At 48.7% G+C, this 141,120-nt stretch overlaps 4 protein-coding genes and 1 long non-coding RNA gene across 11 annotated transcripts in view; 2 read left to right on the forward strand and 3 right to left on the reverse strand.

The window, feature by feature from the left end:
• Positions 1-8,323: 8,323 nt before the first annotated feature.
• On the reverse strand, positions 8,324-36,652 carry LOC111536145 (C-type lectin domain family 18 member A). 2 transcript variants are annotated; one of them, XM_023202434.1, is made up of 14 exons: positions 33,088-36,652; positions 28,846-29,406; positions 20,986-21,218; positions 20,341-20,432; positions 17,952-18,191; positions 13,197-13,294; positions 12,678-12,799; positions 12,413-12,520; positions 11,825-11,917; positions 11,341-11,447; positions 10,588-10,717; positions 10,214-10,310; positions 9,198-9,289; positions 8,324-8,688 (listed from the first exon to the last, which is right to left on the reverse strand). In XM_023202434.1, exons 3-14 carry the CDS (start codon positions 21,107-21,109, stop codon positions 8,651-8,653), a joined length of 1,341 nt encoding a protein of 446 aa, XP_023058202.1. In that variant the 5' UTR covers positions 21,110-21,218; positions 28,846-29,406; positions 33,088-36,652; the 3' UTR covers positions 8,324-8,650. The 2 variants fall into 2 exon arrangements, with proteins under 2 accessions (XP_023058202.1, XP_023058203.1); XM_023202435.1 differs by lacking the exons at positions 28,846-29,406; positions 33,088-36,652 and having other exon boundaries at positions 20,986-21,337.
• On the forward strand, positions 21,946-40,164 carry LOC111536147. Its single transcript, XR_002729658.2, has 3 exons — positions 21,946-22,256; positions 37,643-37,727; positions 39,990-40,164. It is a non-coding gene; the product is annotated as an uncharacterized LOC111536147 (long non-coding RNA).
• Positions 38,212-86,952, reverse strand: PDPR (pyruvate dehydrogenase phosphatase regulatory subunit). 6 transcript variants are annotated; one of them, XM_023202427.1, is made up of 18 exons: positions 86,762-86,952; positions 78,876-79,134; positions 71,935-72,068; positions 70,474-70,555; positions 70,217-70,380; positions 68,790-68,911; positions 67,910-68,027; positions 67,006-67,155; positions 62,317-62,509; positions 59,709-59,833; positions 56,015-56,170; positions 55,677-55,810; positions 54,541-54,689; positions 53,670-53,782; positions 50,880-50,974; positions 48,032-48,121; positions 42,943-43,125; positions 39,461-40,019 (listed from the first exon to the last, which is right to left on the reverse strand). In XM_023202427.1, the coding sequence occupies exons 2-18, from the start codon at positions 79,097-79,099 to the stop codon at positions 39,615-39,617; spliced, it is 2,637 nt and encodes an 878-aa protein (XP_023058195.1). In that variant the 5' UTR covers positions 79,100-79,134; positions 86,762-86,952; the 3' UTR covers positions 39,461-39,614. The 6 variants fall into 6 exon arrangements, with proteins under 6 accessions (XP_023058196.1, XP_023058195.1, XP_023058197.1 ...); XM_023202428.1 differs by lacking the exon at positions 42,943-43,125 and having other exon boundaries at positions 38,212-40,019; XM_023202429.3 differs by lacking the exon at positions 78,876-79,134 and having other exon boundaries at positions 86,762-86,940.
• Positions 86,082-88,523, forward strand: LOC111536146. The gene has a single exon (XM_023202436.2). The coding sequence runs from the start codon at positions 86,811-86,813 to the stop codon at positions 87,645-87,647; it is 837 nt and encodes a 278-aa protein (XP_023058204.1). The 5' UTR covers positions 86,082-86,810; the 3' UTR covers positions 87,648-88,523.
• Positions 88,524-120,839: 32,316 nt separating this feature from the next.
• The window catches only part of GLG1 (golgi glycoprotein 1), a 160,151-nt gene continuing 139,870 nt past the window's right edge, over positions 120,840-141,120 (reverse strand). The window contains exons 16-27 of the mRNA XM_023202437.1: positions 140,210-140,298; positions 139,156-139,273; positions 137,984-138,076; positions 135,575-135,712; positions 132,943-133,066; positions 132,080-132,222; positions 131,726-131,827; positions 129,300-129,407; positions 126,908-127,028; positions 125,699-125,805; positions 122,070-122,233; positions 120,840-121,021 (exon numbers count right to left, since the gene is read on the reverse strand). Of these exons, the coding sequence (XP_023058205.1) occupies positions 120,946-121,021; positions 122,070-122,233; positions 125,699-125,805; positions 126,908-127,028; positions 129,300-129,407; positions 131,726-131,827; positions 132,080-132,222; positions 132,943-133,066; positions 135,575-135,712; positions 137,984-138,076; positions 139,156-139,273; positions 140,210-140,298 (1,383 nt within the window). The 3' untranslated portion in view covers positions 120,840-120,945. The remainder of the gene's footprint in view (positions 121,022-122,069; positions 122,234-125,698; positions 125,806-126,907; positions 127,029-129,299; positions 129,408-131,725; positions 131,828-132,079; positions 132,223-132,942; positions 133,067-135,574; positions 135,713-137,983; positions 138,077-139,155; positions 139,274-140,209; positions 140,299-141,120) is intronic.

The following is a 141,120-nucleotide window of genomic DNA, read 5'->3' on the forward strand; positions in this document are numbered from 1 at the left end:
AGATTAGTCTGGTCAACACGGTGAAACCCCATCTCTACTAAAAATACAAACAATTAGCCAGGCGTGGTGGCGCGCACCTGTAATCCCAGCTACTCGGGAGGCTGAGGTAGTAGAATCGCATGCACCCGGGAGGTGGAGGTTGCAGTGAGCTGAGATCGCACCACTGCACTCCCGCCTGGGCAACAGAGCAAGACTAGTCTCAAAAAAAAAAAAAAAAAAAAAAAGGGGGCCACATCGATGGAAGGACAATAAAGAAATTGAGTCCAGGCGCAGTGGCTCACGTCTGTAATCCCAGCACTTTGGGAGGCTGAGGTAGGTGGATCACCTGAGGTCAGGAGTTCGAGACCAATCTGAGCAACATAGAGAAACCCTGTCTCTACTAAAAATACAAAAATTAGCCGGGCATGGTGGCACATGCCTGTAATCCCAACTACTCGGGAGGCTGAGGCAGAAGAATCACTTGAACCTGGGAGGCGGAGGTTGTAGTGAGCTGAGATCACGCCATTGCACTCTAGCCTGGGTAACAAGAGTGAAACTCTCTCAAAAAAGTAAGAAGAAAAAAAAAAAGAAAGAGTAAAGAAATTGGGCCAGGCACAGTGGCTCGTGCCTGTAATCCCAGCTCTTTGGAAGAATGAGGTAGGAGGATTGCTTGAGCCCAGGAGTCTGAGGGTGCAGTGATCACGCCATTAAACTCCAGCCTGGGTGACACAGTGAGGAGCTGTCTCCCCACCCCCATCCCCCAAAAAGAGAAGGTAACTGGGCAAAGAAGTTATTTTTAGTCAAGACTGGCTTTCATCATATTGGCCAGGCTGATCTTGAACTCCTGACCTCAGGTGATCCACCCACCTTGGCCTCCCAAAGCGTTGGGATTACAGGCATGAGCCACGGTGCCCAACCTCGTCTTCTCATTTAATCCTTACAATCATCTCACAAAGCAGGTGCTATTAATACCCGTGTCTTACAGAATGGTTAACAGATGTGTCCAGGGCTGCATGGAGAACTTGAGAAAGCAATGAGATCTCACTCCCCTGCCCCGTGACCAATACCCTGTTCCAAGAAGTTAGATGACATCACAGATACTGAGGGCACCCAGATGCAGGCAGGGCCTGGTCCTGCCAGCTCCAGGCCTTGCTGCCTTCACACCAGGCCGCTCTCTACTCACTTCACCCTGCACAGAATGCAATGGTGAGGCCCTGGTCAGAACATGGGGCTGACGAAGCCAGCACTGTAGGCTGAGTCCCAGATCAGGTGGTTTTTTTTTTTTTTTTTTTTCCTGAGACGGATTTTCAGTCTTGTCCAGGCTGGAGTGCAATGGCGCCCTCTCAGCTCACTGCAACCTCTGCCTCCTTGTTCAAGGAATTCTCCTGTCTCAGCCTTCCCGAGTAGCTGGGATTACAGGCGCCTGCCACCACACCTGGCTAGGTTTTGTATTTTTAGTAGAGACGGGGTTTCATCACATTGGTCAGGCTGGTTTCCACCTCCTGACCTCAGGTGATCCGCCCACCTCGGCCTCCCAAAGTGCTGGGATTACAGGTGTGATTCACCGCGCCCGGCCGTTGTTTTTTTTTGTTTTTTGTTTTTTTTGAGGAGTCTCACTCTGTCATCCAAGCAGGAGTGCAGTGGTGGTCTTGGAGTGCAGGCTGGTCTTGAACTCCTGACCTCAGGTGATTTGCCCACCTCGGCCTCCCAAAGTGCTGGGATTACAGGTGTGAGCCACCACGTCCAGCCCAAGGTGGCTTATTGCAGTGGGTGTGAGCCATTATTCTGGCACCCCACATCGGAACGCCCTCCCCGCGTTACAGGTGTCCCCAGACTTTGAGACAGAGCTTGCCTTACCTGAAAGAAGCTGAAAATGACCTTTTTTCTGCCTCCCTTCCCTGGCGTCCCTTGCGGCTTGGGCCTGGGTACTGACTTAGCTCTTCCAATCAGACACATACACCCAACTTTGTTGTTTTTGTTTTTTGAGACAAGATCTCACTCTGTCACCCAGGCTGGAGTCTAGTGGCACAATCTCCCACCTCAGGCTCCTGAGTAGCTGGGACTACAGGCGTGCCACCATGCCCACTAATTTTTGTATTTTTTGTAGAGATGGCGCTTCACTATGTTGCCAGGCTAGGCTCAAGTGATCCTACTGCCTCAGCCTCCCAAAGTGCTAGGATTACAGGCATGAGCCACCGTGCCCAGCCTGTTTTGTTTTTAAGAGACAGAGGTCTTACTCTGTTACCCAGGCTGCAGTGTGGTGGTGTGATCATAGCTCACTTTAGGCTTGAACTCCTGGGCTCAAGTGATTCTCCCACTTCAGCCTCTCAACAGGCTAGGACTACAGGCACACGCCACCATGCCCAGCTATTTTTTTTTTATTATTATTCTTATTTTTTGGCTAGATGGGGTCTCACCCTGTTCCCAGGCTGGTCTCAAACTCCTGTTCTCAAAAGTGATCCTCTTGCCTTGGCCTCCCAAAGTGCTGGGATTAGAGGCATGAGCCACCGCACCTGGACTTCACTTTGAATTAAAGTGGCAGACAGGAAGAAGCGTCATCTCAACAATTGATGGTGACAGCGGCAGTGACTACATCCAGCATTCACAGGTGGCAGCTTCTGTCCCCCTTCGGGGGTGCCAATTGTAGCTTCTGTGCCAGCACAGGGGTCTTCATTCGGCCAGCTTTGCCCAATGGCCTCTTCCAGATTTGATTTTCCGACCCTTTCAGAGCTCCTGGGAACTAGCCAGTACCTCTGACAAACTCCTTTTCTGCTTAGAGTTGCCAGAATTTTCTGTTGCTTAAAACTAAGAACTTACATTCTCAGAAAAATAGGACCAGGACTGGGCAGAGCAAGAAGCCCCGAAGGAAATAGGAGAAATTGAAGGCTGGAAAGTGGCCAGAGGACAGTGAAAATCCAGCCGGTATTAAGGGACAGGACACCAGCAGCCCCATGGCGCGCCCTGGCAAGACAGCTAATTCCATCGTCCCCTGGAACAAAGTACCCATCAAAGGCAAGGCTTTGGGGGACCTAATGCCTCCTGCTATAGAAGAGGATAAAGACTACACTGAAGTCACTATCTCCTGGGCAGGGCGGTCATGTTAACAGCGCCACACAGCTTAAATGAAAAGACAGACAAGCTCAGAATCAAATTCTTGGCTCAAGGCATGGTTAGAAAACCGGAGTGTGCCTGGCCAAAATGGCGAAACCCTGTCTCCACTACAAATACAAAAATTAGCTTGGTGTGGTAGCGGGTGCCTGTAATCCCAGGTACTCAGGCTTGTACCCTGGGAGGCGGAGGTTGCAGTGAGCCGAGATCACACCACTGCACTCCGGCCTGGGTGACAGAGTGAGACTGTGTCTCCACAAAAAAAAAAAAAAAAAAAGAAAGAAAACTCGAATGTGCCAATATTTTGCAGCTGAGAAAACAAAAGAGGCTGAGAGAGCAGAAAAAATGAACTGAAAACTTGATCCAATGGTTACAGAATGACCAAGGGGACCTACACCTTGAAAGGTCTTTATCTGGTCAACAGTGAAGTGTGGAGACCAGAGACCATTAAAATTAGGCTGTATGGAAAGACAGGGGAGCCTTAGGTACCCAGCACTCCCTGCCCCCTCCTCAGCCACCCTTGCCAGCCAAAGCATCCTCCCTCTTTGTCACTCTGAAGATCCTAGTGGCAGAAACTCCCTGGCGGGAAGTTAGGTGTTCTGTGTGGTGAGGTGTGGCCTGCAGTGATGAGTGGGTCCGTTTCCACACAGCTATAAAGAAACATCCAAGGTTGGGCATGGTGGCTTCTGCTTGTAATCCCAGCACTTTGGGAGGCCGAGGTGGGCAGATCACCTGAGGTCAGGAGTTCGAGAACAGCCTGACCAACGTAGTGAAACCCCTCCTCTCTACTGAAAATACAAGATTAGCTGGGCATGGTGGTGCACGCCTGTAATCCCAGCTACTTGGAAGGCTGAGGCAGGAGAACTGCTTGAACCCGGGAGGCGGAGGTTGCAATGAGCCGAGATCCCGCCACTGCACTCCAACCTGGGCAACAAGAGCAAATCTCCATCTCAAAAAAAAACAAAAAAACAAACCCGAGACTGGGCAATTTATAAAGTAAAGAGGTTTAACTGACTCACAGTTCCGCACGGCTGGGGAGGCTTCAGGAAACGTACAACCATGGATGAAGGGGAAGCACAAACCTCCTCCACTAGGCAGTCAGGAGGGCGTGAGCGCGAGAATGAGGACCTGCCATGCTTTAAAACCATCAGATCTCGTGAGAACTCACTCACTGTCACGAGAACAGCATGGGGGAAACTGCCCCCACGATGCAAGTACCTCCACCTGGTCCATCCCTCGACAGGTGGGGATTATAATTTGAGATGCGATCTGGTTGGGGACACAAAGCCTAACCATATTGATGGGAGGGATGGCAGTTATTTCCAGGGTGAGCTGTATCCTCTTCCTCCAGCTTTCATCTCCTGCTTCCCAAGCTGGTCACCTGGATGCCTGGGTGACCTGAGAAGCCAGGTGCCAAAGATGTCAGGACCTCAGTCGGCCTGGCTTCCCCCTTCCCCATTTCACTTGAGGGAGGAAGAGCCTTTCAGGAGCAAGAGCTAGCCGGCAGCTAGAATTTCCCTATAATGACCCTGCCGCAAAGGAGCAAAGGAGTCTCCTTATAAGCCCCACCCCTCATTTTCTCCAGAATTAAATAACAAGTCAGATCCTCGCAAATCTAGGAGGGTACTGAATCATCAAAAAACTCCAGGGAGAAGATACTGAATCACCAAAAGAAACAAAAGATTTTGCTAATTGATATTGGCTTACAGTATATGGTTGGCTAAAAAATTTTTTTACTTGATATTGGCAAAAAACTGGGAAGCTGATCTGAGAATGAATTCTGAGGGTGCAGGACGGGCGAGGAGGAAGGGGGTGTTAGATAGGGACAAATGTACTGATAATGAGGATTCCACAGGGACAGCTTGAGAAGCTGGGATTACAGGCATGAGCCACCGCATTAATGTAGTACTTTCTTTCTTTTTTTTTTTTGAGACGGAGTCTCACTGTGTCTCCCAGGCTGGAGTGCAGTGGCACAATCTCGGCTCACTGCAAGCTCCGCCTCCCGGATTCACGCCGTTCTCCTGCCTCAGCCTCCCCAGCAGCTGGGACTACAGGCACCCACCACCACGCCTGGCTAATTTTTTTGTATTTTTTGAGTAGAGACGGGGTTTCACCGTGTTAGCCGGGATAGTCTCGATCTCCTGACTTTGTGATCCACCTGCCTCAGCCTCCCAAAGTGTTGGGATTACAGGCGTGAGCCACTGCACCCGGTCTAATGTAGTACTTTCAATGCTGAAATCAGGACAGTGCCAGGCAAACTCGGACAACTGGTCAACCTAGCTGTTAAGTAACTAACTTGCTCTAAATCACAGTTATTAAGCAGCAGGGCCTGTATTCAAATCCAGGTGGGCTGACTTCACACTCAAAATTGTTTGCTTTTGCCAGTGGTTCTCAATCTTGAGCATGCAAACCTGGAGGCCTTGTTAAAATCCAGATAGCCCCCTCTTCAGGGTCTACAATTCAGTAGGTTGGGGCAGCCTAGAATTTGTGTAACAAGCTCTCTGGTGATGCTGACACTGCCGGACTAGGAACCAACTTAGAAGATCTTTGTACTCGTCTTTCTCACCTCCAGATAAGGACTTTGTAACTTTTATTTTGTGAGACAAGGTCTCAATCTCTCTCTCAGGCTGAAATACACAGCTTATGATCATGGTTCACTGCAACCTCAAACTCTTGGGCTCAAGCAATCGCCTGCCTCAGCAATACAAATAAACGTATTGGAGGCCAAGTGTGAGACTCCACCTCAAAAAAAAAAAAAAAAAAAAGTAAAGGAATAGGGCTGGGCGGGGTGGCTCATGCCGATAATCCCAGCACTTTGGGAGGCCGAGGTGGGTGGATCACAAGGTCAGGAGATAGAGACTGTCCTGGCTAACACGGTGAAACCCCATCTCCACTAAAAATACAAAAAATTAGCCGGGCGTGGTGGCGGGCGCCTGTAGTCCCAGCTACTGGGGAGGCTGAGGCAGGAGAATGGGGTGAACCGGGGAGGCGGAGCTTGCAGTGAGCTGAGATCGTGCCCCGGCGCTCCAACCTAAGTAAAGAAATAAAACAATGGCTACTCCATAAAGCAGCCTCCGGGGCTGCTGGTTGCTCATTTTTATGGTTATTTCTTGATGATATGCTAAACAAGGGGTGGATTATGCATGCCTCCTCTTTTTGACCATGTAGGGTAACATTCTGGCGTCCCCACCGCATTGTAAGCGGTCATGGCGCTGGTGGGGGTGTAGCAGTGAGGATGTCCAGAGGTCATTCATCGGCATCTTGGTTTTGGCTGGTTTTGGCCGGCTTCTTTACTGCTTTACTGCCAACCTCCCATCTCATCCTGTGACTTAGAAATGCCTCAACCGTCTGGGAACGCAGCCCAGTAGCTCTCAGTCTCATTTTACTCAGCGCCTACTCAAGATGGAGTTGCTCTGATGCAAAGGCCTCTGACAGAAGCTAAACACAGGTGGGGGCTTTCTAAGAAGCAGCTCCAATGCCTACTGCCCTTCCTCACTCCCCTAATAGATGTAGGGCACCACGGAATTTTACAGACTGAGGGACATACTCTGGGTGAGAAGAGCTTACCCTATCAAGGAAAAGTAAGTTCCCAGATGAAACACCACAGATACAAACCTATTGTAAGTCAGGCTTTGTATGTTTTCCAAAACTCACTACAGGGGTCCCCTTTGAGGTGCAGAATCTTCCTGTATCACAATAATCATGATTCCTTTGCCAAGGCCTTTTGATGTCATGGTCCGTGTTTTCCTCCAGATCCTTGGGCATGCGGAGGCAGAAGCAGAGCCTAGCAGGGTGACTGACAAACGCAAGGGAGGCTGCAGCGGGGAGGGAGCGAGGGCGGCTCAGGGCCCAGCCAGGCGGGAGCCGCGGAAGAGGAGGACCGGCCAGCCAAGGGCGGGCGGCTCCAGAAGAGGCCCGGGACTCCCCAGTTTCCCAGACTCTCGCACCCTACGCGGATCCCTGCCCCGACGCTGATTCAGGGGGTCAAAGCTTCGCAGTGGGGCGGACCGCGGCGGTGACTGGAGGCGCCCACGTTTCTCTGGGTGTGGCCTGCGGACCCCCTCGGGAGCAGGTTGTCCCGCACCGGTGTCTGCCCCTGGCCCCCAGGGACACTTGCACCCGCCCCACTCACGACGGCGCGTCCGGTCCCCAACCAGGCGTGGGGCGCGAAGGTCGCGGTTCGGCCGCCCAGCCCGTGCTGCCCCCACCGCCCCCAGGCCTCGGGCAGCGCGCACCCGGGCCACCCACCTCCCGCGGGCATGCGCAGGGCGGCCTCTCCGGACGCTGCGGCCGCGGCCCGGGAGGGCTGAGCGCCTTCGGGGGCGGTAGAGAGAGCTGGAGGCATCTGTGTGATCGCCCCGCTTAGGTCCGCGCTGAGGCGGGACGCAGCACAGCCGCCCGCGCCCGCTTAGACAGGCGAAGCCCTGGGAAGCAGTGGGAGAGGGAAAGACTAGGCCGGCGCGGGGCTGTGCGCCTGGAACCCCAGCGCTTTGGGAGGCCCACGATGGCGGATCGCTTGAGCCCAGGAGTTCGGGACCAGCCTGAGCAACATGGTGCCACCCCGTCTCTACAAAAAACACAAAAATTAGTGTGGCGCGGCAGTGTGGACCTGTGGTCCCAGCTACTTGGGAGGCTGAGGCAGGAGGATCGCTTGAGCCTGGGAGTTCGAGGCTGCAGTGAACCCTGATTGCACCCCTGCACTCCAGACTGGGCGACAGAGCGAGACCCTGTCTCAAAAAGAAAAATAAATAAATAAACGACAGCCAGACTCACTGGGTTTGACTCCCAGCTGTGTGATCTTGTGCAAGTCAATCGCTCTGTGCCTTCAGTTCTTCAGCCTTAAACTGGGATAGTGGTAACTTCTTGTGCGGTGACGTTTGAGGAGCTGGGTGAGGGAGCGGGACTGCACAGATTCTGACCACCATCGGTCCAGGTGCGATGACACTCCGCCAGTGGGGGCAAGACACACGCGTGTCTCCCAAACATCCAGAGCAGCTTCCATTAATACCCTGCCTGCCTGGGCCCAGCCATGAGAACTGCCCCTCGCTGAGGCAGAGTCTGGTCTTCCTCTTCTTGGGGAGCCCCAGAACTTCCAGAGAGTGTCCTGGACCATGAAGGTGACCAGGAAAGGGAATAGGTCAGTGGAGGCCTCTGTAGTGAAGCCTCAGGCCCCCTCTGGTCTCTCCAGGGTGGTCCTGGATCATTTGAATTTCCCTTTGAAATGAACATGCACAGGTTCAGCTGATTCACAACTTAGTTTAATACCGAGTGGGGTTCATGCCACAGGGAAGATCCGCTGCCCCACAGGGCCTGGGCCAGGTAGAAGAGAGCAGCCTCTTTGGACCACTGGCGGTGTCTTCTCCTTCAGCATCTAATACTCACTCCCTGGCCCTCACTGGCCTCCATGCCTCTCTCTGCCCAACTTCCGGCAGAATGCAAGGTCTAAGACCTCTTTGGACATGAGGCATGTGGTCTTAACCTGGCCCTTGTTCCAGACGGGTGGGCAGACAGGTAAGCAGAGCCAGTGCACCCAGGGAAGGCGAGGGAGCCGTGTGGCCAGGCCTCAGGACCCTGGACCCCACCGGGAGATGTGCTCCTGGGCTGGAAGGAAGCAGAAGAGAGCAGGGCTCGATGGCAACCCAGGCAGTCCCAAAATGGGGGCCCTGCTGCGCTCAGTCTAGAAGTGCCCATGGCCGTGGTTCCTGTGATGCTCCCAACCTTTCTAGCAGGGGCTGCTGGGAGCTGGTGCCATGCCAGGTTTCACCTCTGCCTCCACCATAGTTCACAGGGCTCCCAGGAACACCGAGGAACCCAACAGGTTCCCAGGCAGTAGCTTTCATGCCAGGAGGAGAGGGTCCTTGGAGAAATTCCCTGCAGAGCTGCAGCTCTAGTCCTGCCTGTGTGGCCTTGCTGTGTGACGCTGGGCCTGTCGCTGCCCCTCTGGGCTCAGGAGCCCACAGGTACCAGGCCCTGAGCAGGGCATCCTCCATGGCCCCGTGTGCCCAGACCCGCTCTGAACCTGCCACCTAGATACCCTTGCAGGCTGGACCGGGTCAGCAGCACCCCCAGGGACAGGGATCAGAGAAGGGGAGCCTCAGGAAGGCCCTCACCAAACTGGCAGATGTAACGGTTTCGGATTTTGCAGCGCTGGTCGTTCCAGTTGAAGGCAGCTGATGCCTGCAGCTCCACGCAGTTGCCAAACCTGCAGGCCAGGGTGTGGTGCTCAGGAGGGAAGAGTGGAGTCAGGGGTCTGGGAGACGCCTAAACTCTCCAGCCATCAGGACCCTGCATCTCAGGGGCTCCAGGGCCCCCACTTGCAGATAGGGCTGCTGGGAACCAGGCCCATCCCCCGAGCCCCCATCCCTGCTTCCCAGACCACTTCTCAGGGAAGCCCCTTCCTGGGGTAGCAGCTCTGCGTACCCCATGGCAGCACGCAGCCACACCAGCCTGTGGGGACGGTGTGGACTGGAACAGACAGCCCCACTTGAGAGGTATACCTGGGAACCCAACAAGGCCGACTACCTCCAGGCAATAGGCCAGGGGCACAGGCCGGCTCCCAGCAAGGAGGGCTGGCTAAAATCACTGGAGCCCTTGGTGGCCTGGCAGCAGGACCACCTCCACCCCGGCCCTGGGCATTCCTGGGCTTTGAAGAGCAGGGTGGGGCCACATGACCAGCGGGTTCTTGGTACAGGATGGCTGGTGGCTCCGCAAGTGCGGGGTTGTATTGTGAATGACTGCGGGGGGGTGACAGCTAAGGAATGCTGGCATCAGTGTAACTGATGCACTCAGAGGGCACGCGGAGGGAGGGGTGAGTGGATGAGAGTTGGAGGGATGGAGTCACAGCCAGGGGACACTGGGGATGGACAGATGGATGGAGGCTTCCTGGGCCCCTCTCTCCCACGTGACATGCCTTCCGGCTTGCATCTCCCTCACCACAGCACTGGCCCACACCAGCTGTGCCCACAGCTCTCTGGCACCTGGGCAGGCACCAGGGAAGGCTCAGACCCTCAAAGGACCCGGTCAGGCAGCAGGATGGGGCGGGGGGCTCTTCAGTGTAGCCTGGGGGCTCTGCCAGGCAGGCCCAAGTGAGAAGGAAGCCCAGGGGAGGGAGGCAGCCCACACTCACCCCTGGTTGTCAGGCTGCCCAAAGGCAAAACTGGTGAAGGCCTGGTGCTCCCCTGTGGCCCAGCGGAAGGAGTCCTTGGCAGTCTTATAGGTGAGCCCTGGGCCGGGATAGTCGAGGTTGGCCCACGGCCAGAGGTCCCCCGGCCCACTCAGACCCTGAAGTCTGCTGCCAGTTGCTTTTCTGGCCCCTCCTGCCAGTGCTGGCAGCCCCCATGTGCTCCCTACCTGGGCCCTCCCCGGGAAAGGGGGTGAGCAGCCGGCCCCGCTCTGGGCTCCAGGCCCTTACCACACCCTCACCATCTGCTGGCAGCTGCCACAGCCCAGGGTTTCTGCAGCAGAGTGGGGCGCCACACCCCCTATCAGCCGAGCACTCACCGATCCAGAAGTTCCTGGTCTCGAAGTCACTGTCAGTCACCTCGTTGGTGGTCTCCAGGCGGCCCAGGTAGAAGGCGAGGATGTCCTGCACTTTCTGGCTCTCGATCTGGGCCAGCACCCCACCTTTCCTCTGTAACCCCACCCCAGGTCACATAGGCAGGGCTCCGAGGAAGGCTGCCCCTTCCTGCCACCCCTGCCCATGGCCGAGGATGTCACGTGTGTGTGCTGGGCAGGCTGTCATCACCCCCAGCCCGCACAGCCTCCCTTCCAAGAGCAGAAGTCCCTTCTGTTCACGTCTGCTTCTCCTCTCCCTGTGCACGGGGAGCCCGCAGGCCCGGGCAAGGTCTGGCCCCTGAGGATGTTCTGTGTCACCTGCACAGTGTCTTCAATATATCTGAGTTGATTGCCAACCCCAGAAATTAACTGTGGTTTCGAGAGCTGCCAGTGGAAGTCTGAGCTGCTGGTTTTATTGAGCAGCCCCGAGCTCTGGCCACTCTGATCTTGCATTCCCTCCTGCAAGGCAACCAGTGGCTGGAACTCCCTTAGATGGAGGTTGGCCTTGACCTTGGCCCCTCAGGTCAGTAAGTGACCTCCTGGCTTCTATAAGCCTCGGCCTCCATGACCCCTAATTATGCTGATGAACAGGGTGAGGTCAGAGACATTGCAGAAACCATCTCTCACGCCAGGGTTCCTCCGTTAAGACCCTCACTTGAGGCCCGGGGGAGTCCCTGGGAAGGTAGGGGTGACCGTCACCTGGCATTTCATCCTGGCTCTGTAATAGGTGTCTGCCTCTGAAGACACCACGAAGCAGTCCCCGTCGATCCTCAGGTCACAGGTGTGGAAGGGAAAACGCACCTTGGCTGGGGTAGGGGAGCCTGGGTTTGTGTGTGGACTTCAGAATCGCTGCCCTTTCCTGCCCTGCCAGGGAGCTAAGCTCAGGGTACCCTTCCTCCGGCCACCTGCTCCAAAAGAGTGGGTGGTGAGGGTCAGGAGTGTGCTGGTAAGTGTGGAACACTGAGCTTGCTCTCTCTCAAAAGAAAAAAAAAATCCATAGTTTGTAGCATTTGCCAATTTCTTTGGTGTAAATATCCACGCTGTGGCCGGTTTCAAGCTCTCAACATGTTGTCACTGAATTAGTTGGAAAGAGAGGTACACAGTGGGCTCCTGGGAGGTAATGCCCCATTGAAGGGGGTCTTGGGAGGGGCTGGCTCTTTGGGGGCCCTGGGGCAGGACTCACTGGCACACTGGGCTCCTCCGTAGCCGACGTCACAGACGCACGAGCACTCCTCCTCCCGAAACCGGCCGTGCACACACTGCAGGCTGCACCGCACTGCCAGGGCAGGGCAGTGGGGCAGAGGCTCAGCCCCCAGCCTTCTGGACCCCATGCTGCCCCTCAAAGGCCTCGAACATCCAGGGAATGCCAACCACAGCAAAAATACCCCTCCCCGAGACAGAACCCACAAAGGCTGATTGCTGGCATGCCTGGTGTCTTTGGTTTGGTTCCCATTGTAGACTGAGGCATATTGGAGTTTGGAGGTGACCTGCCCATGGTCACAGAGTGGGTTAGGGTTGAGGGGCAGTGGGGCAGGAATCCACTTCTGGATCCTAATTCTGTCCTCCTCCCAAAGCTTAAGGGGCTGAACCTGATTTCACTGTGAATCTCCTGCACAGCTCAGGGTCTGGCAAACAGCTAGTGCTATGCAGTGGGCAGACTCAGGGAGTACACGGTCAGCACCCCTAACACCCTTGAGACGCAGGAAGTATAGCAGCCCCAGGACCTTCTGCGAGAGCAGAGCTGGGCACACCCAGGCTCTAGTGCCCTCACCTTGGCAGTACCTGCCCGTGTAGCCAGGGGGACAGTGGCAGTGGCAGGTGCTGATGTTGAGACGTCCGTGGTTCTGGCAGCTCATGCGACAAGGGTTCCTGGGGACCTCTGGTCAGAGGAGGAGGGGACACCGAGAAAAGGGTCTCCTCCCAGCAGGCCGGGCAGGAGCCTCCCTGGGTGCTGAGGGTCAGGGCTTCCGGGACAGCCCAGTAGGATGCTGCCACCCCTACCCCAGGGTCACCAGACCGAGCCCTCATGCACTCACCACAGAGCCCCCCCGCGTGGTCCCAGGCTCTGAAGCAGCCCGAGACGCTGGCTGTGCAGAGCGAACACCAGGCGCCCTTCTTATAGGGGACGATTGTCTTCCCGTTGACCTCCCAGTTGCCTCTGTGAGGACGAGCAGGCACCACAGGGTGTGGGAGGGCCTGGCCCTGGGCAAGGCAGTAGTGGGCCCCTGCTGCCTGCCGGCCTGGCCCGAGAGTCAGGGAGCTGGGTTAGATAGAGAGGTTTCCTGGGAGAGAAGAGATGACCTCCCAACGAATCCTGGACAAACTCAGTGATGCCAAGACCGGTACCCAGGAAGGGGCATCCACAGAGCAGTACCTTCTGCATGGCCACAATCTTCAGCACCCTCTGCCTTTCCTCTCCTCCCCTCTCCCACCAAGGGTGCAGAGGAGGGCGTCGGGGACTTTACTTTCAGGTGGATGGGGGGGCATCTCACCCTCAGTGAAAGCGCCCCTCCCTGCCTCCCAGACATCCCAGCAGAGGGTGTAGCAGGGCTTACCCGGGGGAGTAGGCACAGACAAAGGCTTCTGTCACTGCCTGGCCTGCAGAGCACAGGTGCCGCCCACAGCCCAGCTGGCTTGAGGTGGCCCACACGAGCTACAGGAGACACAGGGGATCAGAAACCCAACTGTGAACTCTTGGCGAGGGGAACACAGCTTCACTATCATCCAGGCGGACAGAGGGCTCCCTCACCTCCTCGGGGGCTCAGGAGCAGCAGCTGCCCTGGGCAGGGGTAGAAGCATGGGTGGGAATAGTCCAGGAAGGCTTTTTTTATTTATTTTTTATTCTTTTATTTTTGAGATGGAGTTTCACTCTTGTTGCCCAGGCTGCAGGGCAATGGCACGATCTCTGCTCACCACAACCTCCACCTCCTGGGTTCATGCGATTCTCTTGTCTCAATCTCCCGAGTAGCTGGGATTACAGGCGACCGCCACCACGCCTGGCTAATTTTTTTTGTATTTTTAGTAGAGATGGGGTTTCTCTATGTTGGACTGGTCTCGAACTCCCAACCTCAAGTGATCCGCCTGCCTCAGCCTCCCAAAATGCTGGGATTATAGGTGTGAGCCACCGTGCCCAGCCTAGGAAGGCTTTCTTAGTCGAGAGGGGAATGGAGAGGGGAGGGCTAGCAGATACCTGAGGGAGGGGAGATCGTTGATGGAGGGAGGGGACTAGCCAAAAAAAGACTGGGACATCAAGGGCCTTGTGACTGCATTATGACCACAACCCTTCACTTCTTGCACTAGCCCACTCTTTTAAATGTGACTCTGCAGCTTTCTGCAGCAAGCAGAAGTGTCTCTTTCCTTGCTCCTTGAATCTGGCTGGCCCTATAACTGGTGTTGGCCACCAGAATGCAGTAGAAGTAATATTGAGCCGATTTTGAACTTGGCCTTAAGAGACCTTGCCATTTCTACTCATTCTCATAGAACCATGCTCAGCCACCACATGAACAAGCTCAGTAAAGCCTGGTGGAGGTTGGAAGGCCTCATGGAACACAGATGAACCACTAGAGGCCTTTTTGCACAGCCAGCTCCCAGCCAGCCCCCTAGTTGATTACAGGCGTATGAGTGGGCCCAACCAAGACCAGAAAACCTCCCTGTTGGCCGGGCGCGGTGGCTCAAGCCTGTAATCCCAGCACTTTGGGAGGCTGAGATGGGCGGATCACAAGGTCAGGAGATCGAGACCTCCATCCTGGCTAACACGGTGAAACCCCGTCTCTACTAAAAAATACAAAAAACAAGCTGGGTGAGGTGGCGGGCGCCTGTAGTCCCAGCTACTCGGGAGGCTGAGGCAGGAGAATGGTGTAAACCCAGGAGGCGGAGCTTGCAGTGAGCTGAGATCCGGCCACTGCACTCCAGCCCGGGTGACAGAGCGAGACTCCGTCTCAAAAAAAAAAACCTCCCTGCTGAGCCCAACCCAAATGGCTGACCTTTAGAATGAGCGACAACTTGGAAATAGCACAAATCGCCAATATGTAAGAAAAGTGAAACAAACTCTCTAGTGGAGACTAAAAATTACATGTACAAGACTGGCTTATAGCAGGCAGATGTGAACATGTGATCATATACATGTATCCAACACTTAAAGAACATGTATTGTTTTTCAGAATGCATGGAACTTCTGCAAACCACAAAGCAAGACCACACATTAGACCACTACGCAAGTTTCAACAAATACCAAAGAATCAACACATCCTACAGGCCACATTCTATGAATTCAGTGCAATGAAATTTAAAGTGAATAATTTACAAGTAAATTAAGAAGATAACATAGTTCAGAAACTTAAAGATACACTTCAAAATCTAAAACAACATCACAGCTAGGTGTGATGGTTCACATCTGTAGTCCCAGCACTTTGGGAGACTGAGTTGGGTGGATCATGCGAGTTCAGAAGTTCAAGATCAGCCTGGTCAACATGGCAAAACCCCTTCTCTAATACAAATTCAAGAAATTAGCCAGGCATGGTGGCATACACCTGTAGTCCCATCTACTTCGGACCTGAGGTGGGAAGATCACCTGAGCCCAGGAAGTTGAGGCTGCAGAGAGCTGAGATTGCACCACTGCACTCCAGCCTGGGCGACAGAGCCAGACTCTGTCTCAAAACAAACAAAGACAACATCATGATTGGAAATAGAAAAAACATCCCTAAATAACAATGAAAACATTAAATATCAAAACTTACTGGATGTAGCTGAAATCGTTTAAAGGGAAATTTATAGCTTTAAATGTATATAGTAGAAACAAAAAAAGATTTTAAATTAATGATTTAAACATTCATATCAAGAAAATTAGAAACAATAATAGAGGCCAGGCACGGTGGCTCATGCCTATAATCCCAACAGTTTGGGAGGCCAAGGTGGGTGGATTACCTGAGGTCAGGAGTTTGAGACCAGCCTGGCCAACATGGCAAAACCCTGTCTCTACTAAAAATACAAAAATTAGCCGGGTGTGGTGGGCGCCTGTAATCCCAGCTACTCAGGAGGTTGACACGGGAGAATCTCTTGAACCCGGGAGGAGGAGGTTGTAGTGAGCCGAGATCGCCCCACTGCACTCCAGCCTGGGTGACAGAGCGAGACTCTGACTCAAAAAAACCCAACAAAAACAAAACAAACAAAAACCAACAACAAGAAAACAGGGTTAGGTTTTTCACACCTTTGAGTCTGACAAAACTTAAGGAGCCAGGGCTGGGCACAGTGGCTCACACCTGTAATCCCAACATGGTGAAACCACGTCTCTACTAAAAAATACTAAAAATTAGCCAGGTGTGGTGGTGGGTGCCTGTAGTCCCAGTTACTTGGGAGGCTGAGGCAGGAGAATGGTGTGAACACGGGAGGTGGAGCTTGCAGTGAGCCGAGATCGTGTCACTGCACTGCAGTCTGGGCGACAGAGCAAGACTCAGTCTCAAAAAAAAAAAAAAAAAAAAAAAAAAAAAAAAAAAATTAAAGAGCCACAAGATCTTTGGGAAGTGGGAACTGGTTTGCTGGTCTGCCCAGTTGGTGTAATCACTTTGGCAACATCTAGTTGTAGGCACATGTTCTTTTTTTTCTGAGACAGGGTTTTACTCCTGCTGGCCAGGCTGGAGTGCAATGGTGCAATCTCAGCTCAGTGCAATCTTCACCTCCCAGGCTCAAGCAGTTCTCCTACCTCAGCCTCCCAAGTAACTGGAACTACAGGCACACACCATCACACCCGGGTAATTTTTGTATTTTTTGTAGAGGCAGGTTTTTGCCACGTGGCCCAGGCTGGTCTCAAACTCCTGGGCTCAGGCAATCCTCCCACCTTGGCCTCCCAAAGTGCTGGGATTATAGGCGTGAGCCACCACGCCCAGCCTTGTGTAATACTTAATTTGCACAACACACTTGCATAAGTAGTAGAGGTATTCAATATTTCCTGGGATTTCGCTTGTGTTTTTCAGTGCCATACCTTAGCACCTGAACAGTGCCTGGTGTGTATAGAAGACCCTCAACAAATATCTGTTGAATGAAGAGAAAAAATGGAAACTTGCTTGGCAGTGATGCTCCTGAACTTCAAGAAGATTCCCTCCAGGGAGGGACAGCAGGGAAAGGGGAGGAGCGGGGCTTTAGTTTAGTAGCATCTTCTAAACCTAGGTAGTGGGTAAGAGTGGGGCCACTTTAAATTTATGTTTGAGGCCAGGCACGGTGGTTCACATGTGTAATGCCAGCACTTTGGGAGGCCCAGGCAGGTGGATCACTTGAGGTCAGGGGTTTGAGACCCAGCCTGGCCAACATGGTGAAACCCCATCTCTACTAAAAATACAAAAATTAGCCAGGTGTGGTGGCTCATGCCTGTAGTCCCAGCTACTTGGGAGGCTGAGGCAGAAGAATCACTTGAATCTGGGAGGTGTAGGTTCCAGTGAGCTGCGATCACACCATTCCACTCCATCCTAGGTAACAGAACAAGACTTCGTCTCAAATAAATAAATAAATAAATAAATAAATAAATAAATAAATAAATAAGTTTATGTTTGAAATTATTCGTATTTCAGATTGAAAAAAAGTGGCTTAGGCCAGGCGTAGTGGCTCATACCTATAATTCCAGCACTTTGGGAGGCAGAGGCGGGCAGCTCATTTGAAGTCAGGAGTTCGAGACCAGCCTGGCCAACAGGGTGAAACCCCATCTCTACTAAAAATACAAAAAAAATGAGCTGGGTATGGTGGCGCGTACCTGTAATCCCAGCTACTCGGGAGGCTGAGGCACAAGAATCGCTTGAATCTAGGAGACAGAGGTTGCAGTGAGCTGAGATCATGCCACTGCACTCCAGCCTGGGGTGACAGAGTGAGACTGTGTCTCCAAAAAAGCAAAAATATGGCCGGGCACAGTGGCTCACGCCTGTAATCCCAGCACTTTGGGAGGCTGAGGCGGGAGGATCACTTGAGGCCAGGAGTTCAAGACCAACCTGGCCAACATGGTGAAACCCCATCTCTACTAAAAGTACAAAACCATTAGCCAGGCCTGGTGGCACATGCCTGTAGTCCCAGCTACTCAGGAGGCTGAAGCACAAGAATCACTTGAACCTAGGAGGCGGAGGTTGCAGTGAGCCAAGATTGCGCCACTGCACTGTAGCCTGGGCGACAGAGCAAGACTCTGTCTCAAAAAAATAAAAAAAAAAAGTAAAACTAAACAAATTGGAGGAAAAGGAATCCCAACATTTAGGACAAACTAGCCTCTTCTGAGATGGCCCAGCAGAAGCCTGTATCTGGGAGCTGGCATGCTGGCCGCACTGCAACACACTCACCTGCGTGTAGTGGGTGCAGGTGGCATTGCGGGCACACTCCCCTGCCGTGTGGCTGTACCGCTGCCCCTCTGCAAACCACAGGCTGACCACTTCGACAAAGGACGCTGAGCCCGCGGGCAGAAGCTGCACATTCCAGCCCACTTGCAAGGTGCGCCACGGGGCAGACACCAGGCTCGGGATTGGGGTTCCACAGAGGGCTGCCCCGGCTTGAGCCAGTTGGGCCAGGCTGTCACTCCAGTCCTGCGGGGAGCACAAACAGAGACATCTGTGGGAGGCCTTTGAATGCTGGGCCAGGCCTCCCCTACCATCTCTGAGCATCCACTGGGTGCCAGGTCAGGAGGCAAAGAGAGCACTGGATGAGGAGTCCTGCTGGAGGAAGCACTGGTGTTGTCTGATGCTCGTCCAGGAGGAGTCCGGCCTCTCAGGACTGAGCCTCCATCTCTGAATCCTGTTGTGGGCGTCCTTCAGCCCTGCCCAGGCGGTGGGATGGGCTCCTGCTTTCTCCCATCTGGTCATGTGAGCAGTGCTCACGCCTTACAGACTGGTTCTGTGTTTGGGCCCTGGCCATTGTCAGAAATGCTCCCCTACTCCCACCCGGCCAAGCTGCCCTCCTGTGATGCAAAACGCCCTACAGCCACGCCTCTCTGCCCTATTCTCCTGCCCCCGGTACCCACCTCTTCGGCTCCCTACTATGCACGGCTGACCCCGCCCCCTCCCTCTTCTTTTTTTTTAAGACAGAGTCTCAACCTGTTGCCCAGTCTGGAGTGCAGTGGAGCAATCTTGGCTTACTGCTACCTCCACCTCCCAGGTTCAAGCGATTCTCCTGCCTCAGCCTCCCAAGTAACTGGGATTAGAGCCATGTGACACCACATCTAGCTAATTTTTGTATTTTTAGTAGAGACGGGGTTTCACCACGTTGGCCATGCTGGTCTCAAACTGCTAACCTTAGGTAATCTGCTTGCGTCAGCCCCCCACAAAGTGCTGGGATTACAGGCCTGAGCCACCGCGCCCAGCCCCCTCCCTCTTCTTAAACAAGGGGCCTGGCAATCGCCACCCCTGGGTGACCTGCTGCAACCCCTTGATCTCCCGAGACTCTCTGAGCTCATCTGTAATTGGAACAGGGAGGTGCCTGTAGGATAGAACTCACAAGCACTGAGTGGGTGCAGGGTGGGGGGCCCTCAGGACTGCACCCCAAGCCAACTTCACCCTGCACTAATGTCCATCGGGGTTTTACCTCTGATGAAGGCTGGGGCCAGGAGTCGGGGGCTCCCCAGGGTCCCTCAGCAACCCCACACCTCCACAAGACCTTCAGTCTCCGCTGTGTCCAAAGAAGGGGTGCCCCAGAGCCCTAGAGGCCCGGAGGGTGCTCGGGGCCGGGCCATGAGGGAGGCTGAGACATGGAGCTCCATTTGCACCTTTATGAAAATGAACTTTTCTAGGACTTTAACAAAAGGGCCCTGGAAAGGGTGCCAACTGCCAGTCATCGACCGCCGCAGGCCCTCCTGGGGTCCCAGGCAGGAGTACCCACCACGGAGGTCACAGCTGGGAGCAGCCCTGGCGGCACTGGGTCTGAGCCTGAGGAGGGGCAGAGCCGCTCAGGGCAGGGAAAGGGAGAGAAGCGACCTCCCCCATTTAGCCACCCCACCCCCACCTCCTGGGAAACTGACCCTAGAGTGCTCAAGGACGCCACCGTGGCCGGCTGCCTCGGAGGAGTTCATGGGAAGCAGCCATGGGGAACTCTCCCGCCCCCACCACCCTGCCCTGGCTCCCTGGCCTGCTAACATGGGCTGGGGCTGCTGGGGTCCCAGACAATGGGGGGCAGCGTTTCTGAGCCCCCAGATGACAGCCCCAACCCAGCAGCCCCAGCCGGGCTGGTGGAGAACACTATACCCCGATCCCCGGCCCCTGCTGAAAATGTGGACGACTGAGTGAGCGGAGAACATGGGCAAGGCCCGTCCTAGCGGCTCAGATAAGCTCAGGAGGAGGCGCTGGGTCCTTGCACAGAAGCCGCACCCCAGCCCAGCGGGACCGTCTCCCTCCCTGGCCCGCCCATCCTGCAGGGCTCCTTCCCTGGAGGAGGGGATCCAGCTCCTCCAGCGGCTCCTGGTCTCCGTGGCAACAAGATGCCAGGGAAGGCCCAAGGTCCTGCCCCTCAGGCAAGTGGGAGCCAAGGGGCCCGACCTCCTGAACTGAGGGTGGGGGGGTTAAGAAGTTGCAGAGACCCCCAGCAACCAGGGCCTTGGTCCCTCAGGGCCAAGGTGCCTGGCTGTGCCTGCCCACCCTGGTCAAGTGGAAGAGTGCCTGGACAGGCATGGCCTCCCGAGCTGCCCTCTGGGGTCTGTGCCTCCAGCCACCCCCCTGGCAGAGCCCAGCTGGGTCTGGTACTCACCAGCCTCCGCATGTCAGCCGCAGGGGGCTGGACCCAGCTGCGCAGGCGGTTGTGCAGGGAAAGGAGCAAGAAACTCTCCTTCCTGGTGAGGGCTGGGGTGGGGAGAGAAGGGAGTTCTTTCCGTTCTTAGGCAGCCCGAGGATGGGGGCACCTGTATCCAACACAGCAAAATAAGCACGCGCCCCCGCCCTGAGAAAACAAGATGGGAGAGGAGTGTGGCGGGTGCAGGGGACGGGGGGCACAGCGATGCAGCCAGGCTGAGAGAGAGACCAGGTACAGCAGGCGTGGGCTGAGTGCTGGGGTAGGGGTGGCGGGAGGGAACAGGGGTGGGGGCTGGGTGTAGGGGGCCCAGCCCTGACTCCCAGTAGGCCCCTGTCTGGGGCTCCTCTGGGCCACTGAGTTTCTCCAGGCCCCAGCCACAGACTCCCTCGGGCATTCCTCCTTGACCCCAGCCTTGGCCCCCCTTCCTCCTCCTTCCTCCCCAGTCCAGCATCCACCCCTCACCGCCCCAGGCTGTCCCAGGACTTCCTCATTAAACCACCTGCAGGACTGGCCTGGGGCTCAGACTTCCAGAAGTCACCTAGCGCCCACTCCACAGAGCTCGTAATGGTGCCTCCACCTACCTCCTCACCAGGTGTCCCTTACCTCCGGCCATCGGAGCCTGCTCCTGTAGCTGGGGTGGCCATACCTCTGCCCAGGTGGTGCCAAGGAGGGCCAGGAGCACAGCCAGGAGGTACCCCCGGCCAGGGGAGGTCTCCGAATGCAGCATGGGTCTGTTGGGCCTGTCAGGCGCTCTGAGCACAGCCTGGCTCAGCCACCCGGCTCGTTTCTCAGGCTGGATGGAGCTATTCACAATCTCCAGGAGTCAGGCTGGGCTGCTGGACAAAAGAGGGAGGCTGGTGAGTGAGTAATCAGTGTGTCCAAACAGCCTCCTGTTGGCGCTGGCATGAAAAGAGACGACTCCGGGGGATGCCTGCCTGCTCTGGCCTCAGCCTGGCCAGCCCGCCCCCGACAGCAGGCAGCGTGGTGTGCACTGACCCCGCGGCCCCTGCTAATCATTGTAGGATTATTAGCGCCCTTGGGGAGCCCCCAGAGACCCCGCTGATTGGCCCACGGACATTCCAGGGCTGCGGATTAGTGACCAACGGCTGTGTCCTGGCTGGGACAGTGTCCTCCGAGCCCACTGATGGCTTCCACTCCCCAGTCCTGGGCCCTGGGAGGAGGCTGGGACCTCGGCTATGGTCCTTCCGGTGAGCAGGAACTGGGCAAGACCCCAGGGGAGTTCTTTCCTTTCTTAGGAAGCTCGTCCCAACCCCCCAGCCATGAATTAAACATAGGCAAGAGGTAACCGCACACCAGAGAGGTGCAATCTGTGGGCCTGAAGAGGGGTGGGCTGAGGCCGCACCTGCGCTAGGAAAACGGTGCCTTAGGAAAGTCTGTCCGGGCAGTGTCGGGGGCTGGGTCCAGCCCCGGTGCCCACCACCTTCACCCATGTTGACTATGAGCCATGGGGGAGTGAGGCAGGAGGAGTCAAGGCAGGTGGGGACTAGAGCACGTGATGTCCTTGGCTGACTCCAGTCCTGCTCGGATCAAGTCTGCTTCTAGACAGGCGGTGTAGCAGGAGGGCAGCACCTTGCCACGATGTTCCGTGGCCCGGCCGAGGTTGGCATGATCCCACCAGAGTGAGCTGGAGCAGATCTGCACCGTGGGCCACGTTTCTCAGAAAATACAGGGCTGTCCTACGGGCCTCAGCCTAATGCCCACATTCCTCTCGGGGCAGATCAAAGGTTATTCAACCAGGTCACAGTCTTGCAAACCAACTACGTCCTCCTTCTGGAGTTTGTGTGATCCCTGGCCTGAGCCCGCACCCTCTCGGAGCAGGGTTCCAACTCCGTGGAAGCTCCGCTGAGATGCAGGTAGGGTTGGCTTTCCTGGGGAAACACCAGTGGAATGCGGCTATCATCATGGGTGCCAGGAAAGCGGATACAGGACGTGCAGGCAGTCTGGAACTGCGTGTCCCCCACAATACCTAAGGGCTCAGGAGTTTCTTCTCCCTCAAACAGAAACCCAGCACCCTCAGGGTCACCACATGCAGGTCCTAGCAATGCTTAATAGTTACCTGTTTTTTGGTGTATTTTTATTTTTATTTTTTAGACGGTCTCACTCTGTCACTCAGGTTGGAGTGTTATAATCTCAGCTCACTGCAGCCTTGACCTCTTGGGCCCAAGTGATCCTCCCACCTCAGCCTCCCAAGTAGCTGGGACCAGGTGTGCGCCACCATGCCTGGCTTATTTTTTAATTTTTTTTGGTAGAGATAGGATTTCGTCATGTTGTCCAGGCTGGTCTCCAACTCCTGGGCTCAAGCGATCTTCCCACCTTGGCCTCCCAAAGTGCTGGGGTTACAGGCATGAGCCACCACACCTGGCCAAGCCACCTGTGTTTATCGAGCTCACAAAGCCTGTTTGCATGTGTGAGTTCAATTATTGAACTAAAGCCTGTTTGCATGTGTGAGTTCAATTATTGCCACAAGAATCCGGTGCAGTAGCAGGTGGGACGCCCATCGTGGAGATAAGGAAATGAGCTCAGTGTGTCTAAGGGGCTTGTCCAAGGTCACTCAGCCAGGGCATGGAGCATCCCAGCTAATCCAAGGTCTCTGCCTTCCCATTCCCAATGCTTTAGTTCCCATCCTGACCTTTCTCAGTGCATTTTCCACAGCTCTGCTGTGCCAGGTAATAAAAGACCCACTTCCTCCTCTTGGGCTTCCATGGCAAACATGGCCAGTTGACCCACATGGTATGATGCCAGGCACTTGGGACAGGTGGGAGAAAAATATATTTTGGGGATTGGGGGAGCAACTTTTTAATGACCCCATGACCCTGGCTCACTGCAAGAAGAGTCCCAGGCCGGGCGCGGTGGCTCACGCCTGTAATCCCAGAACTTTGGGAGGCCAAGGCAAGCAGATCACTTGAGGTCAGGAGCTTGAGACCAGCCCGGCCAACACGGTGAAACCCTGTCTCTACTAAAAATACAAAAATTAGCTGGACGGGGTGGTGTAGCTGTAGTCCCAGCTACTCGGGAGGCTGAGGCAGGAGAATTGCTTGAATCTGGGAGGCGGAGGTTGCAGTGAGCCAAGATGGCACCACTGTACTCCATCCTGGGCGACAGAGCGAGACTCTGTCCCACCCCCAACCCCTCAAAAACAAAGTCCCAGGAGAGCAAGGTTCATCAGCCAGAAGAGAAGCTGAGTGGATAAAAGATTAATGAGACGCTGGAAGGCCTAGGCTAGAACTGACACGCTGTGTGACCCTGAGGATGGCACTCCCACTCCTGAAACTCAGTATCCAATGGTGTAGAGCTAGGATGACCCCTCTGCTGGGCCCCTAACCAGGGCATCGCAACTTGGTTTCCATGGTACTTCCTCCCAGGCCCAGACTTTTTACTGCAGCCTGCTTGGTGGCTGGGGTGGGTTTGGAGAATGGGCAGCCTCGTTCTTGCAAGGCAACTTTCCCCAGGTGAGGCTATTACAGGGTTTACATCCACCACCCAGACTGTAGGATTCACATTTTGCTATATTTTCTTTATCACCTGTGTCTCTATCTATCGCACCCCTCTCCAGCTCATGCATAGCTGATACCTCTTTGCCCAGTCTGCACTTGAAGCTTATAGCGGTCAAGTCATTTTGTCTCTTCCTGAAGCAGCTCCTTTCTTTAAAGCCTTGAAATCTTGTTGATGGTCTCCAAAAACAAAATAAAACAAAACAAGGCCGGGCGCGGTGGCTCAAGCCTGTAATCCCTGCACTTTGGGAGGCCGAGACGGGCGGATCACGAGGTCAGGAGATCGAGACCATCCTGGCTAATACAGTGAAACCCCGTCTCTACAAAAAAAATATAAAAAAAAAAAACTAGCTGGGCGAGGTGGCGGGCACCTGTAGTCCCAGCTACTCGGGAGGCTGAGGCAGGAGAATGGCGTAAACCCAGGAGGCGGAGCTTGCGGTGAGCTGAGATCCGGCCACTGCACTCCAGCCTGGGCGACAGAGCAAGACTCTGTCTCAAAAAACAAAACAAAACAAAACAAACAAACAAACAAAAAAACCATTCACCTCTAGGAGAGTTGTGGCCACATTTTCTTCTAAAAATTACATGTCCAGGCCAGGCATAGTAGCTCACACCTATAATCCCAGCACTTTGGGAGGCCAAGGTGGGTGGACTGCTTGAGCTCAGGAGTTTGAGACCAGCCTGGGCAGCATGGTGAAATCCTGTCTCTAAAAAAAAATACAAAAAATTAGCTGGGCGTGGTAGCATGTGTCCATAGTCCCAACTACCTGGGAGGCTGAGGTGGGAGGATAGCCTGAGCCGGGGAGGTCAAGGCTGCAGTGAACTGTGATCATGCCACTACACACCAGCCTGGGTAACAGACCAAGATTCTGTCTCAAAAAAAAAAAAAAAAAAAAAAAATTAGGCCAGGTGCAGTGGCTCATGACTGTAGTCCCAGCACTTTGGGAGGCCGAGGTGGGCGGATCACCTGAGGTCAGGAGTTTGAGGCCAGCCTGGCCAACATGATGAAATCCTGTCTCTACTAAAAATACAAAATTTAGCTGGGTATGGTGGCACACACCTGTAATCCCAGCTACTTGGGAGGCTGAGGTATGAGAACCACTTGAGCCCAGGAGACAGAGGTTGCAGTGAGCTGAGATCACACCACTGCACTCCAACCTGGACAACAGAATAAGATTCTAAAAAAAAAAAAAAAAAAAAAAAAATTCATGTCTATTTAATTTTTTAATTTTTCTTGAGATGAAGTCTGGTTCTGTTGCCCAAGAAAAGAAGAAGAGGGAGTGCAGTGGCACAATTTCGGTTCACTGTGACCTCTGCTTCTGGGGCTTTGACCCCCACATCCCAGGCTCAAGCCATCTTCCTACCTCAGCCTCCTGAGTAGCTGGACTGTGGGTGTGCGCCACTATACCCAGGTAATTTTTGTACTTTTAGTAGAGATGGGGCTTCACCATGTTGCCCAGGCTGGTCTCAAAGTTCAAGCCATCTGCTGGGATTACAGGCGTGAGCCACCACACCCAGCCCCAAATTAGTATGTTGAAGTTCTAACTCCATTACCTCCGTGTCACTGTATTTAGAGATAGGGTCTTTAAAGAGGTAATTAAAGTTAAATGAGGTCATTGGGGTGGGTCCTGATCCAACCTGACTGGTCCCGTTACAAGAGACACACAGAGGGAAGGTCCTGTGAAGACACAGGGAGAAGGCAGCTGTAGACAAGCCAAGGAGAGAGATCCTCAGAGGAAACCAACCCACTGGCACCTTGATCTTGGCCTTTATGCCTCCTGAGAAAATACATTCTGTTTTTTAAGCCACCCAGCGTGTGGTACCGTGTACGGCAGCCCTAGCAAATGAATACAGCCCTTATGAAAACCGTACAGCTCATATCACACTTAACAGTGAGCCCAAAGACTTTCCTCCCTAAGATCAAAACGAGGCAAGGATGTCTTTCCTCACCTGTCCCACTAAACATTGTACTATTGAATGTGCAATGTGTGCGTTAAGTTAACAAAAAGACATTAAAGGCATCCGTACTGAAAAGAAATCAAACTATCTTCATTTGCAGATGACATAATTCTACTGTAGAAAATCCGAAGGAATGTTTAAAAAAAAAAAACCCTACTAGAATAAAGGGTGACATCTGTAATCCCAGCACTTTGGGAGACCGAGGCGGATGGATTGCTTGAGGTCAGAACTTCAAGACCAGCCTGGTCAACATGGTGAAACCTCATCTCTACTAAAAATACAAAAAATTAGCCATGTGTGGTGGTGGGCAACTGTAATCCCAGCTACTCTACTCAGGAGGCTGAGGCAGGAGAATTGCTTGAACCTGGGAGGTGGAGGTTACAGTGAGCCGAGATTGCGCCACTGCATTGCAGACTAGGCAACAGAATGAGACTCATTCTCAAAAAAAAAAAAAAAAAAAAATCCATACATATAAAACTGTAAAACAATATTGCTGAGAGAAACTAAAGATCTAAAAAAATGCATAGACATTTCACATTCATGGAATAGAAGACTCAATATTGTTTTGTTGTTTGTTTTTTGAGACTGAGTCTTGCTCTGTCATCCAGGCTGGAGTGCAGTGGCGTGATCTCTTCCTACTGCAACCTCCGCCTCCTGGGTTTAAGTGCTTATCCTGCCTCAGCCTCCCAAGTAGCTTGGATCACAGGCACCTGCCACCACACCCCGCTAATTTTTATATTTTTAGTAGAGGCAGGGTTTCACCATGTTGGCCAGACAGGTCTTGAACTCCTGACCTCAAGTGAGCCGCACACCTTGACATCTCAAAGTGCTGAAATTATAGGCATGAGTCACCACACCTGGCCAATTTTTGTATTTTTAGTAGAGTTAGATTTCACCGTATAGATGAATGGTAATTCTCCCCAAATTTGTCTATTAATTCAATGCAATGCCCATCAAACTTCCAAAAGATTTTCGTTGTTATGTTTATTTTAAAGCAATTGAGAGGCCAGGTGTGGTGGCATGTGCCTGTAATCCCAGCTATTTGGGAGGCTGAGGCAGGAGGATCCCTTGAGCTCAGGAGTTTGAGACTAGCCTGGACAATATAGCAAGATCCATCTCAAATTGGATCTTAAAATTGGATCTTAAAATTTGCATGGAAACGCAAAGGAATTAGAATAACCAAAGCACATCTGAAAAAGAATAAAACTGGAGAATGTATACTACCTGATTTCAAAACTTGCTATGAAACTTCTAGTAATCACATCTATAAGATATGGAAAAAGGATAGATATAGATAAAGGGAACAGAATGAACAATACACAAAAAAACTCTTATATTTATGGCCAATTTATTTTGTTTTATTTGAGGGTCTTGCTTTGTCACCCAGGCTGGAGTGCAGGGCGCCATCATTGCTCAGAGTAACCTCGAACTCCTGGGCTCAAGCCATCCTCATGCCTCAGCCTCCTGAGCAGGTAGGACTACAGGCACGTGCCACCATACCCAGCTGCTTTTTTTTTTTTTCCAGACAGGGTCTCATTCTCACCCCCCTGGGGGACAGAAAGAGACCCTGTCTGGAAAAAAAAAAAAAAGCTCTGAGGTTCAGGTGATCCTCCCACCTCAGCCTCCCAGGTAGTTGGGACTATGGGCAAGCAATAGCATGCCCGGCTAATTTTTTGTATTTTTGGTAGAAACACGGTCTTGCCATGTTGTCTAGGCTGGTCTAAAACTCCTGAGCTCAAGTGATCCTCCTGCATTGGCCTCCCAAAGCACTGACATTACAGTTGTGAGGCACTGCGCCTGGCCATTTTTTTTTTTTTTTGAGGCGGAGTCTTGCTCTGTCGCCCAGGCTGGAGTGCAGTGGCCGGATCTCAGCTCACTGCAAGCTCCGCCTCCCGGGTTCCCGCCATTCTCCTGCCTCAGCCTCCCAAGTAGCTGGGACTACAGGCGCCCGCCACCTCGCCCGGCTAGTTTTTTGTATTTTTAGTAGAGACGGGATTTCACTGTGTTCGCCAGGATGGTCTCGATCTCCTGACCTTGTGATCCGCCCATCTCGGCCTCCCAAAGTGCTGGGATTACAGGCTTGAGCCACCGCGCCCAGCCTGGCCATTTTCTTTTTCTTCTTTTTGAAATGGAGTCTCGCTCTGTCGCCCAGGCTGGAGTGCAGTGGCTCCATCTCGGCTCACTGCAAGCTCCACCTCCTGGGTTCACACCATTCTCTTGCCTCAGCCTCCTGAGTAGCTGGGACTACAGGCGCCCGCCATCACACCCGGCTAATTTTTTGTATTTTTAGTAGAGACGGGGTTTCACTGTGTTAGCCAGGATGGTCTTGATCTCCTGACCTTGTGATCCACCTGCCTTGGCCTCCCAAAGTGCTGGTATTACAGGTTTGAGCCACCATGCCTGGCCCTTTTTTTTTTTTTTTTTTAAGATAGGGGTCTCACTATGTTGCCCAGGCTGGAGTGCAGTGGCTATTCACAGGTGCAACCATAGTTCACTGCAACCTCCAACTCCTGGTCAGCTGCTACTTCTTAAAATGTTTCTCTGTCTGGTTCCTGTTTCAGAGTCTGGTTCATGACTCTACTACACTTCAGTTTCAAAAGCTGGTAACAAAGGAAAGAACATGCCAAGAGCTGAGGTTCTGCTGTGATGAGACCACCCAGGCTCCCTGTATCTATACCAAGGGATCTGTTGCCCAGGCTGGAGTGCAGTGGTGTGGTCTTGGCTCACTGCAACCTCCGCCTCCCGGGTTCAAGCGATTCTCCTGCTTCAGCCTCTCAAGTAGCTGGGATTATAGACATGCACTACCATACTCGGCTAATTTTTGTATTTTTAGTACAGATGGGGTTTCACCATGTTGGCCAGACTGGTCTTGAACTCCTGACCTCAAGTGATCTGCCTGCCTCGGCCTTCCAAAGAATGCTGGGATTACAGGAGTGTGCCACTGTGCCCAGCCCGGATGACTTAGCTTTTCAAGGCTTACAGAAGTTGGTACCTTGTGTAAATAGGCTGGGGAGGTCTGGAGGCCAGATGTTCTTCTGAGGTTGCTGTTCTCATAATTGCTGTATTCAAGTATGTCACCCAATTGAGATGAAATGCCTAGAGCACAGTCGCAGAGTGGGACCAGCTGGGCTGAGAAGGGAATGAAGTACAAACATCCATCGATGTTCAGGGCCCTGAAGCAGCTGGAAAGCGCAGGCGTTCAAATCACCAGAGGCATGGCTCTATCTGCTCACATATGATGCTCACAGATGCATGTCCTGGGCATGGAAACAGAGCTCCCCAGACCATGGTTAACTCACTGCATGTATCTGGAGTTCAGAGTTCAGTCCACACCAAGGCGCAGTGGTTACTTTTATAAATAAATAAGTCACAATGAACATAGTTAAAAGATGTCAGTACTAGTGGCACTTCGGGACTCCAGCCCAGCTCCCATCACAAGCAACTGGCCACCAGGTCTGGACCCATGTACTTTGCTCTTGGCCTACTGAGGTCATTCAGTTTTGCTCATCTCCTGCAACCTGGAAACCCAAGGGAGCAGGCTGTGCAATTCATCCTGGAAGAGTAATAGAAGAACAGCTGTCGTGCATGGAAAGATCTTGCAATGGGTCAAGTAATATATTTTTTGAGACACGGCCTTGATCTGTCATCCAGGCTGGAGTGCAGTGGCATGATCACGGCTCACTGCAGTCTTGAACTTCTGGGCTGAAGCAATCCCTTCACCTCAGCCTCCTGGGTAATTGGGACTACAGGCACGCACCACTCTACCTGGCTAATTTTTTGATTTTTGGTAAAGATGGGGTCTCCCTAAGTTGCCCAGGCTGGTCTTGAACTCCTGGGCTCAAGCATTTCCTCTGCCTCGGCCTCCCAAAGTGTTGGGATTACAGGCATGAACCACCGTAACAGTCTGGGTCAAGTATTTTATATTCATTAGTTGAGTTTCATAACAACCCTATAAAGTAGGCATCACTGTCCATTTTAAAACAAGTAAACAGAGGCCTAGGAAAGGCAACCACCCAAGGTCATACACCAAGGAAGAGGCAATGCTGGCATTCAGGCCCAGGCCAGTAAACCCAAAGCCCCATGCGCTTGACCCACCACAACAGTCTGGGATTCTTTTTTTTTTTTTGAGGCGGAGTCTCGCTCTGTCGCCCAGGCTGGAGTGCAGTGGCCGGATCTCAGCTCACTGCAAGCTCCGCCTCCTGGGTTTATGCCATTCTCCTGCCTCAGCCTCCCCAGTAGCTGGGACTACAGGCGCCCGCCACCTCGCCCGGCTAGTTTTTTGTATTTTTTTTTTGAGGCAAAGTCTTGCTCTGTCGCCCGGACTGGAGGGGTTTCACCGTGTTAGCCAGGATGGTCTCGATCTCCTGACCTCGTGATCCGCCCGTCTCGGCCTCCCAAAGTGCTGGGATTACAGGCTTGAGCCACCGCGCCCGGCCAACAATCTGGGATTCTGAGGGGCTTGAATCAGGTGACACCTCAGATCTAAGCATCTGAAGGTCCCTAACTGCAGGGCATTTCATGAGAACAAGCCACTAGAGGGTAAGCACACATTGCTCTTCTCAAGGGAGGGTGTACTAAAGGAGCCTCATCTCAGTCCCCCTGTGACATGGAGGCCACACTGGGTGAGCACCCTTGGGAGGGAGATGCATGGCCTGACTGGGGTGCTAATGGTCCCGGCACTGGGCTCTCCATGTAAACAGCTGTGTGAATCCAGGAGGCTCAAATCACGTGCCACAGCGCCACCTACTGGCCAGCGAACAACAACATCGTCCTGTTGTAAAGTTGGCAAACAATCATTTAAAAAATTTCTAAGGCCGGGCGCGGTGGGTCAAGCCTGTAATCCCAGCACTTTGGGAGACTGAGGTGGGCAGATCATGAGGTCATGAGATCGAGACTATCCTGGCCAACATGGTGAAACCCCATGTCTACTAAAAATACAAAAAATTAGCTGGGCGTGGTGGCATGTACCTGTAATCCCAGCTACTTGGGAGGCTGAGGTGGGAGAATCCCTTGAACCAGGGAGTCAGAGGTTGCAGTCAGCCAAGATCGTGCCATTGCACTCCAGCCTGGTGACACAGCGAGATTCTGTCTCAAAAAGAAAAAAAAAAGAAAAAAAAAAAAATCAAACATTTAAAATCCTTACATCCCCCCCCCCCCTTTTTTTTTTTTTTTTTTTTTTTTGAGACAGAGCTTCGCTCTTGTTGCCCAGGCTGAAGTGCAATGGTGTGATCTCGGCTCACTGCAAGTTGTGACTCCCTGGTTCAAGCGATTCTCCTGCCTCAGCCTCCCGCACAGCTGGGATTACAGGTATGCACCACCATGCCTGGCTAATTTTGCATTTTTAGTAGAGACGGGTTTCACCATGTTGGCCAGGATGGTCTTGAATTCCCGATCTCAGGTGATCCACCTGCCTCGGCCTCCCAAAGTGCTGAGATTACAGGCGTGAGCCACTGCGCTCGGCCTAAAATCCTTAAATCTTAAAAGACATTTTAATGATTTTGCCCTCCACTTTTTGCCCATTCATTTAATTATCTGTTAAATACCAAACACAACGTGAGGTGTTGGAGTTTGGGAGAATTTGAGTTCTTCTCAGACAATTCGAGACTTACAGAACCAGCAGGGCAGAGAACCAAATAAAGACATATCAGAAACAGGTGTGTGAGGACCCCAAAGGGGGCCATTCTCTTGGGGAAGCAAAGGCTCCACTGTGGGATGATGGTGGTCCTGCCCTGAGCTTTTGAAAGACAGGAGGGGCCAGGCGCAGTGGCTCACGCCTGTAATCCCAGCACTTTGTGAGGCTGAGGTAGGTGGATCACCTGAGGTCAGGAGTTCGAGACCAGCCTGACCAATGACCAATATGGTGAAACCTCATCTCTACTAAAAATACAAAATTAGCCAGGCATGGTGGCGCATGCCTGTAATCTCAGCTACTCCGGAGCCTGAGGCAGAATTGTTGGAACCTGGGAGGCGGAGGTTGTGGTGAGCTGAGATCCCGCCACTGCACTCCAGCAGCCTGGGCAACAAGAACGAAACTCCATCTCAACCAATCAATCACATGAAAGACAGGAGGGCTCTGTCAGGACAACTTGGGAGAGTGGGGGTTCACGTGACCCTCAATTCGGGACTTTCCACAAGCACAGGGGACGGCTGCCAGAATGCATTTTAGTGAGCAAATATGGGAGTGGGAAACCTCTCAGTGTGACTGGAGAGCAGGATTCGAGGTGAGATCCAGCTGTGGACAGGGAGCATGCACCCAGCTGCAGGCCCCGCATCACACGCAGCACGGGCTGGAGCCCTGGGGCAGAGTGGCCCGGCACACCCTGGAGACCCTGGTTGGTCAGGCTAAGTAAGGACTGAGAGCTTTGTCTCATGACAAAGGGGAGTCCCTCAACGGTTTCAAGGCAGTGAGTAAAGTGACCTGCCGTGTTTTATAAAGACAACCCTGCAGTGGGAGGGGGATGACATGAGAAGCAGGAAAATCAGTAAGAGATTTTTCCTGAAGTCGGGGCTGACAACCCTCTCTGCCACAGCAGCGGTGGTAGGGACAGAGAGGTCCGAACAGAGGAGAGGCACTGAGGAGACAGACCCTGTAAGGCTGGGTGATAAGCAGGAGGCAGAGGGAGAGGCGAGTGGGGAGACCAGGCGAGTCCCAGGTTTCTGGTGTGGTTGACCATTCCTGAACTGGAATAGAAGGGGCTGATTTAGAAGACAAGATGAAGAGATCGTTGTAAACATGTGAACCTATGAGATTCTCAAAGTACAAATACTAAAAAAAAAAAAAAAAAAAACCTACTCAAAAATTAGTTGGGGCCAGGCACAGTGGCTCACGCCTGTAATCCCAGCACTTTGGGAGGCCAAGGCAGGTGGATCACTTGAGGCAGGAGTTTGAGACCAGCCTGGCCAACATGGCAACACCCCGTCTCTACAAAAATACAAAAATTACCTGGGCATGGTGGCACGTGCCTGTCATCCCAGTTACTCTGGAGGCTGAGGCAGGAGAATCACCTGAACCTGGGAGTGAGGGTTGCAGTGAGCCGAGATCGCACCACTGCACTCCAGCCTGGGCAACAAAGCAAGACTCCGTTTCAAAAAAAAAAAAAAAAAAATTAGTTGAACAGGTCAAGTCCAGCGACTAACGTGTGGATGGAAGCTGGTGTAGAAAGAGAGCACTGGCTGTTTCTCTGTGTTGTTTCCACAGTGTGAGAACACGACCCCCCTTGCTTTCCACACAAACCTGAGCACACACGTGCCCGCGTGGAACGTCAGGTGGCAAGTTCCTCCTATGAGGTCAGCCGTAGGCAGATGGCCGGTCGGAACTTCAGGAGGAGGCGGGAAGCTTTTCCCCCCAGTCACTCCAGCGCTGCAGGGAGAGTAAGATAAACACCTGCATCTTCCCTACCCCCATTCACAAACCTTTCCTTACACTGTGGTAACACAGGGAGGCACACACACTCCTCTGCACACTGTTTATGCTTTCTGGTAGCAAACACATTTAAGTCGCTACAGATGAAGAACATTTCACAAGCAGCCGTGCAAGAGTAGTTAAAATGTCTGTTTATTCATTTACAAACCTAGTAACGTCAGAAGAAACTCAGTGGAAACCTTGCTTGGTGGAGACAGTGCACAGTGTTAGTGCCACATTCACAGGGGCAGAAATGCTCGGTCACCCTGTGCACCCAAAGTCACCAAGGATCTCTAGAAAAGATCCCACTTACTGAAGTGCCTCGGATGTCTTCAGGGCCACATTGTAACTACACAGGAATAGAGAAGAGCTAAGCTGAACTGCACATTGACAAACACAAACGATGAGTCACAGGACTCTACAGTAATTACAATGGCATTTTTATACATCCCAAGTGTTGACCAGAGAGTAAAGTGTTAACTGAGCTGCTAGAAAACCCTTCACTGAAAGAGCTTTCTAGCCCACGCCCATTGTTCTGAGGAAGGAGAGGCTATGTGGGGCGGATGGGAACCCACACGCTGAGATGAACTTTTCTCTTTCTTCCAATCTGCACCCACCATCTGACATTCTGGAGTGTAAGGCACTAGAACCTGGCTTAGAGAATAGCGGGGCTCTAAGCTCCAGTTCTTGGTGTGCAAAGGAAATTCTGACATAGATCTTTTGACAGAGATGCTAAAAAATCCTCCCTATCTCCTGTAATTTCTGTCTTTGACAGGAAAACAAGAAGGCAGAAGATGTTTTGCAAAGGATAAAAACAGGTGCATCTAAGAATGAGAAAAATGGCCCATGAAGAAATGTGTAACTCTCCAAGAGATGCAGACACTCTGCTCGGAGAAGTCAAGAATCACAAACAACTCTTGATGTTTTATGGACAAAGGCAGGCAAAGGCATACAAAAATATTCAGTTATCTTGGAAAAGAGTGTACTGGTAGTGATCGGGGCTGCAAAGGCGAGCCCGGTATTGACAATGGGGGAGCCTTACAACTCAGCACCTTGAAGTGTTGGCCCGAAGTGGTGGCGGGGAGGAGGTGCTGACAGAGAGACCCATGGGCACCACTTACTGTGTGTACACAGGGCCTGGGGCAAGCCTCACACATCTACCATTTCTTCCACTCAGCTGTGCTTCTCCTGAATCCATGTGCCTGAAATGACATGTGCAAGGTGAACATTCTTTATACTATGCTAATACTGCTTATATCAATGTTTGTGATGGGTGTTTGGGGGATGGGGTGCAGCAGGAAAATTAGAATGGCAGGAGGTTCTTATTTATTATTAACCACTGTTGACCAAACCTCTATCTTAGAAATTTTTTTTTTTTGAGACAGAGTCTCACTCTGTTACCCAGGCTGGAGTGCAGTGGTGCAATCTTGGCTCACTGCAATCTCTGCCTCCTGGGTTCAAGCGATTCTCCCACCTTGCTGGGCCTCCCAAAGTGCTGGGATTACAGGAGTGAGCGAACACGCCTGGCCAACAAAAACCCCTATCTTAGATGTTAAAGAAGACCCTGATTGACCACACTGGTGAAGCAAGAGAGACATAAAACTGACCCTTGTAACTAACCCCTGAAAGCAAGCCAACGCAAATTCCTCCACCAGGCCAGTATTCTAGGGCCAAAATGGAGACTGCGGGTCACAGAAGATTCCCTTCTATGTCAGGTTCTCAAAAAGTGGTGCAGACTCAAGCCAAATGCCGGGAAATGTGTCCCTACACCAGAGGAGAAGCAGAACCAGAAATGAAGGCTACAGGTTGAGTGCTTCCTGTCTTCAGCGAAGCACTCAAAGCTCTTGGAAATCTCCCATCATTCTTGCACCGCTACTGCCACCAAGACGGTGGCGAGGGAGGAGGCTAACTTTCAAATACATGCAAAGGCAGGTAATATACTGTGGAAGCTGGAGGTTTACTTTTCATACGCTTTAGTTACTTTCTTGGAAACAGCAGTCCAGGAAAGCAAGCAAACAGGTAAAACTCCGGCTGTGCATGAGGAGACGATCCAGGGCCAGCGTGCCTCCCAGTGAGAACCAAACAGGAGTGGCCAGCCTCTACTCCTGGGGCCAGAGTGAAACCGGGGTTTAATCACCGGGCAATGTGGTCTCTGTGTCTCTGGCCTGAATGAGATCTCTTGAATGTGGGGGGACAGGGATCCCTGGAAGAGCGTGAAAAATACAGTGGTCATTGTGCAGTTCTCTCTGCTGGAGCCTGTCCTGCCCTCATACGAGGTGCTGTGACAGCAACGCAAGGTGAAGGGAGATCACACGGCCCCGCTCAGCAGTTAGTGTTTGTCCCTTTTTGCTCCTCAGAGTTCCTGAATGAGAGATTTTCTGGCTTCAGTACCAACGATCACAGGAGGAACATCTTCCTGCTGCAAGCTTAGATGGAAGTCAATGACCCTGGCAGTGCTAAGAAAAGAAGTCACACATGGTCTGACAATGAAGGGGAGGTAACTAAGGGCATTTCAAGGGAGGGGAAGGCCCACGGAAAACTGGCAACCCTCAACCCTGGGTCTCCATCTGTTTATGCCAACACACGTTGTGTTCCTAGGTTCAGATGGCATACACCGACAAGAGAAGGCAGAGACCGTCCTCCGTGGTGAGCACAAAATGCTATGACAGGTAATTGCAGAGAGAAAAATCACCCAACTCTATAAAGCCAAGTCCAGTCACCCATTCACAAGAGTCCAGAATCCTTAAAATCTCTAGGGAGAGAAGACAAACAGGCTCCCCAGAATGAGCTGAGGCACAAGGCAAACCCTTGGAAATGACACACAGATGACGACGCTGTGGTTGTCCCTCCTTATTCCTGCTGGATTTGCAGCCACAGCTCTGGATCGGGGCATCTACTGGCCCCTCCGTTCACTCAAGAGGCCACTGTCTCTCAGGAGTCCAGAATGCTCCGACGTCTGACGCCGATGGTCGGGAAGTTATGCTGCCCTCTCCTCTTGACCAGCTAAGAGGCTTGGACACTAGACAGAGGCAAAGCAATTATGCCAGAAGCAGGGGAGAGTCATTCACTGTCAGATCTGTCTGTTCAAAGAGCTCACATTAGACCAATTACAGAAAACCACCAGACTCACACAGCCTATATTTGAATGAACCAGGAGAGACTTCAAGGATGAACTCTAAAGTGCTACAAATCTGTATTTGGGGCACTCAATAAACAAGTGATGTCCTAGAAGATCAACACCCCGTCAGTCTTAGGAGTATGACCCTATTCACGGACAAGGTGTTTCTTTTTTTTTGAGACGGAGTCTGGCTCTGCCGCCCAGGCTGGAGTGCAGTGGCCGGATCTCAGTTCACTGCAAGCTCCGCCTCCCGGGTTCACGCCATTCTCCTGCCTCAGCCTCCCGAGTAGCTGGGACTACAGGCGCCCGCCACGTCGCCCGGCTAGTTTTTTGTATTTTTTAGTAGAGATGGGGTTTCACCGTGTTAGCCAGGATGGTCTCGATCTCCTGACCTCGTGATCCGCCCGTCTCGGCCTCCCAAAGTGCTGGGATTACAGGCTTGAGCCACCGCGCCCGGCCTCAAGGTGTTTCAACTGACAGCCTGAGTGCTCACCCCTCCATCCTCCTCTCCTGGCAAGACAAGCACTCTGTTGCTCGGAGAGGGAAACAGACGTCATTTAACAGGAGGCCAGGACTTCTGGTTCTAGTTCAACAAACAGTGCATAGTTTCAGACACAGCATCAGATTTCCTGACTTCTTAGAAAGGACAGCTAAGTAAAAACATGTCAATCTCTAGTAATTAGTTGCAGATAAACAAGGGCAAAAGAGAATCCAAGTCTTTTTTTTTTTTTTTTTTGAGACAGAGTCTTGCTCTTAGCCCAGGCTGGAGTGCAGTGGCGCGATCTTGACCTCGGCTCACTGCAAGCTCCGCCTCCTGGGTTCACGCCATTCTCCTGCCTCAGCCTCCTGAGTAGCTGGGACTACAGGTGCCCGCCACTGCGCCCGGCTAATTTTTTGTATTTTTAGTAAGAGACGGGGTTTCACCGTGGTCTTGATCTCCTGACCTCGTGATCCACCTGCCTCGGCCTCCCAAAGTGCTGGGATTACAAGCGTGAGCCACCATGCCCGGGCGAGAATCCAAGTCTTAAAACTCTATGTGTGATACACTTCTGATGAAGCTTCTATTTGACTAATATACTGTGATGATGGCACTATTCAATTTTAAACTACAGAGACAGCTTTTATTCTTTCGATTTGGATCCTGGTAAGTGCTGATACTGCTATGTAACACTTAAAGCACAAATGTATTGCCAAAGTTAAGGTTAAAGAGTTATGTCTATGTGTAACTAAATTCTGGATTCAATTACAAATACATTTTCCTTTACAAAGATGGCTTTGGAGGGGTGCAAACACTACGTGTCTGGAAGAGCAGGGGAGGCCTGCAGCTCCCAGTCACCTGTCTCCATCTTCGGAGGTAAGTCTGCTCCCTGCTGGTAATGCCTGCATCTGCCCGAGGGCCTGTTCCTCCTCTCCCAAGACATTCACAGCTGCTGTTCACTGGTCGACCCTCTAGCCGGCAACACCTTTCTTCCGCTCCTCCTCGCTGCCTAGAGGCAGCACCTCTCGGCTAGTTAAGTACACACTTGCCCTAAGACAACTAGACCCCCAAACAGAATTCTCATCATATGCTCCTTTAATAAGCCAACTAGAACCATCCAAAAAGGTGGACACTAAAGTCAGTAATCACTAGGAGTGGTCTAGTTGGGGAAATGGCAAGAAATGTCTAGAAGGAGCCAGCCTAAGTGGGTAAACAGAGATCCCAAAGAAACACCAGAGAAGGCAGACACCTGAGCATTTTAAGCTGCTCTAATGAAATGGAAGGATCTCCCTTAATACACTTATAGACCTAACAGAGCTAATGCTTCCAAGATACCAATACACCAAAGGTTAGAGTTTAGCTAACCAAAATGTTTTATAGCAGTTTGCTTGTACTTAAAAAAAGTCAGATTAGGGCAGTTGATATGCAAGGGGATAATGAAGTGTTGAGGCTGGACTGCTGATATCTAAGTTTCACCTTGGGAAAACAGAGACACTGCCTGAAAGTGCAGGGCACTCCTGGGCACGCACGTCGTCTTCCAGAGGATATGGAAGGGTGGGTGGAGGGAAACAAAGAGCCTGCGGTGAAAGGAAGAAAAGCAGTCTCTAGCCTTATGCAACGTACACCCCTTGGACACAGAACTCTCAGTGGACTTATGTGGGTCACCTCTGCGGAGCTCTGCTCTGTGCTGGAGAGTCAAACCCAGAATTCTGGCAGCTCTCTGGAACTCAGCACGGCCCGCAAGGCTGAAGGGCCCAGGATGACACACCTGATCCCTTTCCCTCCCTGTTCTAAAAGGATAGAAACATGACTTTATGGGCCAACTGTGATGGGGACAGGTGAGGCTGACCTGACAAAGTCAGGCACACTGGGAGAAGAGGAGGGAGGGACGGCTGAACTTTGGACAGCTGAGAGAAAAGCAGCATCGTTTCCACAGCAGACCACTCAGCGTCACTGCGGCGGGGACATTCTGAGGTCAGACCCTTTTGACTAGGAAAAGCAACACACAAGGCAACATGGTTTTTCCCTTTCAACCACTGTGGCATACTTGCTTACTCAACTAAGAAAGAAAAAGCAACCTTATTATAGAGATCAGCAAGAGATGAAGAAAATTATAGGGAGGCTGCCCTGGCCCAAAGGTCTGCTAACGGCTTCTGCAGGGAGGATGAGGGTGGTGCCCGGTTAACTGCTTATCTCCACTACAGACCAGAGAACATCCATGCGACGCCTCTCATCAGTGAGGTAGATGATCATCCTCTTGCCAGAGGTATCGAGTGCCAGCTCACAGCACAGCGGAACAGGAGAACGAGCTGCATCCGACACACGGCAACCCCAGCAGAATTAATAGGCTGCTCCAAGAAAATGGAACCCAAGGGAGAGGGACTCGTGCCCCGAGGCCTGCACCACCCCAGCTTGCTCTGCTTTGAGATGCAGAATTTGAAAGCAGCTGTCACTGTCACTCATGTCCACAGTGGAGCTTGTTTCTGTCCTGCCCGTCAGACACACCTCCTGCCACCATGAAAGCTGAGTGGGGGTGGGAAGGGAAAAAGAGTCCAGAGTGAATATTAGGAGGAGGAGGTGGAAGGACAAGGAAGGTTGCAGAGCAGAAGTTTTTAAAGTAGGTCAAGTTCAAAATTATATCAAGGAGATGAGAGACGGGAGGCAAAAGCTCCATAAGAGGAATGGAGGCAGAAGGAAGAAAAGCTCCAAGGTGACGCCCGCTCCAGGACAAGATGATGGAGAGAAAGTGAGGCTGCCCTGGCATCACTTCCCATGTAAGTCACTCAGCTCCATGTCATCCTTTCGGCGCTTCTGGGTGAAGAGGGAGGCGACGGGGTAGAGCTTGGCCTTGGCCTGGAAGCGGTATCCCGCGATGTCAATCTCATACTCTCCCCGGTTGATGAAATCCGCTGTCACCACCTGCTCGTCCCCTGTGTCCTCAGAAAAATTGTGCACAAAGCCCAAGCAAACGTGGCGCTCCAGGCTGTAGCTGTAGGCACTGCTGGTGGTCTTGCCAACGTACTGCCCATTCCGGTAAATGGGCTCTCCCCACCAAGGCCAAAGGTCTAGGTCTGTGTCATGGTCGTCCAGGATGAACATGGTGAGGCGTTTATACACTCCATTCTGCTTCTGCAGCAGGAGGGCATCACGACCAATGAAATCCATGCCCTAAGAAAGAAAGGAACTGCCAAGTCATCCAGTGACATTCAGACCCTCGGCACAGAAAGCAGCACCGTGGGAAGGGTCCCCTCGTGTCACCGCAATGACACAGAGAGGGGCACAGCCGCCTCCAACCACAACCCTGCCAGCTTTTGGGAAATGGTGTGATTTCCACCATGTGAAAAACTGCATGTGAAATATAAAAGACCCCTTGGTAATTTTTGTAACAACAGAGGTACACATTTTGTTGCCTATTTTATAAACATAAAGTCACAAAACCAGATAGAACAAAAACATTTAGGAAAAAGACTCACTCACTTAATAAAATATCAGTACAGTACTTTAGAAGAATTTTTTTTTTTTTTTTTTTTTTTTGAGACGGAGTCTCGCTCTGTCACCCAGGCTGGAGTGCAGTGGCCGGATCTCAGCTCACTGCAAGCTCTGCCTCCCAGGTTCACGCCATTCTCCTGCCTCAGCCTCCCGAGTAGCTGGGACCACAGGCGCCCAACACCTCACCTGGCTAGATTTTTGTATTTTTTAGTAGAGACGGCGTTTCACGGTGTTAGCCAGGATGGTCTCGATCTCCTGACCTCGTGATCCGCCCGTCTCAGCCTCTCAAAGTGCTGGGATTACAGGCTTGAGCCACCACGCCCGGCTAGAAGAATGTTTTTTATATTGGCCAGTCGCAGTGGCTCACATCTGTAATCCCAGCACTTTGGGAGGCCGAGGTGGGCGGATCTCCTGAGGTCGGGAGTTCAAGACCAGCCTGACCAACTTGGAGAAACCCCATCTCTACTGAAAAAAAAAAAAAAAAAAAAAAAAATGAAATTAGCTGGGCGTGGTGGCACATGCCTGAAATGCCAGCTACTTGGGAGGCTGAGGCAGGAGAATCACTTGAAGCCAGGAGGCAGAGGTTGCAGTGAGCCAAGATCGTGCCACTGCACTCCAGCCTGGGCAACAAGAACGAAGCTCCGTTTCAAAAAAAGAAGAAAAAAAATAGTGATTATCTTTAAATAGACAAAATGTGGGTGATTTTAGTTTCCTTTTTTATATTTCCCAAAATGAGTTATTACCTTTTTTTTTTTTTTTTTGTGGGAGATGGAGCCTTGCTCTGTCACTCAGGTGGGAGTGTAGTAGCATGATCTCAGCTCACTGGACCCCCTTCCTCCCAGGTTCAGGCAATTCTCACATCTCAGCCTCCCGAGTAGCTGGGATTACAGGTGCCTACCACCATGCCCAGCTAATTTTTTTTTTTTTTTTTTTTGAGATGGAGTCTCGCTGTGTCACCCAGGCTGGAGTGTAGTGGCCGGATCTCGGCTCACTGCAAGCTCCGCCTCCCGGGTTCACGCCATTCTCCTGCCTCAGCCTCCCGAGTAGCTGGGACTACAGGTGCCCGCCACCTCGCCCAGCTAGTTTTTTGCATTTTTTAGTAGAGACGGGGTTTCACTGTGTTAGCAAGGATGGTCTCGATCTCCTGACCTCGTGATCCACCCGTCTCGGCCTCCCAAAGTGCTGGGATTACAGACTTGAGCCACTGCGCCCGGACTAATTTTTGTATTTTTACTAGAGATGGGGTTTCACCATGTTGGCCAGGCTGGTCTCGAACTCGTGACCTCAGGTGATCTGCCCAAAACAAAAAAAACAAAAAAATTAGGCCGGGTGTGGTGTCTCACATCTGTAATCCCAGCACTTTGGGAGGCCAAGGAGGGCGGATCACCTGAGCTCAGGAGTTCGAGACCACCTTGGCCAATGTGGCAAAACTCTGTCTTTACCAAAATACAAAAAATTAGCTGGGTGTGGTGACATGTCTGTGGTCCCAGCTACTTGGGAGGCTGAAGTGGGAGAATCACCTGAACACGAGAGGGCATTGCAGTGAGCCAACATGGCGCCCCTGCACTCCAACCTGGGTGACAGAAAGAGACCCCACCTCAAAATCAAAAACAAAAGAAAAAGCCCACAAAAATTAGGCAGCTGACCAAAAGATGACTAGTTTGTACAAATATTCGTGGCATATTAATGCATCACCATAATTAACTTGGAATAGCCTCCCAGAAAGTACTAGAAATAACTGGGTTTTTTTGTTTGTTGTTTTTTAATTTTAATACAGAGACGAGGTCTTGCTGCATTGCCCAGGCTGAGCTCAAGTGATCCTCATGCCTTGGCCTCCCCCAAGAGCTAGGATTACAGTTGTGAGCCACTGCACCTGACCAAGTGTTGTCTATTTATTATGTTTTCTTTATTTTGAGACGGAGTCTTGCTCTGTCACCCAGGCTGGAGTGCAGTGGTGCAATCTTGGCTCACTGCAACCTCCACCTGCTAGGTTCAGGTGATTCTCCAGCCTCAGCCTCCCGAGTAGCTGGAACTATAGGCGCCAACCACCACGCCCGCTACTTTTCGTATTTTTTTTTTGCCTCCCAGGTTCACGCGATTCTCCTGCCTCAGCCTCCCAAGTAACTTGGAACTACAGGTACCCACCACCATGCCCAGCTAATTTTTTGTATTTTTAGTAGAGACAGGGTTTCATCGTGTTAGCCAGGATGATCTCAATCTCCTGACCTTATGATCCGCCCACCTGCCTCGGCTTTCTAAAGTGTTGGGATTACAGGCATGAGCCACTGCACCCAGCCTACTTTTTGTGTTTTTAGTAGAGACGGGTTTCACTATGTTGGCCAGGCTGGTCTCGAACTCCTGACCTGAGGTGATCCGCCTGCCTCAGCCTCCCGAAGTTCTGGGATTCGGCATGAGCCACCATTATTATGTTTTCATTTGAAGATATTTTACCCTATAAAGTTTTCATTCTCATTTACCTGATGCTAACATCAAGGCCTCAATCTTTTTCCTTTTTCCTGTCACATCAGTTCTTCTTCCTAGTCTAGTGCAGATTCACTACTCAGGAAGCTGAGTGAAAGTGGAGTCTGGATAAACACAGTACCTTTTCTAATTTCACCCGAGACTCTCGTCCACATTCCAGGGGCGTGGTGAGGTTATTTATATCCTGACCCCAGAAGGCAAAAAACTTCTCAATTCGGAGACTGCGAAGAGCGTAATACCCAGCATTCCGGATTCCGTATTTCTGGCCAACACTCATCACTTCATTGTACACATGCAGGGCGTACTATACGAAGAGATGGAAAATTAGTAAGCAGTAGACCTTCAGAATTAAGCATGAAGCATGTCTGGAAGAGCTGATGGCTCACACTATTAACATGGACAAGAGAGGAGGCGTATAAAACTCCCAGGATGTCTCATCCTTGACACACTCAGGGCATAGCCCAAGGGTGATGAGCTGGGGTCAACCCAGCCTGGACTTAAGCTCCATGACAGCAGGATCCATGTCTTTTTACCTCTCTAAAATATCTTGTGTGGTAATTCTAGCACATACCAATTTTTAAATAATAATTTGTAGAAGCACTCTCACCATTTGGTAAATGGCCAGTCTCATCATCATTTCTAAAACAGCCCACTAACGCTCCACGGTCTTCATCTGATTCTGGCTTTGTTCTTTTGCTCCAGTTTCCCAACCACTGTCATGCCCTCATGTGCTGGCCCAAGCTGTGAGGCCCAGCTCTCACATGTAACTCGAGATGTGTGCACACATCGGATGACGGTAGGGGAGCCAGGAAGGCAGGGCTTGCCTGCTCATGTCCCATAGCATTCAGGCTCTCAAGCTGCCCTTTTCTTGGTTTCAGAAACATGTACATTATCAGATCAGTGAACAGAAGGTTTTCCAAACTGAAGGCAAATATTCAATCCTTGTCTGAACATACACCGTTAAGTTTAAAGTCCAACAAAAATGAGACTACACTGTTTGCTTTAAAAACTATAAAATTAAATTGAAAGTAAGACACAGCAAAGAACCAGCTTCAGTAATACTGCAGTTCTTTATCCTCGCGCAGTATGTTTCTGTAAACTGCACCACTGTAGCTGAACAGGCGTCTACCAAACAGACCACTACAATCAATTATTTTATTTCATTCTGTTTCACTTCATTTCATTTTTTTTTTTAAATTTTATTTTTGAGACAGAGTTTTGCTTTTCCGCCCAGGCTGGAGTGAAGTGGCGCTATCTTGGCTCAATGCAACTTCCACCTTCTGGGTTCAAGCGATTCTCCTGCCTCAGCCTCCTGAGTAGCTGAGATTATAGGCACCCGCCACCACACCCGGCTAATTTTTGTATTTTTAGTAGAGACGAGGTTTCGCCACGTTGACCAGGCTGCTCTAGCACTCCTGACCTCAGGTGATTCGCCTACCTTTGCTTCCCAAAGTGCTGGGATTACAGGCATGAACCACTGTGCCAGGAAGACAATTTTAAATCTGGAAAAAAGGAATCCAAGCTATTGCATACAACACTCGCCTGTGGTATGTGTATAAGGGAAACACCTGAATCAGCCAAGGTGGGTGCAGGAGACCCACAGAACGCGGCAGGATGAGGAGAAGACAGAGCTGGCGTCTCCAGGGAGCGTGGTGCTCTCCCACCTCAAGCTCAATCCCCGGTTCTTTAGCTAAGAGGATGACCAAGGAAGAAAGAGGTAACCAGGTGACAAGTGTTGCCCAGATCCAACTACATGACTAATGTTGGCAAAATCAAAGAGAAGAGTGGGTCTCCACCATTTACTCATTTTTCTCACAAAATACCAGAGATTTAGTGTGAACAAAACGAGAATCTGCCATGTGCCCCCATGTTTTGGAAGACTTCTTCTCAAAGAGACAAACATAAGCTTCCTGGACAAAAGCCAGCTTATAGAGAACTCAAGCGTGGCACAAATAATCTCTTTGACTCATGAAAAATCATAAGAAAGGGAACAGCTCAGGGAAATCAGAAAGCTGAAACCAAGGCCTCCAAGCAAGGATAAAGCTGCCAGAGCCACAGAGCCTCCCCTTCCTGATGAGGTTTGACCACAAGCATCTAGGTGACAACAGCTGAACCACTGGGTGGCACTTCTGAATCAACATGTCTGCCAGGCCAACCATGGCAGCTGCATCTGTTTAAACTCTTCCCAAGTCTTGAACAATCTCTTCATCTTCATATTGTTATAATACTTCTGAGTGTGGAAAAGCAGATGAAATTTCATGCGCTGATATATCTGTGCTTTAATAATTTAAAAAAGGTTGGGCACAGTGGCTCAAATAGTTAAAAGAGGGCTGGACACAGTGGTTCATGTCGGTAATCCCAACACTTCGGGAGGCTGAGACGAGAGGATCATTTGAGGCTAGAGTTAGAGTCCAGCCTGGGCAACATATGCAGATTCTCATTGCTATAAAAAAATAAAAAATAGGCCGGGCGCGGTGGCTTATGCCTGTAATCCTAGCACTTTGGGAGGCCAAGGCAGGCAGATCACGAGGTCAGGAGAGCAAGACCATCCTGGCCAACACGGTGAAACTCTGTCTCTACTAAAAATACAAAAAATTAGCCGGGTGTGGTGGCGTGCGCATGTAGTCCCAGCTACTCAGGAGGCTGAGGCAGGAGAATCATTTGAACCTGGGAGGCAGAGCGTGCAGTGAGCCGAGATAGTGCCACTGCACTCCAGCTTGGGCGACAATGGGTGACTCTGTCTAAACAATAAATTAAAAAAAAAAAAAAGCTGGGCACCTATGGTCCTATCTACTCAGGAAGCTGAGATAGGAGGACTGCTTGAGCCCAGAGGTTCAAGGCTGCAGTGAGCTATGATCATGCCACTGCACTAAAAAATAGTAGTAAATAAGGTCGGGGCAGTGGCTCACATGTGTAATCCCAACACTCTGGGAGGCTGAGGCGAGAGGATCACTAGAGTCCAGGAATCTGAGACCAGCCTAGGCAACATAGCAAGACCCTACCTCTACCTCTAAAATAAAATTACCTCTAAAAATAAACTTAAGGCCGGGCGCGGTGGCTCAAGCCTGTAATCCCAGCACTTTGGGAGGCCGAGACGGGCGGATCACGAGGTCAGGAGATCGAGACCATCCTGGCTAACACTGTGAAACCCCGTCTCTACTAAAAAATACAAAAAACTAGCCTGGCGAGGTGGTGGGCGCCTGTAGTCCCAGCTACTCGGGAGGCTGAGGCAGGAGAATGGCGTAAACCTGGGAGGCGGAGCTTGCAGTGAGCTGAGATCCGGCCACTGCACTCCAGCCTGGGGAACAGAGCCAGACTCCGTCTCAAAAAAAAAAAAATAAAAAAAAAAAAAAAAAAATAAATAAAAAAAAAATAAACTTAAACTACCCTACCTCTAAAAATAAAATCAAACAATTAGCTGGGGATGTTGGTCCATGCCTGTAGTCCCAGCTATTCAGGAGGCTGAGGCAGGAGGATCACTTCAGCCTGGGAGGTCAAGCTGCAGTAAGCCACTCTGGGTGACAGAGCAATGCCCTACCTCACCAAAAAAAAAAAAAATTTAAGAGAAAACCTATCACTAAAAGTAATATGACTAACATCAAGAAGAAAACAAGCATGCCTACAATCATTGCTACCTGTCACAACAGGACAAAGGAAGGAAATTATAGGAAGACTGTGGGCCGGGCGTGGCAGTTTACGCCTGTAATCCCAGCACTTTGTGAGACCAAGGTGGGCGGATCACCTAAGGTTAGGAGTTCAAGACCAGCCTGGCCAACATGATGAAACCCCGTCTCTACTAAAAATACAAAAATTAGTTGGGTGTGGTGGCATGCCCTGTAATCCCAGCTACTCGGGAGGCTGAGGCAGGAGAATCGCTTGAACCTGGGAAGCGGAGGTTGCAGTGAGCCTAGATTGCGCCATGGCACTCCAGCCTGGGGCATAAGAGTGAGACTTCATCTCAAAAAAAAAAAAGGAAAGAAAAGATTGTGGAAAAAGAAGAAACTCTTACTATTTGCATATGATTAGACTGAACTCAGCCTGCAGACCTTTTTATAACAGCAAAAGACTAGAAATATCATAAATGTCTATTAGTATCGGAATGAATTAGAATGAATGGAATGAATGAATGAATGAATGGATGAATGCAATGCTATGCCACTGTTAAAAAATAAAGAAAAAAAGAACAAGGAAGCTCTTTTTCTTCAGGTACCAACAAAGAAAGAGCTCTAAGAGAAATTGTGAAGTGACGCCGGGTGCAGTGGCTCACGCCTGTAATCCCAGCACTTTGGAAAGCTGAGGTGTGCGGACCACTTGAGGTCAGGAGTTGGAGATAAGCCTGGGCAACATGGTAAAGCCCCGTCTCTACTAAAAATACAAAATTCAGCCAGGCATGGTGGTGTGTACCTGTAATCTCAACTACTTGGGAGGCTGAGGTGGGAGAATTACTTGAACCTGGGAGGCAAAGGTTGCAGTGAACTGAAATTATGCTGCTACACTCTAGCCTAGGTGACAGAGTGAGACTCTGTCTCAATTAAAAAAAAAAAATTGTGACGTGAAAAAAAAAAACAGGATGAAGAAGAGCAGTATGCTTCCATTTCTGTTTTTAAAAAGGGGGCTTGGCTGGGTATGGTGGCTCACACCTATAATCCCAGCACTTTGGGAGGACAAAGTGGGTGTATCACCTGAGGTCAGGAGTTTGAGACCAGCCTGAGTGACATGGCAAAATCCGTCTCTACAAAAAATTACAAAAATCAGCCAGGTATGGTGACACATGCCTACAGTCCCAGCTACTCGGGAGGCTGAGGTGGGAGGGTGAATTGAGCCCAGGAGGTCGAGGCTGCAATGAGCCATGGTCATGCCATTGCACTCCAACCTGGGCAACAGAGTGAGACTATGTCTCAAAAAAAAAAAATTAATTATAAATTTGCTTGCAATATGCATACAAATCTTAAGTGCCATATAAAATACTAATATTATTGGTGACAGTTGGTGAGAACTGATCAGATGGCGCCAAATACTTTTTAAATGTATTACCTATTCAAAAAAACTTACATAACTTAGTTAAAAATGGTCACATCTCTTCAATGCAGCCTACCTCAGTTCCCAAAGCCCAATCAGATACAGCTGTCCAAACCTGCCAGTGCCGGTGAATGCCGGGAGCGCCGGCACGCCACAGTGGTTGTAGGAAGAAGGGAAGGGTGCCCTCTCACCTCTATGGGGATGTAGAGCATGAATCCCGGCTCTCCTGTGTGCGTCATGCTCATCACGCGGATCCCATTTGCATAGCCCACGCTCATCTCCTGCAGGGACAAAGATAGCAGTCAGCCTGGGCACTCACATTGCTTGTTAAGGCGGGACGCCTGGGGAAACCTTTCATTAGTGCTGCACCCTCTGCTTACTGTTGAGTGAAACAGACGCCAAGGCAAGAATTTCATCCTGAAAGCGGTGAATTTCCAGGTCCTGAGGCACTGAGAATGGAGCACTGCCTCTGTGACACCTCTACTTGCTACTGTTACCATCTCAGGAGTTTTAGCCAAGCTGATGGTAGAGAGTGGAGGGAAGTCTTTGACAAGCACAAAATATTCCTCTTTGCCAGGTCCTTGTGTTAGTCGGGGGTTGCAGGCACAATGAGGACAAGGCGAGTGTCTTCTCTGGAGAACTCAACAGACAAACCCTGGCCACCTGCCATACAAAAGATGATGCCCGTTGCCCACAGACATGACTCATCTGCTATCCTGGGATCAAAGACGGGCTTCTGATTCTCAGGACGTTACATAGATTCTCAATTCCCTAACAACGGCCACTGATGCAATCACTGTTCCTATAAAGGAAAGTGAAAGTCCCGGACAGCACTGAAGTGAAGCGCTTCCATAGGAGGCTGACAGAATGCAGCACTCGCCGGGTGTTGAGCATACGGGTCACTCCTCCAAGCAGGAGAGTGAACACTGGGAGGGGTCCACTGACGGCTAACAGTGGAGAGTTTTCTGTTGCTTCACTTTGCCTCGGAGAAGGAAAACTGTGAAACAATTTGTAGGTGTTACCAACTTTGGGTGAACTTCCAAGAGTCTACATCAGTAACTGCCTGGAAGTTGCTGGTTACAGGTTGCCAAGATGTCTGTCCATTTGGATGTCTCTAATCAGCTGCTTCCTGGGGAGGATTCCGTTGTCACTGCTTTCATTCGATTACAGTTTGTTTCACTCAGCTGTGGTAGCCACTTACAGGAAAGAAAATTATGTAAGAAGTTCAGAGATTCACCTACGCCATTTCTTCTCTGAAGATGCCACAGACACAGAAGTTACTCTGTGTACAGAAAAGAGACCACACTGCATGGAGAGAAGGGACCTAACTTCGACAGGCATTTCTGTGTGCATCATAATCCTGTAACTTCAAATTTTAATCCAGTGCTACAGAAACCAAAAAACATACAGACTTTACATTTAGAGAACCTAAATCCACTTCAAAGATATCCTAATGCTTATCAAATAAGGAAAGCTTGGAGTGTAAAAAATAAACAAATAAGGCCAGGCACAGTGGCTAACACCTGTAATCCCAGCACTTTGGGAGGCCTTGGTGGGCGGATCACCTGAGGTCAGGAGTTTGAGACCAGGCTGGCCAACATGGTGAAACCTTGTCTCTACTAAAATTACAAAAAATTAGCAGGGCATGGTGGTGGGCACTTATAATCCCAGCTACTCGGGAGGCTGAAATAGGAGAATCGCCTGAACCCGGGAAGTGAAAGTTGCAGTGAGCCAAGATCGCACCATTGCATGCCAGCCTGCACAACAAGAGTGAAACTGCCTCAAAATAATAACAACAAATAAATATACTCAGTCACTTCTTCGCTAAAGAAGGGCAGCGCATTTTTTTTTTTTTGAGACAGAGTCTTGCTCTGTCACTTAACCTGGAGTGCAATGGCGCAATCTCGTGCAATAACCTGGAGTGCAATGGCTGCAATATCTGCCTCTCAGGTTCAGGCCATCTCCTGCCTCAGCCTCCCGAGCAGCTGGGACCACAGGCATGCACCACCATGCCTGGCTAATTTTTGTATTTATTTATTTATTATTTATTTTTGAGGTAGAATCTCACTCAATATATTGCCCAGGCTGGAGTGCAATGGCACGATCTCGGCTCACTACAACCTCCACCTCCCAGGTTCAAGTGATTCTCCTGCCTCAGCATCCTAAGTAGCTAGGATTACAGGCATGTACCGCCACATCCGACTAATTTTTGTATTTTTAGTAGAGATGGGGTTTCGCCATGTTGGCCAGGCTGGTCTTGAACTCTTGACTTCATGATCTGCCCAGCTTGGCCTCCCAAAGTGCTGGGATTACAGGCGTGAGCCACTGCGCCTGGCCAGCGCACTCTTTGAGACATAGTCTCACTCTGTCACCCAGGTGGAGCGCAGTGGCGTGTTCTCGGCTCACTGCAACCTCTGCCTCCCGGGTTCAAGTGATTCCCATGCCTCAGCCTCACAAGTAGCTGGGATTATAGGCGTGTGCGACCATACCTGGCTAATTTTTGTATTTTTTTTTTTTTTTTTGAGACGGAGTCTCGCTCTGTTGCCCAGGCTGGAGTGCAGTAGCCGGATCTCAGCTCACTGCAAGCTCCGCCCCCCGGGTTTATGCTATTCTCCTGCCTCAGCCTCCCAAGTAGCTGGGACTACAGGCGCCCGCCACCTCGCCCGGCTAGTTTTTTGTATTTTTTAGTAGAGACGGGCTTTCACCGTATTAGCCAGAATGGTCTCGATCTTCTGACCTCGTGATCCACCCGTCTCGGCCTCCCAAAGTGCTGGGATTACAGGCTTGAGCCACTGCGCCCGGCCTAATTTTTGTATTTTTAACAGAGACAGGGTCTCATCATGTTGGCCAGGCTGGTCTCAAACTCCTGACCTTGGGTGATCCACCTGCCTTGGCCACCTGAAGTGCTGGGACATGAGCCACCTCACCCAGCCAAGACAGTTTGTGGGTATTAACACCCATAGTAAGAACATGGAACTGCCACCACTATGAAAGACACATTCTCTACCCATTTAAAAACAGAACTTTATCAGCACTCACCTTGCAAAAGAGGCTTGGGAAGTGGTCTGGAGTCATAGGGGCATAGGACAACTCGGATAGCACATCCACAGCTCGAGGGCCAATCAGATTGAGGGCTAAATGGAAAAGAACAAGAGATGTCCAGCTCTCCTGCTGAACAGGTGAGCCAATCGGAAAGGTCTACTGTAGACTTGCTCAGCTATAACCAGGCCTGGGTGCTGAGACCAGGAATACGTCCCTTTGCTTAGGCACTCCAAGGATGGATGCTAAGCACCCCGATTCTGGTGAATACACCTCTGCCAACAGGGCCTGTGAACACAGCAGGGCTGGCCATAACTGCCCACACAATTTCCATTCTCCTCCTTTTCCCAGCATGGCTAAGTGATGGAAGAAGCCCCAACCCCAAATCAGTACCCGGAGGAGATCTGCCCAACCAAAAAGTATATGGACTTTAAATTCGGAGAAGCTAAATCCACTTCAAAGATATCCTAATGCTTACTACATAAGGAAAGCATTATTCCGGACACCGGTGTTTGGGACATCAGCTTGTGCTAATTACACGTCATCCATCCTAAGACAGGCTAGAACATGACTTTTGTTCAGTAACATTCTGTAGTTTGCCACTCCAGGAGCAGGACGTAAATCATATTCGCTACTACAAGGAATTGAGAATGAGGGCCTGGGAGAGGAAACGCTGGTGGGGCCAAGGGGCAAGATCAGTTAGGTGGGAAGGTGGGAGGGGTTAAGTTGAGACGGCTGAGGGTGAGAAAATCAGGGAACCAAGTCATCCTTAAAAATTAGGTACTCATGGCTGGGGGCGGTGGCTCATGCCTGTAATCCCAGCACTTTGGGAAGCTGAGACGGGGCAGATCACGAGGTCAGGAGATCGACACCATCCTGGCTAACACGGTGAAACCCCATCTCTACTAAAAATACAAAAAATTAGCCAGGCAAGGTGGCGGGAGCCTATAGTCCCAGCTACTTGGGAGGCTGAGGCAGGAGAATGGCGTGAACCTGGGAGGTGGAGCTTGCAGTGAGCCGAGACTGCACCACTGCACTCCAGCGTGGGCAACAGAGCAAGACTCTGTCTCAAAAAAAAAAAAAAAAAATTAGGTACTCATTAAAAAAAAAAAAAAAACTTTAAAATTTACTCATTCACTCAAAAAATAAATGACCTCCTACATGTAAGCTGTAGGGGATATAGCAGTGAACAAAACAAATAGAAACCAAAGCACTAACTCATTTCACACTTCACCTACAAAAAGAGGAAGGGGCTGGGCATGGTGGCTCATGCCCGTAATCTGAGCACTTTGGGAGACCAAGGCGGGTGGATCATCTGAGGTGAGAAGTTCGAGACCAGACCGACCAACGTGGTGAAACCCCCATCTCTATCAAAAACATAAAAAATTACTCACACCTGTAATCCCAGCACTTTGGGAGGCCGAGGTGGGCAGATCACAAGGTCAGGAGATCGAGACCATCCTGGCTAACATGGTGAAACCCCGTCTCTACTAAAAATACAAAAACTTAGCTGGGCGTGGTGGCGGGTGCCTGTAGTCCCAGCTACTCGGGAGGCTGAGGCAGGAGAATGGCGTGAAACCGGAAGGCGGAGCTTTCGGTGAGCCGAGATCACACCACTGCACTCCAGCGTGGGTGACAGAGCAACACTCTGTCTCAAAAAACAAAACAAACAAACAAAAAAATTGGCATAGTGGCATGTGCCTGTAATCTCAGCTCCTCAGGAGGCAGAGGTAGGAGAATCGCTTGAACCCAGGAGGTAGAGGTTGCAGTGAGGGGAGATCGCACCACTGCATTCCAGCCTGGGCAACAGAGTGAGACTCCATCTCAAAATAAATAAACAAATACATAAATAAATAAATATAATTAAAAATTAGTTGGGTGCAGTGGCATGTGCCTGTGGTTCCAGCTACTCCGGAGGCTGAGGTGGGAGGACTGCTTGAGCCCAGGAGGTTGAGGCTGCAGTGAGTTACAATGGTGCAACTGCACTCCAACTTGGGCAACAGAGCAATATCCTGTCTCAAAAAAAAAAAAAAAAGTCTTAGAAATCTACTTTTTTTTTTTTTTTTGAGACGAAGTCTCGCTCTGTTGCCTGGGCTACAGTACAATGGCATGATCTTGGCTCACTGCAACCGCCGCCTTCCAGACTCAAGCGATTCTCCTGCCTCAGCCTCCCAAGTAGCTGGGACTATAGGTGTGCACCATGTCCAGCTAATTTTTGTATTTTTAGTAGAGATGGGATTTCACCATGTTGGCCAGGCTGGTCTTGAACTCCCAACCTCATGATCCTCCCACCTTGGCCTCCCAAAGTGCTGGGATTACAGGTGTAAGCCACTGTGTCCAGCCTTCAATTTTATTTTCTTTTTTTTTTTGAGACAGAGTCTCACTTGCCTAGGATGGAGTGCAGTGGTGCGATCTGGGCTCACTGCAACCTCTGCCTCCCACGTTCAAGTGATTCTTCTGCTTCAGCCTCCCAAGTAGCTGGGACTACAGGCATGTGCCACCATGCCCAGCTACTTTTTGTATTTTTAGTAGAGATAGGGTTTCACCATATAGGCCAGGCTGGTCTTGAACTCCTGACCTAGTGATCTGCCCACCTCGGCCTCCAAAAGTGCTGGGATTACAGGTGTGAGCCACTGCGCCTGCTAGAGATCAATTTCCTATGACCAGAGAGCCACTTCTATGCTAACTCTAATGTTCATTTTTGAGGGTCAAATGTAAAGAAGGCAAACGCGGAAGACACATCTGCATCTGCTGGCCTTTTCCACGTGGCAGAGCCTGAGGCCCCCGTACCTGTGTACTTCCAGGTGACGTCCTCCAGGAGCAGGTTGCTGTCTTCTGGCATGTGTTTCTTAAGCCAAGCCCAACAGTGGACCTGCTGGTCGGTTGGAGAGATCATGAAGAAACTGAAAAGTGAGACCCCAAAATAATCAAAACCAGGTAGCAGAAAAAGGATCAGGAAACAATCAAATCTTATTTAGTTTCAAAGCAATGAGGCAAACACTAGGGAAAGATTTCTTAGCTTTCACAGAAGGCCAGTAGCACCATTCTAGGATATACCACCTAACAACAAAACAAAATTCTGGCCTCCTGTCAGTGCCAAGAAATTATACAGATTTACTAATGTAAGACATCGGCTGGGCACAGTGGCTCAGGCCTGTAATCCCAGCACTTTGGGAGGCCAAGGTGGGCAGATTGCTTGAGCTCAGGTGTTCAAGACTAGCCTGGGCAATGTAGCAAAATCCTATCTCTACAAAATACACAAAAATTGGCTGGGTGTGGTGGCAGTACCTGCGGTCCCAGCTACTTGGAAAGCTGAGGTGGGAGGATCACTTGAGCCCAGGAGGTGGAGGCTGCAGGGATCCATGATCGCATCACTGCACTCCAGCCTGGGTGACAAAGTGAGACCCTGTCTCCAAAAAAAAAAAAAAAAAGACAAGGCATCTTCTCCCACTAGGGTACATAATCTAGTGGGCTTTTAAAAATTCTCCTCCTGGTGATTTATTTTTGTTTAGGACTGCTAATAAACTGGTTTTGATTTCATGTAATGATTCTTAGTCCCTGGGATTTATGGTTCCTGGAGAAGCTCCTGAGAGCCTCTGCTACAGTACCCCTAAGGAATCAACGTGTTGGAGGGAGCAGAGAGGACGGCAGCTCATCTCACCTGCGCTTGTTCAGTCGTGCTATGCTGCAGTCATTTTCATACCCTCCACCCTCGTTGAGCATGCCGGTATGCACAATGTGGCCCACAGGCACATCCAGGTCATTGGAAAAGAGGTACTGTAGAACTTCTAATGCCTGGTCCCCAGTGGACTGCAGGGTTAGGGAATGAAACAAGAGAGAGTGAGCGTGAGAGTACCTGGCTGGGCCACATGGCCCCACCAGCAATGAACCTCACTGAGAAAATTCAATCAGCCAATTCCCACGTGACAACATTTGCAGACATACTCCACTGCAAGAAGCTCCAGGCAATGCTAGCTATTGATTCTTATGATAAACAGGCCTCTCTAGCAAATCAAAAACCCAAAACAAGGAGCTAAAATTTCAGAAAAATGTTACAATACAGATGAAACACAAAAATATACCAGAATTCTTAAGAAATCAGTTTTTTGTTTTTGTGTTATTTTTTAGATGGAGTCTCACTCTGTTGCCCAGGCTGAGTGCAGTGGCACAATCGCAGCTCACTGCAACCACCACCTCCTGAGTTCATGTGATTCTCCTGCCTCAGCCTCCCTACTAGCTGGGATTACAAGCGCCCGCCACCACGCCCGGCTTTTTCTTTTTCTTTTTTTTTTTTTGAGACATTCGTTCTTGTCACCCAGGCTGGAGTGCCATGGTGCAATCTCAGCTCACTGCAGCCTCCATCTCCTGGGTTCAAGCAATTCTCCTGCCTCAGCCTCCCAAGTAGCTGGGATTACAAGTGCCCACCACCACACCTGGCTAATTTTTTGTATTTTTGGTAGAGATGGTTTCACCACGTTGCCCAGGCTGGTCTTGAACTCCTGATCTCAGGTGATCTGCCCGCCTCGGCCTCCCAAACTGCTGGGATTACAGGTGTGAGCCACCACTCCTGGCCTTAATTTTTGTATTTTTAGTACAAACGGGCTTTCACCATCTTGGCCAGGCTGGTCTCGAACTCCTGACCTCAGGTGATCCATGCCCCCTTGGCCTCCCAAAGTGCTGGGAATACAAGCATGAGCCACTGCACCTAGTCAGGAATCAGTTTTGAAGAAGAAAAACAAAAGGCATTCAATAAATATGCAGTTTCCTAATCCATTATTTTGGTTCCCAAATACTTACTGTTATCTCAAACTTTGTGAAAGAGGACATGTCAATGACACACACAGCTTCCTTACAGCACTTGACTTCAGACTCCACGATGTCAAACCAATCTGGCTTATAGAAAGTCTTGCTCTGCTCCAATGCCAGGAGGTCTATGGAATGGAAAAATCATAAAGTGGAAAGAAAATGAGAGAACTTACACTGGGGAGTCTCCCTGTAGAGTTTAGTGTAGTCCAGGTAGTTCTTATTCTTCTGTAACACATTCTAGCTTATGCACTTGAAAATATATTTTATTAATTCCCAGGACAAAAAAAAAAAAAAAAAAAAGGAGCAAAAATGAGAATATGAGTTCTTACCCTTGTCAGGGGGAACAAAGTACTTTGGCCTCTCAAATCCATGTTTCTCCATCCACCTGGCTCCCTGTGCATCCAGCCGGTCGTAGAGAGGAGAGGTGCGTAACTGCCTACCAGTCTGGAAGTCCCAGCGGGGAACCTTCAGATCATACATCAAAGCTAGACAGACAAGAGTAGTCTATCAAAGCCCAAGACACAGATTCTTGACCTGAGTAGCCAATATCCACTAGACTCTGGAGTTGTTTCTATTCAAAAGAGCTTTCCAGGCTAATGTAGTCTTTTTTTTTTTTTTTTTTGAGATAGAGTTTTGCTCTTGTTGCCCAGGCTGGAGTGCAGTGGCACAATCTTGGCTCACCGCAACCTCTGCCTCCTGGGTTTAAGTGATTCTCCCACCTCAGCCTTCCAAGTAGATGGGATTTCAGGCACGCGACACCGTGCCAGGCTAATTTTTTGTATTTTTAGCAGAGACGGGGTTTCTCCATGTTGGTCAGGCTGGTCTCAAATTCCTGACCTCAGGTGATCTGCCTGCCCCGGCCTCCCGAGTGCTGGGATTACAGGTGTGAGCCACTGTGCCCAGCCCAATTTCCAGGCTAATGTAGTCTAATTTTCAAAATTACCAAGTGTATCAGGCATGCTCCAGAAGGAAAGATAATCCTGCCAAGCTGCTGTTGTCCCTCCCTGGAGGTACAGAGCTATGTGTCACGGCATGACTCGGCCTGTATTCACATTCAGCATTCCACATTAGTAGGGAGAAATGATGGGAGAAAGGTCAGGGTCCTAAACCTTGCTAAGCTTCATAGCAGAGATGAAGGTTACTAAGTGGGACACAGGTGATAACAAAGTATCACCTGTGAAAAAACGGCACTCAATTCTTCATTGTGCCCATGTTAGGATCTCAGACCTATTACGGACATTTCCTCCCTGATAACTCACTTCTGAAGTGAAAGGTTATGTATTGTAGCTTGATTAGGTGGCTCTGAAATCTGAGAAGTTACATTCTATTGTACCAATGACATTATTCACACAACAAAGCTAGGGTCAGTATTCGTTTCTCTTAGGCCGGGTGCGGTGGCTCATGTCTGTAAACCCCCAGCACTTTGGGAGCTCAAGGAGGGCAGATCATGAGGTCCGGAGTTTGAGATCAGCCTGGCCAACATGGTGAAACCCTGTCTCTACTAAAAATACAAAAATTAGCCAAGCATGGTGGCAGGCACCTGTAATACCAGCCACTCGGGAGGCGGAAGCAGGAGACTTGCTAGAACCCAGGAGGCAGAGGTTGCAGTGAGCCGAAATTGTGCCACTGCACTCCAGCCTGGGCAATACAGTAAGACTGTCTCGGGGTGGGGAAAAAATTCATTTTCCTTAATGTCCAATTTTCAACAACAATAAGTTAAAAAAGCCAGAAAAGTGTGATCTGTGGTCCCTTGCAAAGAGAAGACCTGATCTCACATCATTCCAAACAAAAGGTACATCAAGGCTGGGGGAGGTTGGGAGATAGGAGAAGGAAGCCAGGTGGGTTTCTCTGCATGGTGACAATCTGTCCATATCCTGGTACTTTAGGTTCTACCTTCCCCCTTTTCTTTCTTTTTTTTTTTTTTTTGTTGACACGGAGTCTCACTCTAGCACCCAGGCTAGACTGCAGTGGTGCGATATTGGCTCACTGCAACCTCCGCCTCCCAGGTTCAAGTAATTGTCCTGCCTCAGCCTGCCAAGTAGCTGGCATCACAGGCACGTACCACCACACCTGGCTACATTTTTATATTTTTAGTAGAGACAGGGTTTCACCATGTTGGTCAGGCCAGCCCTCCTGACCTCCAGTGATCCGCCCAACTCGGCCTCCCAAAGTGCTGGGATTACAGGCATAAGCCACTGCGCCCGGCACCTTCCCCATTTTCTATGTGCCTGCCATTTCTATTTCATGAGAATTGGAGAAGGTTACCAAAAGTGTCATATCACCAAGGAGAAGCTCAAGCTCAATTACGATTTGCACAGGTTCCAAAGTAACGATGGATGGGGAAATCTAGGCTTATAATAGTTCACCTCTTAAAAAAACAAAACAACAACAACAAAAAACACTTATTTTTTATTTTTTTGAGACAGGCTCTCAGTACCACTGCCCAGGCTGGGGTACATACTGGCACCGTCATGGCTCACTGCAGCCTCAACTTCCCCAGGTGAGTCGCCTACCTCAGCCTCCCAAGTAGCTGGGATTTTAGGTGTGTGCCACTACACATGACTAATTTTTTGGTTTTGGTTTTAGTCCAGACAGAGTTTTGCTACATTGTCTAGGCTGGTCTCAAACTCCTGACCTCAAGTAATCTGCCTCCCTCAGCATCCCACAGTGCTGGGATTACAGGCATGAGCCACCATGCCCAGCCAAGTTCAACATTTTAACCAAAGTATTTGCTAAAATTAAAGAACCTTAGCAGTTAAACATATCGCTGTTAGGTCCTTCATCTCCATGGATGTACATCCTCTTCCCAGGCCAAAAGTGAGCACTTAGGCATTAAAGGCCATCCAGAGTCCTCACCATCAATGTTGTTCAACTACCAAACTAACAGTTTACTTGTAACCAAGAATGGTGGTCATAGCCAACACAGAAACTTAGTGCTGAGCATAAGTATACCCAAAATATTTAGATATCATTTGGCAAAGTCTGAGAACAGCTCCTCGGTACAGGAAAATGAAATTACAACTTGAACCCACATGGTTTGGTTCAATTCCTGATACAAAAGCTTTCTAAGGATTTCCTAGAAAATAAATCAGAGATCAAGGTAGAATAACAAATTAAGATGAAGTGGCCAATCCTTCAAAGTTGCAGCAGGGTGAGAACAAGGGAGTGAGAGCAGGAATGTATGTTTTGTATTTATATGAGAAGTGGTTCCCAATCTTGCTGCTGTAGGGTGGATTAACGAGGAAAGTCACTCACGGAAGCCTGAAGCTCTGAGAATAACTTGGAAAAATTCCCTGACTTGGAAAGAAAAAAGAAAGTGGGGAACGAGAAAGCATTTTCTCAAAAAAAAAAAAGTGGGAGTGAGAAAGCATTCACTTCGACATAGGGTCTCTCAAGGCAAACTGGGAAGAAGGCATTGCTTAGAACATTTAGGAAGCTGCTATGTACCATCTGTAAATCCTATTTTACTTTCTTGTTCCCAGAAGGAAACAAGGTTCGATGCACTAAAGGAAATGTTATGTATAGGCCAGGCGTGGTGGCTCAAGCCTGTAATCCCAGCACTTTGGGAGGCTGAGACGGGCGGATCACAAGGTCAGGAGATTGAGACCATCCTGGCTAACCCGGTGAAACCCCGTCTCCACTAAAAAATACAAAAAACTAGCCGGGCGAGGTGGCGGGTGCCTATAGTCCCAGCTACTCGGGACGCTGAGGCAGGAGAATGGCGTAAACCCGGGAGGCGGAGCTTGCAGTGAGCTGAGATCCGGCCACTGCACTCCAGCCTGGGCGACAAAGCAAGACTCCATCTCAAAAAAAAAAAAAAAGAAAAAAGAAAATGTTATGTATGTTATGTATATATCATGAGGAGCTTAAAGCCCCTTACTCAGGCCTGGAACAGTCAAATCAGATACCCAACTCAAAGCACTTATTAAAGAACTGAGGAAAACCTTGTTCCTTCTGAATGACAACACGGACCACCGGGAAGATACCTGCAACTAGGAGCAACTGCAATAATGCTTCACTTACGCATGACTTCCATGACCCGGTGGCGCAGAAAGGTGCGGCTGCTCTGGAGGGCTCCAAAACGTTTCAGGTCCAATTCCCAAACGTTTTCTGAGGGATAGCCATGTACCATCCATTCGGCAAGGTACCTATATAGACAGAGGGCACGTGTTGGGGCTCAGGTGTGAGATTTGAGAAGATAAAACTAATTTCTACAAATTGAGAACTAATAGAATCAAAAGATCCTAAATTGCCACAGACCAGCTGAATGGTTTTGGGCAATTTCCTTAACTTTTCTGGAAGAAACGAACATGGATCTGGGTACTGCTCTGAAAAGACTACTATGAGGGTTTTACCCCAGATGATAAGATTCCCTAGGAGGTATTTAACATATAAGCTGGCCAGACACATTGGCTGATGCCTGTAATCCCACAACTTTGGGAGACTAAAGCAGGGGATTGCTTGAAGTCAGGAGTTTGAGACCAACCTGGGCAACATAGTAAGACTCCGTCTCTACAAAAAAAAAAAAAAAGTTTCAAAGTGAGTCGGGTGGCTCACGCCTGTAATCCCAGCACTCTGGGAGGCCAAGGCAGATGGATCACCTGAGGTCAGGAGTTCGAGACCAGCCTGACCAACGTGGAGAAACCCTGTCTCTACTAAACATACAAAATTAGCTGGCGTGGTAGCACATGCCTGCAATCCCAGCTACTAGGGAGGCTGAGGCAGGAGAATCGCTTGAACCTGGGAGGTGGAGGTTGTGGTAAGCCAAGATTGCGCCATTGCACTTCAGCCTGGGCAACAAGAGCAAAACTCCATCTCAAAAAAAACCAAAAAAAAAAAAAAACAAAATTAGTTGGGCGTGGTGGCGCATGCCTGTAATCCCAGCTACTCAGGAGGCTGAGGCAGGAGAATCGCTTGAACCCGGGACACGGGGGTTGCAGTGAGCCGAGATTGTGCCATTGCATTCCAGCTTGAGCAACAAGAGCGAAACTCCATCTCAAAAAAAAAGAGCTGGGTATGGAGGCACGTGCCTGTACTTCTAGCTCTTCTGGAGTCTGATGCGGGATGACCCCTTGAGCCCAAGAATTTGAGGCTGCAGTGAGCTATGAAGGTGCCACTGCACTCCAGCCTGGGTGAGAGTAAGATCTTGTTTCCAAAAAAGTTATAAGCCTCATCCATGAAGAAATAAGACTAAAACACATACAAATATAATCTAAATATCCAATGGATTTTTTTTCTGTCACCTCAAGGAGATTATACAGTTACTTGACCACATCTCCTTTGCTCCAAATGTTTTTGTAACCCTCTTCTGTAATTGTTTTCAGACCCATTCTACAAATCACTCAAGAGAACTGGTCTCATAAATTTAAAATAAACTTTTCATCATGGCTACCATCTTACCCATTTGTAAGTGGCATTAAGTACATTCATGCCTCACCACTACCCATCCCAGAACTCTTTTCCTTTTGCATTTCTGGAACTCTGCACTCATTAAAGAATAGCTCCCCTCCCCCTGCCTCTGGTAACCACCATTGTACTTTCTGTCTCTATGATCTGACAACTCTAGGAACTTCATATAAATGGAACTATACAGTATTTGTCCTTTTGTGACTGGCTTATTTAATGTTCATTAGTGTCTTATTTTATTATTTTTTTGAGATGGGGTCTCACTCTGTTGCCCACGCTGGAGTGCAGTGGCATGATCTCGGCTGACTGCAAGCTCTGCCTCCCGGGTTCATGCCATTCTCCTGCCTCAGCCTCCCGAGTTGCTGGGACTACAGGTGCCTGCCACCATGCCTGGCTAATTTTGTTTTTGTATTTTTAGTAAAGACGGGATTTCCTTGTGCTAGCCAGGATGGTCTCGATCTCCTGACCTTGTGATTCCTCTGCCTTGGCCTCCCAAAGTGCTGGGATTACAGGCGTGAGCCACCGTGCCTGGCCTAGTGTCTAATTTTTAAATAAAAATTTGTGGCCAGGCACTAGGCCAGGTGCGGTGGCTCACGCCTGTAATCCCAGCACTTTGGGAGGCCAAGGCAGGTGGATCACTTGAGGTCAGGAGTTCGAGACCAGCCTGGCTAATATGGTGAAACTCTGTCTCTACTAAAAATACAAAAATTAGCCAGGTGTGCTGGCACACACCTGTAATCCCAGCTACTCGGGAGGCTAAGGCAGGAGAATAGCCTGAACCCAGGAAGTGGAGGTTGCAGTGAGCCGAGATCATGTCACTGCATTCCAGCCTGGGCGACAGAGGAAGACTCTGTCTAAAAAACAAACCGTGTATTATCTAGTTCAGATACCTACCTCAATCAACATACTTGGCTACCAAACTCAAATACACACTCAAATGACCAATATTTGTTACAACTGAAAAAGTATAAAAGAATATCCCACAGGATCTGTGGCTAACTCCAAAAGATGAGGTGCAAAAACATTTTGCCAGATGACATTTCTGGAACATGGGGAGTCTCCCATACTCAGAAGGGGACAACTCCAAAATTACATGTATCTTATTAGTCTTAACATACTAGTTTAAATATGCTACACACCATATTAACAACAAGTAATTCTAGAAGGGAAGAGACCCAGCAAGCTCACTTATGTTCACAGCTGACTCTGAGGGAGAAAGACTTACTTTCCGGCTCCTCCACCAAATGAAAGGCCAGCAGAGTTCATTCCTGCCAGGACAAAGTAGCCCTGCACTGCAGGAGACTCGCCCATGATGCATCTCATGTCTGGTGTGAAGGTCTCTGGGCAATTCACCAACTTCATGATCTCCAGAGTCTCTAATTCTGGCATCCTCCTCAGAAGGGAACTCAACAGAGGCTCTGAGCAATAACAACAAACCCAAAGAGAGTTCTCACCTTTAAGGAATTAAACCACTTTCAACCCCTCTGCTTTTTTACTCCCTCTCCTTTCAGAAAACCTCTTGAAAAAAAAAAAATTTTTTTTTTTTGAGATGGAGTCTCACTCTGTCGCCCAGGTTGGACTGCGGTGGCACGATCTCAGCTCACTGCAACCTCTGCCTCCCAGGTTCAAGCAATTCTCCTGCCTCAGCCTGCCAAGTAGCACGAATTACAGGCACGCACCACCGTGCCTAGCTGATTTTTGGTATTTTTAGTAGAGACAGGGTTTCACCATGATGGCCAAGCTGGTTTCGAACTCCTGACCTCAAGTGATCTGCCCGCCTCAGCCTCCCAAAGTGCTGGGATTATAGGCGTGAGCCACTGTGCCCAGCTGAAAGAGATTTTTTTAAAGACAAGCCAACTGGCCATTTATCACAAAGAAGAAACCTTGGTAGAATTACAGGATACAGCTGCAAAATACTTGGTATAAAGACTGAGGAAAAAAGATACTGGTTAGAAAGGAAAGCAGCATAGAATAGCAAGTAAAATGTAGCTACAGATAATAATCTCGAAGGGATCAGTGTGAGTGGAAACGCTCTTAAATGGCAGCCACAGAGATTTTAATAAAAGGTAATGTTCTGAGCTGGGCACAGTGGCTCACGTCTGTAACCATAGTACTTTGGAGCCAAGGTGGGCGGATCACTTGAGGTCAGGAGTTCAAGAGCAGTCTGGCCAAAATGGCGAAGCCCCATTTCTACTAAAAATACAAAAATTGGCCAGTTGTGATGGTGGAAGCCTGTAATCCCAGCTACTCGGGAGGCTGAGGCAGGAGAATCGCTTGAATATGAGAGGCGGAGGTTGAAGTGAACCGAGATGGTGACACTGCACTCCAGCCTGGGCAACAGAGTGAAACTCCATCTCAAAAAGGAAAAAAAAAGGCAATGTTCTGCATTGGAATACCTGCAAAAGACAGACTTTCACCTTGCTTTAAAGGAAATCTATCATTAGAGCAAATCCAGTGGGACAGCAGGAAAAAGATGAAACAAGACCAGAACTGAATAGTGGGTACATAGGTGCTCATCACACTACTCTCTCCAGGTTTATTTAGTAGAGACACAGTCTCTAGTCTTACCATGTTGCCCAGGCTGGTCTTGACTTCCTGAGCTCCAGTGATCCTCCCATCTCGGCCTCCCAAAGTGATGGAATTACAGGTGTAAGCCACTGTGCCCAACTTCTAACCACTTCTAAAAGTTTGAAATTTCCCATAAGAATTTATTAAAAAAAGAAAGCCCATCAAGGGTTAGAGGGAAATTCTTCATTAGAGACTCTTTCATATCTTTTTAATTTGGAACTAGGTAACTATATTATTATTCTTTTTTTTTTGAGACAGTCTTGCTCTGTCGCTCAGGCTGGAGTGCAGTGGCATAATCTTGGTTCACTGCAAGCTCCGCCTCCCAGGTTCATGTCATTCTCCTGCCTCAGCCTCCCAAGTAGCTGGGACTACAGGTGCCCACCACCACGCCCAGCTAACTTTTTCTATTTTTTAGTAGAGACAGGGTTTCACTGTGTTAGCCAGGATGGTCTCGATCTCCTGACCTCGTGATCCGCCCGCCTTGGCCTCCCAAAGTGCTGGGATTACAGGCGTGAGCCACCATGCCCGGCCAATTTTTTTTTTTTTTTTCAGACGGAGTCTTGCTCTGTCACCCAGGCTGGAGTGCCGTGGTGTGATCTCAGCTCACTGCAGCCTCTGCCTCCCGGGTTCCAGTGATTCTCCTGCTTCAGCCTCCTGGGTAGCTGGGGTTACAGGTGCATGCCATCACGCCCAGCTAATTTTTAAATTTTTTGTAGAGATGGGGTTTCGCCATGTTGGCCAGGCTGGTCTCAAACTCCTGCCCTCAAGTGATTCACCTGCTTCAGCCTCCCGAAGTGCTGAGATTACAGGCCTTAAAGGCCAGGTGCAGTGGCTCACGCCTGTAATCCCAGCACTTTGAGAGGCTGAGGCAGGTGGATCACTTGAGGTCAGGAGTTCAAGACTACCCTGGCCAAATAGTGAAACCCCATCTCTACTAAAAACACAAAAACTGGCTCTGCGTTATGGTGTGAGCCTGTAATTCCAGCTACCCAGGAGGCTGAGGCAGGAGAATTGCTTGAACCCAGGAGACGGAGGATGCAGTGAGCTGTGATTGCACCACTATACTCTAGCCAGGGCAACAGAGCGAGACTCCATCTCAAAATGAATGAATGAATACATAAATAAATAAACAAAATTATTTTAAAATTTAATAAAACACTACACTAACAAAACAATTCTGAAAAACAAAAACAAACCAAAAATAATTCTGGTTTTTTTTTTTTTTTTTTGAGAAGGAGTCTTCGCCCAGGCTGGAGTGCAGTGGCGCAATCTAGGCTCACTGCAAGCTCCACCTCCTGGGTTCACACCATTCTCCTGTCTCAGCCTCCCAAGTAGCTGGGGCTATAGGCGCCTGCCACCACACCCAGCTAATTTTTTGTATTTTTAGTAGAGATGGGGTTTCACTGTGTTAGCCAGGATGGTCTCGATCTCCTGACCTTGTGACACACCCGCCTTGGCCTCCCAAAGTGCTGGGATTACAGGCGTGAGCCACCGTACCCGGCCAACATTTCTGTTTTCTAAAGAGCACTTCGATTTTATATGAAGTCCTACTGAAAGCAGTCTCCTCCTAAAACCTAAAATCTCAGCAATGATTTTAGATGAATAAAGAAAAAGCAAGGGTCGGGCACAGTGGTTCATGCCTGTAATCTCAGCACTTTAGGAGGCCGAGGTGGGCAGATCTCCTGAGGTCAGGAGTTCAAGACCAGCCTGACCAACATGGAGAAACTCCATCTCTACTAAAAATACAAAATTAGTCAGGCATGGTGGCGCATGCCTGTAATCCCAGCTCATCAGGAGGCTGAGGCAGGAGAATCACTTGAACCCGTGAGGCAGAGGTTGTGGTGAGCCGAGATCACGCCATTGTACTCCAGCCTGGGCAACAAGAGTGAAACTCCGTCTCAAAAAAATAAAATAAAATAAAAAAGAAGATCTGGGCACAGTGGCTCACGCCTGTAATCCCAGCACTGTGGGAAACCAAGGCAGGCAGATCACTTGAGGCCAGGATTTCAAGACCAGCCTGGCCAACATGGTAAAACCCTGTCTTTACTAAAAATACATAAATTAGCTGGACATGTTGGTGCACGCCTGTAATCCCAGCTACCCAGGAGGCTGAGGCATGAGAATCACTTGAACCTAGGAGGCGGAGGTTGGAGTGAGTCAAGATTGTGCCACTGCACTCCAGTCTGGGCAACAGAGCAAGACTTGGTCTCAAAAAAAAAAAAAAAAAAAAAGGCCAGGGGCAGTGGCTCAAGCCTATAATTCCAGCATTTTGTGAGGCCGAGGCAGGCGGATCACCTGAGGTCAGGAGTTCAAGACCAGCCTGATCGACATGGCAAAACCCGTCTCTACGAAAAATGCAAAAATTAGTTGGGCATGGTGGCAGGTGCTTGTAGTCCCACCTACTCTGAAGACTGAGGCAGGAGAATAACTTGAACCGGGAAGGCAGAGGTTGCAGTAAGCCAAGATCGCGTCACTGCACTCCAATCTGGGCAACAGAACAAGACTCCATCTCAAAAAAAAAAAAAAAAAAAGCAGCTGGATATGATGGCTCATGCCCATAATCCCAGCCCTTTGGGAAGCTGAGGCAGGAGGACTGACTGAGCCCAGAGTTCAAGACCAGCCTGGGTAACACAGCAAGACCCCATCTCAACAAAAAATTTAAAAATTAGCTGGGCGTGGTGGCAAGCACCTGTAGTCCCAGCTACTTGGGAGGCTGATGTGGCAGCATTGCTTGAGCTCACGAATTTGAGGCTACAGTGAACTATGATTATGACATGGCACTCCAGCCTAGGCGACAGGGCAAGACCCCATCTCACACACACACAAAATGGTAGAGATGACCACACACACAAAGGGCTAGGCACAGTGGCTCACGTCTGTAATCTTAGCACTTTGGGAGGCGAAAGTGAAAGGATTACTTGAGCCTCGGAGTTCGAGATCAACCTGGGCAACATGGCAAGACCATGTCTCTACCAAAAAGAAAAAAATATAAGCTGAGACCAGGAGTTTGGGGCTACAGTGAGCTATAATTGTGCAACTGCACTCCAGTCTGAGCCACAGAGCAAGGCTCTGTCTCAAGAAATAAAAAAAAAAAAAAAGTAAAACTAAGAATCAAATAAAATTTTAAAAGAATAAGCCAGATGTCTAGTAAACAAGATTTTAGCCCCCTAAATCTGCTACCTAGTAACTTCATCTTTAGACCAGGCAAACTTACTGTCTGTAACCACTGTTGTACCCCACGGTGTTGTTATAATAATTAAACAAGCAACTATTCTTGAAAATACTTTGATAAATATAACATCTTAGACAAACATAAGGCAGTATTGTTATAATGCAGTTCACATACCAAAGTGATCCCAGTCTTCCTGTAGATTCTGAATCTCCAGCTGGTTCTTGCCCTCAGTGAAAATTGGTTTCGGGTTCTTCTCAAAGCCCCCAGACAAGATGCCACCCTGCCAGTTCCGAATATAAATTCTTCCATCAGCATCCACAATAGCTGAGGAGGAGAAATGACATGGAGTGGGGAGTGGAAGAAAAAACAAGGGTTTAGAGGCAAGTTAGCTTTCTAAGTGGACAGAAAAACCAAACAAAAACACCCATCCCATTAATGGCTTTATTAATGAAAGAACATTCAACGAACACAGGCATTCATTAGCTTTAAAATACCTTTTGAGGTCACGGGGGAAGATCCTCCCATTTAGACTTTCAGTGGAGACTGTTTCTCTGATTATCCCTTTCCTAGAAGCTTTGACTAGACCCCACAAGCAAACCACATAACTCCCACTGTGCCAAGCGAAAGTTTAACAGAAAGGGGGACTGCAGAGCCCATTCTAGGCATGAAGACCACCAAAAGGATGGGAGAACCCTCTCCTACAGTGCTTGGAACCACTAACTCACCTAACTCTATTGTTTACCTATGGCATTTCTACAATCTACAGCATTCAAGTCAAAAAGTCAACATGACAGTCCAAATATTCTCAATGACCTCTGTTTAGGACTAAAATTAGCTTGCAAAATGAAAATAAAAAATGAAAATAAAAAAACAAAAAAAATTTATTAATGGAAATTTTGGCCATCCTTTCATAAAGGGTTAATAAAGAAAAGTCAGAATTGGGTCCACCTCCCTGTAACACGCTCTAGAAATGAAAGACTCTTTCAGACACAGTCTGTCCTTAGCAGAAAGTTTTCCTTTTCAAAGGACAGGATACTGGCAAAGAAACAAGATTTTTTTAAAAAGTGCAAGTCCTCACTTGGTGTGCTGCTCTGCAGAGGGGTCTCCAAGGGGCGAGTCAGGAGGTAGAAGTGTTCGCAGGCATGTAGCGGGATACTAACCGGCTCCTCGTTGGACAGACCCAGCTCGTATGCCCACTACAAATGGACAGGTTGATTTGTAGGTGGGAAGAGGAACAGAAATACAAATGAGCAAGTTCAGCCTCTTGAGACTAACTCCAAGTGGCTTATGTGTGCTCTTGCTACAGTGTCAAGTGTGGGAAGTCAGCCTGCTTTAGTTCAATTATTTGGATGGGGAGCAATACTACATTTTTTCAGCTGTAGAAATTACTTTGAGATCAAAGGAAGAGATATTTACCAGCTAGTCAAAGGAGCTCATGGGAACCAAGGAGGTCCTTTGGATAAAATGCCTGGGTTTAACTACAAACCCCAAAGAGCAATCACTAAATGAACTTCACACGGCAAAAGTATTGCTTAGTTCACTTCAGGATCATAGCATGGAAGGCAATAGCCAACCTGCTCTGAAAGAAGCAGTGTCCTGGAAATTAGTGTCCACATTCCTGACACAATAAAATAGCCTAATAAGTTATTTGCTAGGTTGTAGAATGAAATGTAACACCAAGACCCAGCACTAAGGATTCACGTCAATGCCTGACCATTTGCTGGCCTCCCTGACCAGGATAGCACCCGTCAGCCCAGTATGGAGGAAGGACAAGGTCACACATGCTTCTAGTTTGGACTAAGTATAGGTTTCTGATTTAGAATACCCTACAAGAAACAGTGTAGTTACTGATATCTGTATAATCAATCACAATACTAATCTTACTTCTCTACACCAAAAAAATCTTGGAGACAAATGTTAAATAAGAAAATTAGAGCCCAGTGTTGGTGCTGACCTACCTGGCCGGCACAGTTGACAAAATATTGGCATTCAATCTGTCCTTTATCTGTCTCCACTCCAGTAACTTGACCTTTTTTGACCATTACATGAAGAACAGATGTCCGGTCATAGATCTGAACACCTGTTCCAAGGTAAAGAAAGAGTTGGTGCTTCATCTGATGTACCAGAATGTAGACATCTGCAGCAGGTTCTCCACCCAAAAGAAACACTGACAAAGTCAAGTCAATGCTTTAATTTATTACTTTATTTTATTTTTGAGACGGAATCTTGCTCTGTCGCCACGGGTGGAATGTAGTGGTGCAATCGTGGCTTGCTCTCTGCCTCCTGGGTTCAAGTGATTCTCCTGCCTCAGCCTTTCAAGTAGCTGGGAATACAGGCGTGCACCACCATGCCCGGCTAATTTTTGTATTTTTAATAGAGATGGGGTTTTACCATGTTGGTTAGGCTGGTCTTGAACTCCTGGCCTCAGGTGATCTGCCTGCCTTGGCCTCCCAGAGTGCTGGGATTACAGGCATGAGACACCATACCCGGCTCAATGCTTTAATTAAAAAAAGCAACCCTAGAATCACATCCTGAGACTATGTAAATGGGCCTTGCTCAAGATTGAAAATAGCAAGTCAGTTTAAAAACAGACTTTGAAATGTAATAATTAAATTCCAGGAATCACAGACTATGGAGTAGAGAGGAGAGGATGTAAAAAAGGCGCCTTAAGTGGTAACCTGCTCATACCATGGATATGATACCCTGGACACTAGCAAGTTTTTCCCTCATTCAGTGCAACACGGGCTCATGATTTCAGGTGTGGATTAAACTTCCAAGGTGTGTTTTCACCTTGAACTTGTCAAGTCCTGTAGGAGAAAAATATTACCTTAAGTCCAAAAGGCATTAATCAGCCAGACACAGTGGCTCATGCCTGTAATCCCAGCACTTAGGGAGGCCGAGGTGGGTGGATCACCTGAGGTCAGGAGTTCAAGACTAGCCTGGCCAACATGGCGAAACCCCGTCTCTACTAAAAATACACAAAAAAATTAGCCGGGTGTAGCGGTGCACACCTGTAGTCCCACCTACTCGGGAGGCCGAAGCAGGAGGATCACATGAACCCAGGAGGTGAAGGTTGCAGTGAGCCAAGATTCTGCCATTGCACTCCAGCCTGGGAGAAAAGAGTGAAGCTCTGTCTCCAAAAAAAGGGGCATTAATTAGCACTAAAAGCAGTTCTTTGGAACTTAAAAAATGTGGCCCTGAGGGAAAACATTTATTAACAGATAAACAAAATTAAAAGACACAGTGTTCAAAAAATGGAAGCTGAGTACCCCAAAGAGGATAATCTTTCCAAACTTGAGTTGGTGTAACTGCCTACTGTGAGACACTTCCTTAGCTAAAGTCTTCCCTGCTAACCCATCTTAAGAAAATGCAAAAACCTGCTCACCATTTTGGGAGGCAGCACTTGCCAGGGCAAGAGCCACGTCAGCAGAGGACACCACTGCATCCTCAGGAACATGCATGGCCCCCACCAGGTCGTGCACGTTGAGGAGATGGTGAAGTTCGGCCACTTTCTTGGGGGAGATGATCTCAGAAGGGATACCTATGACACTGCCACAGAACACAAGGGACAATGACATTCACAGGCTCTGTGGCAGAGGCCAGTGTGGTAAAGTCAGGCCACGCTTCTAGACTCTTACGTACTTCAGCCTTGCGTTGATGCGCTTCAGGGAGATCAGTCGGTCCTGAGTTTGGGCCAGAAAGATTGAGCCTGTCCTTGTGTAACCTGTAAGAAAAATGAGCCCAAATGAGACAGATCAGACCAAATGTAGGATGGAAGAGTAGAAAATGCACTAGATTATAGCTTAGAAGACCTGTGATGAATCCTGGGACTGCCACTCAATATCCTTGGGCAGGTAAATCAGCTTCTCTGAGCTTCTTCGCAAAATTTTAAGAACTTCAGACGTGCTAAGGCTCCATGCCCTAACCAAACATTCTCAGCTAACAGTTTTGTGAGGCTGTGAGAATCAAATGAGATTCTAGGCCAGGTGCAGTGGCTCACGCTTGTAATGCCAGCACTTTGGGAGGTTGAGGGGGGCGGATCACCTGAGGTCAGTAGTTTGAGACCAGCCTGGCCAGCATGTTGAAACCCTGTCTCTACTAAAAATATAAAAATTAGCTGGGTGTGGTGGTGCATGCCTGCAATCCCAGCTACTTGGGAGGCTGAGGCAGGAGAACTGTTTGAACCCAGGAGGTGGAGGTTGCAGTGGGTCAGAATTGCACCACTGCATTCTAGCCTGGGCGACACAGCAAGATTCTGTCTTGAAAAAAAAAAAGAAAAAAAAGATGCTTTTGGGCAGGGATTCAACCTTGAACCCATCCCTATTCTTCCCCCCTTTTAGGCAATTTTACCCTTTCTCCTCCTAGTCTTGGGGTAGTGTAATCCTTGGCAAAGGCCACTCATAATTATATCAGCTACCAAGGGTCAGATTCTCCCTTCTCCTTCCCCAGTATAGCCAAACAGTGGGCACATGACCTAAGCTTATCCAATCAGACCCTCCTGAAATAGTCAGTCTTGAGCACACAGGTGAATGGCTAGAGGTCACCATCTCAACGGCAGCATCATCCAGACCAGGCCGCTCCTGTTCTGACTGAGGGACTGCCTGCGGTGCAGTCCCCACATCCTGGCTTCCAGGTTGCCTCCAGCTGGCAGCCTCCTACCAACTCCACAGGCCCCAAGCTCCTCCCAACAAGCTCTAAGTTGGCCAGAGTCAATTCCTGTTGTTTGTAATCAACACACCTGATATAGAACCATAATTACACTTGGGCCAATGACAATCCTCCTAAAATGCAATGACTCTTAATTCTAATGAAGAAAAAGTTGAAGCAATTTGGTATCTTATTTTCAAAAGAAGTACAGTCAGGATAATTTACATATTTTCTTAATTTGTTAGTAGAGACGGGGTTTCACCATGTCAGCCAGGATGGTCTCGATCTCCTGACCTCGTGATCCGCCCACCTTGGCCTCCCAAAGTGTTGGGATTACAGGCGTGAGCCACCGCACCCAGCCAACCCAAGTCTTAATTACCAAAGCAGCAGGCAAATCTGGCAGAGGACCAGATACAGAACTGAATATAACAGTCTCAGGGACAGCCACTTGCTTACCTGTTTGGATCCCTGTTTCTTGCTCTAACTGATGGTAGAGTTTGTTTGAGTAGTCTGCCATCTTCTGCTCAATGGTCAAGTGCCTGGCAGTGCTCAGGATGCCAGCACAGAACCTGGTAGAGCCAGCAGCCAGCCTGCAGGATGGATGCAAAATGCTATTAGGTAGATTGACGTATCTGTGAATACAACGTCAAGATTTCTCATTACAGCACTGTTTCTAATACCAAAAGATGGAAACAAGCTGGGCACAGTGGCTCACACTTACAATCCCAGCACTTTGGGAGGCCAAAGTAGGAGGACTGAGGACTGCTTGAGGACAGGGGATTAAGACCAGCCTAGTCAACACAGGGAGACCCCCTCTCTACCAACAACAACAACAAAATTAGCCAGGCATGGTAGCACATGCCTGCAGTCCCTGCTACTTGGAAGGCTAAGGCCAGAGGAGCCCTTGAGTTCAGAAGGTAGAGGCTGCAGTGAGCTATGATCACACCACTGAACTCCAGCGTGGACAACAAGGTGAGAAAAATGTTCACTGACATGGGACAGATTTAAAATTTTGGATAGTTTAGGCCAGGCACAGTGGCTCATGCCTGTAATCCCAGCACTTTGAGGGGCTGAGGTAGGAGGATCACTTGAGGCCAGGAGTTGAAGACTGGCCTAGGCAACATAACCAGACCGTGTCTCCACCAAAAAAATAAAAAATAAATAAATAAAAATCAAGGCCAGGTGCAGTGGCTCACGCCTGTAATTTTAGCACTTTGGGAGGCTGAGATGGGTGGATCACAAGGTCAGGAGATTGAGATCATCTTGGCTAACACGGTAAAACCCTGTCTCTACGAAAAATACAAAAAATTAGCTGGGCATGGTGGCGGGCGCCTATAGTCCCAGCTACTAGGGAGGCTGAGGCAGGAGAATGGCGTGAACCCGGGAGGCGGAGCTTGCAGTGAGTCAAGACTGCGCCACTGCACTCCAGCCTGGGTGACAGAGCGAGACTCTGCCTCAAAATAAATAAATAAATAAAAGTTAAAATAAATAAATAAATAAAAGTTAGCTAGGCTATCTGGGAGGCTGTGGCAGGAAGATCCTTTGATCCCAAAAGTTTGCGCCTGCAGTGAGCTAAGATTGTGCCACTGCACTTCGGACTAAGCAATAGAGCAAGACCCCATCTCTAAAATAAAATAAAATTTTGGAATTCATCTATACAATGGAATACTATGGAGCTATAAAAAAAAGAATGAAAAGGTCTTTATGTACCAACATGGAACAATCATAATGAAAAAGCAAGGTGAAGAACAGTGTGTAAGGTATGCTCCCACTTTTATAAAAAAGGGAAAAAAAATAATAAATGAATATCCATACACACATACACAAACCTACCAACACATAATTGCTTAAAAAAGTAGAGAATGTAACTAGAACTTAACTTCCCTCCAGAGAGGAAAGCTTTTTGTTAGAAGTGAAGATTGAGAGCTGGGTGCAGTGGCTCACGCCTGTAATCCCAGCACTTTGGGAGGCCGAGGCAGGCAGATCACTTGAGGTCAGGAGTTCGAGACCAGCCTGGGCAACATGGCGAAACCCCATCTCTACTAAAAATACAAAAATTAGCCGGGCATGGCGGCGGGCACCTGTAATCCCAGCTATTCAGAAGGCTGAGGCAGGAGGATCGCCTGAACCCAGAAGGCGGAGGGTGCAGTAGGATCGCCTGAACACAGGAGGCGGAGGTTTCAGTGAGCTGAGGCTGCACCACTGCACTATAGCCTGGGTGACAGAGCAAGATTCCGTCTAAAAAAAAAAAAAAGAAGATTGAAAAGGAGTCTTTTTCCTGTACACTCTTTCACATATTTTCTTTCTTTCTTTCTTTCTTTTTTTTTTTTTTTTTGAGACGCTTTTGAGTTTCACTATTGTCACCGAGGTTGGAGTGCAGTGGCACAATCTTGGCTTACTGCAACCTCTGCCTCCTGGGTTCAAACTATTCTCCTGCCTCAGTCTCCCGAGTAGCTGGGATTACAGGTACCTGCCATCACGCCCAGTTAATTTTTTTTTTTTTTTTTTAAGAGACGGAGTTTCACTTTTGTCGCCCAGGTTAGAGTGCAATGGCATGATATTGGCTCACCACAACCTCCACCTCCCAGGTTCAAGCGATTCTCCTGCCTCAGTCCCCCAACTAGCTAGGATTACAGGTGTGCACCACCATGCCTAGCTAAACGTGTATTTTTAGTAGAGATGGGGTTTTGCCATGTTGGCCAGGTTGGTTTCGAATTCCTGACCTCAGATGATCCACATGCCTCAGCCTCCCAAAGTGCTGGGATTATAAGCATGAGCCACCACACCCAGCCTCTTTTACATATTTTCAATTTTGAATCATATAAATACACTGCCCACTCAAAAGTACATAAACTTTACATTGAAAAAAAAGTGGCTGGGCGCGGTGGCTCAAGCCTGTAATCCCAGCACTTTGGGAGGCCGAGACGGGTGGATCACGAGGTCAGGAGATCGAGACCATCCTGGCTAACCCGGTGAAACCCCGTCTCTACTAAAAAATACAAAAAACTAGCCGGGCTAGGTGGCGGGTGCCTGTAGTCCCAGCTACTCGGGAGGCTGAGGCAGGAGAATGATGTAAATGCGGGAGGTGGAGCTTGCAGTGAGCTGAGATCTGGCCACTGCACTCCAGCCCGGGCGCCAGAGCGAGACTCTATTTCAAAAAAAAAAAAAAAAGAAAGAAAAAAAAGTTCTCTAATTTGTGGTAGCAACAGAATATAAAGAGCTCCAGTAATGCTAGGGCCCAAAGACCCAGTTTTCCAAGGGACCCATATGTCAAGAAAGCAGGTAGGGGTTCTAAGAAGGTCATTTTCCCCAAATTATTTATTACTCAGTAAAAAAATTACCATCTGTGTCAGCATGCCTGTCACTTGAGTTTACTGTATTTACTCTAATAATTATATTTTCCACATAAGATTGTCAGCTCCCTGAAGAGATTTTTCTATCATCTTTGTAACTGTGTGGAGCTCCACCCCAGGTGGGAGTTCTATTATCTGGCTGGTGGTCAGCACCTATAGCTCTGGTGACGTCTCTGCTGGGATAGCACTCCTTGAGCAGCTCTGACAGTGGCTCCTGCCCTTGGGGGTACATTAAAAGTTCCCCAGGAAGCTTTTAAAAATACTGATGCCTGGCTCACCCTTAGAGATTCTGGTTTGTTATGGGGAGAGGTCTGGGCATCGGTAATTGTTAAAAGCTCCCCAGCTGATTCTACTGTGCAGACAGATTTAAGAATCATTGATCTATGAGAACAATAGTGAAGATGGAGAAGAGGAACAATTATAGATAAAGGGGAGTATAAAACCATTTCACAAGTCACTGATAAGGCATAATAATAATAATTATTTTTTGAGACAGTCTCACTCTGTTGCCCAGGCTGGAGGGCAGTGGCACAAACTCGGCTCACTGCAATCTCTGCTTTCCAGGTTCAAGCAATTCTCCTGCCTCAGACTCCTGAGTAGCTGGGATTACAGGCGCATGCCACCATGCCCGGCTAATTTTTGCATTTTTAGTAGAGACAGGGTTTTGTCATGTTGGGCAGGCTGGTCTTGAACTCCTGACCTCAGGTGATCCACCCACCTTGGCCTCCCAAAGTCCTGGGATAATAGGCATGAGCCACTGCACTCAGCTGAGGCATAATTTTTTTTTTTTTTTTTGAGACCAAGTCTTGCTCTGTTGCCCAGGCTGGGGTGCAATGGCGTGATCTTGGCCCACTGTATCCTCCATCTCCTGGGTTCAAGCAATTCTCCTGCCTCAGCCTCCCGAGTAGCTGGGATTACAGGTGCACACAACCACTCCCAATTAATTTCTGTATTTTTAGTAGAGACAGCATTTCACCATGTTGGCCAAGCTGGTATCGAACTCCTGACCTCAGGTGATCCACTCGCCTTGGCCTCCCAAAAATGAACCTCCCTAGGGTCTTCCACTTACAAACATTTACACTGAAATTAGTTTATCATTTTTTGTGGAAATACCTGATAATTAAATTTAAAAGGATTTCAAAAAATAGGAGACAGACTTTGACATCAAGGAAGCATTATGAGGCCAGGTGTGGTGGCCCACACCTGTAACCCCAGTACTTTGGGAGGCTGAGGTGGATGGGTCACTTGAGCCCAGGAGTTTGAAGCCAGCCTAAACAACATGGTGAAATCACATCTCTACCAAAAATACAAAAAATTAGCCGGGTGTGGTAGTGCATGCCTGTGGTCCCAGCTACTCACAAGGCTACGGTGGGAGGATCACTTGAGCCCAGGAGGCAGAGGTTGTAGTGAGCCAAGATTGAACCACAGCACTCCAGCCTGAGTGACAGCGTGAGATCCTGTCTCAAAAACATTAACAAAAACAAAACCCACTTTTGCTCTTAAAAGTATCCACTGCAGGCCAGGTGCAGTGGCTCATGCCTGTAATCCCAGCATTTGGGAGGCCAAGGCAGGTGGATCAGCTGAGGTCAGGAGTTGAATACCTGCCTGGCCAACATGGTGAAACCCCATCCCTACTAAAAATACAAAAATCAGCCAGGTGTGGTGGCATGCACCTATAGTCCCAGCTACTTGGGAGCCTGGGGCAGGAGAATCGCTGGAATCCGGGAGGTAGAGGTTGCAGTGAGCCGAGATCATGTCACTGTACTCCAGCCTGGGTGACAGAGCAAGACTCTGTCTCAAAAAAAAAAAAAAAAAAAAAAGTATCCACTGCATAAAATAGAAATCCATAAGTCTAAACTAATGTGTGTGACTGTGTGTGTGTGTGTGTGTGTGTGTGTGTGTGTATACAGACATATAACTGAGTAAATAAATGGGGGAGAAGGAAATCTCTTCCTGACAGCAATATGCCAACTATAATAAACGTAGAAGGATGATCAAAAAATCACCATTTGTCAATCATCATGGTGGTGGCTGACTCAGGCAACAGCTGTCAATGGATGCTAAGCCCGGTAGGTGGAGGTCTGATACGAACTGATATGAACAGGATATTGGCATAATCTCAGAATCCATCTCTCCTCATAGGGCACTGGCCCGTTATAAAGGGAGAAAACAGGGTCTCTGTGCTAGAGATGCTTGGAGGACACCAATATAACCGGGTGACCAGGGTTATCACTACCAGAAGTGACACAGGACAGCTATACATCTTCTGATGTGGTGCACTGCTGAGAGTCCAGCCTAATTTCTGTGGTCTTACTGCCAAAAATGTATGACCTGGTTGTGAGGATGGATGCACAACTCTGTGAACAGAATTCGGCACTTAACAAGGATGAGTGGCACGGTATGCAAACTGTATCTCAATACAGCGTGTTTACAAAAGTCTCTAATCTGAGTCTGATCATAAGACAACAGCCTAGGCTAGGTGTGGTGGCTCACACCTGTAATCCCAGCACTCTGAGAGGCCAAGATGGGTGGATCACCTGAGGTTAGGAGTTCGAGACCAGCCTGGCTAACACAGTGAAATCCTGTTTCTACTAAAAAAATATAAATTAGCCAGGTGTGGTCGTGGGCGCCTGTAATCCCAGCTACTCGGGAGGCTGAGGCAGGAGAATCGCTTGAACCCAGGAGACAGAAGTTGCAGTGAGTGGAAATTGCACCACTGCACCCCAGCCTGGGTGACATAGTGAGACTCTGGCCCCCAAAAAAAAAAAAAAAAAGAAAAAGAAAAAGAAAACAGCCTAGGCAACACAGGGAGATCCCATCTACACCGAAAAATACAAAAATCAACCAGACATGGTGGTGCATGTCAGCAGTCCCAGCTACCTGGGAGGCTATGACAAAAGAATTGTTTGAATCCACGAGGTCAAGGCTACAGTCAGCCATGACAGCGTGACTGCACTCCAGCTTGGGTGACATAGCAAGACCCCTTCTTAAAAAAAAAAAAAAAAAAAAAAGGAAGAAAAAAGAAAACATTAGCTAAACACAGGTTGAGAATTATCAGAGTGAAAGGCCTTTTTTTTTATTTTTATTTTTTTTGAGACATAGTCTTGCTCTGTCACCCAGGCTAGAGTGTAGTGGCATGATCTCCACTCATTACCACCTCCATCTCACGGATTCAAGCGATTCTCCTGCCTCAGCCTGCCAAGTAGCTGGGATTATAATTGTACACCACCATGCCCAGCTAATTTTTGTATTTTTAGTAGAGACAGGGTTTCACCATGTTGGTCAGGCTGGTCTCAAACTCCTGACCTCAGGTGATCTGCCCACCTCAGCCTCCCAGAGTGCTGGGATTACAGGCGTGAGCCACCACGCCCGGCCAATACTGTTGTATGAATCTAACATTACTTGTGTAGTGGTATAATAGTAAGGATGGATTATAAGAATCCATTCTGTAATCTCTGTAACTATTACAAATCAATATAAAGGGATTTAGCTTACAAGCCAATAGAGCAGAAAATACTTGACCTAAAAGAAGGCAAGCACAAAGAAACTAAGTCTATAGAGCATATTTCTTTTGGGGAATACGAACAGTGTTAAGAACCTAGCAATTAAGCGAACACAAGCAATTGTCTACTTTGCTTAAATGCAATCCACATTATTTACAAACACAAATTTCTGTCAAAGTCTAAAATGTTGCTGGGGACAGTGGGTCACACCTGTAGTCCCAGCACTTTGGGAGGCCAAGGTGGGAGGACTGCTTGAGGCCAGCAATTCAAGCTCAGCCTGGGTAAGAAAGCGAGATCCTGTCTACCAAAACAAAAACAAAAAAAAGAAAGAACGGAAAAGGAAATTTGCCAACTCTCTAAAAATCAGAGAACATGAGCATTACTAGTCATCATCAACAAAACTCAGGAGATTCCACCTTGCTTCTTCTCATGCTACTTAGCAACATTTACATTCGCTACTGGTGGGGCAGTATCTCTGAAAGGAGAGGGAATCTTAGATTAGAGCAGCACAGCCATGAGCCAAATGCAGTCTGATCCTTACCTGCCCTGCTCCAAAAGGACAATATCCTTCCACCCCATTTTGGAGAGGTGATAGGCCACAGATGTGCCCATGATTCCACCTCCACAGATGACCACCTGTGCCTGGGTGGGCAGGGCCATGGAATGTGCCTCCGCAGCTGACGCGCTGTTTCTTGCAGAGGACCAGTTCTGCCATCCTGGGCTGGCTCTTTGTCTTCCAACAATTGACAGCAACCGGTAGAACATCACGTCTCTCACCAACTAGATCTCAGGAATTTAAACTAGACAGAGAAACCAAACATATTTCATGCCACTCAACTCAGTGCATGGGATTAATGAGAAAGGGATTTGACAAAGAACAATATTCATTCAGCAAATATTTGAGGGCAGCCAGGTGTGGTGGCTCACGCCTGTAATCCCAGCACTCTGGGAAGCCAAGGTGGGCGGATCACGAGGTCAGGAGATGGAGACCATCCTGGCTAACACGGTGAAGCCCCGTCTCTACTAAAAATACAAAATTAGCCAGGTGTGGTGGCAGGCACCTGTAGTTCCAGCTACTCGGGAGGCTGAGGCAGGAGAATGGCGTGAACCCGGGAGGTGGAGCTTGCAGTGAGCCGAGATTGTTCTACCGCACTCCAGCCTGGGCCACAGAGCAAGACTCCATCTCAAAAAAAAAAAAAAAATTTTGAGGGCATACTGAGTTTCAGACATTCTGCTAGCAGTGAACAAGAACAGGGAAGTCCATCTTTATGAAATTTACATTTGAGAGTTTGCGTGTGTGAATGAGGAGAGCGCCAATCAATATACAAATAAATATATAAATAAAACAAGTAGACAAAGCTAACGTGATAGAGTAACTAGGGGCATATTTAAAATAGGATGGTCAGAAATAGCCTCCAAGGAAGTGACACTTGGAAACAGACCTGAAGGATAAGGAACGAGCTACACATTTGGCAGACACTGAGACGAGCACGTGCAAAAGCCCTGAGGTAAGACAGACCAAGAACAAAAAGGAGGCCCATACGCACACAATACGGGGAGTGTGGGGAGACGATCTAAGACAATGCTGCAGAGGCAGGCGGAAGCCAGTGACACACAGCCTTGGGTGCCATCAGCAGGGGTTGGAATTTTATTCAAAGTACAAAGGAAAATCACTAAGGCAGGGAAATCCCTAGCAGGGGAAGGAAATGATCTGGGATGTTTTTCTTTGCTTTGCTTTTCTTGGCACGGGGGCAGGGGGCTGTTTTTCAAAGGTAGGTCTGGCTCCATCGTGGAGAGCACATGGTAGAATTAAGAACAGAGTAGACGTCCTGGGCTCAAGTGATCCTCCCACCTTGGTCTCCCAAAGTGTTGAGGTTACAGGTGTGAACCACCGCCCTTGGCCAAGGCAGGGTTTTAATAAACTTAATCTATCAGCAAAACAGATGACTGTTCAAGTTTCAAGAAACTGAAGAAAGAAAGACCTACTGGGTGTCCATGCAGTCATGTGTACAGGAGATGAGGACTCTGAGATGAGAGGCGGTAGCCAAGGGGGCCTCAGGGCAGCTCACTGCTAGTCACCTCCTTACCGCCTCCACTGCCAGCCACAGGACCCACAGACACTCCACAGTCAGCCCAAATTGTCCAAGCCCAAGGTATCTATGTCCATCCATCACAGAGGACTCTCACAATTGCAACCAATGCAAGCACAGACTATGTCCAGGCCGACATCCCGTCCAACTGGAGACAAATTGTCTTGGCCAGCTTGTCAATGCCACCATGCCTCTCATCCCTGGTCCCTATTAAGCCCCATCTCAAGACAGAAGCTTCTCTACCCAGCTAGTCTTTCCATAATCTCACTTCCATGTGACCACTGTATTTCCCATGACCCAAGCTCTCTTCGCTTTCCTCCCCTTCAAGCCACTCTACTGCACCGTCTAGAATACCTTTCCGAAGGCAAGCACCCACCCCTTTGCTGACATTCTCTCTACCCTGTCCCAGTGGTAACACAGCTCTCCTGGGGAACTGCCACTGCCTAATGGCCAGCCCCGTCCCACTGACCTCAATGTCAACCTCCTGGCTTCTGACCCGTGACCACTTGGTTAGACTTGAAAACTGTCCTGCTCCTTGGTGGCTTAGGCTAGCACATGTTAAGCCACAGGCAGACCTCTGTCTATTCAGGTTCAGAGCCCAGCTGCTCCTCTCTCAACCTTCAACTTCACCTCCTTTCTTCCCTCATTCTAAGGAGATAACCTGTCTCATCTCATTCCCTGAAACCCTGCCTATAGACCCACTTGAATCTGCAACCATCTCTTCCTTCCTTCTTTTATCCACTGGAAAGTTAACCTCCCCCAAGTGCCCTGGATCCCACTTCTTCCTCTCTTCTCCTGACCCTAGCTCCATCAACTGCTCTGTCTCTTTCATCTACCTGCAATGTTTCCCTCCCTTTTTGCTCCTTTTCCTCAGCATTTTTTTTTTTTTTGAGACAGTCTTGCTCTGTCGCCCAGTTGGGAGTGCAGTGGTGTGATCTTGGCTCACTGCAACCTCCATGTTCCAGGTTCAAGCAATTCTCCTGCCTCAGCCTCCTGAGCAGCTGGGACTACAGGCGCACGCCACCACGCCCAGCTAATGTTTGTATTTTTAGTAGAGATGGGGTTTCACCATGTTGATCAGGCTGGTCTCGAACTCATGACCTCAGATGATCCACCCACCTCCACCTCGCAAAGTGCTGAGATTACAAGCGTGAGCCACCACACCTAGCCTTAATGACTTTCTGATGTCCTCAGGAAAAAGGCAAAACTCTTTTCTTATCAAGTGCAAGATCCTTCACAGTCTGGTTCTTATCTGTGGTCTCACTTCTCTCCCGGCACTCTGACCAAGTCAGACTGAACAACCTGTAATTCCTCAAACATATCAGGTGGGGCGTGAATGTTCTATTCAGCTCCAGGTTCTGTGCATGCTGTTCCCTCCTGGCACGGTTCCTGCCACCCCTTCCACAAATACAGTTAATCTCCTCAGGTCACAGCCTCTTTGACATCTTTTTTTTTTTTTTTTCTTGAGATGGAGTCTCGCTCTGTCACCCAGGCTGGAGTGCAGAGGTGTGATCTCAGCTCACTGCAAGCTCCGCCTCCTGGGTTCAAGTAATTCTCCTGCCTCAGCTTCCCAAGTAGCTGGGACTATAGGTGCCCACCACCACGCCCGGCTATTTTTTTCTATTTTTTAGTAGAGGTGGGGTTTCACCGTGTTAGCCAGGATGGTGTTGCTCTCCTGACCTTGTGATCTGCCTGCCTCAGCCTCCCAAAGTGCTGGGATTACAGGCATCAGCCACCATGCCCAGCCCCCTCTTTGACATCTTATCTGACACTCTCCCCCTCCTTCTCCAAAACTTGGTTAGGTGGCTCTTCTATGTTCTCCCATAGCACACTGCACTTCTCCCAGCACAGAACTTACCACGCTGCACAATGGTCTGTTTGCCAATCAGAGAAGCAATACGCCAGCACAGCAGGGAATCCAGGCTTTGGGGGTGGACAGGTCTGGGTTTGAAAATATCCCCACCTCTCACTAGCTGTATGACTTTCAGCAAGTTACCAGATCTCTATGCTTTGAGCTCCTCATCTGTAATACGGGCTAGTAACACCTACCTCACATGGTCACTGCAAAGACTAAATCAGACAAGGCAGGAAGAACATGGTACAAGCACCTAAGAAGCACTCAGTAAGTAGTGGTTATTTTTTATTATTTTTTGAGACGAAGTCTGTCACCCACGCTGGAGTACAGTGGCATGATCAGGCTCACTGCAGTCTCAACCACCCAGACTCAAGCGATCCTCCCACCTCAGCCTCCAGAATAGCTGGGACCACAGGTGTGCATCATCATGCTCAGCTAATTTTAAAATTATGAATATCTGCAGAGGAGAGGTCTTACTATGTTGCACAGGATGGTCTTGAGCTCCTGACCTCAAGTGATCTGCCCGCCTTGGTCTCCCAAAGCAGGATTTACAGGTTGGAATTACAGGCTGAGCCACCACACCCGGCCTATTATTTCCCTATTATAATGGAACTAAGAGCAGAAACCTTATAAATTGCTCAATTTTCGTAGCATTCAGCATAGGCATCTAGGAAATACATGTTGATGCATGAATGAGAACAAAGAAGATGGGGGAAAAATCAAGGGTAGGTCCCCAGATTTGAGGAGATATCTAAATACTCGAGAAAATTATTTTTATTTTTATTTATTGTAAGACAGAGTCTCAACTCTGTCACCCAGGCTGAAGTACAGTGGTGTGTTCTTGGCTCACTGCAACCTCTGCCTCCCAGGTGCAATGTTTCTCCTGCCTCAGCCTCCCGAGTAACTGGGATTACAGGTGCACGCCACTGTGCCCAACTAATTTTTTGTATTTTCAGTAGAGATGGAGTTTCACCATGTTGGCCAGGCTGGTCTCAAACTCCTGACCTCAGGTGATCCACCCACCTTGGCCACCCAAAGTGCTGGGATTACAGGTGTGAGCCACTGTGACCAGCCAAGAATTATTATTATTTATTTTTTTGAGATGGAGTCTCACTGTGTCGCCCAAACTGGAGTACAGTGGCCAGATCTCAGCTCACTGCAAGCTCCGCCCCCCGGGTTTACGCCATTCTCCTGCCTCAGCCTCCCGAGGAGCTGGGACTACAGGCGCCCGCCACCTCGCCCGGCTAGTTTTTTGTATTTTTTAGTAGAGATGGGGTTTCACCGTGTTAGCCAGGATGGTCTCAATCTCCTGACCTCGTGATCCGCCCGTCTCGGCCTCCCAAAGTGCTGGGATTACAGGCTTGAGCCACTGCACCCGGCCAAGAATTATTTTTAAAGCTAATATTTTTATAAGTAGTTACAATGCACCCGATACTGCCTATGTATATAACTAATTTAATCCTCACAACCTTATGAGGTAGATATTAGCATTTCTACCCTACACTTGAGGAAACAGGTACAGGTAAGTGAAAGTGACTCACCCAAGGTCCTACCAAATTGTTGAGCAGCAGAACCCTGTCAATTTGGCACTAGTGGCCTGCTATTTAATCATGACTCCACGCTACCTTTCAAATGAAAGCAGATGGTAAGGAAAGGACAGCTGTGAGGACTGAACTATTAGGCACATTTCTGTAACAGGAAAAAGGGAACTGCAAAGGTGGCAGAACAAACACAGTTAACAGATGAGTTTCTTTTTTTTTTTTGAGACGGAGTCTCGCTCTGTCGCCCAGGCTGGAGTGCAGTGGCCGGATCTCAGCTCACTGCAACCTCCGCCTCCCGGGTTTATGCCATTCTCCTGCCTCAGCCTCCCAAGTAGCTGGGACTACAGGCGCCCGCCACCTCGCCCAGCTAGTTTTTTGTATTTTTTAGTAGAGACGGGGTTTCACCGTGTTAGGCAGGATGGTCTCGATCTCCTGACCTCGCGATCCGCCTGTCTCAGCCTCCCAAAGTGCTGGGATTACAGGCTTGAGCCACCGCGCCCGGCCAACGGATGAGTTTTAAGGTGGAATTTTAAAAAACTTCAGGCTGGGCATGGTGTCTCACACCTGTAATTCCAGCACTTTGGGAGGCCGAGGCGGGTGGATCATTTGAGGTTGGAAGTTGGAGACCAGCCTGGCAAACATGGTGAAACCCTGCCTCTACCAAAAATACAAAAAAATAGCTGGGTGTGGTGGTGGGTGCCTGTGGTCCCAGGTACTCATGGTGCGGCCACCACTGCATCTTGGGCCAGACTATCCAGCTCCCATTTGTTGGATTCAATACTGTCTGACCACATAAGCCAATCCTGTGTTTTATTAATTTTTAAAATATTTTTGTTTTGTGGAGATAGGTTCACAATGTTGCCCAGGCTGGTCCTGAACTCCTGAGGTAGGAGGATCGCCTGAGCCTGGGAGACAGAGGTTGCAGTGAGCCGAGACTTTGCCACTGCACTCCTGCCTGGGTGACAGAGTAAGACTCTGTTTTAAAACAAAAACAAAAGGCCAGGTGCAGTGGCTCACGCCTGTAATCCCACCACTTTGGGAGGCCAAGGCAGGTGGATCACTTGAGGTCAGGAGTTCGAGACCAGCCTGATCAGCATGGTGAAACCCCATCTCTACTAAAAACACAAAAATTAGCCGGGTGTCGTGGCTTGCACCTGTAGTCCCAGCTACTCAGGAGGCTGAGACAGGAGAATTGCTTCAACCAGGGATGCGGAGACTGCAGTGGGCACAGTCGCGCCACTGCACTCACTCCAGCCTGGGCAACACAGTGAGACTCCTTCTCAATAAAAGCCCAAGGCGTTTGGCGCCAAAAAAGGGATTTCTGACCTTGTGTTCATTATGACCTTCAAAAGAGTGAAGTGGGGAGGGCATGAGGGCAGAGGAAAAGAAGGGCTTAAGACAACGAAGCAAAGGAAGGCATCAGAGTCTAGCGCCTTCGCTGACAAACCTAAGCCTATAGGGTTGGCAGCAAAACCAAAGCAAAGCTTGATAGCAAAGGAGGTAAAGCCAGGGGAGAAGAAACTGAAGATGTCAAAGACAGAAATGAAGCACATCATCTGGTTTAAAACAAATCATATATTTTTTAAGGTTCTGGAAAATGACTGTATAATATTCTCTGCTAAGAAGAATAACTTCTGCTCAACAACCGTAAGACTGCGGCTGGCTCTACTGAGCTCTGCTTATTCCAACAAGACCAAGGTGCTAGTTCTAACTTCGAGTTGTCCCTCTGTATGGCTTCAGCGCTGCACACGGTTGCACAGTGGACCGCCGGTCACAAGGAAGACTGGATGAGCATGGGTGGGTTCACACAACATTTTCCACACTTGCCTCAGCAACAGAACCACCTGGGAAACTTGTTAAAAACGACAGATTCCCAGGGTCCACCTCTGCAGATTCTGATCCTGCCACTCCAGGGAGCTGTATTTTTCAACAAGTACACCAGGTGATCACGCGAGTTTAAGAAATGAACACAAGTTAGCCGGGTGCGGTGGCTCATGCCTGTAATCCCAGCACTTTGGGAGGCCGAGGCGGGCGAATCACGAGGTCAGGAGTTCGAGACAAGCCTGGACAACATAGTGAAACCCCGTCTGTACTAAAAATACAAACATTAGCCGGAGGAGGTGGAGCGCACCTGTAATTCCAGCTACTTGGGAGGCTGAGGCAGGAGAATTGCTTGAACCCAGGAGGCGGAGGTTGCAGTGAGCCGAGATCGCGCCACTGCACTCCAGCCTGGGCGACAGAGACTCCGTCTCAGAAAAAAAGAAAAAAGAAATCAACACAAGTCCCTGCCACTGGAAAAGCATAATCGTCGGGCTGGCTCCTCCTCCACCACCAGCCCCGAACCCCGTACATCATGTTTATATGCATGCGAGAAACGGGCTTGGAGATTCTTGTTTCAAATCCGAGGTATCACACATCGGCCCCCAAAGGTCAAACATTGAGAAGGAAGCTCACTGCCCTGGCCCAGGCTTTTCTAGGTGACTTCTCCTAAGGACTCTGCAGCAGTCTTACTAGTTATAAAGCACAAGCGGACCACACGTCTCAACGCGGGAAAACAGTTCCACCTGCAGGGATGCGACCGGGCTAGGGGAGCTGGAGTTGCCTCTGCGCCGCAGGGGTGTGCAAGCCCGAGAGTGGGGAGCCCGAGGTCACCCCGCCCGCCCTGGCATTGGGGCTGAGGTGCAGGCGCCTGGAGGAGCGGTGCGCAGGCCCAGAGGTAGCCGAGGACACGAGCCAGGGCACGAGCGGACAACCTTCCGGGGACCAAGTACTGGCGCCTGGACGCGCCTTCGCGAGGCCAGGCGGAACCGACTGGAAGCGGGGGCTTGCGGGGACCACCCCCAGGCGAAACCAAAGGAGAAAGAGGGGAACCCAGGGGTCCCGGGGCGCTCAGGCCCACGCGGACGGGGAGGCCAGAGTGGCCCCGCAGCTATCTCCTTACCTCACGGGCCCCCACGGGCTCCGCGCTCAGCTACAGCCCGGCGGGAGCAATGCGGCAGCCACAACGGTTGCCGGGGGTCGCCGCGGGCCGGAAAGCGGGGTTCAGGGATGGAAAGGGGGCGGGGCGAAGCGAGCAAAAAGTTCCGGGGAAGCCGAGACCGCGACCTTCCGCGCTTTACGGCCCCGGGGCAAGGGTACGGCTGGCGCGTGACCTCAGCCGCGCACGAGCGCGCAGTGACGCCCTCGCGGAGCCCCGCCCCTGCCACGTGAGCTTGTTTGGGTCTCGGGAGGCACCGCCCCCAGGGCCTCTTTTCCCGCCTCAGAGGCGAGCTGTGAAAACTTTGACTCTTAGGGCCGTTTTGGAACCCGGGCCTCGGACTGGCGGGGTTTCTGCACGTGGAACCGGAACGTCTGAGATGATCGCAGGCCCTGTGGAGGGTGCGGAGCGCGGGAGTTCTTTCTTCCCTCGAGGCCTGTGCCAGGGCTTCCTCCAAATCCAGTGGGTCCCCAGTCCTAAGCCACAAGCAGTCTCGGGGGAAAACGCTTCTCACCCCCGTGGGAGCGCGGCTCTTGGAAGTGGCTCCGGGCCTTCTTGGGCGAGGCTCTCCCAGAGCAGATCGGAAATCCATTCTGCTGTCCCGCCCCACCTCGGAGGACGGACTAACGGACCTGAGTTCCCGGTCCTATCTTACTCCTCGCAGCTTCTCAGCTATCTCAGCTCAGAGGAAGAGGAGTCACTCAAGCCTCAGAGAAGTCTCCACTCACCCCTTCCTCACCATCACATCAGTCTTGTCTTTCCTTCTAGAACTCATCACTGTCTCAAGGACATAAGTTTGATGACTGTCTTTTCCACTGGTGTAACACGGTCTCTGTCGACAGAACCTTAGTCTTATGCACAGCTTTATTCTCAGCACCCAGAACAGTGCCTGGCACCTCATCCACTAAATATGATATGGATAAGGGGCTCATGGTGCAGTCACCATTGCATCTTGGACCACACTATCCAGTTTCCGTTTGTTGGATTCAATACTGTCTCACCACACAAACCAATCATCTTGTGTTTTATTAATTTTCTAAATCATTTTTCTTTTTTAGAGATAGACTCACTATGTTGCCCAGGCTGGTCCTGAACTCCTGGCCTCAAGTGATCCTTCCATCTCAGCCTCCCAAAGTCCTGGGATTACAGGCGTGAGCCACTGTGCCTGCCCCAATCTTGTGTTTTATTGCTGGCCACCAGTATAGCCCGGCACTGTGCAGGATGATAGGATCCAGCAGTGTACAAGAAAGACGGGGTTTCTGCTCTTAGGAAGCGGCAGTCGAGTTCTAGGGACCCCTGTGTCACAAGGCCAGGCCACAGCCTACATAGTTTATATCCCATTTACTGGCCAGTCAACTCATACAAAGACAACCCAGATGAGGTCTGCCAGATAGCAGACTGAAACTATGCCATAGGCTCCTGTGCTAAATACTTCCATATTTTAGCTAGGATTGAATGCTTGGGGACACCTACCTGTCTAAAAAAGGAGAAAATCCTGACCGATTTGAGACATTCTCTGGGAAGGCTTTCCTGATGCCCAGATGTGGCAATTTCATGAAAAATATCATAGGTTTTCCTCATGAACCATTTGGTTCAAGCCATTTCCAGGCACATGAATTTGGGAGAAACCTGGTTGTCTGCAGGAGATGGTGGATGAAATGAAGTTAAATACTTAAATGTGTTGATTTCATTCTGTTTACATGCAGTAAGTAGCAAACAAATGGTATAGATCTGTCCTTGATTTCCTTCTCCATCACCATGATCGGCCTCCACTGCAAAATGCTAAGTCTGGCTGGGTGCCGTGGCTCACGCCTGTAATCCCAGCACTTTGGGAAGCCAAGGCAGGTGGATCACCTGAGGTCAGAAGTTTGAGACCAGACTGATCAATATGGTGAAACCCCATCTCCTAAAAATACAAAAATTAGCTGGGCGTGGTGGCACATGCCTATAATCCCAGCTACTTGGGAGGCTGAGACAGGAGAATTGCTTGAACCCAGGAGGCGAAGGTTGCAGTGAGCCAAGATTGTGCCACTGCACTCTAGCCTGGGTGACAGCACGAGACTGTCTCAAAAAAAAAAAAAGTAAATAAGTCCTAAGTCCCCTTTCATTGTCAGTGATGGGTCTTATCCTTAGTAGGTTCTTACAACCACTGATGCAAGGGGGTTGAGTATTTTTATTTTATTATTATTTTTTTAGATGGAGTCTCACTCTGTCGCCCAGGCTGGAGTGTGATGGTGCAGTCTCGGTTCACTGCAACCTCTGCCTCCCAGGTTCAAGCAATTCTCCTACCTCAGCCTCCTCAGTAGCTGGGACTACAGGCACGTGCCACCATGCCTGGCTAATTTTTGTATTTTTAGTAGAGACAGAGTTTCACTACGTTGGCCAGGCTGGTCTCAAACTCCTGACCTTGTGATCCGCCTGCCTTGGCCTCCCAAAGTGCTGGGATTACAGGCATGAGCCACCGCGTCCAGACTATTTTTATTTTTTGAGATTGGGTCTCACTCTGTCATCCAGGCTGGAGTGCAGTGGTGCAGTCACAGCTCACTGCAGCCTCAACTTCCTGGGTTCTAGCGATTCTCTCACCTCAGCCTCCCGAGTAGCTGAGACCTCAGGTGTGTGCCACCATCCCCAACTAACTTTTGTATTTTTTGGTAGAGATGGGGTTTCGCTATGTTGCTCAGGCTGACATTGAACTCCTGAGCTCAAGAGATCCACCTGCCTTGGCCTCCCAATGTGCTGGGATTAGAGGCATGAGCCACCATGTCCTGCCCTAAACAGACGTTTTTTTTTTTTTTTTTTTTTTTGAGACGGAGTCTCGCTCTGTCACCCAGGCTGGAGTGCAGTGGCCGGATCTCAGCTCACTGCAAGCTCCGCTTGCCGGGTTTACGCCATTCTCCTGCCTCAGCCTCCCGAGTAGCTGGGACTACAGGCGCCCGCCAACCTCGCCCGGCTAGTTTTTTGTATTTTTTGGTAGAGACGGGGTTTCACCGTGTTAGCCAGGATGGTCTCGATCTCCTGACCTCGTGATCCGCCCGTCTCGGCCTCCCCAAGTGCTGGGATTACAGGCTTGAGCCACCGCGCCCGGCCTAAACAGACGTTTTAAACTATGCTTGTCAACTACTCCTCTTGTGAAATCTTCATCTGCAGTGACTTGGTAAATGTATTTGCTGCCACACAGGATAAACAGTGTACAGACAAACATTTGACATACCTGTGTTACCACAGTGTAAGAATGAATTTGGATCTGAGGTTGTTAAGATGCAGGTATTTATCTTACCTCCCTGCAGCACCCGCATGGCTGTGGGGAAGGCCTCCCTCCTCCCTCTGAAGTTCTTGTTGCTGTCACTAGACTGGACATCTGCCTACAACCGACTTCATAGAAAGGTCCTGACACCTGGCGTGCTTCTCGTGTGCTTGAGAGCCTGTGTTTGTGTGGGAAGCAGGGATGTGCATATGTTCTCATTCACTCCATGGGAAGAGAAGAATGTTGTGAGTAGCAATCAGTACTTTTTTTTTTTTTTTTTTGAGACAGAGTCTCGCTTTGTTGCCCAGGCTGGAGTGCAGTGGCGCGATCTCGGCTCACTGCAAGCTCCGCCTCCCGGGTTCACACCATTCTCCTGCCTCAGCCTCCGGAGTAGCAGGGACTACAGGCACCCGCCACCATGCCTCACTAATTTTTTGTATTTTTAATACAGATGGAGTTTCACCGTGTTAGCCAGGATGGTCTCGATCTCCCGACTTCATGATCCGTCCGCCTCGGCCTCCCAAAGTGCTGGGATTACAGGAGTGAGCCACCGCGCCCAGCACAATCAGTACACCAACTTCCATCCACAAGTCAAAGTGCATTTCTGCAGTAAATCAGCTGTGATGGACTCCGTCCTGTGCTGGAGCTATTTCACAGAGTCCATATAAGACAAAGTAATAGTAAAACCAGCTGCCTTGCCAGGCACTGTGGCAAATGCCCTGTGTTATCTCATTGAAACGTCTCTGAAACTGTGGACATGAGAAAATTCCTGCTTCACCAATGAGGAAAGTGAGGCTTAGAAAAGTACACTCTCAAGTTGCAGAAAATAAAAATTAGGACTCCCATCCAAGTCTTTAATGCAAGAAATAGTGACCTATTCAAGTAAGAGCAAAGTAATGTAGAGACTGGTACATTAGGATCACGAGGGAAATCTGAAACAATACCCACTGAGTAAATTGAGAGCAGCAGGGCTGGAGGATAGACTCAGTATTTCTAAAGAATTTTCCCCAGGGCCGGGTGTGGTGACTCATACCTGTAATCCCAGCACTTTGGGAGGATGAGGTGGGAGGATAACTTGAAGCCAAGAGTTTGAGACCAGACTGGGCAACATAGAGAGACCCCATGTCTACAAAATAAAAAAAGAATAGGGCTGAGCGTGGTGGCTCATGCCTGTAATCCCAACACTTTGGGAGGCCGAGGTGGGAGGATCATGTCAGGAGATCGAGACCATCCTGGCTAACACAGTGAAACTCCTTCTCTACTAAAAATACAAAAAATTAGCCGGGTGCGGTGGCGGGCGCCTGTATTCCCAGCTACTTGGGAGGCTGAGGCAGGAGAATGGCGTGAACCCGGGAGGTGGAGCTTGCAGTGAGCCAAGATCGCACCCCTGCACTCCAGCCTGGGCGACAGAGTGAGACTCCATGTCAAAAAAAAAAAAAAAGAGTAAGTCAGTATAGTGGTGCAGGTGCTACTCAGGAGGCTGAGGCAGGAGGATTACCTGAACCTGGGAATTAGAAGTTACAGTAAGCTATGATTACACCACTGTGCTCCAGCCTGGGTGACAGAGCAAGACCCTGTCTCTAAAAATAAAAGTTTGTTTTTTTTTTTTTTTTTTTTTTTGAGACAGAGTCTTGCTCTGTCACCCAGTCTGGAGTGCAGTGGCACAATCTTTGCCCACTGCAACTTCTACCTCCCAGGCTCAAGCAATTCTCATATCTCAGCCTCCCAAATAGTGAGGAGTACAGAGGTGTGTGCCACCTAGCCCAGGTAATGTTTGTATTTTAGTAGAGATGGGTTTTCACCATGTTGGTAGGGCTGGTCTCAAACTCCTGGCCTCATGTGATCCACCTACTTCAGCCTCCCAAAGTACTGGGATTACAGGTGTGAGCCACTGTACCTGGCCAAATTTAAGTTTTCAAAAAAGAATTCTCCAGGAATTTCTCTCTTTTTTTTTTTTTTTTGAGAGGAAGTCTCACTCTGTTGCCCAAGCCAGAGTGCAGTGGTGTGATATTGGCTCTCTGTAACCTCCGCCTCCCGGGTTCAAGCGATTCTCCTGCTTCAGCCTCCCGAGTAGCTGGGACTACAGGCGCATGCCACCACGCCCAGCTAATTTTTGTATTTTTAGTAGAGAAGGGGTTTCACCATGTTGGCCAGGATGGTCTCGAACTCCTGACCTCATGATCTTCCCACATCGGCCTCCCAAAGTGCTGGGATTGTAGGTGTGAGCCACCGCACCCAGTCAGGAACTTCTCTTATATCTAGAAGCCACTGGATGTCAACTAAGAGTCCTGGGGAGAAACGGTATTTATTTAAAGCTTTTTTCAGAGGGAAGGCTTGCACTGGGTCTTAATGAAAATACAGAGGACAAAATTTTTCCTTCTGTATCAGCTCACGTAATCTTTCTGGCAATCTCATGAGGTAAATTTTAGCAGATGGAATAGACACAGATGTAACATGACTTTTACAAGATCACACACCTAGGAGGAAGGACCAGAAATGGAGCTCTTCCCATGTTGAATATCTGAATCCAATGATCTTTGCACTATGCCATAGGACAGGTGGCCAGGAGGGCATCTGAGACTGGGTGATATAATGGCTGGACACAGAGACAGAAAAGAGCAGGCAGTGTAACAGGAAGGAACGCAACTAGCTATGGTAGATTGGATGTTCTTTTCAATTTCTCATTCCCTATTGCCATATGACCTTGCAGTGCATGAAATGGGGGGAGTAGGATTCCTGTCCCACTGATGTTGGCTGGCTTCAAACATTATTATTATTATTATTATTATTATTATTATTATTATTACTTTGAGACAGAGTCTTGCTCTGTCACTAGGCTGGAGTGCAGTGGCACGATCTCTGCTCACTGCAACCTATGCCTCCTGGGTTCAAGCAATTCTTCTGCTTCAGCCTCCCATGTAGCTGGTACTACAGGAGCATGCCACCACACCCAGCTAATTTGTGTGTATGTGTGTGTGTGTGTGTATATATATATATATATATTTTTTTAGTTGGGTCGGGGTTTCACCATGTTGGCCAGTATGGTCTTGATCTCTTGACCTCGCGTTCCACCTGCCTCAGCCTCCCAACGTGCTGGGATTACAGGTGTGAGCCACCGCACCCGGCCAACCAAACTTACTTTTTAAGGTGGTACAAGCCATAGTGTGCAGATCTGGAGACTGGCCTTAAGAGGTGTTGAGCATGTCATCAGCCCTTGTCACAAGTTTATGCCCTGAGTAGCTGTTGGATCATGGAAGGTGAAAGACACTTGAAACAGACCTGAACTCAACCTGAAGCCAAGCCTGCTGACCCTCAGCCTGAAACACAGCTGTCCAAGCCTGCTGACCCTCAGCCTGAAACACAGCTGTCCAGCCAGACCATAGTCACCTGCAGTCTCATGAGCATGGCACTGAATGCTTTGTTGTAAGGCACTGAATTTTGGGCTGGTTTACTAGGTAGCCTTTTTTGCAGCTCAAATAAAGGCTCTCTGACAGTGCAATTATATAAGAATGGTGAAATCAGGGCTTCCGCCTTCTTAAGAAATTCACTCACTGCCATCTTGCAAGTCAGTGGTCTTATTCTGCTTATCCAACTAATTCTGGAGCAGCTACATTTGGGAATCCTGTAGACTCACATCTACAACAATCTCTTCGTCTTGTCTTCTAAATCAGCCCCTTCTACTCCAGTTCAGGAATGGTCATCCACACCAGAAACCTGGGACTCACCTGGTCTCCCCACTCGCCTCTCCCTCTGCCTCCTGCTTGTCACCCAGCCTCAAAGGGTCTGTCTCCTCAGTGCCTCTCTGTTCAGACCTCTCAGTCCCCACCACCACTGCTGTGGTTGAGAGAGCTGTCAGCCCCGACTTCGAGAACAATCTTTTTTTTTTTTGAGACAGAGTCTCAGTCTGTCGCCCAGGCTGGAGTGCAGTGGTGCGATCTTGGCTCACTGCAACCTCCACCTCCTGGGTTCAAGTGATTCTCCTGCCTCAGCCTCCTGAGTAGCTGGGATGGACCACCACGCCTGGCTAATTTTTGTATGTTTAGTAGAGACTGAGTTTCACCATATTGGTCAGGCTGGTCTCGAACTCCTAACCTTGTGATCTGCTCGCCTCGGCTTCCCAAAGTGTTGGGATTACAGGCGTGACCCACCGCACCCGGCCTGAGAACAATCTCTTATTGATTTTCCTGCTTCTCATGTCCTCCTGTCCTCCCTCTGCAGAGTTGTCTTTGTAAAATATGGGAGGTCACTTTACTCACTGCCTTGAAACCCTTGAGGGACTCCCCTTTGTCATGAGACAAAGCTCCAAGTCCTTAGCCTGGCCAGCCCGGGTCTCCAGGGTGTGCCGGGCCACGCTGCGTGTGATGCGGGGCCTGCAGCTGGGTGCGTGCTCCCTGTCCACAGCTGGATTTCACCTCACATCCTGTTCTCCAGTCACACTGAGAGGTTTCCCACTCCCATCTTTTGCTTACTAAAATGCCTCCTGGCAGTCGTCCCCTGTGCTTGTGGAAAGTCACAAGGATTGAGGATCACATGAACCCCCACTCCCGCAAGTGGTCCTGACAGAGCCCTCCTGTCTTTAAAAGCCCAGCCCAAGACCACCAACATACCACAGTGGAGCCTTTCTTTCCAGGAGAATGGCCCCTTCTGGGGCCCCCACATGCCTGTTTCTGATATGTCTTTATTTGGTTCTCTGCCCTGCTGGTTCTATAAATCCCTCTGAGGACTCGAAACTCCAACACCTCACATTGTGCCCATTGTGCCTGGTGTTTAACAGATGATTAAATGAATGGGGAAAAGTGGAGAGCAAACTCTTTAAATTGTGCTTTAAAATTTAAAGATTTAGGCCGGGCGCGGTGGCTCAAGCCTGTAATCCCAGCACTTTGGGAGGCCGAGACGGGCGGATCACGAGGTCAGCAGATCGACACCATCCTGGCTAACATGGTGAAACCCCGTCTCTACTAAAAATACAAAAAACTGGCCCGGTGAGGTGGCGGGCGCCTGTAGTCCCAGCTACTCCGGAGGCTGAGGCAGGAGAATGGTGTAAACCCGGGAGGCGGAGCTTGCAGTGAGCTGAGATCCGGCCACTGCACTCCAGCCTGGGCGACAGAGCCAGACTCCGTCTCAAAAAAAAAAAAAAAATAAAATAAAATAAAATTTAAAGATTTTGGGCCAGGCACTGTGGCTCACACCTGTAATCCCAACCCTTTGGGAGGCCGAGGCCGATAGATCACCTGAGGTCAGGAGTTCGAGACCAGCCTGGCCTACATGACAAAACCCCTTCTCTACTAAAAATACAAAAATCAGTCGGGCATGGTAGCCTGCGCCTGTAATCTCAGCTGCTCAGGAGGCTGAGCACGAGAATCGCTTGAACCTCGGAGGCGGAAGTTGCAGTGAGCCAAGATTGCGCTACGGCACTCCAGCCTGGGCAACAGAGTGAGACTCCATCCCCCAAAAAAATAAATAAATAAAAAATTTAATTGATTGTTTGCCAACTTTACAATGGGACAATGTACTTGCTCACCTATCAGATACGATTCTTTTACTGCCTTGGTCCACATTCCCAGGCCAGTAGGTGGCGCTGTAGCGCATGATTTGAGCGTCCTGGGTTCACACAGGCTCTCCTGTGGAGAGGCATTAGCAACCGAGTAAGGCTACGCAAGTCTCCCTCCCAAGGCTGATCACCTAGCGTGGCCTCAGCAGCACAGGGAGACTGAGACTGAGGCTCCTTTGGTGCAGCCTCGAGAACAGCGACATGCCCTTTTCCTCCATTCTCTCTTCTTGGTGTATGACCTTGGGAGGTTACCTTTCCTAGGCCTATTAGGTCCTCCTGAGAAACAGAATCAATAGGAGATGTAATATGTGGATATAATTAGTAGATGTAATTAGTCTCTCTCTATAGAGGAATTGACTCACATGATTGTGGAGACCAGCAAGTCTGAAATTTGCAGGGCAGGCTGGAAACTCAGGGAAGAATTGATGTTGCTGTCCGTCTTGAGTTGATGGCAGTCTGGAAGACAAAATCCTTCTTCCTGGAGGAACTTTAGTCTTTTCTCTTAAGGTCTTCAACTGATTGGGTGAGGCCCACCCATATTATGGAGGGCTTTACTGCTTTACTCAAAGTCTACTGACTTAATCACATCCAAAAAGTATCTTCACAACAATATCTAGGCTGATGTTTGCCAAACATCTCAGCACCAAAGCCTACTGAAGTTGATACATAAAATTAGCCAGCACAGCATCCACTTACTTGCTTGTAAAACGGGCAGTGACGAAAACCTTTTTTTTTTGAGATGGAGTCTCACTCTGTCGCCCAGGCTGGAGTGTAGTGGTGCGATCTCGGCTCACTGCAAGCTCCACCTCCTGGGTTCACGCCATTCTCCTGCCTCAGCCTCCTGAGTAGCCGGGACTACAGGCACCCGCCACCACGCCTGGCTAATTTTTTTTGTATTTTCAGTAGAGACGGGGTTTCACCGTGTTAGCCAGGATGGTCTCGATCTCCTGACCTCATGATCTGCCCACCTTGGCCTCCCAAAGTGCTGGGATTACAGGCGTGAGCCACCATGCCCGGCCAACACACCTTTTTTGGAGACTCAACTATGCACACAAAATACATGGCCAGTTGTAAAAATCTTCCCATACATGACAGCTTTTTTTTTTTTTGAGATGAAGTCTCCCTCTTGTCACCCAGGCTGGAGTGCAATGGTGCAATCTCGGTTTACTGCAACCTATGCCTCACGGGTTCAAGTGGTACCCCTGCCTCAGCCTCCCGAGTAGCTGGGATTATGGGTGCCTGCCACCACACCCGGCTGATTTTTTTTTGTTTTTAGTAGAGACGGAGTTTCACTATGTTGGCCAGGCTGATCTTGAACCCCCAACCTCAGGTGATCCACCCATCTTGGTCTCCCAAAGTGCTGGGATTACAGGTGTGAGCCACTGCGCCCAGCCTACTTTTCTTATTACTCTTGCAAGACGAACTGCATGGCCTAGCCCCTTGGGTTTCTAGGTTGTGGCAGATGACTGGAGATGAGCAAAATGAAATGACCCTAGAAGGCCCAGAGACATTCAGCTCGAGAAGCAGATAACCCAGGTTCAGGTGTGTTGGTCACCTGCTTGTGATGAAAGCTGTGCTGGAGTCCACAAGTGCCACTCGCACCGACGTCTTCTAACCAAGCTCCTTGTGTCGGTTTACTAACTATGTGGGCTTAGTGTAGACTTCCTCTAGGATGCAGCCTGGGCGTTGGTGCAATGGTCTGATTGCAGGGAGCTATCTTTGCATGCCCAGGACATGCCCCTGTGTGCATATCCTATGTGAGTAGCTCCCCTCCTGGCCCCTGGAGATCTTGGCTAGCATGGGCCCTATGCTTTCCAGCATCTTCCGGGCCCTGCATGTAGCTGGAAGTTTGTGCTTCATGTCCTCCTCAGACCGGCTGACCCACTCTGCTGTTGTGCTCCAGAACGTCTCCAGTGGGTGACCAGTTTGAACACCCAACCTCTGCACCTATCGTCTGGCTTAGAACCTTTCAGCAGCCTCACAGGAAAGCTTTGTGCCCAGTCTTCCCCAGCCCATCTGCACGGGGACCAACTGCTGCCAGCCTTGCAGAGAAAGGTGGTCAGGATGGTTGGCCACAGAAAAGGGTGCAGACATGGGGAAGGCTGGCTAGAGTCTCATCCAAACAGAGAGGAGAGCTCATACTTGTAGCACATTCCACATTCTCCTTTACCTGGCAGCTTTCTTTTTTTTTGAAACAGGGTCTCACTCTTATCTCCCAGGCCGGAGTGCGGTGACACAATCACAGCTCACTGTAGCCTCGACTCCTGGGCTACAGCGACACTCCTGTTGACAGCTATTGTGAAGACTTGGTTCTCGTCTTCTTGGTTTAAAAGAATTTAAATGGGCCGGGCGCGGTGGCTCAAGCCTGTAATCCCAGCACTTTGGGAGGCTGAGACGGGCGGATCACGAGGTCAGGAGATTGAGACCATCCTGGCTAACACGGTGAAACCCCGTCTCTACTAAAAATACAAAAAAACTAGCCGGGCGAGGTGGCGGGCGCCTGTAGTCCCAGCTACTCGGGAGGCTGAGGCAGGAGAATGGCGTAAACCCAGGAGGCGGAGCTTGCAGTGAGCTGAGATCCGGTCACTGCACTCCAGCCTGGGCAGCACAGCGAGACTCCATCTCAAAAAAAAAAAAAAAAAAAGTTAAGTACAGAATAGACAGTGCCCTGAGAGAGAGCATTTGTAAGGATGAGACAGCAAAGACTGGTGCTCGGGAGGCTCCCTTTCTGGGAGTCTTTCATGATTATTCTTAAGGGGGTAGGAAGAGGTGTTACTAGTAGGCAAATTCTGGGTGGTCTTCTTGGTGCACATGTGCAGTAGTTGTACATGCTTGTTTATACATTGCATGTCTCTTTAGCATCTTTTATTTTTATTTATTTATTTATTTATTTTGAGACGGAGTCTTACTCTGTCACCCAGGCTGGAGTGCAGTAGTGCGATCTCGGCTCACTGCAACCTCTACTTCCCAAGTTCAAGCAATTCTCCTGCCTCAGCCTCCCGAGTAGCTGGGATTACAAGCACATGCCACCACCCCTGGTTAATTTTTGTACTTCTAGCAGAGACGGGGTTTCACCATATTGGCCAGGCTGGTCTCGAACTCCAACCTCAAGTGGCCTGCCCTCCTCGGCCTCCCAAAGTGCTGGGATTACAGGTGTGAGCCACCGTGCCTGGCCTCTTTAGCATCTCAAATCTCCACCCAGGGTCTGTGTATTTTATTATTATTATTTTTTTGTTTGTTTGTTTTTTGTTTTTGTTTTGTTTTGTTTTGTTTCTGAGACGGAGTCTTGCTCTGTCGCCCGGGCTGGAGTGCAGTGGCCGGATCTCAGCTCACTGCAAGCTCCGCCTCCCGGGTTTACGCCATTCTCCTGCCTCAGCCTCCCGTGTAGCTGGGACTACAGGCGCCCGCCACCTCGCCCGGCTAGTTTTTTGTATTTTTAGTAGAGACGGGGTTTCACCGTGTTAGCCAGGATGGTCTCGATCTCCTGACCTCGTGATCCGCCCGTCTTGGCCTCCCAAAGTGCTGGGATTACAGGCTTGAGCCACCGCGCCCGGCCTGTATTTTATTATTAAAACGAGCATGTGTCGGTTTGAGGACAGGTAAAATCAAAATGTGCATGCTCTCTACAGGGACAATCGCCTACTGAAGCCAGCTTTGCTTGAATGAGCTCTATTACAATGCAAATGTTGAGGCTTATTGTGTTAGTTGTACAGTCACCACGCTTGCTGCATTCCCAAGACATGGTCATTTCCTTAACTACCTATCCTGCCTCACTCCCACCCTAGCCTCTTGAGTAGCTGATACTACAGGTATGCACCACCACACCTGGCTAATTTCTTTTCATTTTTTTTTAGACAGTCTCATTCTTTCACCCAGGCTGGAGTGCACTGGCACAATCTCGACTCATTGCAACCTCTGCCTCCCAGGTTCATGTATTTCTCCTGCCTTAACCCCTCCGAGTAGCTGGGATTACAGGCATGCACCACCACACCTGGCTAATTTTTGTATTTTTAGTAGAGACAGGGTTTCACCATATTGGCCAGGCTGGTCTCGAACTCCTGACCTCAGGTGATCCACTGGCCTCGGCCTCCCAAAGTGCTGGAACTACAGGCATGAGCCACTGTGCCTGGCCCCTTTTCATTTTTTGTAGAGACAAGGTCTCACTATGTTGCTCAGGCTGGTCTTGAGCTCCTGGCTTCAAGCCATCCTCCCAAAGTGCTAGGATTACAGGCATGAGCCACTGCACCCAGCCACTACCTGGCAGCTTTTAAGCCAAAGCTTAGTGGAATCATGGGAGGGAGAAATTCTAGTGTCAGCAAGCGAGGAAAAGCAGACCTGGCTTTCCTCTCCAGGTCCACTTAGTGCCAGAGCTCTGGGTCTCACAGCACACTGCTTGTTCCAGGCTCCACTTTTTCTTCTCAAAATGCCTTATGAATGCCTGGTCCCCATCCTCTTTGGAGTAAGGGTTAACAGTATTCTTCAGGTAATAAAATAAGGCACAGACTCTCTTCATATGACCTGGTACAACACCTCATCCCAGATGTGAAATCCTGTTTGCCTAGCCAGGCCATGCTTTCCTCCTCCAGGCAGGCTTCCAGATCTCCAGCTGCAACTACTCATCCAGTCAGGAGCCAAGAGAACACAAGAGGCAGACAGGGTGCCACCTGCAGCCTTCTGCAACCTCCAGCCCCAGAATCCCTTAGCACCAGTTTATAAATGAAAGAGGTTTAGCTGACTCACAGTTCCGCATGGCTGGGGAGGCCTCAGGAAACTTACAATCATGATGGAAGGGGAAGCAGGCATGTCTTACATGGTGGCAGGCAAACGACGGCAAGAGCAAGAGCAGGGAAAAGTGCTTTATGAAACCATCAGATCTTGTGAGAACTCGCTCACATCGCAAGAAAAGCATGGGGGTAACCGCCCCCAAGATCCAATGATTTCCTTACCCTTCCTTACAGGTCCCTCCCCCGACACCTGGGGATTACAATTAGAGATGAGATTTGGATGGGGACACAGAGAGAAACCATGACACAGGTTCTCCAGAGAAGCAGCCCAGCCTTGGGCAACTCAGTTCTCCCATCTGACCATCCAACCCAACAAGGCTGCTGACTCATGTGAATAGGAGCAGCTTAGTATTTTTCTTAAAGGCACTACCTTTTTGTGACTAATTTTTAGAATTTATTGTTATTATTTTTTTTTGCGACAGAGTCTCTGTCATGCAGGCTGGAGTGCAGTGGCGTAATCTCGGCTCACCACAACCTCTGCCTTCCGGGTTCAAGCAATTCTCGTGCCTCAGTTTCCTGAGTAGCTGGGACTACAGGTGCATGCCACCAAGCCCGGCTAATTTTTTGTAGTTTTAGTAGAGATGGGGTTTCACTGTGTTAGCCAGAATGGTCTCAATCTCCTGACCTCAGGACCCACCCGCCTCAGCCTCCCAAAGTTCTGGGATTACAGGCGTGAGCCACTGCGCCCGGTCACTAGAATTTAATTTTTATCACATATATAGACACTAGTTTGAAGTAATACTATAAAGCTTATAATGATGAACAGCAGCTCCCTGACTCACCACACCCTTGCAATTCTCAATCCCCAGGAGTAATAACTCTCAACTCTTAGAGCTCTTATGGTAATTAACTATTAATTCATGCTCATACTGTTATTTTACTGGTTTTCAGGTTTCAGATATTCTCTAATGACTAGGAAGATGATTTTGCTTTCAGACCACACATACACTCATTGCCCCTCTTGCCACTCATCCTTTAAATTTGACTCTTTTTCCCTTCTGAGGTTAAATCAATATTCATTGTTTACACTGTTTTAATTATGCAAATATCACTACTTGAGGCATACCACATACTATAATTACATTTCTGTTAGTTTTCCTTTAACTGAAAATGTCTTACTTTCACCTTCATTCTTTTTTTTTTTTTTTTTGAGATGGAGTCTCGCTGTGTCGCCCAGGCTGGAGTGCAGTGGCGCGATCTCGGCTCACTGCAAGCTCCACTTCCCGGGTTCATGCCATTCTCCTGCCTCAGCCTCCGAGTAGCTGGGACTACAGGCGCCCGCCACCATGCCCGGCTAATTTTTTGTATTTTTAGTAGAGACGGGGTTTCACCATGTTAGCCAGGATGATCTCGATCTCCTGACCTCGTGATCCGCCCGTCTCGGCCTCCCAAAGTGCTGGGATTACAGGCGTGAGCCACCGCGCCCGGCCTCACCTTCATTCTTGAATGATATATTTGGTGGATATAGAATTTTGGGTTGACAGTTATTTTCTTTCAACCCCTAATGAAGTTCTTCTGGTTTCTATGATTTCTGATGATAAGTCTAAGTCATTCAAATCTTTGTTTGTCTGAAATTTGTCTTCTCTGTTTTCAAGATTTTCTCATTATTATTTTTTTTCTTTTTGAGACAGAGTTCCACTCTGCCACCCAGGCTGCATTGCAGTGGCACGATCTTGGCTCACTGTAAACTCTGCCTCCCAGGTTCAAGCAATTCTCTGGCCTCAGCCTTCCTAGTTGCTAGGATTACAGGTACCTGCCACACGCCTGGCTAATTTTTGTATTTTTAGTAGAGACGGGGTATCACCATCTTGGCCAGGATGGTCTTGAACTCCTGACCTCAGGTGATCCACCCACCTCAGTCTCCCAAAGTGCTGGGGTTACAGGCGTGAGCCACTGCGCCTAGACTATTTTGCATTTTCAATAGTTTGCTCATGAGGTGCTTAGGCATAGTTCTCTTCAAATTTATTTTGTTTGGGGCGTATAGAGTGTATTTATTTATTTATGAGATGGAGTCTCACTCTGTCCCTCAGGCTGGAGTGCAGTGGTGCAAGCTTGGCTCACTGCAACCTCCACCTCCTGGGTTCAAGAGATTCTCATGCCTTGGACTCCAGAGTAGCTGGGACTACAGGCGTGCACCACCATTTTTTTGTGGCTAATTTTTGTATTCTTAGTAGAGATGGGGTTTCACCATGTTGACCAGGCTGGTCTTGAACTTCTGACCTCAAGTGACCTGCCTGCCTTGGCCTCTCAAAGTGCTAGGATTACAGGCATGAGTCACTGCCCCTGACCTTACTGAGCTTTAATCTGTAAACTTATTTACTAAAGTTTGGATGTTTTCAGTTATTATTTCTTTAAATATTTTTCTTCCATGTTTCCCTCTCTATCAATTTTTTTCTCTCCTTCAGAGTTGATTATTTCTGTTATCCAACTTCATCTTCACTGATTCTTCGTTGGTTTTTTATTTATTTTCATTTTTTTTATTTTTATTTTTTGAGACAGAGTCTTGCTCTATGGCCCAGGCTGGACTGCAGTGGCCGGATCTCAGCTCACTGCAAGCTCCACCTCCCGGGTTCACGCCATTCTCCTGCCTCAGCCTCCCGAGTAGCTGGGACTACAGGCGCCCGCCACCTCGCCCAGCTAATTTTTTCTATTTTTTAGTAGAGACAGGGTTTCACCGTGTTAGCCAGGGTGGTCTCGATCTCCTGACCTCGTGATCCACCCGTCTCGGCCTCCCAAAGTGCTGGGATTACAGGCTTGAGCCACCGTGCCTGGCCTCGTTGGTTTTTAAAAAATTTTTTTTTCTAGTTTTTTTCCTTTTTCACTGACTCTTTCCTTTTCAATTCTATTTTACTAGTAAGCTGACTGCTCTGGTTTTAATGTGTCCCCCAAAATTTGTGCATTGATACCTAATGGCCAATGTGATGGTGTTAAGAATTGGGGCCTTTAGTAGGCAATTAAGTCATAAGGTTGGAGCCCTCATGGATGGGGTTAGGGTCCTTAATAAAAGATCTTTCAGGGGCTGGGCACCGTGGCTCACGCCTGTAATCCCAGAACTTTGGGAGGCTGAGGTGGGTGGATCACAAGGTCAGGAGATTGAGACCATCCTGATTAACATGGTGAAACTCCATCTCTACTAAAAATACAAAAAATTAGCCGGGCATAGTGGCGGGCGCCTGTAATCCCAGCTACTCGGGAGGCTGAGGCAGGAAAATGGCGTGAACTTGGGAGATAGAGCTTGCAGTGAGCCAAGATTGTGCCACTGCACTCCAGCCTGGGCAACAGAGCGAGACTCCGCCTAAAAAAAAAAAAAAGAAAAGATCTTGCAGGAGTGGGCTCATTCTCTTCTGCTCTTCCACCATGTGAGGACATAGCATTCATTCCTTCTGGAGGATACAGCAAAAAGACACCGTCTCAGAAACAGAGAGCAGCCCCTAGCAGACACCAAACCTGCCTTGATCTTAGACTTCCCAGTCTTCAGAACTGTGAGAAATAAATTTCTATTATTTATGCATTACCCAATTTCAGTTATTTTGTTATAGCATCTCAAATAGAATAAGACACTCATCTAGTGATTACTCTTATTTTGAGACAGAGTCTCACTCTTGTTGCCCAGGCTAGGGTGCACTGGCACGATCTCGGCTCACTGCAACCTCCTCCTCTTGGGTTCGAGTGATTCTCCTGCCTCAGCCTCCCAAGTAGCTGGGACTACAGGTGCGTGCCACCACACCTGGCTAATTGTTTTTACTAGAGATGGGGTTTCACCATGTTGGCCAGGATGGTCTTGATCTCTTGACCTCGTGATCCACCTGCCTTGTCCTCCCAGAGTGCTAGGATTACAGGCATAAGCTACTGTGCCCAGCCTTTTTTTTTTTTTTTGAAGACAGAGTTTCTCTCTTGTTGCCCAGGCTGGAGTGCAATGGTGCTATCTCAGCTCACTGCAACCTCTGCCTCCCAGGTTCAAGTGATTCTCCTGGCTCAGCCTCCTGAAGTAGCTGGGAGTACAGGCACCCAGCCAGTTTTTTTGTATTTTTAGTTGAGATGGGGTTTCATCGTGTTGGTCAGGCTGGTCTTGAACTCCTGACCTAAGGTGATCCACCCGCCTTCGCCTCCCAAAGTGCTGGGATTAAAGGCGTGAGCCACCACACCGGGCCCAGATATTATCTTGTTAGTCTTCCTTTCTACTTCTCTGCTGAAATTTCGTAGCCTTTTTTATTCATTAAAAGCATATTTCCCTTTATATCACGGAACACAGAAGAGCTAAAGTCTTCGATAATTCCAGTATTTGGGTCATCTTAGGGTTGGCATCTGCTACTGGCTTCTCCCTTGAGAGTGGGTCATATTGTCCTGGCTGTTCATCTGTTGAAGCATTACAGATTGTATCCTGGACATTGTGAATGCTATATGTGTAAATTCTAAATTCTGTAATACCGCTCTGAAGAATGTTGATGTTTTGGTTTTAGTTGGCAATGAACTCTGTTACATTCAAGTTGCAGAATGTAATCACGCTTGCATCTGCAGTGACTGATTACAATTCGGTGCTTTCCCCCCGGCCTTTTTTTTTTTTTGAGTCTGGCTCTGTCGTCCAGGCTGGAGTGTAGTGGTGCAATCTCAGCTCACTGTAACTTCTGACTTCTGGGTTTAAGCGATTCTCTTGCCTCAGCCTACAGAGTAGCTGGGACTACAGGTGCCCACCACCATGCCCGGCTAATTTTTGTATTTTTCGTAGAGACAGGAGTTCAACATATTGGCCAGTCTGGTCTCGAATTCATGACCTCTACTGATCTGCCCGCCTCGGCCTCCCAAAGTGCTGAGATTACAGGCATGAGCTGCCATGCCTGGTCACAATTCGGTTCTTTAAATAGTAGTTACTGTTGGCCTGGCGCGACAGCTCACACCTGTAATCCCAGCACTTTGGGAGGCAGAGGCGGGCGGATCATGAGGTCAGGAGTTCAGACTATCCTGGCCAATATGGTGAAACTCCATCTCTACTAAAAATTCAAAAATTAGCCAGGCATGGTGAGGCTGAGGCAGGAGAATTGCTTGAATTGGGGAGGCAGAGATCGCAACACTGCACTCCAGCCTGGGTGACAGAGCAAGACTCCTTCTCAAAAAAAAAAAAAAAAAAAATAGGGGCCGGGCACGGTGGCTCAAGCCTGTAATCCCAGCACTTTGGGAGGCCGAGACGGGCAGATCACGAGGTCAGGAGTTCGAGACCATCCTGGCTAACACGGTGAAACCCCTTCTCTACTAAAAAAAATACAAAAAGCTAGCTGGGCGAGGTGGCTGGCGCCTGTAGTCCCAGCTACTTGGGAGGCTGAGGCAGGAGAATGGCGTGAACCCGGGAGGCGGAGCTTGCAGTGAGCTGAGATCCGGCCACTGCACTCCAGCCTGGGCGACAGAGCCAGACTCCTTCTCAAACAAAAAAACAAACAAACAAAAGGGCCGGGCGCGGCTACTCATGCCTGTAATCGCAGCACTTTGGGAGGCCGAAGCGGGAGGATCACGAGGTCAGGAGATCAAGACCATCCTGGCTAACACGGTGAAACCCCGTCTCTACTAAAAATACAAAAAAAGTAGCCTAGCTGGGCGTGGTGGTCCACGCCTGTAGTCCCAGCTACCCGGGAGGCTGAGCCAGGAGAACGGCATGAACCCAGGAGGCGGAGCTTGCAGTGAGCCGAGATTGCGCCACTGCACTCCAGCCTGGGCGACAACAGAACGAGACTCTTTCTCAAAAAAAATAAATAAAACATAAAATAAAATAAAATAAATAAATAGATAAAATAAAATAGTAGTTAATGTTTCTGACTTGTTTCTAAACTGCTTCTAGTTTGTCCCACATACACATATTTTCCAGAGGCTTGCGTGAGTTTACACATGGAATTGGGAGTTCCCCACTCTTTGGCTCTCTCCTGGCTCACTCTCAGCCCAGATTACTAATGCAACTTCCCTTGTTTCCAGAAACATGGTGAGTTTCACTATTTTTTTTTTGTTTTGAGATGGAGTCTCACTCTATTGACAGGCTGGAGTGCAGTTGTGCGGTCTAGGCTCACCTCAACCTCCGCCTCCTGGGTTCAAGTGATTCTCCTGCCTCAACCTCCCAAGTAGCTGGGATTATAGGTACGCATCACCAAGTCCAGCTAATTTTTGTATTTTTAGTAGAGATGGGGTTTCACCATGTTGGCCAGGCTGGTCTCAAACTCTTGGCTGCAAGTGATCCTCCGGCCTTGGCCTCCCAAAGTGCTGGGATTACAGGCATGAGCCACTACACTCGGCCTAGAGATCAATCTTGTGGATAGCTTTGTTTTTTGCTAAAATTTACTTATAATGAAAAGCACAAGTGAACCATTTCTCTTTTTACGTGATTTTTTTGGGAATATAGTGATGCATGTGTGTTTTTTTCCATAAAGCAATACTTCTCTTAAAGTCTGCCTAATTAAAAAATGAAAATTCTTGGCTGCGCGCAGTGGCTCATGCCTGTAATCCCAGAACTTTGGGAGGCCGGGGAGGTCCGGCGTGGATCACGAGGTCAGGAGTTCAAGACCAGCCTGGTCAACATAGTGAAACCCCATCTCTACTAAAAAAAAAATACAAAAATTAGCCGGGCATGGTGGCGCATGCCTGTAGTACCAACTACTCAGGAGGCTGAGACAGAGGAATCACTTGAACCCGGGAAGCGGAGGTTGCAGTGAGCCAAAATTGTGCCACTGCACTCCAGCCTGGGCGACAGAGCTAGACTTTGTCTCAAAAAAAAAAGAAAGAAAATTCTTGCTTTTCTTTCTCTCCTTCCCCTTGGGGTTTGGTTTTAGGCTCTCTTGATGATAGCCTGTGATCACAATGTTGATGTAAAACCACTCTGGCTTTATCTACTGATCGATCAGTTTTAACAGCCCTATAGGCTGTGGGTTTCCTGTTTCACATTTGACAGTGGTCACTTCTCAGAATCTTCTTTTCCTATCAACATGTAATTAAATCCTTTTACTGCTGCTCTTGTGAACACTTTTGGACACTGACAGTTACACTGATATGTAACTGAGCAAACTTTGCTTTGCCTTTATTTTGAAGTTGCCTGTGCTCACCAGACGATCTGATACTCCACATCGAGAAGCTCTGACCTCAGAGTTGTGGGAGTGTTTTTCATTGTTTCCTGCGTTTCTTACCAGGCATTGCCAAGTGACTAGACAACCTTCTCAGGAAGACTCGAATGCTTTCCCCTCTTTTACCCCACCTGTCATTAAGGCATAGCAGATTCTCGAGTTGACCTTTCACACTACTGACTCTCACGACAGTCTGCCCATTGGTCAATTTATGCTTAGTGACTTGTTCCTCTGTTAGGAGACTTATGTATGCTTGTTTGTTTTTTTGAGACACTCTCACTCAGTCACCCAAGCTGAGTGCAGTGGTGCAATCACGGTCACAGCAGTCTTGACCTGCTGGCTCAAGTCATCTTCCCACCTCAGCCTCCTAAGTAGCTGGGACTACAGGCGTGCACCACGACATCTAGATAAATTTTTTTAAGAGATGGCGTCTCAGTATGTTGCCCAGGCTGGTCTCAAACTCCTGGCCTCAAGTCATCCTCCCATCTCAGCCTCTTTTTTTCCCTGGCGAGTTGCAATTATAACTGAGTGAAACAAACTGTAACCAAATGAAAGCAGTGACAACAGAATCCTCCCCAGGAAGCAGTTGATTAGAGAGGACCAAACAGACAGACATCTTGGCAACCTGTAACCAGCAACTTCTGGAAAGTACTGATGGAGGCTCTTTGAAGTTCAACCAAAGTTGGGATCAACTTGGCTGGGCATGGTGGCTCACTTGAGGTTAGGAGTTTGAGACCAGCCTGGCCAACATGGTCAAACTCCGTCTCCACTAAAAACACAAAAATTAGCCCAGTGTGGTGGCACATGACTGTAATTCTAGCTGCTTGGGAGGCTGAGGCAGGAGAATCGCTTGAACCTGGGAGGTGGAGGTTGCAGTGAGCTGAGATTGCATCACTGCACTCCATCCTGGGTGACTCTTGTCTCAAAAAAAAAAAAAAAGAAAAAGAAAAAAAAAGGCTGTGATCCACCTACAAATTATTTTACAGTTTTCCTTCTTCTCTGCGGCAGAGTGAAAGCAACAGAAAACTCTCCACTGTTAGCTATTAGCGGAACCCTCTCAGTGTTCTCTGCCACTTGGAGGAGTGACCCCTACGCCTGTGTCCAGTGAGTGCTGCACCACGTTGGCCTCCTAAGGAAGCGCTTCACTTCAGTGCTGTCCAGGACTTCCCACTTTCCTTTACAAGAACAGCAATTACATCAGTGGCCCCTATTAGGGGACTGGGCTGCTGTGTTTTAAACATTAGGTGCCAAGAACGTGTACAAGAATGTTCACAGCAGCATTACTCCTAAGAACCAAGGTGGAAACAATGCAAACATCTTTTTTTTTTTGAAACAGGGTCTTGCTCTGTTGCCCAGGCTGGAGTTCAGTGGCGCGATCTCAGCTCACTGCAACCTCCGCCTCCCAGGTTCAACAATTCTCCTGCCTCAGCCTCCCGAGTAGCTGGGACTACAGGCGCCCGCCACCACGCCCGGCTAATTTTTGTATTTTTAGTAGAGACAAGTTTCACCATGTTGGCCAGGCTGGTCTCGAACTCCTGACCTCAGGTGATCCACCCACCTCAGCCTCCCAAAGTGCTGGGACTACAGGTGTGAGCCACCACATCTGGCCTGAAACAATGCAAACATCTATCAAATAATGAATGGATAAAAAAAATAGTACATCCACACAATGGACTATTACTCTACAATGAAAAGGAATAAATTTCTGATACATGCTACAACCTGAACGAACCTTGAAAACATTATGTGAAAGCATCCAGCCACAAAAGGTGACATATTGTGTGGTTCCATTATTCAAAGTGTCCAGAATAGACAAATCCATAAGGACAGAAGGGTTCATGGGTACAAAAGGAGTTGGGATGAATGGGGGGTACACTTTAATTAATTTTTTTCAGCTGGAGTCTCACTCTGTTGTCCAGGCTGGAGCGCAGTGGTGCAATCTTGGCTCACTGCAACTTTCACCTCCTGGGTCAAGTGATTCTCCTGTCTCAGACTCCTAAGGAGCTGCGATCATAGGTGTGCACCACCACACCCAGCTAGTTTTTGTATTTTTATTAGAGACAGGGTTTTGCTATATTGGCCAGTGTGGTCTCAAACTCCTAACCTCAAGTAATCAGCCTGCCTTGGCCTCCCAAAGTGCTGGGATTACACGCGTGAGCCACCGCACCCGGCTGGGGGTACACTTTAAATGGCTGAATTGAATGAAATGTGTTACATCTCGATAAAGCTGTTTTTTAAAAAAGTTACACGTTTCTGACCCCATGGTGGCAGGCAACGACCTTGTTCTGTGGGCATCCAGGATCATCTTTTGTTTGGCAGGTACCCAGGATTTCTGTGCAGAGCCTTCATACCTGTTACTGATGGAAGCTCTCTGAAGTTCAAACCGAAGTTGGGATCCGCCTACTAACTGTTTCACAGTTTTCCTTCTTCTCCAAGGTGGAGTGAAATCGAAGGAACGCTGCTGGACACGTTGAGACCTGGAGGACTTTGTATGGGATAACCTTCAGTTCCCTGATTTTTTGACATGAATCTAATGCTCCGCACCTTGCTCCATCTTCTCGACAGTGACATGCATAAGGGCCAGAAGGCAGTGTTTTTGTTTTTGTTGTTGTCTGGATTCTGGATTCTGTTCCACTAGTCCATCTGTCCATCCTTGTACCAGTACTCCACTGTCTTCACATTACAGTAACTTTTTGGTCTTGGTTCCTGGTAGTATATGTCGGAGGTCTGTTGTTCTTCAAGATCACCTTGGAGGTCCTTTACATTTCCATATAACATTTTAGAAACAGCTTGCCATTTTTCCACCCACAAAAACCATGCTGGGATTTGGTTGAGATGACTTTGACACCACACATCAGTTTGGGAAGAACCGACAACTTTATGCATATACACAGTATATCCCTCCATTTAGTTACATTTTGTTAGACTTAGAATTTGATGCTTTTTGATGCTATCATAAATTACACTGTTTTGGCAATTTCATTTTCTATTTGTAGCTGTTAGGTATAAATACAGTTTATTTTTCTGTGTTCACCTAATACTCAGTGACCTTGCTAAACTAACTTATTAATTCTAACGGTTTATACATTTAAAAATTTACTGTATATTCCATCAAGTTGTCTGGAAATAATAAGTTTTATTTCTTCCTTTCCAATCCTTATGCTTTGGTTTGTTTTTTGAGACAGGTCTCATTTTGTTGCCCAGGCTGGAGTGCAGTGTCAGATCTCCGCTCACCACAACCTCCACCTCCTGGGCTCAAGCAATCCTCCCGCCTCAGCCTCCTGAGTAGCTGGGACTACAGGTGTATGCTACCAAACCTGGCTAATTTTTGTATCTCTTTTGGTACACACAGAGTTTCACCATGTTGCCCAGGCTGATGTTGAACTCCTGGGCTCAAGCAATCTGACTGCATAGGCCTCCCGAAGTGCAAGGATTACAGGAATGAGCCGCCACGGCCAGCCAAAAAAAGAAATTTTTTAAAAAGCTTTTCTCAACTGATTTTGGTTGTTGTTGTTGTTTTAGACAGGGTCTCACTCTGTCACCCAGGCTGGAGTGCAGTAGCATATTCACAGATCACCCCAGGCTCAGGTGATCCTCCTACCTGTCTCCCAAGTAGCTTGGACTATAGGTATGCACCACCACACCTGGCTAATTTTTGTATTTTTCACAGAGATGAGGTTTCTCCATATTGCCCAGGTTGTGGACTTTTTTTCTTAATTATTGATTGACTAAGACAAGCTTTCACTGTCACCCAGGCTGGAGGTCAGTGAGACCAAGGAACACTGTAGCCTTAACCTCCAGGGCTCCAGTGATCCTCTGCTTTAGCTTCCTGAGTAGCTGGGACTACAGGTACAAAGCACCACGCCCAATTAAAAAAAAATTTTTTTTTGGTAGAGATGGGGGGGGGTCTTGCTATGTTGCCCAGGCTGGTGTTTTATTTTAAAAAATCCAATCTTGGCCGGGCGCAGTGGCTCAAGCCTGTAATCCCAGCACTTTGGGAGGCCGAGACAGGCGGATCACGAGGTCAGGAGATCGAGACCATCCTGGCTAACACGGTGAAACCCCGTCTCTACTAAAAAAATACAAAAATCTAGCTGGGCGAGGTGGCGGGCACCTGTAGTCCCAGCTACTCAGGAGGCTGAGGCAGGAGAATGGCGTGAACCCGGGAGGCGGAGCTTGCAGTGAGCTGAGATCCGGCCACTGCACTCCAGCCTGGGTGATAGAGCGAGACTCCGTCTCAACAACAACAACAACAACAAAAAAAAAATCCAATCTTTTATTTGAGGTATTAGTCTGTCCTTGCATTGCTATAGGAACTACCTGAGACTGGGTAATTTATGAAGAAAAGAGGTTCAATTGACTCACAGTTCTGCAGGCTATACAGGAAGCGTGGCTGGAGAAGCCTCAGGAAACTTACAATCACGGGGGAAGGTGAAGGGGAAGCAGGGAAATCTTCCACGCCAGAGCAGGAGACAGAGAAGGGAGAAGAGTTAGATGCTTTTAAACAACCACATTTTGGGAGAAGTCACCATCACGAGGACAGCAAGGGGAAGTCCGCCCTCATGATCCAATCACCTCCCCGCTGACCCCTCCTCCAATAATAGGGAATACAATTAGACATGAGATTTGGGTGGAGATACAGAGCCAAACCATATAAAGGCGTTTAGACCATTTACAATACAATTGTTGACATGGTTTGGTCTATGTCTTTCTGATGGACTGACTCCTTTATATTATTAAGTATACATCTTTATCTCTAATAATGTTTTGTGGTCTTAAAGTCTACTTTGTCTGATACAGTATAGTTACATCAACTGATATCTTTATTTTTATTTTTTTAATTGAAACGAGGTCTCACTCTGTCGCCCAGGCTGGAGTGCAGTGGCATGATCTCGGCTCACTGCAACTTCCGCCTCCTGCGTTCAAGCGACTCTCCTGCCTCAGTCTCCTGAGTAGCTGGGATTATAGGCGTGCACCAAGACACCTGGCTAATTTTTGTATTTTTAGTAGAGATGGGGTTTCACCATGTTGGCCAGGCTGGTCTTGAACTCCTGACCTAAAGTGATCCGCCTGCCTTGGCCTCCCAAAGTGCTGGGATTACAGGCATGAGCCACCACGCCCAGCCTCACTAGTTTTATTATCCACCGATGCAACTTGCTGAGACAATTTTACTATGGTGGTTATCGAATGGTGACTTTCTAATTCTGTAATTCCCTCTGTGTTCATTAGTTCGAGGTCTATGGGATGTAGTGTTGATAGGGTTCTGTCTACTTCACTTGCCTCTGTTCCAAGGGCCTACCTCTCCAAGTCTTTCAACTGAAATCCCGTAGTGTTCCCCAGGTTCCCTCCTTTTGAGAGATCTTGAAAACTATCTACTCAGCACTGTGACTCTGCAAAATTCTGCTCTGCTTTAGAGAGGTCTAGGCTTAGTGTTTTGGGTTCGCATCTTGTACATTCAGCTTTCACCAGATGGCTTGAGACCTAGCCATCTATTTGAGGCCATTCAAGCCTCCAAATTTTGTCACTGCAGCTGGTGAGACTATAAAAACATAAAAAACCTGGATCCGGCCGGGCGCGGTGGCTCAAGCCTGTAATCCCAGCACTTTGGGAGGCCGAGGCAGGCGGATCACGAGGTCAGGAGATCGAGACCATCCTGGCTAACACGGTGAAACCCCGTCTCTACTAAAAATACAAAAAACTAGCCGGGCGAGGTGGCGGGTGCCTGTACTCCCAGCTACTTGGGAGGCTGAGGCCGGAGAATGGCGTGAACCCGGGAGGCGGAGCTTGCAGTGAGCTGAGATCCGGCCACTGCACCCCAGCCTGGGCGACAGAGCAAGACTTCGTCTCAAAAAAAAAGAACAAAAAAAAAAAAACAAAAACAAAAAAAAACAAAACAAAACAAAAAACCTGGATCCTCAGCCTCTGGCCAGAGTTGGCAAATTCAAGTGGCTGCAGGCTGTCAGCACTCCTGTCTACAATCCTGACCCTTGAGTTACTGTTGCATCTGCAACTCACTTAAACAAAAACCTCGCCTCTGGCTTCCATTTTCCTTTGTAAATCTCCATCTTAAGAAATTCACAGGCAGGGTGAGGTGGCTCACGCCTGTAATCTCAGCACTTTGGGAGGCTGAGGAAGGAAGAACACCTGAGGTCAGGAGTTCAAGACCAGCCTGACCAACAAGGCAAAACCCCATCTCTACTAAAAAAATAAAAATTACCCAGGAATCGTGGCGGGTGCCTGTAATCCCAGCTACTTGAGAGGCTGAGGCACGAGAATCACTAGAACCCGGAAGGCGGAGGTTGCAGTGAGCTGAGATCACATTATTGCACTCCAGCCTGGGCGACAGAGTGAAACCCTGTCTCAAAAAACAAAAAACAAAAAACAAAAAACAAAAAAAAAAAGAAAGAAAGAAAGAAAGAAAGAAAGAAAGAAAGAAACCAGTAATTCCAGCACTTTGGGAGGCCAAGGCAGGTAGATCACTTGAGGTTAGGAGTTCAAGACCAAACTGGCCAACATGGAGAAACCCCATCTCTACCAAAAATACAAAAATTAGCCGGGCATGGTGGCATATGCCTGTAATCCCAGCTCGGGAGGCTGAGGCAGGAGAATCACTTGAGTCTGGGAGGCGGAGGTTGCAATGAGCTGAGATTGCACCACCGTATTCCAACCTGGGCGACAAAGTGAGACTCTGTCTCAAAAAACAAACAAACAAAAAAATCTGGGAAAGTATTAGACCCAGTCTGTGGTTCTGTCTCCAACTCTCTGGGGCCCCTCGGGTGAGTCCTTTACCTTCTCTGGGCCTCAGAGCCACCTGCCTACCTATTACACCCAGTTCTGAGGCTACAGAGTGAACAGAAAGAAAACCACTGCTGTCCTTACAGAACTTAAGCCTAACTTTTCCATCTATAAAATGGGGATACTAGAACCTCCTGGAGAATAAGTGAGCCAGAGAGCTCGCTCTTTGGGAGGTGGCAGTGGCAGACAGGAAAAGCCTATGGAAACACAATGTCAGAGGTCAGCCCAACCTTTCACCTGGGCCTGTGTGCCCTGCAGTGAAACCTGAACAGACCTTCACTGCTCTCACCTACTGTTACCTGGGGCTGTTGGATACCGCTCAGTTCTGTGGCCTGATCTGATCGCTCTCTGGAGAAATCGCTGCTATTTGGCCCACCCTAAGGGGTCTCCCAGCCAAAAGGAGCAGTCCCTGGTTCCAAGACCCAGGCAGGAGAAAGCATACTCCTGCCAGGGGCCTGGAGTATGAAAGCCAAGCCCTAGCAACTGCCTAGTCCTCAGAAGAGCTGCCTGTGCTCCAGCCTCTACCTCCTCGTTTGAGCCAGGTTCCTCCTAGTCTGCTGCCTCTGTTGCCCCTCTCCTCCCAGCTTTTCTCTTCCACATCAGCCAGGTGTCTCCCCAAGTACAGGGTGTTTGACAAGACACTGTTGTGCTGTGGGTTGTTGTGGGCAAGTGAGGTGGGGATTTAGGACCGAGGCCAAGAGCTCCCAGGGAAGGCCTATTTGAGGAGTCAGCACCATCTTGGGTTGAGGACGTTCCTATCTTCTCCTGCAACGTGATGGAAGCTGGGGTTTTAGTTTGGTCACTCAGGTCCCCAGGCTAATCTGGCCAGTGAGAGGGACAGTGCCGGGTGGGGTAGGCATTCCTGGGCACTGCTGACCAGCTGAGAAGGGCCTCCCCTCTCTGCACCTCACTTTTTCATCAAGTGAGAGTTGGACGTCTAAGGTTCTCCGCATTTTGGCTAAAACTCTTTAATTCCTAGCCCCTTTTGAGGACAAATGCCAAATGCCTCTGAAGATTAGGCTGGCCAAGGACTTTTTTACCAGAAATATTTTCACACATAAAATGTGAGGGTGGGGGCGACACATTCAGACTACTAAGGCTTCAGCTGGGCAGCTGTCTCCATCATCACCAGGGCCTTAGGGCCTTTGGGGCTGTGGCGTCCACTTACGGGGCAGAGTGGTGCTGGGGTAGGTGAACCAAAATTTCCCTTGTAGGGTGTGCTGGTGACAAGGAGCCTGAACCATGGACCCCACCTTCCTAAGCTTAGATCAAAGCAGGCAGCCTCTCACGACACTCACGGACAGGCTCCCCACATGCAGAGACTGATGGCTGCCTTGGGCTCCCTAGACAGAGCAAGATCTGCAGAGACGACTCATAAGGACCCCAAGTCCCTCCTCCTTCCTCCTCTACTCTTCACCTTCTCCCAGCCTCTCCTCTATGTCCGGGCCCACAGTCTCCTAGGTGACAGCTGCCTATGATGGGCGTGAGTTCTCAGAACAAACTCTGGGTCCCAAGTAACTGCCTCCTCTCACAGCACATCTCATTCCTCAAATCGTAGTATGGATATTACTACTTAAAGAAACCCCTGCTACCATGCAAACTCCTGAAACCATTCATTTTTAACACGCAGACGCAAATTCACTTTGCCAAGAGCGGAAGCAGCAGAAGGCTCAGGGAGGAGGTCTGGTAAAGGCTACTCACCCAGGGACTGGGCTGCTGGAATGTGAGGGAGAGGACTGACAAGGGGGTGACGGGGAAGGGTGGCTACTGAAGACCAGGCGCCTCTCAGGACCAGCCACCCACGTGTCAGATCTGTACAGAGCTGCCAGGTTCTGCTCTCCCCAGGACAGAGCCTCATGATGTGGGCTTAAACACATCAGTAGAATGAATAATTCTGGACACATTGGCTCAAGAGTCAGAAAACCCCAGATGTGACTTCCAGCTCTGCCACTAGCATACAGAAACCAAGGGCATCAAGGTCCCCAGTCCTCTAAAATTCCTTGAGTCCTACTCTGCTGGACCTAACTGGTCAATAACTAAAGACCTGATCAGCAAGGTTTGTGAGCCTCGGTTGGCAAGTTCAAGGCCACTGCTCTCACTAGCAGAGAGGTGGTTGAGGTTCCTCCCAGTCACCACAGAGAAGATTTAACAAGTAAAAACCTGCAAACTCTTTATTAAATTCTCCCATTTCATCTGTACAGAAAAAAATGCACATTATGTTCAGAACATATCTCAGTAACATCTCAAAATTACACAGCATGAACATGTAAAAACAAGGGACCACCAGGATTTTATACACAGAAAGGAAACCCATTTACAAAAGAGGCTTGTTAATTGTACTTTTTTTCTTTCTTTCAAAAACAAAACAAAACAAAACAAAAAAGGTGAAAGGCCTAAGATCTTACACAGCATTTGCTGTACAGTCTGTTTTCCAGCTGGACTGGCTTGGGAACACTGTCCTGGGGGAAGCCGCCCAGGAAGCTCTCCTGCTGCTGGCTTTCCGGGGGCCTCCAGCCAGCACACTGCAGGGGGACCTGGAGGGCCCGTTTCCACCACCCCAGCATGTCTGACAGAAAGCCCTGCTGGGCTCTGGGGTCCAGATGTCAACTCTACAATGGGGAAGGCAAAACACAATCTAGAGGCACTGTCTGAACTTTCTTCTGGCCCAGGGAGATTTCTCCACTGCACACAGCACAGCGTCCTATACATGTGTCATGGTAGAGCAGAAGGAATGGGAGAGGACCACCGGTCAGGATCCTGTCACCATCAGCCTGGGCAGACAGTCCCATCTTTGTGATCCAGGAGACAAATAGTCCCTGGGTCCCCACAATGACCTCACCAGATGGCTTTGGGGAGTTCTTCACCCTGAAGATTCAGTCTGGTTTGCTAATGACTTGTCTATCATCTGAAGTCTGCAGAGGAAGGGCCAAGAAGGGGTGCAGACAGAGATGAGCAACCAAAGACCAATGGGAGGGAAGGACCTCAGACCCGGCCCCAGGCCCTCTGGGAAACGAAGCCTAGTGGAGAGGAGGTGAGTGTGGAGGAAGTGTCCCTCAAGGCCCGAGAGAGACCCACAGCACCAGATGCTGCATTTTACAAAACCACTTAGGTGCTGCCCAAATGGTGAGAAATAAAAGGAAGGATTCTGATTTTTCAGGTTTTTCAAACTCGCAAGACATTGAAATACAAGTAAATATACCAAAATGCACATAATTGAGGCCAAGGTGGGTGACCACATGTGGTCAGGAGTTTGAAACCAGCGTGGCCAACATGGTGAAACCCCGTCTCTACTAAAAATGAAAAAAAATTAGCCAGGCACGGGGGTGCGTGCCTGTACTCCCAGATCACTTGAACCTAGGAGGCAGAAGTTGCAGTGAGCTGAGACTGCGCCACTGCACTTCAGCCTGGGCAACAAGAGTGAAACTGTCTCCAAAAAAAAAAAAAAAAAAAAAAAAAAAAAGCCAGGCTGGGTGTGGTGGCTCACGCCTGTAATCCCAGCACTTTGGGAGGCCAAGGTGAGCGGATCACCAGGTCAGGAGATCAAGACCATCCTGGCCAACATGGTGAAACTCCGTCTCTACTAAAAATACAAAAATTAGCTGGGTGTGGTGGTGCATGCCTGTAATCCCAGCTACTGGGGAGGCTGAGGCAGGAGAATCGCTTGAACCAGGGAGTAGGAGGATTCAGTGAGCCGAGATCGCGCCACAGCACTCCAGCCTGGCGACAGAGCGAGACTCCGTCTCAAAAAAAAAAAAAAAAGCCATTATGGCCAAAATTTAGGCTGACTGTGCCAGGCCGGGCTGGTTGACTTCCAAGGTTCCTAGTCCAGCTTCCTTCTCCTTAGATTAAGTTCTGACTTGGAGTATGTTCTGTGGCAGGGCAGGAAATGGGAAGGGAAGGCCTCTTTTCAGTGAAGCAACCTCCTCTCCCCAGATGACTCACTGTAGTAGGAACTTCGGGGCAGAAGTCGCACCACAGGCCTGGAGGTTGGGAGGACAGGAGACACTTCCAGAAGCCACAGTGACATAAGAAGGGAATCTTCTCTTGGGAAGGCCAAGGGAAGTCAGCCACATAATTCCCTTTCCAATCTGCCTTGATAAAACATAAAACATGAATGTAGACGCCCTCACCACTGGATTCTTCTGTTAGTTGATCTCAGGTAACAGAAACAAATGAAATTTGACAGTAACTTTCTGTAGCATCTTCAGGGAAAGCTGTCTCTTCACCAGGATGCATCCCCACCCCAGCCAGCTGAGTGACTCACTGTTCCCAAGAAGAGTAAGGACAGCATGAGACAGCCAAAGGCCTGCAGTGTGTTCACGTCAATACCTGCTCACTCAATACTAGCTCACCGGCCACCCTAGAATTCACCTAGCTTCCAAGGATGCACTGGCTCAGAACTGGGGCTGGGGGTGGTAGCCCGGGGAAGATCGCTTTCCCGGGGGTAATCCCAAGCCTATGGAGTGCGTGGCTCCCCTGCCGGCACTTCTTGCTAACAGCCTTGTCTAGGGACAGCAGCAACAGCAGCAGAAGTCCAGCATGTACCCAGGTGAAGGCCTCACAGAGCTCCCGTCTGTGGGAGAAGCTCCACTGGGAATAGTTTGTCTTGTTCTTAATAGTTTGCCCAGACAGCTCACCTTCAGTACCCCAGAGCCTCCAGGCTGGCAGCCCGGGCTCCAGGTGCCTCCAGAGGGCTGTGGGGCACACTATGTGTAAGAGTCACAGAGACACTGGCATGAACTGGGAAGTCCAGATGACAGCGACCCAGTTGCTGTAACTGTTAGCAAGTACCTGAAGCCTTAGCCTTGGCAAAACCCTCTACTCTCTACTTCTATTACTGTTGGTGGGCTACACATCAGAATAGACACAGGCCAGAGTCCATCATCCGCTCGCAGCCACAGAAGGGTCACTTTTACTCTTCTTGACCATTTCTCAGCCAGCTGATGGAACTATGAGGCCAGGAACCAGGGGTGCCCCAGGCCCTGTTTTGTTTTGTAAAATGAGGGACTTAATGAGTACGGCCAGTGCCGACTTAGAAAAACTTGCTCAGGGTCCTGCCTGGGGCGCTCAAGAGCCAGTCATAGGAAAATGCTCCAAGTAGGATGATGAAAGAAATTCTTGTAATAGGCAATTGAAGATACTGGCAGAGCTTTCTTTTCTATTCTGACCATTTATAATGATGACAAATGTTTCGGCTGGGCATGGTGGCTCACACCTGTAATCCCAGCACTTTGGGAGGCCGAGGCAGGCAGATCACCTGAGGTCAGGAGTTCAAGACCAGCCTGGCCAAGATGGTGAAACCCTATCTCTACTAAAAATACAAAAATTAGCCAGGCATGGTGGCAGGTGCCTGGAAAACCAGCTACTCAGGAGGCTGAGGCAGAGAATTGCTTGAACCCAGGAGGTGGAGACTGCAGTGACCTGAGATCGCGCCACTGCACTGCAGCCTGGGCAACAGAGCAATACTCCATCTCAAAAAAAAAAAAGATGACATGTTTCAAGAACAAAATTCCTCATCAAACTTCCAAATCTGCAGACAACAAATGGGATTTTCTCTCAATTCAGAAAGAACAGAAATATCAAGACAATTAGAACTTTAAGGGTGTTTCTGCATACTGGGAAGGCGACTGCAGAGAGGAAGGATACCCCACCCGGTCAAATAGTGAACATCCATCCTACCTGCAAACCACACCAGACACGTCCGTAGGCACCTGCATGTACATGACATTCCTGGTTCTTGATATTAAGCCTCAGTGGTCCCCAGCCCCCAGGGGACCTGCAGAGACTCTCGGGCCACTCAGTCTGGCTGGCAGTGGCGGGAGGCAGTGTGTGCTGCTCGCACCCTGAGTTTCCAGTTTTAGGAGACTGAAGCATCCCAGACAGCTGTGGACAATCAGGAAGACCCTACAAGCAGGACCAAAGGGACTAAGCAGCTTAGCAGCTTCCCTTGGTGACTTGGCAGGGGGACAATCAGTTGGCTTCTGGAACCCACTGCCTCCAGGAAGGGCAGCAAAATAGAAAAAAAGAAAGAAAACCACAGTATTCAAATATATGTCAGTCAGATTAGACAAGGAGTAACTTGGATCAACTGATCCACAAACTGACACGCCTTGTACTGAACACCCTTCAGGGAAGACGAGTGTCGCTCTGGTCCTGCAGCGTGCGTGGACCGTGCAGAGCAGAGGCAGGAGTGGGGGGCGCTGAGGGCAGGCCTTGGTCTACGTGGACAGTTTTAGGCACGTGATTTATAATACTTTGTGGACATCTAACAGGTTAATAAAATATATATTATATAAATATATCTCCTACTGTACACACTGCTCTCTTGTGCAGCCACTGTAATCTCATGCCCCAAACTAAACTAAAGGAGAGCCAGGCTGAACCATGATGTCCAGACCCCTCCCTTTCACACCCCAGACTTGGCATCTCCACACTGGAGGAATGAGGCGGGATGGCCAAGAATATTGCTTCTATAAAGCCCATATTCTGCAAAGGTTGATGAGTCACCAAAACACAACATTTAGCCAATGCCTACCAGAGTGGGTACACGCAGCAAATGGACAAAAAGAAAAAAAACAGAGCAAATCCTCCATCTTTTAATGTGATAACTTTCCACATCCTCTCAACGTGGAGGCACAAAGGAGCTTGTCTGGGAAGTTTGTCTGGAGTGTGCAGAAAGGTCAGGCTGGACTGCCTGTCACATCCTGAGACCACACTAAACCTTTATAAGCCATTGTCTCTGACCTGTATTGTAGCCTGAAAGATAAAGCAAAGTGAGTCAAACCCCTGGCTCCCACTTCCTGCCCCGCTGCTCCCCACACCCCATCTTCAAGGACCCCTCCCACCACAGTCCCGCCTCCCGATGAAGCGCAGAGCTTCCGGAGTAACTGCAGCCTCCGCAGGGCCGGTCCAGACACGGCTGAGTCCTGTGCTGCCCTGGAGGAGGAAGGTTCCTGGGATCCTGCTGCCCTGGGACTTGGGATCCAGCCTCTCAGTGCAGATGGATGGATTGTTCAACTTCACAAACTTCCGGTCCCTTCCCCTCCCCAGCTGCCCTTGGTCTAGGGAGGCTCATGCTTTGCTTCAACGAAGTGAGGAGACCACAGAAATACCCATGGCTGTGGGGCTGTGACCAGCAATGGCTGATTAGGGTAGAAACTGCAAAGCGTCACTGTCTCAGCAGAAGAAAGCAGGACCCCACACAGCCTGGGGAACGGCTGCCCACCCACTCCTCGGTGAAGACCATGGCCCTGGAGAGGCCCCAAGGTGCTTCTGAGAGATGAACGAGACACCTCAGTCATGGCACACTGGGTGGTGCGCTTCCCCTCCAAGTCTTGTCTTTGTTTTACACAGTCATAGGAAAGAAATAACCTCATTGCCCAAATCAAGCCTGGAGGAGATGCGTTACTATATACATTTTTTTCTTTAAAAAAAATTTTTTTTTTTTTGGTGGTTTTCTTAAAAAAAGCCTTTGAGTTGCAGGTCAGGTGAGTTGGTTCTGGAAGTACCGGAAGTTCTGTTGGTATGAGAGAAACTTGTCTACAGGCAGGTAAACCCAAGTTTGCCAACAAAGGCAGTAACCCCAGCGGCCAGCTGCTGCTGCTGCACGAACGGTGAGGAGGAGGAGGACACCATGGACATGAGTGGAGGCTGGACGGGACAACGCAGTGGACACCTGCTGATGCTCTAACACGGGGTTGGTGTCACCTCTGAGAAGAGTGAGGTGAGTGGGGATGCTATACAAGAGGGCTGTACAAACTGGGCACTGGATAGGTAGTTCCTTTGGTGGTCAAGGTGGCTCTACCTGTCCTTGAGCTCTCGTGTCACTCGCTTGGTGATCCGTCCACACATCAGACCAATCAGGAACAATATACAGATGCTCCCACTGATCACAGAGAGAATGTAGTTCTTAGACGGAGATGTCATTACTTGCATGGCAAGATCAGAGAAGCCATCTGCTGGGGCCACCTAGAATGACACAGGGCAACATGATTCTCTGAGACAGCACTGGGCTGGTGGCAGTGCTAGGTCTAACTTATCCCTCTCAGTTCCTAGTTTAATTTATGTCTTTTCTTTTGGAGAGGGAGGGCAGGAGATAAGTGCTGGGATTACAGGCATGAGCTACAACTCTTTTTCCTGATCATAAAACTATACACACGTCTACTGCACAAAATTAGAACTACAGAAAGAGACAAAGTGGTGCAGTCACCCACGATTCCATCACAGTGATCACCACTAACATCACAACACTGAAGATGTGCCGGGCCCCACCTGCCCTCGCTCATTTAGTCCTCACACCAAGCCTAGCATGCAGATTTCACCACTCCCATACTCTGGATGGAGAGTCAGTGTCCGGGGGTGAGCATGGTTAAATGACTTCTTTTTCTTTTTTCTTTTTTTTTTTTTTTGGAGATGGAGTCTCGTTCTGTCGCCCAGGCCGGAGTGCAGTGGCGCCATCTCGGCTCACTGCAAGCTGCGCCTCCCGGGTTCATGCCATTCTCCCGCCTCAGCCTCCGGAGTAGCTGGGACTACAGGTGCCCACCACCACGCCTGGCTAACTTTTTTTGTAGTTTTAGTAGAGACGGGGTTTCACCGTGTTAGCGAGGATGGTCTCGAACTCCTGACCTCGCGATCCGCCCGGCCTCAGCCTCCCAACGTGCTGGGATTACAGGCATGAGCCACCGCGCCCGGCCTGTTAAATGACTTCTACAAAGCCACGAGTTCTTCTATCTTTTGATTTATGCTCTTTAACTGCATTTGCTCCTTTTCTTTAAAAAAGAGAAAAGCTGAGACTGTTTTGTACATTCTATATTTTGTAAATTCAATTTTTTTTTTTTTGAGACGGAGTCTCATTCTGTTACCCAGGCATTGTGCAGCGGCACAATGTCAGCTCACCACAACCTCCGCCTCCCGGGTTTAAGCGATTCTCCTCCTTCACCCACACGAGTAGCTGGGACTACAGGCGCACACCACCATGCACAGCTAATTTTTTTGGTATTTTTAGTAGAGAGAGGGGGGGTTTCACTATGTTGGGCAGGCTGGTCTCGAACTCCTGACCTTGTGATCTGCCCGCCTCGGCCTCCCAAAGTGCTGGCGTGAGCCACCGTGCCTGGTCCTGTAAATTCTATATTATTTGTAAATTCTATATTTTGGCTTTTTTTTCACTGACTTGGGGTCTTGCTCTACTGCATAGGTGGGCACACAGTGGTGTGATCACAGCTCATTACAGACTCAAACTCCTGGGCTCAAGGGATCCTCCTACCTCAGCCTCTTGAGTAGCTGAGACTACAAGTGCACCACCATGCCTGGCTAATTAAAAAATTTTTCTCAGCCAGGTGTGGTGGCTCACGCCTATAATCCCAGCACTTTCGGAGGCCGAAATGGTGGACCACAAAGTCAGGAGTTTGAAACCAGCCTGGCCAACATGGTGAAACCCTGTCTCTACTAAAAACACAAAAATTAGCTGGGCATGGTGGTGCTCGCCTGCAATCCCAGCTACTGGGGAGGCTGAGGCAGGAGAGTCACTTGAACCTGGGAGGCGGAGGTTGCAATGAGCCGAGACTGCACTAGTGGACTCCAGCCTGGGCAACAGGGCGAGAATCCGTCTCAAAAAAAAAAAAAAAGTTTGGTTTTTTTTGTAGAGATAGGGACTCCCTGTGTTGCCCAAGCTGGTCTCGAACTCCTGGGATCAAATGATCCTCCTGCCTCAGTCTCCCAAGGTGCTGGGATTATAGGTGTGAGCCACTGACCCAGCCTGTATTTTGACTTTTTTCATTCACCATTATATTATAAGCATTTCCCACATCAAAAACAATGTGCAAGCCGAGACCAGCCTGGACAACATAGCCAAGACCTTGTCTCCACAAAAAAATTACAAAATTAGCTGGGTGTGGTGGCATGCACCTGTGGTCCCAGCTATTCAAGGACGATCACTTGAGCCCAGGAGTTGGAGGCTGCAGTGAGCCATGTTCGCATCACTGCACCATAAACAAGACTTATATTGACAGAATATATTTAACCATCCTCCACTTGTGGACATTTATAATTTAATGTCAGCTAGTTTTCATCCTCAGTTTTCCAATGCTTTCCCTAACGGACCTCAGTGGTAGCCTGCTATGGCAGAATCGGACCAAAAGGGTCCCCAGGTGCACATGGGCCCATTCTTTTGCATCCTAGCCCGGCTGCTGAGATGGTGTGGCTCAGAGGCGTCTGGGCTATTTCTATGCTCATATCATGTACACAGAACAGAGTAGGGAGGCGTGAGATGAATGAGATGTGAGCTCCAATAGCTGCCAACACAAAATAAGCCGTGAATTACTCTGAGTCACTCTGAAGCAGTAATACACAGCTCAAAGGAGTGGATACAATGAGGGAGAATGAAGTAATGCAGCATCTCCTGCTGCCACTTCCCTGAGCCACTGGCTTCAAAGGCAATTTTCTTCCCTTGGGAGAAGGGTGAGGAGAGTGTTGACTACTGTGACAGACAGGGGCCCTCCCCTGTACCTTCCTGCTGTCGAGCGATAAAGACTTTCTCTGATTGTTCCTCTTGCCTTGTTATCCTTGACTTGGAAGTACATGGGTGATAAAATTGGTCAGGAAGGAGGGGTGGTCCTGGGATTACTCTCTTGATCTTAGGCCACTACAAATGTCTATCCCAATATGAGTTGATACAAAAGCATGGATCTAAAAACCAGAGGGGACTCTGGGCAAGTCATGACCTCTGAAGTCAATTTCCTTCAACGTAAAGTGAGGAAATAGTCATTCTACTCACCTCACAGGGTTTTAAGGTTCATATGAGGCAATATATCCACCAAAGTGTTATGTAAACTACAAAGCAATGTATACACGAGAAGAACTGTTATTCTTCTCACTGAGGCTGAACCTCTGTAGGAAAAATTTCCCCTAGCCCAAGTCTCCCTGGGTATCATACACATTCATGAGTGTCCTACGGTCCCTCTTCATCCCCTTCTTGTCTATGTTCCAGACCAGATGAGTATTGGCCTCACACATGTATTTTTCTCCTGAAGACTGTAAAATGATAAAAACAAGCTTCAAGATAGGCGAGGCTAGATTTCTTTCTTTTGCCATGGGCATGACACCTCTTTTCTCTTTGGGTGACTCACTTTTCAGAAGTGAACAGTGGGCGAACTGAGAAAGGAGTGACCCTGGCAAAGCCATGCAGACAGTCCGATGTACAGGGAGATGGCTCCAGGCTCATGGACAGCCAAGGAATTTTAAAAGTACACTGACCACGTTTTCAAACACACTTATTTCTAGCCTCACAATAAGGACAAGACCAGTGCAATATCTAGGAGAAACTGGACAACCACAGCGAGGACAGCAGCATGGCCTTTGCTCAAGGATGACATGCATATTGATGAGTGCTCCATATTTTTTAATTTTTTTAAAAAAGGAGATTCTCTTGGTCATTACCTTTGCTGCATAACTCCACATTTCAATCCGATCATTGAGGCGCTTTTTACACTCGGGTTGTAACCTCACCCGCTTATCCTCCAGTGCTTCCATGAGACAGGACATTTCTGTGGGAGGAAACGAATAAGAAGAACGTGAAACTGTACAGAATAGAGACACTTCTGTAGAGATGGGGAAAAGGGTACACAACCACCAGAGAATTCAGATCTGTAGGCTCAACAAAGTTAAATACATACTAGGAAACTTGACCCAGGATCCAACAATAGAGAGAAACGATATGTAACCTCCAGGGTTGGCGTCCAAAGCCTCTCTTAAAACCTCCTTATTTTTAGAGCCAGGTGTGGTGGCAAACACCTGTAATCCCAGATACTTGGGAAGCTGAGGCAGGAGGATCCCTTGAGCCCAGGAGTTTGAGACTACAATATAGTAAGACCTTGTTTCAAAAAATTAAAACGAAAACAGGCTGGGCATAGTGGCTTACGCCTGTAATCCCAGCACTGTGGGAGGCCAAGGTGGGTGGATCATTTGAGGTCAGGAGTTTGAGACCAGCCTGGCTAATATGGCAAAACCTTGCCTCTACTAAAAAAATACAAAAATGAGCCAGGCATAGTGGTGGGTGCCTGTAGTCTCAGCTACTCAGGAGGTTAAGGTGGGAAAATAACTTGTACCCAGGAGGTGGAGGTTGCAGTGAGACGAGATCATGCCACCACCCTCCAGCCTGGGCGACAGAGTGAGACTCTGTCTCAAAAAAATAAATAAAAATAAAAACAAATAACTTCTATTCATTTTATTGGGCAGACGTGGCTCAGAAAGAACTTTCACACCTGCCTTGGCTACCTCCTCACACAGAACCTGTCTACTGAGTTCACTGTGGCCACCTGGAAGTGTATGAAGCTGTCTTTTAGTTTGGGCACCAGGAAAAAGACCATGATGATGACTTTAACTTCTGCTTCCCTAACAAATACCTCAACTCTCCCTGTTCATCATATCTTTAGCTCTGGTCATGACGAGGTCAGTTCAAACTTGCAGGCTTATTCCTAAATTCATGATGCCATAAAGGCCTAGTTTTGGCATCACCCAGGTCCCCAGGGAATGTTATCTACGACTGGGCTACAACTATAGACCACAGTAGCCGCAACTGATGTCTTATAGGGAATCTTTGCTCTTCCCAAGAGAGTTCAGACAGGATCAGAGTGAACACAGACTTACGACGCCCGCGGCCAGGGGTGATGGCTGCACAGTGGTGTTTAATGTCCAGAGCGCAAGCAGTATGAAGCACCGGGTCAACAAAGATGTCCGCTTTGCTTTCCTTCAGCATGTTTAAAACTTCCTGGAAAGGGAGGGTCATTGCGGACAGAGCTTTAAAGGGGAAATGCATCAGATCTGTTGTCTGTAAATACTTCATATACAAATAAACAAGGGGGGAAAGTTGAGGGCTAACAACAGAGACCACTTTGGGACAGGTTGCAAGGTGGTGATGATGTACAGAATGCAGATGAATAACTACCTTTTAGAGATACAAAACTGTGTGTTTAAAAAAAGCAGGGGACTGTAAGTGACTATAAGATCAGATTTGGGTTTTGGCATTCCCATATGTCACGTCATATCGTTTTAAAGTACCTAAATGTTAATATTTTTATTGGTGTGGTACAATTACTGTGTTACTTTAAGAAATATAAAAACGTGAAATCTTAAAATCAGAGTAATATGCTATATTAAAATTCTCAATCAGGACTGGGGTGGTGGCTCATGCCTATAATCCCAGCACTCTGGGAGGCCCAGCACTCTTTGAGACCTGTGTGAGTAATACAGCAAGACACCCATCTCTATAGAAAATTAAAAAAAAAAATTAGCTGGGCATAATCGTGTGCCCTGCAGTCCTAGCCACCTGGGAGGTTGAGGTGGCAGGATCACTTGAGCCCAGTTTGAGGTTCAGTGAGCTATGACTGTACCACTGCACTCCATCCTGGGAGACAGAGTGAGACCCTATCTCAAACAAAAACAAAAAAATTCCAATTAGATAAAGGCATATTTGTTTAAAAATGTTCTACTTTACCGTTGTCCTCAGAAAAAAGAAAAACAGAATGGACAGGGCATAACATCTACTACAAGAGCAATTCTTATTTGTGTTTATAGATGTCCTGAATGAGAGAAATATCAACACGATGGAACTGAAATCAACTCTGCAGATTCTCCATTTATACACAATGGAACGTTGGGAGGTAAAGATAGGCCAGAAGTGTTTCCATAAATAAAAGTTAGTATGCTCTAGACAAGACTCTAGTTCCTATAAAACAATAGTGAGAGAAATCAAAACCAAAAACCAAAGGCCAAACTATATTCTAAAATCCGCCCCAAAGTTACATGGGATCATGTGACGATAAAGGAGGCAAAGGAAAACATACGGACCTAGCTTTCGACCACTCCCACCATTCCTCAGAAATGTGGAATCAGGAACATTTTTAACAGATGAAAAATTTGCACACAATATTCTCAATGATTCCATAATGACAGCAATGAAACTCTTTTTTAAAAGGTTAATTTTGGCCAGGCATGGTGACTCACGCCTGTAATCCCACCAGCACTTTGGTAGGCCAAGGCAGGTGGATCACGAGGTAAGGAAATCGAGACCATCCTGGCTAACATAGTGAAACCCTGCCTCTACTAAAAATACAAAAAAATTAGACGGGGTGGTGGGCGCCTGTAGTCCCAACTACTTGGGAGGCTGAGGCAGGAGAATGACATGAACCCAGGAGGTGGAGCTTGTAGTGAGCCGAGATGGCACCACTACACTCCAGCCTGGGCAACAGAGCGAGACTCTGTCTCAAAAAAAAGAAAAAAGTTACTTTTTTAAAAAAGATCAAGTATATTATTTCATTTTCAATTTTGCAAGATAATGTATGCTTAGTGATCATATTTTGACAAAAAAAAAATTTTTTTTGAGATGGAGTCTCACTCTGTCACCAGGCTGGAGTGAAGTGGTGTGATCTCAGCTCACTGTAACCTCTGCCTCCTGGGTTCAAGTGATTCTACTGCCTCAGCCTCCCGAGTAGCTGGGACTACAGGCGTGTGCCACCATGCCCAGCTAATTTTTGTATTTTTAGTAAAGATGGGATTTCACCATGTTGGTCAGGATGGTCTTGATCTCTTGACCTTGTGATCCAGCTGCCTTGGCCTCCCAAAGTGCTGGGATCACAGGCATGAGGCACCACGCCTGGCTGACAAATGTTTTTATATAACATTTCTGAAATGAACTAGTTTTAGTTTCACTGATTTCTATGAATGTGGAACATTTACTGATTGATATATTGCTACTGGCATTTAGGTTTGGTATCACACTCACAGTGTCTTTAAACAACGATCTAGTCATGGGGATGAGACATATTCATGTAATCAGTACATGTGAAAAGAATATTCACACTGTAGATGAGTGGTCAAGACCAAATGAAAGTTTGGTAAGAAGGAACAGCAAGAAAAGAGTGCTGGGCAGAAGGTTTAGATTTTTGGTTTTATTACCAAGGTAGGCAGACTACAGCATTAAAAGGAAGAGGGAAAAAAAAAAAAGAAAATTAAGTGAGGAAAACAAGGTGACGGTGTTTACCTTTTTACACAGTTCTGTTTTGATCTTGAGCAGGTTGACTTTGAGGCACTCTTCCACCTGACCTGTCTGCTCTTGGGCTGCTGCTTCTTCAGCACATAGACTGGAGATCTGTTCAGGAGATAAAAAAAAAAAACAAAGCCACCCCACTGAGCACAGAAATGAGCCGATAGTTTCTTTTTTTTTTTTGTTTTTTGTTTTTTGAGACACAGTCAAGCTCTGCCACCCAGGCTGGAGTACAGTGGTACAATCTCGGCTCACTGCAACCTCTGCCTCCCAGGTTCAAGTGATTCTCCTGCCTCAGCCTCCTGAGTAGCTGGGACTATAGGCACCTGTCACCATTCTTGGTTGATTTTTTTCTTTTTTTCTTTTTTTTTTTTTTGAGATGGAGTCTTGCTCTTGTTGCCCAGGCTGAAGTACAATGGCACAATCCCGGCTCACAACCTCTGCCTCTCGTGTTCAAGCAAATCTCCTGCCTCTGCTTCCCGAGTGGCTGGAATTACAGGTATGTGCTACCACGCCCAGCTAATTTTGTACTTTTAGTGGAGACAGAGTTTCTCCATGTTGGTCAGGCTAGTCTCAAACTCTTGACTTCAGGTGATTGCCCGCCTTGGTTTCCCAAAAGGCTGGGATTACAGGGCATGAGCCACCGCACCTGGCCTGATTTTTATATTTTTAGTAGAGATGGGGTTTCACCATGTTGGCCAGGTTGGTCTCAAACTCCTGACCTCAGGTGATCCTCCTGCCTTGGCCTCCCAAAGTGCTGGGATTACAGGCGTGAGCCACCACACCCGGCCCTTACTGACAGTTTCAAAAGCAGATGAGTCTAGTGATTCCAATCAGCTCTGGACACCGCAGGATCTGTGCCCCCGCTTCACTGGCCTACTGCTGTTTTACAAGCTGGGGCAGTAGCACTGCTATCACCAAAACCCTTGGTCTCTAAACATGTCAGTTTGATGATCCTCCCACACCTGTGCCAGGGCTCATCTCAAACAGCTTCCTGGTGGGTTTCATGCCCCTCCTCCTGTAATGGATGCCAGGCTTCATTCTTCACAAGGACTGGCACACAGAGTAGAAAATCAATACATGTAGTATCTTTACACTGTCAACACTGAGACTTGAGTCAGATCTCAGGACTTGTCAAAAAGAAGGCTGCTACTTGATTCCACAGGAGCAAGGTTATATATAACCAAATAAAATACTAAAAGCAAATGCTTGACATTCACATAGGTTCGGGGTCAAACCAGACTCACAACTTGAAAGTGTGCACACGTGCGCACCTGTACATACACACATACACAGGAGTTGAGAAACACAGCCCATAGCAAAGACAAAAACATTAACTTTCTTTGGACAGTTTTATGAGTGAGCTTTTTTGTAATGGCTTTTGCTATGAGCTCCTGAAATATGTTGAACAGGGCTCTCTACGAGGCCTTTTCTAGCTAAGAAGTCCAATAATTTCCAAAGATGGGCACTGTCTTAAAGCCATTATAGAACTACATTTTTTTCTTTTTTTTGAGACAGAATCTCACTGTCACCCAGGCTGGAGTGCAGGGGTGTGATCTCAGCTCACTGCAAGCTCCTCCTCCTGGGTTCATGCCATTCTCCTGCCTCAGCCTCCCAGGTAGCTGGGACTACAGGCGTGTGCCACCACACCTGGCTAATTTTTTTTTTTTTTTTTTTTTTAGTAGAGACAGGGTTTCACCATGTTAGCCAGGATGGTTTCAATCTCCTGACCTCATGATCCACCTGCCTCGGCCTCCTGAAGTGTTGGGATTACAGGTGTGAGCCACCGCACCTGGCCCTTTTTTTTTTTTTTGAGACAAGAGTCTTGCTCTGTCGCCCAGGCTGGGGTGCAGTGGCATGATCTCAACTCACTGCAACCTCCGTCTCCCGGGTTCAAGCGATTCTCCTGCCTCAGCCTCCTGAGTAGCTGGGATTACAGGTGTGTGCCACCACACCTGGCTAATTTTTTGTATTTTCAGTAGAGACAGGGTTTTGCCATGTTAGCCAGGCTGGTTGTGTGAACTCCTGACCTCAGGTGATCTCCCCTCCTTGGCCTCCCAAAGTGCTGGGATTACAGGAGTGAGCCACCATGCCCAGCTGGAAGTACTTTTATCTTTCTGGCAAGTCTTGGGTTTACCATACAGAATAAGGAGAAGGGAAGAACAAATTTACACAGAGAGCTATAATGAAAGAACACCCTTGTTCAACAGAGAAATATGGAACAACGCTTTAGAGTGTCAGACTAATGCCAAGTTGAATTCAGTGTTATAGAGAACAGGAACGCAGAACATGGAGAGCCTAGAAGATGACTTTCAATTCACCAGATCATTCACAGCTGAAGGGAGAGAAAGTAAACAACTTTTCTCCAATGGAAACTTCTCTAAGCAGCTCTGCGCATAACCAGTTTTGCACGCAAATCCCACCTCGTCTGAGCAGTGCAGCTGGAGCTGAGGATCCAGGCGGTAGTCCAGGGCCGACTCCTGGATAATGATTCGGATCTGGTCTTCGCAGTCTGAAGACAGGCGCTGCATGTGACAAAGGGAGGATACATGGGCTGATCAGAAAATGAAGCTTTTGCAGGACATGAAAAAAAAACAAAAAACCAAAAAGAACAAGAAAAAACAAAACACCTGCTTTTGATCTGGCCCCTTAGCCCCCCAGGTTAGGGAAGATATGAAAACGGTCTTGGGAAAACGGGAGCAAGCTAGGGATTTCAAAAGAGAAAATTCTCAGAGGCTCCATAAATACACCTTTGTGGAGAGCCCAGGCCCGTTTACCTGGTCAGCATATCTCAGCTTGAGGCAAGAGATGACTTGTCCTTCTAATTCTGAATCATCCTTGGCCTTAGTCAGGATACCATGACAGAATTTAGGAATGTCAGCTTTACAGGCTTTTCTTAGCATGGGGTTTAAGCGGTAATCTACAGCAGAAAGCAGTGAGCATGTGACAAAACATTCCACGTGATTCACACATTTTAAGCTATCCACCTTCCTAAAGGGAGCATATTGTATCAAGAATCATGACTACAACCATGGATTTGTCTATTCAATAAACATTTACTGAGCTCTCACTACCCGGTTTTTAATCAGCAATATGACTTAGTTAACGAGTACTTCTGGAGGTCCTCAGGAATCTTTCTGCTCTGCAGGGTTTTGTGGGGACTCCAATACTCTAAGGAGTCCTCAGAAAAATCAAGGGGACATCAGCAACCTTCCCCATAACAGATATTTTTGAGAACACTGAGAAAGAAATACAATATCCAACTCACTGTGACCATTAAGTTACGAGGTCTTCCAACCCAGAGCTGAAATGTCTCTGTTCCAAACCAGATTACCCGTACATTCTCCTGGCACACTCATGAAGTTTTACTGAATTTCTAGATTTTTCTTTCCAAGGAATGCCGGCCCTGATTCCTTCTAAACGTTCTTCAAGGGCCGTTTTCTGGTTCTTGTGGCCTCCTCTCTCCCCTGACTTTCCCTCCTTTTTTCTGGATGCTCCTCAAAGGTGGAAGTCCTCCTGCTTACAGACTCCTCCCTTAAAATCCCCAGGCAACAAAGCCCTGGGAGTTTGACTGCATCACTCTGCGGCCACTGAACTCCAGATGCTCCACAGGGCCGGGAGGGCCAAGCCGAGGTCTTACCTGTGTTCTGGGTGATCTGGCGCTTCGTTATCATCTGTTTGCACTTGGGATCCATCAGTTCACTGTTTTTATTTTGCTTCAGGCACTGTAACATGGTTTTAGAATCTGCTTCTGGACAGAACCTCTGCAAAGAAACAGTTTTATACAAACAGCTATCCAAATGTGGCGATTAACTCCATCTGTGACCACTTTCTTTTTTTTTTTTTTCTGGAGACAGTCTTGCGGTGTTACCCAGGCTGGACTGCAGTGGCATAATCTCAGCTTACTATAACCTCTGCCTCCCGAGTTCAAGTGATTCTCCTGCCTCAGCCTCCCAAGTCAGCCTCCCAAGCAGCGGAGATGACACGCATGCATCACCACACTCAGGTCATTTTTCTATTTTTTTTTTTTTTTAGTAGAGACGAGGTTTCACCATGTTGGCTAGGCTGGTCTTGAACTCCTGGTATCAGGTGATCCACCTGCCTCAGCCTCCCAAAGTGCTGGGATTACAGGAGTGAGCCATCGTGCCTGGCCACTTTTTTTTTTTTTTTCAAAGGCTAAATCAAGTGAAGCAATGGGAGTGTAGAAGAACAAATAAATCTGTAAGTAACTGTGATCAATTAGTTGTAAATAGCACTGCACTTGGACCAGCCTGTGATCACCCTTAACATCTATCCGAAAGCTGATGAAAGCAGCAGCCTGAAGGCATCACGTGGTACAAGAGGAGCAGCTAGGCCTGAATATGCACCCCACCCCAACTTCCCCTTTCCTACTTATTCTCTACTATTTCTCACATTTCTTTCTACTGCCTCACTGGTTCTTACACAGGATTGGTTCCCTATCTAGTGGGTGATGTAAAGTTAGATGGCATCTCAGGAACTTACTTATCGTTTAAGCATGAATGTAGCACTGTACCAGGTGGCTGTGCAGCCCTCAAGCCCTATCTACCCAACTCCAGTGGCAAAACTTAGGAATTCTCCACTAACCAATGTGAACAAGGATGTGGGGTAAGGACCCATTTGGTTCATCTTAACTAAAGGGCTACAATCCTACCAAGCAGTAAAGGGCTAGGGTCCTGTACTGTACACTTACTGATGTCCTTTAAGTCAGGGATCAGTTTTAGACTAGTAATAAACTCCATCTCTGTTCTGCTAATCCATGTCTTCAAGTGTCACAGTGTCTGATAAACTCTGGTTGAGACACTTGAGCATCGAGCCTCTCTTCCTAGTTCTGTTTCTAGTTCTCTAAAGTGTGTGATTACAATCTGCTGACATCTTCTTATTGAGACATGGATTGCTCACTGACTTTTTTTTTTTGAGGCGGAGTCTTGCTCTGTCGCCCAGGCTGAAGTGCGGTGGCCAGACCTCAGCTCACTGCAAGCTCCGCCTCCCGGGTTTACGCCATTGTCCTGCCTCAGCCTCCAGAGTAGCTGGGACTACAGGCACCCGCCACCTCGCCCGGCTAGTTTTTTGTATTTTTAGTGGAGACAGGGTTTTCACCGTGTTAGCCAGGATGGTCTCCATCTCCTGACCTCATGATCCGCCCGTCTCGGCCTCCCAAAGTGCTGGGATTACAGGCTTGAGCCACCGCGCCTGGCCTGCTCACTGACTTTCAGAAAATTTTCCAAAGCTCTTTCAGATCAGAGCCTGACATTTCCATTTCTACATATGACTCAATTTCATCAGGCCAATTAAAAAGACTTACACTGTAACTTTCAAAATTCTCTCTGGAATTTATTTGACAGTGTAAAAAGCAGCATTTTATTTTAAAGGAAAGCTGAAATAAAGGAGCATTCTTAGAATCTTTAAGTTTTTTAAAAAAACATTTTTTTCTTTTTTGAGACAGAGTCTTGCTCTGTCACTCAGGCTGGAGTGCAGTGGTGTGATCTGGCTCACTATAGCCTCCGCCTCCCGGGTTCGAGTGATTCTCCTGCCTCAGCCTCCTGAGTAGCTGGGACTACAGGCATGAGCCACCACACCCGGCTAATTTTTGTATTTTTAGTAGAGATGGGGTTTCACCATGTTGGCGAGGCTGGTCTCAAACTCCTGACCTCAGGTGATCCTCCTGCCTCGGCCTCTGAAAGTGCCGGGATTACAGGTGTGAACCATCGTGCCCGGCCAACCTTGAGTTTAGTGTACGTGTGGCGAGATCAAGGAACGGACATCTAGGTACTTAGGTCAGCCCTGCTGCAGGGAACATCTGCTGGAGGAGAGAATGAAGCAAAACAACCCGTAGAATAGAAAAATCTTCTGAAAGTGGGAGATGGATGATCAGGACACTAGATGGTGACTTTCTCAGTGTAGCTACCATGAACTGTCCTCAAAACCAATCATTTATTTATTGCACATCCATTTACTTGTGCTTCAGGTCACAGTAAGGTCAGTTATCCCAGTTCTGTGGTTTCCAAACTTGAGCCTGCATCAGAATCCCCTGGGGAGGCTGTTAAGACGGGCTTCGTGCTCTAATCCCAGAGTTTCTGATTCAGCAGATCTGGAGGGGGGGCCCAGGAACCCACAGGCTCCCAGGGGGTGCTGCTGCTGCTCGCCTAGGGACCACGCTTTGAGAAAGGTGAGCCTGAGGAAGTTGCTGCCATTGTTTGTGCTTTGTTGTTTTGCTGCTCACCCGTGCCCGGCCTTTGGTGTCAGCCCCTCACCTTTATCATCTGCTTGCAGACCCGCATGAGGGTGTAGTCTAGCTCTGGGTCCATCATCTCTGTCTCCTGCAGCTTAAATACTTTCTGGTGGCAGCGGGTGCTTAGCTGCTTCTTGTTTTCCTTCAGACATTCAATAATCTATGGCAAAAGAGTTACAGTCAAGTTAACAGATGTCAGGGACTGCTCATCCATGTGTTCTAATTAAGTATTCAGTTCCAGTGTGCCTCCCATTTCTCTATCCATTTCTCATTCCCAGGCAATAGGAATCAGGATTACATCACCAAAGATAAGGATTTACAACCCTAAAGCCGACAGCAAATCCAACTAGAGAAAAACTCGGGATGACCGGCAGGTTGTGCTGGAGTCTAATGGAAAAGAAACACACCCAGGATTTCTGGTTTCTTCTGCCTTCCAGAGCTGCTCCTTGTCCAGATTCCCTCTGGAGCACACAATAGGCTCTCTGCATTTTCCCGGAGCCAACAGCTCCAACTAGACAGTGGGCACAAACCAGGAGGTTCAATTCAATCCACTATTTACCACCTAAGAAAGACTACTGGATGCTAGATATGAATCAGACCCAATTCTCAGCCTGATAAAATCACAGTGGCACATGGCAAACTTACGTAAACAAGTAACTATGATTAAAAAAATATGAGCTATCACTCAAAATACAAAAGCATAAAATGTCATGAGATGAATTTTAAGACAGTGAATTAAGTATATCCTGAAATCTTCCCTTCCCTAAACCTTTAGATATCATGAAAAGAAGGAAAGCAGATGGGAAGGTGCAGCAGCTGGTGCTATAGCAGGAAGCCGTAAGACTTCTGGGAAATGCTCAAGGCATGGCCAATAATCACTAACTAGTTGAGGAACACTAATATCATTTTTTTTTTTTTTTTTTTTTGAGACGGAGTCTCGCTCTGTCGCCCAGGCTGGAGTGCAGTGGCCGGATCTCAGCTCACTGCAAGCTCCACCTCCCGGGTTTACGCCATTCTCCTGCCTCAGCCTCCCAAGTAGCTGGAACTACAGGCGCCCGCCACCTCGCCCGGCTAGTTTTTTGTATTTTTTTAGTAGAGACGGGGTTTCACCATGTTAGCCAGGATGGTCTCGATCTCCTGACCTCGTGATCCGCCCGCCTCGGCCTCCCAAAGTGCTGGGATTACAGGCTTGAGCCACCGCGCCCGGCCTGAGGAACACTAATATCATAAGAAAGATGATAAATAAAATGAACTAAGGAGTCAAAAACTGACGGAAAGGGGTAATAGAGCAATCAAAACAGAATTTTAAAATATATTAAAAATCCTCAGAACAACACAGAAGGCACGAGTAAATAAGAATCAAGAACAGGTAGTTATGAAAAGCAGCAACGAGAAAGCTAGGAAATGAAAAGCAAAACTTGATTGGTGGTCTCTCTAGAGTAGAATAGACAGAGCTGAAGAATAAATTATATGCTGGGAAACAGAATGAGGAATTACCTAAAATGCAGTACAAAGAAATGAAAAGTACCAAAGAAAAACTTAAAGAGACATGGAAGATGGACTCAGATGCTCCAATTGTCTAACAGGAGTTCCAGAAGGAAGGAAAGGCAAAGCAATATGTGAAAGAGCAATGATTGAGAATGTCCCAGAACTGAAGGAAGACACAGATTATGAGACTGAAAGAGCCAACCGGAAACACACACAAAACAAAAACCATACCTAATCACATCACACTGAAATTACAGACCATTACAGATAAAGAGAAGACTCTAAAACCTATCAGAAATCGATTAACCACAAAGCAACGAGACTTAGACTGACATCAGACTTTGCACCAGCAACAGTATGATACAAGAGGACGATGAAGTAATTATCTCAAAGGATGAAGACCCATGGCAATGCCCTTAACTAGAAGAGGTAGCCGAGTAGTAAGGAGAATATTTTTTTAAAAATCACTTGGTTTGTACTTCACTCCTGGCAATTCTGGATAGGGTCCTGTTTCTGTGCATTTAAAAAAAAAGTATCCTAGGAAATTCTCATGTGACGTCTAGTTAACAACTGCTGTCCAATAGGAACACAGCGAACAAACAGTTAATTTTGGAGGTGCAGAGCATTGAGAATGCTACAGAGGAGGAGGCATCTGAAGGATCATTAGGAGTTTACCAGGCAGACAAAGTAGGGAAGGATGAGGTAACCTGAAAGAGGGAAGAAAATGAATTAGTGAGGAGTGCAGGTGAAGAACTCAGGGAAACGCAGCCTGATGTAGCTTAAGGAGGGATGATTAGGTTGGAAGGGCTGAGATGGGTCCTGTCTCACCAGCAAAAAATTAATGACTAAAATGTTACCTTCTTATGGGCACCAGCTTTTGAGAAAAGATTAAATGTTACCTTAACATTACTTTTACAATTAAAAAAGAAAACCAAAAAGTTACCTGAGCATTGCCATACTGCACAGTGGAACAGTAGTTTTTGATGTCACTCTTGCAGGCTTCATATAGGTCTGGCTCCAGGCGGATGTCCTCTGTCTACATGAGGGAGCCAGCATGGAAAGGTGACTTTGATTTAGGCTGAAGATGTCAAATGTTCTATAGACTTATTTGATGATTGTATCTTGTCTAGTGACTCTGGCTTCTACCCAGCAAAGTGGCCTTGCAGCAAGAGAATCAGGCTTTACTTTCAATTCTGTCACCAACTAGCTACATGGCCTTGGACCTTCTTTGCAAAATAGAATGCCAAGTCTACTCTGAAACACCTGATCTAGTCCTTCACAGGACTGCTGAGATGTGAAAATCACTTTGGAAAGTCAAAATCATCAATAAATGTAGAGTTCTACTTTTATTATTACTTTAATGAAAGAGTTAGGCTCAAAGTTAGGGAACCAAATCTTTCAGCTTGAAATAAGTCTCTCTCTCTTTTTTTGAGAATCTCGCTCTGTCACCCAGGCTGGAGTACAGTGGCATCATCTCAGCTCACTGCAACCTCCATTCCTGGGTTTAAGAGATTCTCCTGCCTCAGTCTCCCAAGTAGCTGGGATTACAGGTATGTGCCACCATAGCTGGCTAAGTTTTGTATTTTTAGTAGAGATGGGGTTTCGTCATGTTGGCCAGGCTGGTCTTGAACTCCTGACCTCAAGTGATTCAATGACATTGGCCTCCCAAAGTGCTGGGATTACAGGCATGAGCCACCTCGCTGGCCTGTCTCTTTTAGTACAGGCAGGGGTTCATCACGTTGGCCAGGATGATTTTCAACTGCTGATCTCAAGCGATCCACCTGCCTTGGCCTCCCAAAATGCCTGGATTACCTGCATGAGCCACCGCGCCCAGCCCGAGGACATTACTGATCCAGTTATTGGATCACACGATTAGTTACAGCCTGTCTTACATAGCTGGACTTCCAGTTATATGTGGGAAGAAAGGTTTTATCATTCAAAATCAAAAGAATGACACAGGAAGCTAATGGTGGTATGGTAAAACTTTTGCACAGGAATTCAAGTCTTAACCATCACAGTAGTGGATAAAATGCCTCCCCTTTGCCCTAGCTTCTCCCCAGCTTTCCAAGCCCTGACCCACTGTGGTTTCTGGGAGCAGAGGCTGGGAGGCATTACCATCTCCAGCTCCTCCACGCGGAGCTGCCTGCGGCACTTCAGGGACACCCTGTGCTCCTTGGCTTCCTGTAGAGTGTCGTTGCGCACGGTCGTGCTCAGGCAGATCACCACGTCCACCCTGCAGGTGAAAAGAGAAGCTTGAAGCTGGCTGGAGCCTCACGAGGGCAGATGGCCTGAGAGCCAGGCTGCGGGGGGTGGTGGTCATACCATTAAAAATTCAAGATGCCCTTCTGGGGAATGTCCTTCCTGTAAGGCTTATGGTTTTTTTTTTCCCAGGGTGCTAAAAGCTGCAATTTGACTTGGGGTGTCATGAAAGGCAGGCAGCAGCGTGAAGACTGACTACATTCCTGACGGAAGGGGAAGCCAGACAGGGCACATGTATGCAAGGACAGTTCAACATGTGTGTTAAAAACATGTGACCACAGACGAATGCTGCTCTTAACTCTAGGACTGTACCTTTGATCTACTGTGAAACTCACTCCTGAAAGGTAGAGAAACCTGAGCAAACTGGGAATTTGGTTTATATGAGGGCAAGTGTTCTAGAAATGTCCCTTTCAAAGAGCAACATGGAAGAATTTGAGCAACCACGCTGAAAAAGCTTATCAGTTTCCTCATTAAGACTTAGTTCTTAAATGAATAAAGATTCTATTTTTTCACTAAATATCTAACCCAATACAAAAACTGCTGCACCTTAGACGAGATGACATAACGGGATGATGCAGGGAAGAAGTCAGTTCGCCTCTTTCACTCACACTGCACCCTGCTTCCCTAAGAACACAATCCAGCCCTACTTCATCAGTTAGATGGCTTAACTGGAAACATTAAAAATTAAAAATGCTCCTTTAGCCAATGGGACCTCCAGGTGAGAACTACCATCGCCAGATGCTCTGTGCAGGCAGTCCGAGTGTTTGTCATGCTATCAAAGGAGAGATGCAGGAGGCCTCCAGGGCTGACCCCACCAGGCAGCAGCAGGGCTGCCTAACATCTCGCATACTCATCCTGGAGCTAAGAGGGACTTCGGGAAGGTGGAATGAAACAACTATAAGCTACGTACTTCTTTTTTATGTTTGGGCAAAGCTTCAACACGTCCTCCTTGCAGGCCATTTTAAACTTGTAAGAAAACCGAAAATCCTTCATCTGCACCTGAAAGGTGAAGAGAAAGAAAGTCAGAAGTCTGGTGGCAACTTGTGGTCAGTAGTGGTAGGGGGCACTTTTTCATACAGCTCTCACAAGACCCTGCATGGCTTGCCCCACACCTGAGATATCACGACCTGCTCATCTCTCCAGTACTCCCCCGACAACAGGCCTGCCTCCCTCCCTCCCTCCCTCCTTCCTTCCATCTATCCTAAATAAAAATAGGACGTACATTTGGAAAAAAAAAAAAAAATTTTTTTTTTTTTTTTTGAAACAGAGCCTCTCTCTTGTCATCCAGGGTGGAGTGCAGTCATGCGATCTCAGCTCACTGCAACCTCTGCTTCCCGGGTTCAAGCGATTCTCCTGCCTCAGCCTCCTGAGTAGCTGGGATTACAGGCACCCACCATCATGCCTGGCTAATTTTGTATTTTTTGTAGAGACAGGGTTTCACCATGTTGGCCAGGCTGGTCTCGAGTTCCTGACCTCAGGTGATCAGCCTGCCTCAGCCTCCCAAAGTGCTGACATTACAGGCATGAGCCAACCACGCCTGGCTGGAAAAAATGATTTTTTTGTTGTTACTGTTGAGATGGAAGCTTGCTCTGTTGCCCAGGTTGGACTGCAGTGATCTCAGCTCACTACAACCTCCGCCTCCCAGGTTCAAGCAATTCTCCTGCCTCAGCCTTTCAAACAGCTGGGATTACAGATGCGTGCCACCATGCCTGGCTAATTTTGTATTTTCAGTAGAGATGGAGTTTCACCATGTTGCCCAGATTGGTCTCGAACTCCTGGCCTCAGTGATCCACCCACCTCAGCCTCCCAAAGTGCTGGGAT

Source organism: Piliocolobus tephrosceles, chromosome 17 (genome assembly GCF_002776525.5).
Source record: "Piliocolobus tephrosceles isolate RC106 chromosome 17, ASM277652v3, whole genome shotgun sequence".
Lineage (NCBI taxonomy): Eukaryota > Metazoa > Chordata > Mammalia > Primates > Cercopithecidae > Piliocolobus > Piliocolobus tephrosceles.

Excerpts from the sequence above, each read along its gene's own strand:
- LOC111536146 (XM_023202436.2), top strand. The coding sequence starts at position 86,811 with ATGCGGCAGCCACAACGGTTGCCGGGGGTCGCCGCGGGCCGGAAAGCG.
- PDPR (XM_023202427.1), bottom strand. The coding sequence starts at position 79,099 with ATGTTCTACCGGTTGCTGTCAATTGTTGGAAGACAAAGAGCCAGCCCA. Across the intron at positions 70,556-71,934 it reads AGAAACAGGGATCCAAACAG|GTTACACAAGGACAGGCTCA; the intron begins GTAAGCAAGTGG and ends TTTTTCTTACAG. Across the intron at positions 56,171-59,708 it reads CCGGGTCATGGAAGTCATGC|CTTTGATGTATGATCTGAAG; the intron begins GTAAGTGAAGCA and ends TTGTCTGTCTAG.
- LOC111536145 (XM_023202434.1), bottom strand. The coding sequence starts at position 21,109 with ATGCTGCATTCGGAGACCTCCCCTGGCCGGGGGTACCTCCTGGCTGTG. Across the intron at positions 12,521-12,677 it reads CCACGCGGGGGGGCTCTGTG|AGGTCCCCAGGAACCCTTGT; the intron begins GTGAGTGCATGA and ends TCCTCTGACCAG. Across the intron at positions 8,689-9,197 it reads CCGTTACATCTGCCAGTTTG|CCCAGGAGCACATCTCCCGG; the intron begins GTGAGGGCCTTC and ends GCTTCCTTCCAG.